At 47.4% G+C, this 133966-nt stretch overlaps 3 protein-coding genes, 12 non-coding genes and 2 pseudogenes across 15 annotated transcripts in view; 1 reads left to right on the forward strand and 16 right to left on the reverse strand.

The window, feature by feature from the left end:
* The window catches only part of LOC126548568 (uncharacterized), a 12714-nt gene extending 6683 nt beyond the window's left edge, over positions 1–6031 (forward strand). The window contains exons 2-3 of the mRNA XM_050196798.3: positions 1912–3402; positions 5010–6031. Coding sequence (XP_050052755.1) covers positions 1912–3402; positions 5010–5762 — 2244 coding nt within the window. The 3' untranslated portion in view covers positions 5763–6031. The remainder of the gene's footprint in view (positions 1–1911; positions 3403–5009) is intronic.
* Positions 6032–47399: 41368 nt separating this feature from the next.
* On the reverse strand, positions 47400–47471 carry TRNAP-AGG (transfer RNA proline (anticodon AGG)). The gene has a single exon. It is a non-coding gene; the product is annotated as a tRNA-Pro (tRNA).
* A 4853-nt stretch (positions 47472–52324) lies between these two features.
* Positions 52325–53511, reverse strand: LOC126548350 (uncharacterized; annotated as a pseudogene).
* A 5263-nt stretch (positions 53512–58774) lies between these two features.
* Positions 58775–58846, reverse strand: TRNAP-AGG (transfer RNA proline (anticodon AGG)). Its single transcript has one exon. It is a non-coding gene; the product is annotated as a tRNA-Pro (tRNA).
* A 3731-nt stretch (positions 58847–62577) lies between these two features.
* LOC126548351 (uncharacterized) lies at positions 62578–63762 on the reverse strand. The gene has a single exon (XM_050196492.2). The coding sequence runs from the start codon at positions 63760–63762 to the stop codon at positions 62578–62580; it is 1185 nt and encodes a 394-aa protein (XP_050052449.1).
* Positions 63763–64047: 285 nt separating this feature from the next.
* On the reverse strand, positions 64048–64119 carry TRNAP-AGG (transfer RNA proline (anticodon AGG)). The gene has a single exon. It is a non-coding gene; the product is annotated as a tRNA-Pro (tRNA).
* A 200-nt stretch (positions 64120–64319) lies between these two features.
* Positions 64320–64391, reverse strand: TRNAP-AGG (transfer RNA proline (anticodon AGG)). The gene has a single exon. It is a non-coding gene; the product is annotated as a tRNA-Pro (tRNA).
* Positions 64392–64591: 200 nt separating this feature from the next.
* Positions 64592–64663, reverse strand: TRNAP-AGG (transfer RNA proline (anticodon AGG)). Its single transcript has one exon. It is a non-coding gene; the product is annotated as a tRNA-Pro (tRNA).
* A 5079-nt stretch (positions 64664–69742) lies between these two features.
* Positions 69743–69814, reverse strand: TRNAP-AGG (transfer RNA proline (anticodon AGG)). Its single transcript has one exon. It is a non-coding gene; the product is annotated as a tRNA-Pro (tRNA).
* A 200-nt stretch (positions 69815–70014) lies between these two features.
* On the reverse strand, positions 70015–70086 carry TRNAP-AGG (transfer RNA proline (anticodon AGG)). Its single transcript has one exon. It is a non-coding gene; the product is annotated as a tRNA-Pro (tRNA).
* Positions 70087–73527: 3441 nt separating this feature from the next.
* On the reverse strand, positions 73528–74879 carry LOC126548352 (uncharacterized; annotated as a pseudogene).
* Positions 74880–75175: 296 nt separating this feature from the next.
* On the reverse strand, positions 75176–75247 carry TRNAP-AGG (transfer RNA proline (anticodon AGG)). The gene has a single exon. It is a non-coding gene; the product is annotated as a tRNA-Pro (tRNA).
* Positions 75248–75377: 130 nt separating this feature from the next.
* LOC126548592 (uncharacterized) lies at positions 75378–76682 on the reverse strand. Its single transcript, XM_050196849.3, has one exon. It carries the CDS (start codon positions 76578–76580, stop codon positions 75690–75692), a length of 891 nt encoding a protein of 296 aa, XP_050052806.3. The 5' UTR covers positions 76581–76682; the 3' UTR covers positions 75378–75689.
* Positions 75448–75519, reverse strand: TRNAP-AGG (transfer RNA proline (anticodon AGG)). The gene has a single exon. It is a non-coding gene; the product is annotated as a tRNA-Pro (tRNA).
* A 2833-nt stretch (positions 76683–79515) lies between the features above and the next one.
* Positions 79516–79587, reverse strand: TRNAP-AGG (transfer RNA proline (anticodon AGG)). Its single transcript has one exon. It is a non-coding gene; the product is annotated as a tRNA-Pro (tRNA).
* A 774-nt stretch (positions 79588–80361) lies between these two features.
* Positions 80362–80433, reverse strand: TRNAP-AGG (transfer RNA proline (anticodon AGG)). The gene has a single exon. It is a non-coding gene; the product is annotated as a tRNA-Pro (tRNA).
* Positions 80434–106684: 26251 nt separating this feature from the next.
* On the reverse strand, positions 106685–106756 carry TRNAP-UGG (transfer RNA proline (anticodon UGG)). The gene has a single exon. It is a non-coding gene; the product is annotated as a tRNA-Pro (tRNA).
* Positions 106757–133966: the final 27210 nt, after the last annotated feature.

Here is a 133966-nt window from a genome sequence, read left to right on the forward strand (position 1 = left end):
CTGGAACATTTATTTGCTGCTGCTCGTGCAGCAGAATATTGAGTGATGCTGAGGTGACGAAGCTATTGTTGATGCTCGTTTGCTTCTCGCTGCAGGATATAAGCGGTAAAATGCCTTGTGACTTTAGATCGTAATTACGTCGTCTGGCTGCGGCGTTGCCCTGCTAAGCTCGGAACCGCGGTTTCCTTGTCGGCCACGGTAACCGCATTCTGATGGCGGCATACTGCAAACAACGTTCGTGCATTGGGCGCACATTATAACACTCCAGGTCATCGGAATTATCCCAGAGCCCCCACTGCGGCGTGCTCCACAATCCAGTCGTGGTTATAGCACGTAATCGCCCCAATTTCACTTTCTTCATTTCTCTAAAAGTATTACAATACACTTAAAACATCCCTACACATATTTGTGCAATTGCTTGCGGTTCTGCATATCTCGTAAACAATTTTTCCTGCATGTCACGCCGAGGATTTCACCTTCTACAAGACTATACGCAGGATTCATGCGACCTTGAGCCGCTTCACGACACTGAATGACCATGCTTACCGATCGATCGTTTGAAATGCCCAGATTCTTCTGACTTTTTCACACTTTAAAGGCTATGGCAACATTCAATGCACACTTAAGGCGATCTTTAGAAGGGTGCTTCATCCGTTCGAGATTCATTTCTCAAATGTAATATTACTCTTACAATGGTTAACATGGCGATATATGCAACTCCGGTATGTCGATAATTGGTTCCGGCTGGTACTCGTTATCTATGGACTGCGCAATTGGGTCTGCATTCTTCATAGCCCAAATTTCGTACCACTGCTCTGTTCTGCACAATTTGTGAAATGTTACAAAATTCTTCAACGACGATTCGACAGAAATGGAGGTTACTGTTCTCCGTACATTCGGATGGTGTACGCCAGTTTGTAAATACCAATTCAAATGCCTTTCAAATACCAATTCATATATGTAACGTCATGTTTGGCTACGCCTAAACGTTTTCTTCATGGGACCACTGAATAGACAATTGCAGACTTTTCCTGTACGCGAAGGGCCCAAGCGTGAGAAACTGTACTGTAGGTTGGTGTCGTCACTATCGCCGTATTCTATAGAACTAATCTTCCATCAACACTCCATCTGGACTCAACAAAGCGAATGCGAGCACAGCCCCTCCAGATGTTTCTCCACTAGGTTTCATTCACTGTCCTCAGAAATTCTTGAGAAGCATAGCGTCTTCTCTCGAGGTGCGGCGCAGTGCTCAACTTCTTGCAGTGAAGGATGTTTCGAGTGCGGATTGAGTTGCTATTACGTAAGGGCACCGTGCTTGGCTCACTAAGTTCTAAGAGTCCGTGCAAAATTCCGGTGGCCATTAGCAAAGTGCAGCAACTTGTTCGTAATCTTCACATGTAGGCAGATCGTTTCTAGCGTGTTCTGAGGCCGTCGGCAATGTGACGGTGCGCAGGATACTTCACTAATGCGCAGTTATCTCTAAGCGGTCTCCAGGAAAGTTGGCCTGCACTGTATTTGGTCAATTTTTTTTTGTGAGTGCCTATAGATGGTTTATAGAACGGTGACGAAGTGAATGGATTCTTTTGCAAGTCTTCTTCGGGATGACTGGGGGTATACACTGAATTTACCCACATCTCCGCTGTCTTTACACGGTTCTTGCATTACCAGGTTCACCACTGGCCGTGTCGCTATTTCTTAGATTAGTCCTTGGGAGAGACCAACTGAAAAGTAATGCTGACTCCTATCGGGCCTCAACAATTTCGGTGCACTGCTTTAGTTACCATGCCTGTGGTGGCACACTTCCCTCTACCTTTAGCAGTTATAATTCTCCTTTTTTTTTTTACCTTGGCTGCTTTCGTATTACTTCCGCACGCCTAATGCTCCTTGCATGTTTCTCACTTACTTGAACAGAAGGACCAGGGCGCCACTCTTGCCGGATTCGCCAAAATCCTCGTTAAAGCCGATGCCCGTGTTTTCGCCAGCGCCGATGATGTCCTCGCCATCTTCGAAGCCGCCGATGAAGAGTTCTGCAACGACGGCACCACTTATCTCAGTGCCATTTGTACATTCAGCGAGAAGTCTCCGTGCTGGGCCGTTCAGCGTCAGCGAGAGTGGAATAAAATGTTCAACCACCGGGGCATCGAGGTGATCGAGCTGCAGAAGGGGACACTTCACTTTCGAACATTGGACGTCGACCCTGAAGACTTGCCGGTGAACACAGACGTCAAGTTTCTTTGCCTGTGTCTGTGGCTTCTGCGACAACACCGCTGCATCTCAGGAGTTGTCCTGTCTATCCCCGTCCTGGCACCGAGGCACGAGTCCCTGTTCCTCTCTCTCCTAAAACTTACGGAATTCTTGCAAAAATGCGAGATGCACGGCAATGATCCCTTCAAAAGACGTGCTCTCGCAAAGGCAGAGCCACGAGCGAACGCGCTAGACCACCTTTCTCGACTGAGAGAACTACGACTGGCTATGGTTCACCTGATTGACGATGACGTCGCTGTCCTAGCCCGTCTCGTGGAACGCAACGCGTTGCTCGTTGCTTTCGTCCTGATCGACGTAGAGATGAGCGCGCTCGCGTTCGATGAGCTCGTCGCCAGGGTGGTTGAGCACAAGAAATTGGAGGACTTCCGTGTGAAGATAAGCGCCAAGGAACCCGAGTGTATGTTCAACGATGCCCTGAGCAAAATCGGCAAGTCGAGTACTATCTCGAGGCTGTACGTCCACGTTGACCACGGCTTGTTAAGCTTGCTGCAGGGTCTCCTTGATAACTCTACGGTTAGAGAACTAACGCTGGAGCCGGCGATCAACGACGCGAAAGTAGTATGTGCGTTGGCCGACTTCTTGGAAAAACGGTCATCTTGCAGGCGCTTGAAGGCTAGCCTCAACGCCAACAAATTCTCGCACATTGCCGGCGCGCTCGACGACCTGCAACGAATCGTCGGCAACAGTTCGCTGCGCGTCCTGGTGCTTTCAGGGTCGGCGCTCGCGCCTCTTCCGGCGGGTCGCCTTGCGGACGGGCTCGCACTCAGCAGAACATTGAGGAAACTATATGTGGATGACTGCGGGCTCGGGTGCAAAGACGTTTTGCCCTTTGTGAGGGCCGTCAGAAGCTGCATGCAATACGATCAATTCGAAGAACTCGACGTGGGAGCTCCGATTGGCAAGCAGCCTGAGCAGTGGGAGATGTTCAGGACGATAGTGGAACTCGGAGTCTGCCACAAGATCACACTGGTCTACAACGACTGCCTCGTGGAGCCCTTACGGGAAGCCCTGCAAACGAACATAAAGTTTGTGAACGTTTCCCTCTCCTACGGCGAAGATACAGAGGCTGAGCCTGTTCTTCATGCTCTCAGGAGCACAGTCAAGACAATGGAGAAGCTCTGCATATCAACTCCTCGGGTAAGTTACTACGTTCCTTAATGTAATTCACGAGGGTAGATAAATGGGCTTCATGGTAAAGCACGCGGTGCTGAGACATGGACATGCGAAATTATTAAGCGCACAAAATTTGGGCGAACCGTTTACGTCCACTAGTTGCGTCTTTAGGCGCTACGCGCATCTCACTTTGTTGTGAAGTATCCGCAATGCCATTATATTATTCCTAGGCACTCGACCATATTGGCGTGCAATATTCAGTTCACGGTGGAAAGAACGGGCAGAGGGGCAAGCACACGGCGCTGCCTTTTCTTTTCGCCCCGCGTTAACTGTTTTACGGCTGCATTTAAGGATAATTCGGTGTTCAGCAAAACGAGCACTCGTCTATTCTACAAGGTATCCCAGCTAACTTTAGCCAGAGTGAAAAAGTATGCAAGTGCTACGTAGCTGGAGAGAAGAATCGTAATGTTTACCGTCGCTTGGAGCTATTCAGATTTTTCATTCCACCTAATCATAATATTCGCGAAGTTGAATAATTCAGAGTATCTAATTGCATGAAGTCTCAATGAGAATTGTGAAGCGACCTGGAAAACTCGGGCTAAAGTTGGCTGGGACATCTGTATATAGTATTGCCCAGTGTTGAATGCTAATCAGTTCTTATGCAGGGTAACTATTGTCTACGCTCACACACTGCTTTCATCCTAGCCGGAAAGCGCTTAAAACCTTTTCCCACTCGTATCGGGCATAGGCACATGGCAATCCTGTCTGCACTTAAACGTTGTCTGTATATCCGCCTGTTAACAGACCATCCTTTCCGATATGCAGTACACATGCGTGCAGCGCGATAACGTGAAATGCAGATGCATTCTGCCCTGCATTGGAGTGGGGCTTTTCACATGTGGTAGCTGCTTAAAATTCCCAACCGAATTAACCATCTGTTAACGTCCTTTCAATACGAATTTACCAAAATGAAGTGATCTCAAATCCTTAAGTCGCGCTCTCGTATCTTCTATGGCTTTATAGAAAATCTCTTCTTGCTCCAATTAAACGTGAGCTGGTGCAAAGCAACACGTATCGCACGCCTCAGATTTCTATATATACTAATAGCTGCTCGCATTTTCGCCAGCCAGCCGCCGCATCTACAGCGTCCATAAAACAGCTCCTTGGCATTAAGCTAGTAAGTTCGTATCTTTGGAGCATTTCGGAATTCAAATTAAACTGGTATTGCGCGTGATCCTGATACTGAAAGCTTCCGTATAATGCAATGGTAACCTTTATATTCTGCGGTCTTCGGTACGAATGACCTGTTCCACGAAGGGACAATGCCTCACCGGTGGCACTCCGCGCTACAAGCATCCTTCCGGCTTCTGCACGTTTTCCAGTGAGTTTTCCTTGCGCCTTCGCCACTTGTCTCGGCTATCCCTGGCTCGCACTACCTAGTGTATACTAACGAGGAAATGCGACACCTTGTCACCCTGCATCTGACAGACGTACGGGACTTGTTCACCACCGCTACACGGTGCTTAATTGGCGAGCCTCCCACAGTGAGGAGCCTCTTATATACTGAATTTGTCGCCGACTATAATCCCATTTTTGTTCGCACTTCATTCGTGCCTTGCCTACACATGCAGGTACTCAGCAGCCTGGGTGGTCAGTTTCTGGCGAACCTCATTCGCAAAGCTGAGTCCCTCAAGGTTCTCCGGCTGCGCTGCCGCACCAAGGCGAATGCGTCCGTCCAGATCGTCAAGGCTATAGCAGAGTCTAGGAGCGTGGTCCTCCTAAGCACCGAACACTGGGACTTAAGCGAACACGTCCAACGGGCCTTCGCCGACATGCTTCGCAGGAATCGCAGCCTGTACCGCCTCGAGTTCTACTGGGGCAACGTCGGTGATTACGAGCCTTTCAAGGAGCACCTGATCAAGGGTCTGGAGTTCAACCAGTCCGTGTCGGTTGTGAAGATGTACCATGGCCAGGAACGCGATGAGTTGGCCGTATGCGATTTCGAGCTCTTGCAGTGCGTACGCAAAAACGCGATGTTACTCGCCTGGGTCACGGACGTCATCCTGAGGGACGGAATGTGTCCCGAGGGCGCCGCTGTTCTCGACTTGCTCAATACTTGCGAGGCGCCTCTAGACCTGTTTCAGCGGACCGGGGATTTCTCGCCGCGTACGGCCAACAATCGCATCCGCTTAGCTCGCATGGAGACGAGGACGCACTTCTACGCCCTCATTTCTCAATTCCGCGGGCGGCCCGACTTTAAATTGACGGCTAGTGGACGAGTGCTCTTTCAGAACCTCCTTTACTCCATGCGGGACGACGTGCTAAGCGCCATGGGACTCGAACCGTCCACTGCTGCAAGTGCCAGCGGCAGTAGCGTGGAGTGAGGTGGTTCCTGCGACTTAACCTGCAGCAGACGCTGAGCTCTAGTGGACTGATCGTTCACGTACGTTTCCGGGCAGTTATGTTTGCCGGTTCCACTTCGATACCTTTTTATACTGTACTCTATCACCTGCACTTTTTGCTGTACAGCCGACGTATTTTCGGCCGAAAAGTGGCTACGAAAGACATTGTGGAGGCTGCTTTTTCGCCTTCACAGTGATGTACTTGCAGCTGACCTGATTGTTTTCATTGAATAAACTTTTTGTACACCTTGTGAGGCATTATTACTCTATCGATACATACTTGATCTTTAACGCTCAGTAGTCGTACGTAAGCCTACTCTTGTTGCCTCTGCTCTCTCATCCTTATACGTATTGGTCTAGTGACTGCCTTCCTGTTGCCGAAGCCTGCCAGCTCCTGTGTCGGGAAAGCGTCGCCACCGACGTATCTGCAGTAACCTAGTTTTTTGACATCAGCCTCGTTACGCCCACTGAAGGGCAAAGGCCTCTCCCATACTTCAACTACCGCGGTCATGTACCAATTCTGGCGATGTTGTCCCAGCAAACTTAATCTCATCCTCCCACCTAACTTTCTGCCGCCCCCCTGCTACGCTTCCCTTCCCTTGGAGTCCAGTCCGTAATCCTTAATGGCCATCGGTTATCTTCCATCCTCATTACTGAATTGATTACATTGCTGCTGTTCATAGTCTCAGAATGTCTGCCAAACGTATACCTGCTCAATTCTTATTCTTCTGATTATTCCATTCTCCTAATCCGCGGTCACCTGCGCTAAGTAGGTGTATTCCCTTACTACTTCCAGTGCCTCGCTACCTATCGCAGACTGCTGTGCTCTTCCAAGACTATTGAACATTAGTTTTCTGCAGATGGATTTTTCGACCCACCCTTCTGCTTTGTCTCTTCAGGTCAGTGAGCATATATTGCAATTAGTCCCCTGAGTGAATAAGCAAGGCAATATGATCAGCGAGTCGCAAGTTACTAAGGTATTTTCCATTAACTCTTACCCTAATTCTTCCCAATACAGGTCTATGATTACCTCCTGTAAACACGCCGTGAATAGCATTGGAGAGATAGTGTCTCCCTGCCTGACACCTTTATTGGGATTTTTTCCTTTATGGAGGACTACGGTGGTTGTAGAGCTGCTATAGATATCTTTCAGTATTTTTACATACGGCTCGTCTACACCCCGATTCTGTAATGCCTGCATGACTGCTGAGGTTTTGACTGAATCAAATGCTTTCTCGTAATCAATGAAAGCTATATATAAGGGTTGGTTATATTCCGCACATTTCTCTATCACCTCATTGATAGTATGCATATGCTCTATTGTTAAGTAGCCTTTACGGAATCCTGCCTGGTCCTTTGGTTGACGGAAGTCTAAGGCGTTCCTGATTCTATTTGCGATTACCTTAGTAAATACTTTGTTGGCAACGGACAGTAAGCTGATCGGTCTATAATTTTTCAAGTCTTTGGCATACCCTTTCTTATGGATTAGGATTATGATGACGTTCTTCGAAGATTCTGCTACGCTCGAGGTCATGAGGCATTGCGTATACAGGGTGGCCAGTTTTTCTGGAACAATCTGCCCACCATCCTTCAACATATCTGCTGTTACCTGACCCTCCCCAGCTGCCTTCCCCTTTGCATAGCTCCCAAGGCTCTTCTTCCGGCGTTACTTGTGGGATTTCGAATTCCTCTAGACTATTCTCTCTTCAATTATCGTCGTGGGTAGCACTGGTACTGTACAAGCATCTATAGAACTCCTCAGCCACTTGAACTGTCTAATCCATATTAGTAATGATATTGCCGGCTTACTCTTTCAACGCATACGTCTGATTCTTTCCTATTCCTAGTTTCTTCTTCACTGCTCTTAGGCTTCCTCCGTTCCTGAGAGCATGTTCAATTCTATCCATATTATGCTTCCTTATGTCGGCTGTCTTGCGTTTGTTGATTAACTTAGCAAGTTCTGCCAGTTCTGTTCTAGCTGTATGGTTAGAGGCTTTCATACATTGTCGTATCTTGATCAGATCTTTCGTCTCCTGCGATAGCTTACTGGTGTACCACCTTCTATTGCACACCCCTTAGTGATGCCCATAAGATTGTCTTTCATTGCTTCAACACTAAGGTCCTCTTCCTGAGTTAAGGCCGAATACCTGTTCTGTAGCTTGATCCGGAATTACTCTATTTGCCCTCTTAGCGCTAACTCATTGATCGGCTTCTTATGTACCAGTTTCTTCCGTTCCCTCCAAGTCTAGGGTAATTCGAGTTACCATCCTATGGTCACTGCAGTGCACCTTGCCGAGCACGTCCACATCCTGTATGATGCCAGGGTTAGAGCAGAGTATGAAGTCTATTTCACTTCTAGTCTCGCCTTTCGGGCTCCTCCACGTCCACTTTCGTTTATCCCGCTTGCGGAAGGTACTCGAATTAAGTACTGCAGATTAAAAGATTAGAAGGTACTGCAGGTTAGGGTGTTAAGTTCAACATTTCTCTTCATTTTCGACCGACAGCTGTGAAACCACTTGAACACAAGAAATCGCCAATGCGAAAATGCTTGACCTCTCGCTTTCTCAGAGCTTATGGCATGAGTATGCGTTCGAAAATCGGCGTTAATTCGACACGGAAATTTAAACCCAAGTACGAGAAATAACATGCAACTTATTTCCTGCGGAAATATTGTTTGGCGATTTGACGTCACGGAGAAACCAGGTGCCTCCCTATATTACGAAGGCCACCAAATATATAGTTCAGGCATCAAGAGAAACAAGGCAAACTCTGCAAACGAGTGCACAAAGCAACGACATAGCGTGAAGATATGAATTGCGCGTCAGATCGAACAGGCTGAGCTGTCAAAACTCGTCGGAAGGAATATTGGCACGTGGTGGTGCACGTGTCAATATGTCGGCACCGAATTATGACATTCAAGGATTACAGACGCGGTAAACATTGTAGTTAGCATGGAATCCACTCAGGCGGTGGTTGCGTATGGCGCGGCTGCGCGGGCCCTATCTAGAAGGCGATCTGCGAAGAGTACAGTCCAGGCGCACCGACGGCTGATAGCTTCGACTTCATGCTGTGCTGTCGCCGCATAGTTCGCGTTGAAGCGAGAGGCAGCACGGATGCCAAGTCACTCGTTGCCGCTCTTCCTCATGCCAGTGTTCTTACAGCGAATGTCCGCTGTCATCGAGTGAAATGTGCACGCGCGACAACATGCTTAATTTCATAGGTATATGTTTAAGACTTTAAACAGTCAATGAAACTGCCCTTTCTTCGTATGGCTGTCTAATAATTCACTATCGCAATCGAGGCTTTGACTATTCGGTGAAATTGCGAGTTTTTGTTACAGCTGTGTTTGACAGCGGAAACGTGTAAATATTAACCAACTCGCCCAATAAGGCACATCACTCAGATACAAGGTTTATCATCGCGCTTCAGCTCCTCAGACGGTGTTCTAAGTATGCGTCGGCGCAACATGATGGCGCGACGCCGCGCGTAAGGAAACTCCTACGGGGCAGAGAGGGAATAATGAAGGCAGATATTTTAAGCAGACAAGCGTCCGGTTGGCTACCGTACGCTGGGGGAAGAGACAAGGGAGAGGTTATAGACGTGCACGGACAGTACTTGAGCCAAAGCCTCTCGTAGAAACCAGACGTTCTCAAAAGTACCAGCTTGCCTTCGCGGCTACCAGACATCTGGCAACGCTGGCATGATGAGCGCTGCCAGGGGCGTTCCGGACGTGTTACCGACCGCGCGCGAGGGGTTCATGCGTTGCCAGCGGGACAGCACATTGGCAAGGTAAATATGCCTCGTGGCGAAGCTTCCATAGAAACCCATACGTTGAAACATGGTGGTTCTCCGGCGGTTGATGAGGCTTAGCGCCATCTGCATGAGGGAACACTTCCAGCGGTAAACAAAAATGCGACTCAATATCCGTTAAAAACAAAAGTGATGCTATTTTGTTCTCAAAGGCTGGAAATTTGTATATGCCATTACAGCTGTATATTCAAATACCCCGCCATTCGACTTGATGGGTGTTTCGAGCTTTCAGTGCGGAAAGCGATACAAGAAAAGGTCAGCCGTACGGATGTCGAAATGGCAACCCTGAACAGAACATACTTTCTTTGGAGACCGACGAAAGCTTTAGGTGTATGGAGTGCTGGTTCTATCGTCGGACATCAAGCTCGTTGGCCTGAGCAGTCGCACGAAAACAACTAAAGTAAGCAAATTATCTGGCGGTCGTAACTCACTACTTTTGACTGAACAGGTTGAGAAACGATGACGTCACCCGCGCCACCAAATTCAGACAAACGTCGACAAACAAAACAGCACAACGTGAGAGGGGGGCGTATTCTAACAAGTGAACTTTACGAGCGCGCCTTCCTGGCACACCAATAGCTGCATTGCTTTGCAAGCGATAGCGGCCTCAACGCCCCCCCCCCCCCCCCCCCCCTTAGCGATAGGCGTTGAAAGAAAGGTAGTTATTGATAATGATAAAATAGAGTTGACTTTTCTTTACTCGTCACGCATATATAAAATTGATTAGAAATTTTTTTTAGTTGAATGAATGTGTCTCGCTTTAATTAAAAATCGCTTTTTTCTTTCCCAATGTTTTTTCCTTCCATAGTCGCACTTCAATCGCTGCTCCCATAACCACCCTTGATGATGTCGGTGGCAATTTGTTCTGAAGCGCCTTTCGGCCGATGCTTCAAGACCTATTTGGATCGACCTTGACATTGGCACCGACGTCATTACACTCTTTAAGAAAAGTTTACACCCTTTGGAGTGCCCCTTCTGCCACACAACAATAATCGTCATCTGTCTTGATGCGTTTCCTATCTTTAACGCTGCGAGCCCGGTACTTTCCAGAAACGAACGGCATACGCGTTATCAGCATGATAGCATTCCCGACAGGAAAGTAGCGGGCGCGGCGTTTTCAAGAAAGGAAACGCATCAAGGCAGATGACGATTATCGTTGTGTGGCAGAAGGGGCACTCCAAAGGGTGTAAACTTTTCTTAGAGTGTAATGGGCCTAGGTTGGTTGCTTGAACCAGTTGGTAATTCATGATCAAAAATAACGTATAGCTCGAAAGAAAAGGACTGCGAAGACTACATACACAGCGCTGACTTCCAACAACATTTAATTGCGTTGCCACATCGTGTGTATATATACAAGAAAGGGCATGCGCAGAAAATGAAAGGCAGCCACATGGGGTGTTCTAACAGCAAGTCACTGAACTAAGAGCATGGTCACCAGAAAAATAAAAAAATAAAAAACATTACGATTTCTATCTGTTTAGATACGCGACTTCACTAGGGGTCAGCGCGATAGAGGGGGCACTAACGCAAATACTACCAAGTTTTCTGATGAAATCAGCTTCCGCAATTTCCTGAGTGAGCTGTGAGCTGTGTCTCGCTAAAACTTCAGTATCTTTGAAGAGGGGCACGCAGCCGCAGTCCCGGCAATGGATGCCCCAGTGGCCTTGTACAGTGCTGCGGACGTTGTTACAATGCTCTTAGTCGATCGTTTAAGCACCTGCCTGTCTGTCCAACATATTTACTGCCGCAAGACAGGGGAATTCGGTAGACTACATTTGTTGCGCACGTCACAAAACGTTTTCTGTGCCCGACAGAGCAACCACTCTGATGCGATTTAGGCGCGTTTACACGCTTCAGAGCCTTGCCAATTTTTCCGGGGCTGAGAAAACGACTGATTCCTGCACGCTGACCAATTTTCTTTAGCCTATGGGAGACATCATGCACATATGGTAGCACTGCAAACCTGCGTCTTTCAGCCAGCTGGTTCCCTGATTGAGCGGGCTCATCACGCTTTGTGCGCCTCAGAAGCTGTTCCGCTATGGCTGAAATTAAGGCCAAAGGGTAACCAGCCCAAGAAAGGCGATCAACCTGAGCAGCAAGACTATGTTACATCTGGTGTGGGCACGATTTATTGAGGCTGTTAACGAGACATAACTTTATAATACCTCGTTTAACGAGCTTTGAGTGTGCGGAGTTAAAGGGCAAGAGTGGCTTCTTACTTCTCGGTTCGAAGCACCAGCACACATGTTTGTTAGCAAGGCTCAGCCTGAGATCTAGAAAGCGCAAGGAATCATCAGTGGGGACCTCATGCGTAAGTTCTAGAGGCTCCAGCTCTTTCTTAAAGATCTCCAAGACTTCAGACACAGCAGGCTCAAAAGCGGGATTATGCAATCAATAAATATCAGGTAGTCGTCCACAAACCTGCACACTTTGACAAAAGGGGACGCGGCTAGGTGACCATGAATATTGCGATCATGATGAGCTAGATAAATGTGACTTAGTACGGGCGCCAGACATACATACAAAGGAATGGTGTTTGTATAGGATTTCCTCAGCCCCGGAAAAATTGGCAAGGCTCTGTAAGCGTGTAAACGCGCCTAAATCGCATCAGAGTTGTTGCTCTGTCGGGTACAGAAAACGTTTTGTGACGTGCGCAACAAATGTAGTCTACCGAATTCCCCAGTCTTGCCGCAGTAAATATGTTGGACAGACAGGCAGGTGCTTAAACGATCGACTAAGAGAGCACTGTAACAACGTCCATGGCACTGTACAGGGCCACTTGGGCATCCATTGCCGGGACTGCCGCTGCGTGCCCCTCTTCGATGATACTGAAGTTTTAGCGAGACACAGCTGACAGCTCGCTCGGGAAATTGTGGAAGCTGATTTCATCAGAAAACTTGGTAGTATTTGCGTTAGTGCCCCCACTATCGCGCTGACCCCTGGTGAAGTCAGGTATCTAAACAGATAGAAATCTTAATGTTTTTTTTAATTTTTTTATTTTTCTGGTGACCATGCTCTTAGTTCAGTGACTTGCTGTTAGAACACCCCATGTGACTGCCTTTCATTTTCTGCGCATGCCCTTTCTTGTATATATACACACGATGTGGCAACGCAATTAAATGTTGTTGGAAGTCAGCGCTGTGTATGTCGTCTTCGCAGTCCTTGTCTTTCGCGCTGTACGTTATTAATGGGCCTAGATCGTCCGTAAAATGCAATTGCTAAATAAATATTTTCTGTCTTATGTAAACCACTACAAATGTGTGTTTTTTTTTTGGTACTGCAATTACAAAATATTACAGTCCGTTCCGTGTCTGCATTCTACCAGCTGCTACGAAGAAAACATTGGTGAATGGGGGGATCGTGAAGGTGGCGCAGTCTACGAGGGAAATGCGAGAAACTGCCACGTGACGCACGTGCCAAACGCCTTAATGAGCTAGCCGGCTTTGGCCCGAGAGAAGTATGCGTGTTATCGCTGAGAATGGGTACATGGAGCGACACAACTAAAATAAAAAACAAAAAGTCGTGGGGTTTCACGTACGAAAACCACGATGTGATTATGAGGCACGCAGTTGTGGGGGGACTTCGGATAAATTGTTACCACCAGGGTTTTTTTTAACGTTCACCTAAATCCATCGTAAGTATACGGGTGACTTCGCCCCCGTGTAAATGCGGCTGCCAAGCCTGGGATTCGATCCCGCGCACGCGTGCTCAGCAGCCCAACGCCATAGCCACTTAGCAACCACGGCGGGTGATAACCAAAATGCGACAAAAAAAAATCCTTGAGAAACATGGCCCTTGTAAAGCAGGAAACGCAGCTGCAATGGGCTGCAGCATGCAGCTGGGCGAACGAATGCCGCAGTGAGCAGCTGCAGTTTACGCGAACGCCGAGAGACAATGCAAGGCCTTTTGCAGACTCGGCGCCTCTTTCAGGTTTCGTTGTAAATTCGCGGCTACACCTGTATTGGATTTGAGCCCTATGTTGCATGCGACATGACCCCAATGAAGTCGCGGCCGACCGGCTTCTCCTGAGCACTCTGACCTTTTCGCACATGATATAAGGTCCACTTACATGACTCGAATTTTCGCGAATCGTGTCGCGTATGTCGGGAGTCTCCAAAATTTTCGGTCCGAAGGCAACACTCCAGATGTGTGAAAGCTTCCAAGGCCACCGGATCATTTTTTGCACACGCCGTCGATATTAAAGGCTGAAGGAAGTAAAATATGATTTTTTTATTTGGCCGTTTCTGCTGGGGCAGGGATGGCAATATGGAGTTACAGTCGTAGAAAGCAGTGTCAAGAAACATGCATGTATATGCACAGGAATACAGATAAAAAAATAGAGTGCAACGCCACAAACGCAAGCAACTCAAATGCGCATTTAGGAAACGGCGTACCCAACCACTGGAGGACAAGAAGAGGACTAGTGAGAATGGTAAAGTTGGTATTTCGATTTTACTATTTGGTTGTACTCTGGTTTAAGGCTTGAAGAGCCGCAGGTTATGGGGAAGTTCAAATGTTTGTCAGGCAAGCTAGCCCAGCATTTGGATTTTATACACCTCATTCTTCAAAAAGGATGTTCGCCAAAGTATGTTATACGGAAAACACAAACTTAACTTAGAGGAAGTTCTTTAAGGTTTGCGAACTGCTCAAACTTCAAACCTTTTCAGATCTCTTCAGAACAGTGTAAAAATGCGGGCGATTTCCATGGCTATGTGCGGTCTAACGATGTGGGCCGATCCCGAAGATGGTGCAGCGAAAAATTTGAGCAGTCCGTCGTTCCTTCTCCCCCCCCCCCCCCCCCACGCTAGGGGTTATGCAATGGAGTGCCATGCGCAGTGGACTCCACGTGCTTGCCATGCTACTCCTACTCACTCACTCAGGAAGACGTTCTCTTTGATCAACTTCAACTCGAGGTTGAATGACCTTCCAGCTTTTCGAGCTATTTTTGTCTCAAAGTATGTATGGGCCGGCAGCTGTTCACACAATGCCCCAAAATTCGTAAACCAGCAGGTTATTTTTACATTTATTATACTCCGGCAAGTCCGTGAAGTACCTTAATAATACTAATCGCATTAAAAATTATCCATGTAGACTTTTTCATGCGCTTAGCTTTAGTAGGGTATTCACCCACTTTCCGGGGTCCGTCCGTCCGTCCGTCCGTCCGTTCGTCGGTCGGTCGGTCGGTCGGTCGGTCGGTCGGTCACCGTCTTCCCTCTTAATTCGGTCACTGGGTAGTCCACAGTCTAGTTGTTGTAGGGCTACACTGTGGCCCAGCGAGCAAGTTTCTCGCCGTTCCGATCGTCCCGGTGTTCCTTTCTTTCTCTTCTTTTTTACAGCGAAGCTGTCAGGGGCTACTTTCCCCACTATCGTGTCCGCGCGTAGTGAAAAATCCCGAAGATAGTGGGCCGACCTACGGCGGAGGTGCAGTTCGCCATTATGGCGCCCTCATACAAAGCTGCGTTGGTGATCCTTCACGGAGTGGAAGGACACTGAGTTTTTTTTTTTCGCCGCTGACGGCAGCACAAAGATCGCCTAAAATTTGTATCTCACATGAAATAACGCAGAGTAAAGTGACCTCGAAAGTGTAGATGTTACAAAACGATGCGCCACATAGCAAATCGTTGGCGTGATTTTCAACTCGCAAGCGGTCAGCGCAGCCGCCGCAGCAATCGTCTCTGCGAAGCGGCTCGCCTGGCTAACGTGTTTTCTCGTCGCTACCAACGGCGTCGGGAAAACTAATTCTATTGTCACGTATGAGCGACATAAATGTGCAGACGTTGCTTGTGTTGATGAACATCGGTGCTTTATTACGAGCTGCGGACGGATCGCAAGGGCCGTCGGCCTCGGATCCGAGGGCGAGCGAGCGCAGCGATCGCCAGTTCGCCTGGCTTGTTCGTTCGGTATACCGTCGGCGTCGATAACGGCAGGAGTGGTCTGAGTTCGTGCGCGATACTGGCCGCTTAGAATGGACCCCGTCGAAGAGCAGCCAGATTTGCTCGTTTCATTTCGAGCGTGCCTGGTATAAATAAAACCCGCCGAGCTTAGAGCAGTCCGTTGATCTTCCGCCGAGACTACGTACCCCCAAGCCTGATGCCGTGCCGAATATTAACCGGCATTGTGCCCTGCTCCGGAATATGCTTCATTCTCAAAGCGCCCTCAACGAATGGTTCGTACTACTTGTAGCGGTGCGTACGCATATTTTGTTTCTGACCACACTTTCCTTGTCGCTCGCTGCTTTGTAGTGGATCAAATCAAAAGTGGTTGGCCACGTCTAATACGGCGGCGACTCCCGCCTGCAGGAAATATTCGCCGCTGGACGACGAAAGCGAGGAAACCGATGATGGCGAGGACATCCCAAAGCACGTGCTGGCCTAGAAGACGAACTGACACCACGAAGATCGCACGTCGGCGAGCGCGCTGGCGTCGCACGTCAGTTTTGTGCGATCTCGTGTCCAGCGGTGTTTACAATCCTTTCCTCCTCTCGTTGCTCTGTGAACCGAGACTTGGGCTGGTCGCTACAAACAAGACTCCAAATAATTACCTGTCGTGATCCGAAGCAAATGATGTTTCGTGACGTGATTACTGGGTCGTAAGCTACTTTTTGCAGCAGAAAAAACAAGATCGAAAATTTCTGTGTCGGTGCTCCTTTAAAGCATCGTGCTGCTGTAATGAGAGAAGCGCGTTCGAAACCAATCGTCGGACTAACTTGGGTCACGGCCACGTGACATTGCATATGTGCCGTTCGTTAGTTTACCCGTTTCACGGCGACTTCTGGTACTAGGTACGCGCCACTACTTATGTGCCGCTCCTCAATGACAAAAAATCATTTGAATCCATCCGGTGGTGCTGATGTGAAACTAGGTATGTGCCACATTTCAATTAACCCCTTTGGCGTAAATTTGGGCCGATGGGCATGTGCCGCTCTTCTATCCACCGGCAAGGTAATTTAACGACCTCGTTATGCCGTAAATAACGTTTTTTTTTCTCTCTCTCTATAAACACTTTCACCGCAAACTTGGGCATGTGCCACTGCGTATGTGCCGCTCTTCAACGACAAAAAAAAAAATGATTTAAATGTCTGCTGTGATGGGTGGAGTCGAACCCGCGTCATAAGTATTCCGGCAATTTGGTCTGAATGCACATGCATATATTCACACGCGCCACGCGGGGACGCCACGCCGGAGATGGCGCAGTGTGGTCAGAAGGAAGCGCGAGAGAACATACAGTTTGCATACATCCCTTATTCATGGAGCGTTTCGGTGGTTGCAATACGTTGTGTCGATACATTGAATCAATGTTAATTGCAGTGACATCTACATTTATTGTGAGATATTTCATGAGCGATGCTTTTCATAAGCGAGTTCTAAGCTTATTGATCGCCTTTCGTAATTTCTTATAAATGATCCTTAAGTTCTCGATTGCCGAGACTAGCGACGTGCATAACTTTTAACCACAGACAACAAGCGAAAAGTTATGTACCAAAGCCAGACATAAAGAAAATAAAGAGAGTAGGGACGGGCAAAGCTTGTATTGCTTCAGTCTTCTTTTGTATTGCGATAGTAACTGTATGGATACTCCACGTGCATTTCCACCGTTGTCGTCGGTGCCGTCGCCATCGCCGCGATGTTCAAGATAAAGTTCAAGTGCGATACCATCGTGGCCACGCCCTGTATGATGTGGATGCGAGTGAAAGCGTGCGAGGATGAATCGAGGACGATGACTCGATCTTGCGCGCGCAAGGGGGGAAGGCGCAGAGAAAGCGGCGCGTTTTCCATCGCGTGCGTTTTACATCGGGGGGAAGGAGTGGGGAAGGGGGGGCGTTCTACGCCGGCTGTGGCTGCTTATGGTGCGGCTGAGCGCGGCTGTGCGGGTCCTATCTTTAAAGCGACCTGCGATGGGTAGAGTCTAGGCGTGCCGACAACACAGCGCCGTGTGCGCTGTGTTGAAGCGAAAGGCAGCACGAAGGTCAATTCGCTCGCTGCAGCTGCCACTTTTCCTCGCGCCAGCGTTTTGACAGCGAGTGTCCGCGGTCATCGAGTGAGATGTGTTAGTGTTTCTCTGAGCGCGCGTGACGCTATGCTTGTTAATTTAGTTAGTAAGCGAATGTTTACAAGTTTACAAGGCCTATAAAACTATCCTTATTTTGTATAGCTGTCCAATAATTTGCTATCGCAATCGATTCTTCACCTTTTGGGCGAAAATGCGACTTTTTATGACGGTCGGTCCCAGAAAGTGCCGTTTAATAATTGCTATTTATTATTTTTGAATAAAGCAACATAAAGCAGATGTTCCGTGGGCTCGACAGGTGAATATTTGCGTAACGTGGTGGTCACGTTGCCGTAAGCGTGTGTTAAGGTGTTAAAGCAGTGGAGTGAGTGTCGCTCGTTGTGCATGGGGATGCCTCAAGTCCCCACGACGCGAAGCACGTCGTCAGCTTTATCCATGCCTGCCATTCAGCAGATGGTGAAACATTTGCTTCGCCTGAGGTATTTATAACAGTAGGGAAAAGTGGAAGGCGAGTGTGAAATTGTAACGTTGCAGCGCGTAGCTCTTCACTGCGCTCGCATTTTACCTTGGAACAGACGCGCGGATATACTAAAAAAACTTCGTCGCAAGAGAAAAGAGTTTTGACAGATTTACTTCGCGCATTCTGCTAGAAAGTGACAAGCGGTACTTTTAAGTAGCGATGGCTTCAAACGTATTCGATAGCGGTACACGGGGCACGTACGTTTTCGCTCAGTTGACAGCGAATTCCGAGCGCCTAGCCTCGGCGCCACAATTACTGCATTATATACTCTTCCAGCAATCTCGATTAGGTTGTGTCTGCCGCGGGTTTTGCGTCTCTTGTCAACGCTGTGATCGAACGTCGTGGCGAAGAAGTGCGGGAACGGAGTTGTTTCCTGTGCGTCAACGCAGAGTTGGCTTTGTCTGAAGTCAATGCTCACGACAAGTTCTGCGCTTTTGTGAAAAGCTACGTCTTTCAAGTGTACAGAAGACAGTTATTGTAGACAGCGTTAAGGACTGAATTTGATGCTCCTGGACGAACCGATGGTACGCATGCGATCGACAAATGCTTTCTGCTTTTTGTGCTGTTCATTTATGGGGTTGTTTTTGTCTGGAAAACGCAAGGGGAAATGTAGAGCTAGATAACATGACAAGGGCCTATGCTTTTGCCATGGAAAAAAGCTTGCTGTAGTTATGGTATGCATAACAAATATGCCGATATGAGGGCATCTTCTATCAAGCTAGTCTAGCCTACTGTACAGGGCGAGAACTTACACATTTTAACTCACCAAAATAACAACCTTGGTCGGATTGTACATATACCACAGGAACAAAGAGCACTTGGGCTTTAATACGTGCATTATATCCGTTTGGGCACTGAATATCTAAATTTTGTCATGGAAAATAAGATGCTGCTGCCAATATAAAGACCATGACCTTTACTGGTGAGAGATTGTACTTATATTGTCACGTTGTCATGACGGTGATGAATAAGGCATGGCCAAAGGCTTGAGATAAAAAGTTAACTTTTTATTGGGCGAACTTGTGCTCGGAAAAACAAGTAATGCATCAAAACGGCAAGTTGGGCCAGTTGGTTGGGATTCATAGCAAGGTTTGTTACAGCGCAACAGAAGACAAGGACAAAAGAATGTATAGCACGACGACACGGCGTTGTGTGGTTTTTTTATACCTTCTTTTGTCCTTGTGTTGCGCTGTAACAAACCTTACTATAAAAACAAGTAATGCTCAAAGCACAGCGATAGCGGCAAGCCCGATCGTCAGTCGTCGAAATCTGATACACGGATTAAGCACGTCGCCTATTTATACATGACTCATCGTACATTCCCGCCTAATCGCTGGTGCTCGCTTACGTTATAAAATATGCAACACTGTTCGCGTCACGTAAACAATCTGGTTAGCCTTTTGCAATAACCATGATTGCAATAGGATTGGCGACAACATTCGGGAAAGTTCCGATACAAACAGGCGCGTCTTGCGCCGAGCGACAACCTTAACAGACTTTTCGCAGGTGAGCAACGGGTACTGGAGAAAGGATAAGCAGTGCACGAGTGTCAATGCAACTCTCTTAAAAACATCTTCTCGATGCGGCAAACGGAACATGAAAATGAATAAAAACATGCACGCGTACGACCTCATAGCCCTGTGCGCCAAGACGTCGGACTGAAGGACTTATGCGAAATAGTATTCGCAGAAGTTTTTCACCGAGTCCACCTTGACGTATTGGTGTCCAAACCAAAACGCGGTCGCCAGACTGGTATTCCACATATAGCGTCCTCGAAGGTTGTAATGCCAGCTGCCGATTCTTTGCTAGTTCTTGTTGCCAAAGTGGGCGAGCTGGATATAGGCGTAGACGGCAAGGTTGTCTTCGTCGTTGATATTCGGCCAGTACTACTTCTGCTCAGTCTTTGCGAGCATACGAGAGAACCCGAAGTGTTGGTCATCATGAATGGCGTGGAGAACCTGTGGTTGCAGTGCTGACGACATAACGAGAACGTAGTTGGCAAGATCTGGCGAGAAGTTTTCATTTATGAGGGAGTCGTTTTTCAGCAAAAACGACGACAATACATGCTTAAATACCCTAGGGATGAAATCTGACTTGCCTTCCACGTACTCGACAAGAGTTGTTAGCTCCGAGTCGGCTTGCTGCTGTTCGGCAAAGTCTGTGCTTATTGTTCCTAGGAAGGCGTCATCGGTCTGTTCGTCTGGTGTCCGCGGGTCTATAGGAGCGCGGCGTAGACAGTCGGCATGAGTGTTTCCGTTCAAATTTGAAGATCACAGTGATGTCGAACTCTTGATGTCTGAGGCTCTACCGTGCGAGTGACCTGAAGGATTCTTTAAGTTTGCAAGCCTAAATGGCGTGGCGGTCGTTTACGACATTGGAGAGCCATCCGTATAGAAAAGACCTAAAGTTTGCATTAGCCTAAATAATTCAAGGCCCTGTTTTACCACCGTAGAATAATTGGCTCTGCTTTCGACAGCTACCGGCTAGGGTAAGCGATGTCCTTTTCAAGCCCGTCTTTCCTTTGGACTAGCACGGCGCCGAGGCCCTACATGCCTGGGTGGGGATTTCGGGAATCAGTGTTTTCGTCGAAATGTGCAAATACTGGTTGTAACTTTAGGAGTCATTTCAGTTCTTGAAATTCTTTAACCTGCAGCGTTTACCACCCAATATCGACGGCTAATTTTGTTAGATGCGTTAGAGGCACGGCGATGCGTGAACAGTCATTGACAAAGCACCTGTTGTAGGCACACAGGCAAGGAGTATACGTACAGCTTTCTTGTAGATGAGCCGCGGGAACTTTTTTATGCTGGCTATCGTCATCTACTTTCTATGTTGGCTATCATATTTGCTCATGAAGTGGCCCAGGAATAGGAGTTCGAACTCGAAGCGGCACTTTCCCGGCTTCCGGGTAAGTCTGGCTGATTCGATGGCCCCTAGTATTGCACCAAGCCGCTTAATGTGATCGTCGAAGTTTGAGGCAAGCACAACAACGTCATCCAGGTAGGCTGAAGACGTGTAACATTTCAAGCCAGCCAATACCTGGTACATTACACGCTGGAAAATTGCGAAGGTCAGGCAAAGACCGAATGGCATGACCTTGAACTCAGAGGCCGTCCGTAGTGATGAAGGCTGTCTTCTCTCGATCGACTTCCCTTTGCCAGTAACCAGTCCTGAGATCCATCGAAGAAAAATAGTTTGCATTGTAGAGCTGGTCCAATGCGTTGTCTATCCGGGGGAGGGGATATACCTCCTTCTTCGTGATTTTCATAGAGCGTCGTTAATCGACGCAATAACGCCGAGTTCCATTCTTCTTCACTAAGACTACAGGAGATGCCCATGGGTTCTTCGAGAGCTGGATAATTTCATCTGGAAGCATTTCAACTACTTGTGCTTTAGGGCCTCTCGTTAATGTGTCCACATTCGGTACGGGCTTTAATGGAGTGTTCAAACACATTCATCGATGGTTATCCGATGCTTAACCGCTGGTGTTTGTCGGATCTTTGATAACGACGAAAAGCAGTCCTTGTATCGTTGGATGAAGCTTTTCAGCTATGCCTGTTTGTCTCGAAAGGCTCGGATTAATATAAAAAGCTGGTTCGGGAACTTGGACCCTGAAGGTAAGTAAGGCGGAATTCGGGATGACCAACGCATTGCTGACCGCCGTAACTTCTTCCATGTATTCGATCTTCATGCCCGTGCTGAGGTGTTTATATTCCTGGCTGACGTTTATTACCATTACTTACGCCTTCCCTCCAAGCAATCAAGCGAACCCACTTGTGACTTACATTTCGCGGTCGAGCAGCAGGTGTAGGGCGCCCTCGATGAAGGCTTCTGTGTTTGCGGGTGTTTGGGTGCCGAGGGAAATGACGCTCGAGCGAGGCGGAAGGCTGACTAGATCTTCAAGTAATTTCAAGGCATGGTAACTAAGAGTCATATCCATTAGTATCGCTTGGTCCGTGGACGGCGTTATTGACTTGGATCTTAAGTCGATGATTGCGCCGTGCTGGCTCTGGCAGTCAATGCCGAAAATTACGTCCTGCATGCAATGATGCTGGATTACGAGGCTCGAGGGGGCAAGTCTGGTTATCAGCCGTGACTTGATGTGCAGATTCTAGCGGATATTATTAGGTGGCCTCCAGCTGTCCGAATTTCCGGCCCTTTCCACAGCTTGGCAGCGAAGGGTCCACTTACGACGAAGTAGTCTGCTCCTGTGTCAAGTAAGGCGGTGATGTCGTGGCCATCGATAAGCACGTCGAGGTCTGGTTCTTCGTTTTGCACGGCTGTTACGTCGCGTCGTCAGGTCTTCCTTAGGAGACGTGTTCTTTCCTTCGAGGCTTCGTCGGGATGGTGGCGCGCCATCGATACGTCGTCGAGATGGATCTTGCAGCGTCGTTGTCGGCGGAGGAGGATTTTTGGAATTTCGACGAAGAGTAACCGCACCTCTTTCAGTTGCTGCTTTCAGTTTTATGGATAAGGGCTAGCGTACCGGCCACCGGTAGCTCTAGTGTACAGTCGGCGCTGAGGCGAGATCCAGCAGTCAAGTGTTGGCGAACGAGAGGTCGTCGATGACTCCACTGAGTTGCTGCGACGTAGTCGGGGATGTCACGTGGTCGTTAGCTCGGCAATGGGCGGCCAGTTGACGGTGAGCCCTCGTAGTCAAATCTCGCGGCATGGGCATCGGCAGTGGTTGTCGCCGGCTTCTCAGCAGTAATGACACAGCGGGCAGCGGTAGGAGGCGCGCCAAACATGTATTTTTTGGAGCGTTGTGTGGGCCAACAGGTGGGCAGGCTGGTTGCCGCAGGTGCTGGCGAGTGGATTGGACCTGGCGCGGCGGAGGAACCTGATTGTGATCAACGGCTGCGCGGGTCGTCGCTTCTGGCTGGGGCTGCAGGCATTCGGGCTGAACATCGAGTACTCCCAGTGACCGCTGAAGTTGGTTGACGATGTCAGCGATCGAGGTGACCTAAGCATGCCACCTTGGAAACAGCCCCTGCACCTGCTTGCGGACGGTTTTAATGAAAGGTTTATCCACATGTCTATTGACTTCGAAAATATAATTATAGGCTCGTTCGGGATTCGAACCCGAGTCCTCTCGCTCTCGACAACATGAATCGTCCCTAGACCAACAAGCCGAGGTCACTTGACAATTTGACACACGTTTACGGTACTGTAACATCTTGGCTGACTGCAGAAACAAAGACATAAGTGGGCATCTTTGATCGCGTGCGTGCTGAGAAGATAAAAGGAACATAATAATAAAAAAGAAAAACAATTGTTTTATTTATTCGCATGCTGACTGACAGCAAAGAAAGTAATAACGGGCTCGCGCGGGATTTGAACCCAGGACCTCTCGCACCCAAAGTGATAACCATACCCCTAGACTAACGAGCTTTCTTTATTTTCTTTGCCGGAGCTTTGAGGTATCAAACACAAGCAACATCAATTTATTTTCATGAGAAAACACTACATAAATATATACATATATGCACACGTTCAAGCTTGCATGCATAAATATTGTGTGGTCAGCCACAGTGTGGCTGGCCATTTCTTGTTTAGATTTCTTTTAATGTTGCGAGGTGTTCAATCCTCGAGTGCAGATTTTTTGGATCGTTCGTTCGTTGCAGTAATTGAGTTCATAGTACTGTATCACACAAACAAGAAAGACGTCAGGACGTGCTATGGACACGTCCTGTTGTCTTTCTTGTTTGTGAGTCCAGCGCTATGACTTCAATTAGTTCAGCCATCGTCAGCCGATCCGGAGGGCATTCTTGATCTTTAGGCACTTCGATGAACTTGACAAACACCGCCTCGGAAAGTATGCGTGCAGGTCGTCTCTCAGGCTCACAGAAAACCAGGCCATTCGAGCCCAACATAAACAATGAAGGCTCGTTAGCATCATTAGGTCCAAAGGAAGTCCGTCCCCATTTTCTAGATTTAAACATCTAATACCTAATTGAGTTAGGGCAATTATTTCTGTATTTATGTATTTCCTTGAAGAACGTCCCAAAAGTAAACCCCTTTCCAGAAATGCAAAAATATGTGCTCGATTTTTTCAGTTGCTTACATATAACGCAGTTTGCACCCCACGGTAAATAAAAATCCCTTTGCTGTAAAAACATCCGTACCGGGAAAGTTCAAGTAGCTAAACTAAAGAAAAAAATCATGAGCCATTCCACTCTGTGAAGAGGGGTGACTAGCGAAGCTGTTTAGCACACCACATAGAGGTGACACAGAAATTTCGACAAAGGTACGAACATATTTATTGTCCTGATCGGTAGTCATTGTGACGATAGGTATGCCCACATTCTCGTATCACCTCTGTTATGAAATGCGTCCGTGACGTAAGACAATGAATGGCTCATACCCCATTAAGCAATGGTTTATAGCACCCTAAATAAAAAAAAATTAACACGGCATCCCCATTACCACAACAGAAGAAAAATTAAGTGGCATGGCGGGAGAGGCTGCTATCGTCCTAGCCATCGTACACGTTTCAACCATACCGGCACAGTATGGGCCCATCACAGTGGTCCCTGATTCACAGACCGCCTGCAGGACTTTGGCACAAGGGAAGGTGACACCCAACACACACCGCATCCTTACATGATTACACCGCACAGCGTTACACAGGGCGCGTATCGTCTGGACACCTGGACATAGCTCCCTCCATGGTAATGAACGCGCTAATGCGGTAGCCCGAGAGCTCGCTAACCGGGCGCCATTTGAAGAGCTGTCCAACCCAGACGACGCACGGACAGGACCACTGAACTACACTGAAACTCTACATCAGAGAGATAGCAGGAGACACTTCCCCGCACCACATAATTCCCTTAACCGAGAAGACGCCGTCGCGTGGCGACAGCTTCAAACTCATTCATTTCCCTGTCTATTTTATATTCACCTCTTCCACCCCACACAATATTCCTCGTACTGTCCCTACTGTGGAGCAAAGCCCACAGTATATCATTGCACCTGGAAGTGCGCAGATCCTCCGGGTTACTCTCTAGTCCTTCACCTTCCCCCTGAGAGGCTGCGCTGACCAGCTCAGACACGCAAGAGCTGCGACGGCTGATCCGGTGGGCACGCGGAGTGGCGCGAGCCAATGGTGCCCTGAACTAAGTGCTGCACCCTACGAGGAAGTTTCCCCTTCTCATACGAAATAAATGTTTTCTCTCTCTCTCTACGCTGGAATGATGAGCGGCAACGGAGTCAGCTGTGGAAGAAGACGGCGACGACGACCGCGCGAGCAGTGTGCCGACCGCGTTCGCGCGTTTGCACCGAGAGGCGCAAACAAGCTAGTTCGCGGGTTGTTCGTGGCTGATAGAAATTGCTTGGCCATATACACCTTCGCCGTAAAAAAAAAAAGATTTAGTACGTGGTTGCACCTGCATTTTTAACAGGCTTTAATATGCCCTGTCCCCCACTGTTTATGGCTCTGTATTAGGACTTGTTCAAATCGTGTATTCCTGTACAATTTCTTCCATGACACCGAAAAAACGTAATCGTTAAGAAAGCATGCGGACACAAATCGGACATTGTCAACTACTTCCCTCAGGTACCATCTGAGAGCACCACGCATGCTTAAATTGTCCTAGACCAACGAGCCGACGTCACTTCACAACTGCACCAGGTTTACAGTATATAGTAACACCTTGGCTCGCTTCAAAAACGAGCACGAGTTGACCATTTTTGGTCACATCTCTGCTGTGATGAGAAAAGGAGCATAATAGAAAAAGAATAATGATCGGCGGTTTTATTTCAACATTTATTCACATGCCGACTTACAGTAAAGAGAAAAACAACAATGGGCTAGTCCGGGATTTGAACCCGGGACCTCTTACACCCAAAACCGGAATCACACCTTTTTACCAACGAGCCGAGATCCCTTCACATCCGCGGCACGTTCACAATATCGTAACATCTTGGCTCCCTGCAATAACAAAGTGGGCAGCTTTGGTCATGTTTGTGCTGAGAAGAGCAAAGGAACATAATGGAAACAAAAATATTGACCTTCGGTTTTATTTAAACATTTCTTTACATGCCGACTGAAGTTAAAAGAAAAATAATAACAGGCTCGTCCGGGAATTGAACCCGGGGCCTCTCACACTTACAGAGAGATTCGTACCCCCAGACCATCGAGAAGGATTTTTTCTTTATTGCCTGTTTCTTTTTACAGGGCCTGGGGACACAGAAACATGAACGATAAAAAGAAACACTTGGGCCAAGTCTTGATCCGGTGTGTTTAGATTACAATTTTCTCAAGTTACAGAATTCGTGCAAAAGAGGTAGCCAGTCAGGAGGCTCCGGTTGTGCTTTATACAGTTCCATGTTTGCAATAAAATTTTCCCTGAGAGGACGTGTGTGAAGGTCGCCCTTACGGACCGCCATCTTAGTCTGCCAGATGCTGTGAAGTCCTATCAGCACGAACATGTCGTATGGGACGCCGTATTCATTGTCCACGCTCATAAAAAGGAATGCCATAACTCGTGATGGCTACGTCCTTTTTCAATGTGCGCTGTAGAATGTCCCAATGGAAAATGGCGTCCCAGGACTAAATAAACACGTGTTCTACGGTTTCGGGCGTCTTACAAAGTAGACAGTTTGTCGTCCATGGAACGTAGAGACTCTTATCCGCTAACCATTACTTTACGGGGAGCGTCCCAGAGTGAAGCTTAAAGAAGAAAGTTCTTGCTCCCGGTTTTACGTTCGTCTTTTTAACCCTTCTTAACACGTCCTGTTCGGGTTCAACATTGAAAAAAAGCTCTGTACCGTGGTGTTGGTAACAAACAGTCGAGATATTTGTAAAGTGTTTTTCGTTTTACATAGGACAAGTACTCTAGTGAAAATTTCACTTTTAGAAATTGAAAAGACTATACAACTTCACGCAAGAATCCAGTCACATAATCGTACATATTGTTATTCAACGATACAACGAATTCTGGAACATGCGTGCACCGTCCTAATTTTATTACAGCTTGCAAAAAGACATTTCTTTGGTCGCGGAGAACAATAAAACGGGATACTATTTGCCTAATTAATGAGTGACACAAACCCAATCCATTGTTTCGGTCCGGTAAGAATAAATTTGAGCGACTTGGTCGTTCCCTGGTTGAATTCCACACAAACACGGCAAAGATCCTGTGAAATTTCTGTATTCACAAGCTGCACACAAAGGACTTGGAACATGCACATACCATATTTTGGCTATCAAAAACGGGTTTTATACAGACGCCCGTCCAATAATAGAGAGCTTCCGCCCACCCCAGGCGTTTGTTTCTTTGCCTGATTGTTTCTGCTTCGTCCTTCCAGTACTCGTTCTCACAATAAACCTCGAGTGGTACCCCAAGACGGGTTTCCCATCTTACGTTTACGTATACATCAGGCTTCATATCCCAATTACCATACTAAAACGCAGTTATTTTTTCCCAATTAATCATGCTACCTGTCATGGAACAAAATTGTTTGGCCTTGGGAACAACTTCACATATGCTCTGCATATCTTGACACAGTACCGCTACATCGTCAGCGTATGCAAGAATCTTTTCTTCAGCACTCTGTAATATAAATCCGTGCACATTTGAATTCTGGGTAGCTGATAAACAAAAAGGTTCTAGCGATACGGCAAAAAGTAAGGCTGAGGCCAGGCATCCTTGTCTGATAGAAATAAGTATATCAATTTCTTCACTGAGCGTCGTGTTAAGAACTAACCCGCCGTGGTTGCTCAGTGGCTATGGTGTTGCGCTGCTGAGCACGAGATCGCGGGATCGAATCCCGGCCATGGCGGCCGCATTTGGATGGAAGCGAAATGCGAAAACAGCCGTGTACTTAAATTTAGGTGCACGTCAACGAACTGCTGGTGGTCCAAATTTTCGTAGTCCTCCACTATGGCGTGCCTCACAATCAGAAAGTGGTTTTGGCATGTAAAACCCCATAATTTTAATTTTTTTAAACTACTAGGCGTATTACACACTGCGTGTGCGGCATCTTTAATCCATCGAGGAACACAGTTCCAGTTTACACATGTTCCGACACATTGAACAACACTTCATGGGAGACACGGTCAAAAGCTTTTTGTAGGTCTAATTGCATCATTGCTATTTGATCTCAAAAGCCATCGCAAATCTCTAAGACCCTTCTTATTACATGTATATTTGGCGTAATGCTACGGCCTCTTGTGCCACATGTTTGGTGTGGTACAACAATGTTTTGAATCACATTCTGCATTCTTGTACTTTTCTCTATCTAGAAGTTCCAGTTTGTTTTCGGTATTTTTGATTTCTTGAGTGAAAGAGCCCGGTTTCGCACTGTCTTCCTTTAATAGTGCTTGCAGCTGCGACTGCAATTTCTTCTCATCTTGTTTCTTCTTAAAATTAAGGTTAGTCGTTCGTTCTATAGCACTCAACTTAACATCTTGCTTGAACGTTTCCCACCAAGCTTCCTAGTCGTATTTTCCACTTTCATAAATCATCGTTAACGTTTCACTTACTTTTCTAGAAAAAGTTTCATCTTTCATGATGCTATTATTTAATTTACAGAGGTGCCAGTTGAAATTTGCCGTCTTTTTCCTTTGTCCCAAGTGTGAATCTTACCAAACAGTGGCCGCTAAAAGACACTTGTATAACCACGTATTCGTCACAGAACATCACAAGGTCAAGTGGGATGTAGGCTCTATCCAAATGCGCGTGACTTTGACCCTGAAAATGCGTGAACTCAACCTTGCCATTAGACATGCATAGGCCCACATTTATAGTCAATTCTCTGCAATCAATTACCTCAAAAACAGTGCGCTTTGATTGCAGAAATTTACATGCTTGGTGTGGTCCTGAATGGCGCACACACAGTCACCAATCAATATCACATATCTACTACAATCAAGAAAAACACTAATTTCTTCAAAGAAAGCTTTTCTTTCATTCTCGCGATTTGGAGCATACAAGCAAATGAGGCGCCATTAAAAATTCGGTAATGAAAAATCACACACTACGAAACGTCCGCTATCACTGTTTTTTATGCTTGTCTCAACAGCGCCCATCGATTTTTTTATAAATATTGCATGCCCTCTCGATAAGCCCTTGGAATATGACACACAAACGTTATACGTTGTGCGGAAAGGCATAAACATTCTATCAGTTTCGTCCTCGCTCTGTACTTTTGTTTCTTGTACGGCAATCACGTCTAAATCGTGTTCCGCAAACAGCCTACTTAATTGGTACTGACGTCTTCTGGACGCTAACCCGCGCACATTTACAGTGGCGAAACGAACTGCTCTCTCAAGTTAAACAGCCATTTTTATCTTTAAAGAAGTATGCGCTCACTGGACAGTCTGTGCCCCGATTTTCGGGTGCACCCTCAGTGCGTTAGCCGTGTTGTCAAGTGGGCGGCGTAGCCGCCCTCTTCTCTCCCCCCCCCCCCCCCCCTTCCCCCTGAACGTTTGGCTTTGCGGTGGGCCGCAGCCGGCGACTGGTTGACGCTTTCGTCGGCGGTTCACTGCGACTAGCTTCCTTTGTCTCTGCACCGGCGTCGTCTCGTGGTCTCTTTCCTAGCGCACTGCTTTCTTCTGCTTCATGGCAATTCATGAAGTCCTCTTCGGCACTCTCATGGTGAACTTCCGCAATCTTTTTGTTTCCACTTGCTTTGTTGTAACCATCCTCGATGAATTTGGAGCCCTTTATCTTGGTCTTTGCGTATACTGCAATTTCTGCCTGTGGAGTGGTTTTTGAATTTACCGCGGTAGTATTTTCTGGCTGCTTATTTCCTTTGGTGCTTGTCCCTTGTTACCATGACGTTGCTGTAGCATTCACACATTCTTCTGCTTTCGCTTCGTCCATGGTGAGCTGGGATTTCTCTTTGCTCACTGTGATCATGGCAGCTGCCACATACGTCCTCGAGCAGTTTTCTACGGCATGGCCAAAGCGTTTGCAGACATTGCACCGCGGCACGCGGCAGTCCTTTCTGATGTGACCAATCTGTTGGCAGCGCAAGCACCTTGGTGCTCTTCCGGTCGCTACGACAAGAGCGAGCTCACCTCCGACACGCAGCTGATGTGGAATATCGTCCAACGTAACGTCAGCCTTCAGCCGCACCCCAACTGTGCCTGTCGTGGTGTTCTGTTGGCTGTAGCCGTCAACGCGCCATTTATCCAGTCCTATTTCCAAGACGGTTCCTTAGGGGTTCAGGGCGTTTCGCAAGTCTTCTTCGCGTATATGCTTCGCATACAGCAGCCAATGAAGCTTCAGACGGACGTCGCGGTGGCTTGGATCAATTACAATAGATCTCCGACCCTTGACCATCTATTCCGGTTCGCCCAAAAGCTTCTTCGTACCTTCAGTGGTCTTGCAGGTAACCGCCCACACATGGTTCATTTGATAGGCGCCGAGCACAAGAACCTCGGTGGGAGGAACACGTTGAAACAGTGGCTCACAAAAATTTGCGCGATACGGTCTACCTTTCACATCTGCATGTAAAAAAAACGGCATTTTAAACAACGTATGCAGTTGGCAGAGGGAGCTGCAAAATGATTCTATAATCCGGCTACACTTCATTCCTGGAACCGCGGCTAAGGTGGGCCGCTTCATCCGCTCCAACGGAGTTCATGATAGAGACGTCCGAAAGCTCTCGCTGCCGGAAATGAAATCCGAGACCAACGAGCCGAGTTTTTAAAAAACATTTATTCGGAAAAAGGCATGTACATACGTAAAACCTACCTTGGTTTGTTTGACCAGTGTGGTAGATTAAAAATTCTTCATTTTCACCAACTCATCAAGTACCGAAAGCCAATCTGGTGGCTCGGTAAAAGTGTGATAAACCTCGCGCATGTAGGTGATGCTCTCTATAAAGCTTTCTCTGGCTGTCTTTGCATTGGGGTCTGTGCGCCTGACTGGCATTCTTGTGATCCAAAAGCTATGTAGCCACAGTGTCACGATCATGTCATAGGAAAAGCTATTTTCATTCTGTACTGAGAGATATCGAATTCCATGGGGGGTTATCGGTAGCTCTTTCTTCAGGGTTCGTTGCGAGACATCCCAACAAAAGACTGTATCCAAACAATGAATAAAAGTCTATTCGATTGTTTCTCGTTTCTTGCACAAGCGGCCTTTTGTCGTCCAAGGTACAAATATTTCTTTTTCATCGAGCCATGTTTCTACGGAGAGTGTGTTTGCGTGTAAATTGAAAAAGAACGCCTTAACAGCTCCTCTAACAGTCATTCTTCTCTCTTTAAAACATCTTGCCCTTTGCCTCCATGGTTTAACAATCTGTATAATGAGACTGGCATCATTACATCGATTAAATCTTTATGCAGTTTCTTTCTCGGTACGAGGCATGGTACTCGAATGAGAAGCGTGTTTTAAGTATCCTAAATGACGTCACTAATTCTCTGAAGCAACCTTTTACGTTACAATCGATTGTAGTCGCACTAGACACAACAAATTCAGGCACTACATTCTTAAAGCACATTTCCATCATTGCTCTCAAAAACGGGTCTCTCTGGTCCCGCATTAACATAAAACGCGACACAATTTGCCGGATGAACAGATGAGAAAGGCCCAGGTCTCCGTCTTTCACTGGGCGAAACAGATTAATGCGGCTGATTCTCTCCCAATTGGAGCCCCAAATAAAAACCGCAAATATTCGGTGCAGTTTCTGCACGTGGACGCGTGACATTGACAAAAACTGCAGCACATACCACACTTTGGTAATCAAAAAATCATTGCACGCACTGGCCCTAGCAAACATCGATGATTCGCGGCCTTGCCACCCTCCAACTTTTTCCTTCACCCTTGGCGTCAGGTCATCCCAGTAATCTGCAGTTTGTTTATATTGCTCGAGAGGCACGCTTAAATACGTAGGACTTCTTGCCCACGTGATGATCGCAAATCATTCTGGTTTAAAGTCCCATATTCCGTGCCAGAAACCGACACTTTTTTTCCCAGTTTATCGGGCAGTCTGTCTGTTTTCAAACATCTTTGGTGACGTTTATGGCTTCTTCTACGCTTTTGAGGTCAGTGCAAAAGACACCTACGTCATCAGCGTAGGCAAGGATTTTCACGTGATGCGACTTAAGCATGAAACCACGTAATTTTTCATTATTAATAAGACTGAGGCAGAGGGGTTCAAGATGAAGAGCGAGAAGCAGCGATGAGAGCGCACATCCTTTGTTTATTGATGACTGGACGTCAATACTCTGGGAGAGGTTCCTGTTAGCTATTCTGCGTACAGTACAATCATTATAAGCCATGCCTGTGTTAGGCTGCTAAGCACGAGGTCGCGGGATTGAATCCTGGCCACGGCGGCCGCATTTCGATGGGATCAAAATGCAAAAACCCGTGTACTTAGATTTAGGTGCACGTTAAAGAACCCCAGGTGGTCAAAATTTACGGAGTACTCCACTACGACGCGCCTCATAATCATATCGTGGTTTTGGGACGCAAAATCCCATAATTTAGTTTTTTAAGCCATGCCTAAGCCTTCTAATAAAACATTGGCAACATTGACATGCTTAAGCACAGAAAAAGGAACATCGTGTGCGACACGGCATTCGACACGACATAGCAACTCATCCCGAGATGACATCACAGCATTCTAGAACACTGCGGGCTACATGCACATTTGTACATATCGAACGCCCTTTTATTCCAGACGTTTGGTGCGATCCAACAAAAAGCATAATAGCGCTTTGCAAACGTTTAGCTAAAATTTTTGTATAGATCATAAAGTCCACATTTGTAAGAGTTATTGGGCGAAAGGCCCCTACTGATAGAAGTTTAGCAGGATTATCTTCCTTAGGTTTTAAAACAATATGAGCAGTGCGAAATAAAGGCGGTTACCGTTTTTCCTCATAGGCCTTGCTGGTAACCTTATGCAAAATTTGGCTGATTTTCTCGATGAACATTTTGTAGAAGGCTGCTCCTATTCCGCCGAGCGCAGGTGTTTTTCCTGGAGCCAGTTCTTTAATAGCACTTCTCACTTCCTCTATAATGATTGGCTCTGTTACGTTTCGCCTACAACGCGCGGTAATGCCGGCGCGGATGCAACGGACGCCGGGGCTTTGTTCAAAGCGGCGGACATTTTGGCCTGTTCGACGCCGCCGCAACGCCTACCCGCCAAGCGTGTCCAGGCGTGTTTCAGTGCCACGTGTCTTCGTGTGTGCGTGTGTGTGTGCCCTCGCTTGTCAAAGCGCGGCAGCCGGGGAGCGGAGTTCCCCGAATGAGGAGCCTGGACGTCTCTCGGCTCAACTGTTCGCGCCGTCGTGTGGGTGAGGGTTGGCGATGCGTCACTACACTCGGTTCAGCAGGTCTCTCGGCCCGACAGTTCGCGCCGTCGTGGGCTCCTGCTGCGCCGTCCCGTGACCTTCATCCCGTGACCTTCCCTCCTTCCCTTTTGGACCGCGACGCCGGGAGTATAAGAGCAGCTGCCCCCGGACGCCAAGAGAGAGGCTCCGATTTGTACTGTTGAGTTACGTGCTCTCTCGTCTCTCCACTTCGGTCGAACTGACCGGCCGCTCTTTTGCTATGTTAGAATAAACAAGTTGTTCTGTTACCAGTCTTCTCATGCTTTGCCGGGACCTTCGGATGCTTCCAGTGCCCCAGGCCGCCAGGCCAACGCTACCCTTGGGGCTTGCGACCCATTGGCAATAACGGGCGTCAGCACCGAGACCCCAACAACTCGTGCCAGCGGTGCGATTCTAACATCTGGTTGCCAGCGGTGAGATCGCGACAACGGAGGCCAGCAGCGAAGAGATGCGGTTGACTGTATGCTGAGCAGCACAACGACCATCCGGGAGCAGCGCAACGAGCCCTGTGTGACGACTGGTTGCCTGCAGCGGAACGACTGCGCTGAAGTCTTGGCTGCGAGGTTTGGTGAGTGCGGGACTTTCTTCTTCTGAGTTTTGCCAGGCTTTTGTTAGTGTTAGAAACAGAGCTGGTAATTGTGGTTGTCGTTGCTACCGGGTTAGTTTGCGGCAAGACAATAGTAGGCAGTAGAGAAAGCAGCATTCAGAGCAGCCATGGATTTGAAGTCGTTGCGCAAACCGAAATTGCTGGAGCTTGCAAGAGAGTTGGGTCTGGATGTCTCAGACAAACTCAGAAAACCAGAACTGCTAAGGGCTATTCTTGAGTTAGAAGCTGAGGATGACGAGCTGTCGGAATGCCTTGAGACCATTGAGGAGAGGGAGACGGCAAAAAGACAGGAGCGCGAACTTAAAGAGCAAAAAGAGAAACAGGAGCGCGAACTTAAAGAACAGAAAGAGAAAGATGAGCGCGAACGTAAAGAACAGATAGAACGAGAGCAACAAGAGAAAGAAAGAGAGCGCGACCGTCAACACGCTTTGGAAATGAAGCGTCTCGAGTTAGAGATGGAACGCGCTCGTAATGGAAGTCAGGCACACGGTGCAGGAGAACGAGTATTGTTCAAAATGACTGACCTGATGCGGCCGTTTAAGCTTGGAGAGGACATTGGTTTGTTCCTGGTTAACTTTGAGCGAACGTGCGAGAAGCAGGGGTTCTCTCGGGAAACGTGGCCACAGCGCTTGCTCACTTTGCTACCCGGCGAGGCGGCCGACGTAGTCGCTCGCTTGGAGAGAGAGGAGGCAGAGGATTTCGACAAAGTGAAATCGAGTCTGCTAAAAAAGTACCGGCTGTCAGCGGAGGCGTTCCGTCGGAAGTTTCGGGAAAATGAGAAAGGCAGAAGTGAGTCATATACAGAGTTTGCGTACAGGCTTATGTCAAACATGCAGGAGTGGCTCAAAGAAGAGAAAGCGTTTGGTGACCATGATAAAGTTCTGCAGTGTTTCGGGCTAGAACAGTTTTATAGTCGGTTACCTGAGAACGTGCGGTACTGGGTCTTGGATAGGCCAGACGTTAGTACGGTGGCTAGAGCCGCTGAGTTAGCCGAGGAGTTTGTGACGCGTCGGGCTCGTGGAGCTAAGGACGGTCAAAAGGGTGAATTTGGCTCCAAGTTGGAGAGGCCGAAGTTCACACCCATGAGAGCAAAGGGGGATACACGTAGTGCGGATGCGAGTGAAAGCAGTCCGACCGAACGTAAGGAGACGGCGGCAACCGAAGCCGAACGCAGAAAGCGGTTCGAGACGAGGCAAGCGCGCGTTTGTTATACGTGCCAGAAGCCGGGTCACTTTTCGGCGCAGTGTCCAGAAACAAAAACACAAGTCGTGTTTTTGTCTATATGCAGCACTGACGAGAACATGAAGCTTCTCGAGCCTTACATGCGAGACCTCCTCGTGAACGGGAAAGAGTGCCGAGTGCTTCGCGATTCCGCAGCTACAATGGATGTAGTTCACCCCTCTTACGTAGAACCCGAAATGTTCACGGGCGAGTGCGCATGGATCAAGCAAGCAGTGGAAGCTCATAGCGTGTGTCTGCCGGTAGCAAAAGTGCTTATTGAAGGACCTTTCGGAGCACTTGAGACGGAGGCCGCAGTGTCATCTATGCTGCCCCCCCAGTACCCGTACCTATTTTCGAACAGGTCCGATCACCTCCTGCGCGAGAAGGGGCTTTTGTTTGGTGAGGCTAGCGTTCAGGCCTTAACCAGATCGAAGGTTCGGGAGCTCGCTGCAAAGGCGGTAGTTGCGGGGCCGACGTTGTTGAACGATGAAAAAGGGTCAGAGGCGCAGCAAGCTGGTATTCAGAGCACGCCCGAACGGGATAAAATTGAGCCTGTAGCGTTAAAGGCACCAGATACTGGAGAGGAAATTCCCGATGCGGGAAAGTTAGAAGAGCTTCAGGTCGAGCTTCCGGGACTAGGCTCAGTGACGAACAGGAAAGACACCGATCAAGTCATTAGTGACTTAATAAGGAAAGCATCGCTGTCGCCTGAGCAGAAAACAGAACTACACCAGCTCTTACAAGAGTTTCAAGGTCTGTTCTCTGAGAGGCCTGGTAGGACTTCTGTCCTTACTCATGACATAGAACTTACCTCCCCAGAGCCAGTACGATCCAAGGCGTACCGGGTGTCACCCCGCCAGAACGATATTATGGAGGCTGAGGTAAAGAAAATGCTACAGCTCGGTGTTATTGAAGCGGGTGAGAGTGATTATACCTCCCCTTTGATTTTAGTTGAGGTACCGGGCAAGGAACCTCGTCCTTGCGTCGACTACCGCAGGCTTAATTCCATCACTAAGGATCAAATTTATCCGATCCCTAACATCGAGGAGCGCCTTGAGAGAGTGAGTAGCGCTCAGTTTATTTCCACCCTAGATCTTGTCAGGGGTTATTGGCAGGTTCCACTTACAGAAGAGGCTAGTAGGTATGCGGCGTTCATTTCACCAATGGGGACATTCCGTCCTAAAGTTTTGAGTTTTGGTTTGAAGAACGCGCCATACTGCTTTTCAAGCCTCATGGATAAAGTGTTGCGGGGACAGCAAGAATTCGCTTTACCGTATCTAGACGACGTAGCGATATTCTCCGCATCCTGGCCTGAACATATGGCGCACTTGCGGGCAGTGCTAACCCGCCTGCGTGATGCGGGCTTGACAGTCAAGGCTCCCAAGTGCCAGTTAGCACAGGCCGAGGTTGTCTACCTCGGACACGTGATTGGTCGGGGTCGTCGCCGCCCCTCTGAAATAAAGGTGGCCGCTGTGCGAGACTTCCCGCAACCGCGCACGAAGACCGATATTTGGTCGTTCTTAGGTGTCGCCGGCTACTATCAGAGGTACATCCCCAGGTACTCTGATATCGCGGCTCCCTTGACGGATGCTCTAAGAAAGACAGAGCCGCAAACAGTCGTCTGGGATGAGACGAAGGAAAGAGCTTTTAGCGCCCTAAAGAGCGCCCTAACAAGCCAGCCTGTGCTACGATCGCCCGACTACACAAAAGGGTTCGTTGTTCAGTGTGATGCTAGTGAGCGAGGCATGGGCGTTGTACTGTGCCAACGGGAAAATGGAGAAGTAGAACACCCCGTCCTGTATGCTAGTCGTAAGCTGACCAGTCGTGAGCAGGCGTATAGCGCCACCGAGAAAGAGTGTGCGTGTATCGTGTGGGCCGTTCAGAAATTGTCATGTTACCTAGCCGGCTCGAGGTTTATCATTGAAACGGATCACTGCCCTCTCCAATGGCTGCAGACCATCTCTCCCAAAAATGGCCGCCTCCTGCGCTGGAGCCTCGCTTTGCAACAATATTCCTTTGAGGTGCGTTACAAAAAGGGGAGTCTCAACGGTAACGCCGATGGCTTAAGTCGAAGCCCCTAACGTGGGAATCAGCCTCAAAATTGCTTGTTACTGATGTTTTTCTTCCTGAGGCAGGATTTTTAACCTATTGCTTTTGTGTAGTGTTTCAAAGTGATGATGTGCTTTCTAGTGCAATTTTCCGATTTGTGGACGCGTTCTGAGTGCTGCTAAACTACTGTAAGGAACTAGGCAGCAGTATAAAAGGGGAAAGAGCCTGGCAGGGCTTAGTGAGGGTTGTGCCGTGCTTGCTGACTGAGCGGTTGACTTTTGGCGTGGTTCTAACGCTTGCCGGAAACGAGAACAAAAATGTCAACTCTCCCGAAGTCACTTTGCAGTGTCCTGTGTGCACCTGAACGTGAGAACGAGGCCTTCTCTGTGCGCTGCGCTCAAGAAACGCCCAAGGACGCCCAACTTCGGTTATGAACATCATCGAGCGACATCCCTCCGGACAGCGGATGCAGTCCCCTGACCTTCGGGATCTCCTTCCCCCGGCGGGGCGGTCTGTTACGTTTCGCCTACAACGCGCGGTAATGCCGGCGCGGATGCAACGGACGCCGGGGCTTTGTTCAAAGCGGCGGACATTTTGGCCTGTTCGACGCCGCCGCAACGCCTACCCGCCAAGCGTGTCCAGGCGTGTTTCAGTGCCACGTGTCTTCGTGTGTGCGTGTGTGTGTGCCCTCGCTTGTCAAAGCGCGGCAGCCGGGGAGCGGAGTTCCCCGAATGAGGAGCCTGGACGTCTCTCGGCTCAACTGTTCGCGCCGTCGTGTGGGTGAGGGTTGGCGATGCGTCACTACACTCGGTTCAGCAGGTCTCTCGGCCCGACAGTTCGCGCCGTCGTGGGCTCCTGCTGCGCCGTCCCGTGACCTTCATCCCGTGACCTTCCCTCCTTCCCTTTTGGACCGCGACGCCGGGAGTATAAGAGCAGCTGCCCCCGGACGCCAAGAGAGAGGCTCCGATTTGTACTGTTGAGTTACGTGCTCTCTCGTCTCTCCACTTCGGTCGAACTGACCGGCCGCTCTTTTGCTATGTTAGAATAAACAAGTTGTTCTGTTACCAGTCTTCTCATGCTTTGCCGGGACCTTCGGATGCTTCCAGTGCCCCAGGCCGCCAGGCCAACGCTACCCTTGGGGCTTGCGACCCATTGGCAATAACGGGCGTCAGCACCGAGACCCCAACAACTCGTGCCAGCGGTGCGATTCCAACAGCTCATATAATCGCATCTTACCTTCATTATCGAGCGTAGGCATCAGATTAGAAACCGCGGTTCTCAGCCCAGTTTTCTCGCCTCGTTTATTCGCTAATAATTCGCTGCAACAGTCCACAAATGCCTGCTTAATTTTACTTCTGCTGATGTCATTTTGTTTTCTTTCTTCACACGTCGCTTGCTTGTTGGGCGTTTCACCCAGCCATATCTTCTCAGCTCGCGCCCTTATCACTGCTGCTCTGTACTTTTCCGTTGCAATTGCTTTTAGTTTGGTTTATTGCGATAGCAATTACATGGACACTCCAGCCGCATTTCTGCCGTTGCCGTGAGGCTCTGTATGAGTGAAAGAATGTAAGGGTGAGCCAGCGAACGCGGCTCAATCTCGCGTGCGCGAGCGACCTACCAACGCCCTCTGAACTTATGGCCTTCAAGCTGTACACTCTCCCCTTGAGCTACGTCGCGCAAAAGAGGCCCACATGGAAGTTCCGTGCAGCATGCTATGAAACTACGAGCGGCGCACCTGTGTTGAAAATGAGACGCGGAAGATCGAGTGGGCGATGACGGCGATAACAATTCGATTAGTTGCGGGAACCCTGCCGCTCCTTGGATAGCTTCGGGGTTGAAAAGTCCTGGCATGCTGCAACATGCTTCCAAGCGCACTTTCTTTCTGGACGTGAACCGTGCATGTAGTTAAATTAAATTATGGGGTTTTACGTGCCAAAACCACTTTCTCATTATGAGGCACGCCGTAGTGGAGGACTCCAGAAATTTTGACCACCTGGGGTTCTTTAACGTGCACCTAAATCTAAGTACACGGGTGTTTTCGCATTTCGCCCCCATCGAAATGCGGCCGCCGTGGCCGGGATTTGATCCCGCGACCTCGTGCTCAGCAGCCTAACACCATAGCCACTGAGCAACCACGGCGGGTTCTATTATTGTTAATTTAATAATTAAGCGAATGTTAAAAGTTTATGCGGCCGATAAGAATACTATCCTTACTTCATACAGCTATCTACTAATTTGCTATCGCAATCGGTGCTTTGCCTTTCGGGCGGAACTGCGAATTTTTCACTTAGCGAATTGCTTTTATGTACGTACATGCCGGGATTGCTGGTTTCCACGCATATAAAAAAATCGAGTTGGCACTGGAGTTATTTTTCATTACACTTTTGCTTTTGACTAATAATGATTTCCCTTTCTATCGCAGTCATCTTGACGTTGTTCTTAACGTTTTCCACTCAGCTGCCCACCCATGTGGTTTTTTGGATGTCATTCGTTCATCTTTTTGTTACACACTCTATAAATTTCTCACCGTGTAAAAGTTCCTCATTGAATTTCCTCAAAGCTCAGTTAAAACGGCTTTTTCTCAAGTTGTTTCCTAGTGTAGCCATTACAAGACTATTGTCGCTAAATGACACATGTTTCACTTCATAGTGGCCATAGTCTCTTGCAAGGTCAACTGTAAAACAGATCCTACCAGCCTAGCACAGCTTCCGCCTTGGTAATGGGGATAGGTACGGCTGCTTCCTCTTAACAATAAATAACCAAGGTCTTCTAAATAATATTCCTGAAGCAATGAAACCAGCACTCGTGAACTTTTATCTGACACAGGGGTGCTCTCGGCTCGGTCTTCTGCCAAAGACAAGCAATTAAAATAACGACGCACAATTAAGTATTTCTTACTCTTTAACAATTCTTCTATGTCTTCAAACAACACAGCACACTCATAATCGATGTTAGGTGCATATATAGAGATAGCACGCCATTCCCTTTCGCATTACGAAAAGTCAAGAACAAGCAACCATGCCGCATCTGACGCAACGACATTTTCACCTTCGATGCCTACGTTATTCCTTATACAAGGTGTTCCAGCTAACTTTAGCCAGAGTTTAAAAATATGCCGATGCACTCTAAGACGACGCGACCATATGCATGTTGCTCACTTTTGTATGTAGTGTGTCACGCAATTTTTTGTATTTTGCTTAATTAGATAATTAGTAAAGATAAATTAACCAACTTCTGAAGCAAGAAATAGAGAGAGAGAAAGCATTTATTTGTATTGAGATGGGGTGACTTCCTCGCAGGGTGGAGCCCTTAGTTCAGGGCCGCATTGGCTGGCGCCACTCCGCGTGCCCGCCGGATCAGCCGTCGCTGCTCTTGCGGGCCTAAGCTGGTCAGCGCAGTCTCCCAGGAAGTAGGTGAAGGTGAAGGAATAGGGGAGTAACCTGGAGGGTGTGGGCACTCCCAGGCGCAATGATATACTGTGGGCTTTGCTCTACAGCAGGGACAGTATGAGGGATATTGTGTGGGGTAGAAGAGGTGAAGATAATAGAGGCAGAGAAATGAATTAGTTTGAAACTGTCGCCACGTGACGGCATCTTCTCGGTTAAGGGAATTATGTGGTGGGGGGAAGTGCCTCCTGCTATCTCTGTAATGATGTAATCAGTAATGTTGCATCTCTGTAATGTTACACTGTACGGCCTTGCTCGTAGGTCACCGTGCAAAAAAAGAAAAAACTTTTCAAAACAATCCGACATTTTGGCAAATGAGGCAACATCATTTGGTAGTCCTGCCAGTCTTCCATGTCGTCCCTGTTTCCGCGGCTAAACTGAGCCGCTATCACCGCCCCATTGGAGCACTTGAAAAAAACGTCCATACGCTTTCGCGCACGGAAGTGGAATCCACCAATGAGCCGAGATCTCTAGCCATTTGTGGAACATTTACAGAATACACAATCGTGACGTCTTGGCTCGCTGCAAAAACGAAGAGAAAGAAGTGGGCGCCTTTGGTCATGTTTGTGCTCAGAAGAGAATGGGAACATACTGAAAGAAGAAATGGATGATGTTCTTCGGTTTTATTTAAAGATGTATTTATATGCTGACTTACAGTTACAAGTGAAATAATAACGGCCTCGTTCGGGATTTGAACCCGGGACCACTCGCACCCAAAGCGAGAATTATACCCCTAGACCAACGAGCCGACGTTGCTTCCCATTTGTGGCACGTTTACAGTATCGTAACATCTTGGCTCACTGCAAAAACGAAGACAAAGAATTGAGCATCGTTGACCACGTTTGCGGTGAGAAGAGAATAGGAACCTACTGAAGAAGAGAATCGATAATGTTTTCCGGTTTTAAGTAAGCACTTCTTCATATACCGACTGACAGTAAAAGGAGAAATAATAACGGGCTCGTCCGGGATTTGAATACGGGACCTCTCGCACCCAAGGCGATATTCATACCCCTAGACCAACGAGTTTTTCCTCTTTATTGCCGGAACTTTCACGTAGCAAACACAAAGGGTATAATTTTTTTTTAAGTAAGCGATACGTAAATATACACAGACACACTTTCAAGTTTGTGCCCTCTCTTGCAGAAAGGCCCGTACCAGCAAAGTTCCGGTATGTAACTTAAAGAAAAAGGATTTAGCGCTTGGCTGCACCTGCATTTTCTTAACACGCTTTAACACATTGTTTCCCTGTCCTCCACTGTTTATGGCTCTGTACATCGGAACCGGCATAATCATGTCAACTATATCCCGGTACAATTTCTTCCGCGACACCTAAAAAAGATAATAATCAGGAAAGCGTACAGACAGAAAACAGACACTGTCAACGACGTCCCTTAGGTACCCTCGAAGAGCACCAGGCATACTTAAATTCCACACCACGTACATCGGCAGATGCTTGCTCAGTCGTAACTGGCACATTGTGCGCAGAAAGGGGTCATGCACGTCTCGAAAGAAAGTAAACCGGTTGGCTAGCTATTTCACAAAAAGATGTGAGAGGCCTAGGCCCCCGTCCTTGACTCTCGTACGGCTGCACCTCTCCCATTCTGATGCCCAAATGAACACACCAAAAACTCTGTTGATCCTTTGCATATTTAAACGAGAGCAACAGAAAACTTGCATAACGTACCATATTTTGCTTATTAAAAACAGGTTATATACAGTAGCTCTCGCAAACATCGAGAGATGAGCACCGTTCCAATTTGTTGTTTTTGTTATCACTTTACCTCCCCCTCCTCTCTTTCCCCAGCGTAGGGTAGCGAACCGGATCTTCCCCTCTGGTTAACCTCCCTGCCTTTCCCCTTTCCTCTGTCTCTCTCTTTCATTGAGTCGTTTGGCCTCTTCGAGCCAGTAGTCCTCATTCCGCCGGTAATGTTCGAGCGGAACGCCAAAGTATTTAGCAGGCGATTTAATCCATCTAATGTTCGCGAACGTTTCCGGTGTTGACTGCCATTCACCATGCCAAAAACCGAGACACTTACTCTAATTTGCAACGCTCCCCGTTGTGTTTCCAAAATGTTTAACAATGGTTGTTACTTCTGTAATGCTTTCTTTAGTTGTACAGCACACCGCTACATCGTCTGCATATGCCAGGAGTTTCACTTCGGCTTCCATGAGTTTAAAGCCCTTTATGCTACTGTTTTGAATGACTGCCAAACAATAGCTTTCGAGATAGATGGCAAACAAAAGCGGGCTGAGAGGACACCCCTGGCGCACGGAACGTTCTATTTTAATGGGGTCTCCCAGTGTCTTATTAATAATCAGCCGTGTTGAGCAGTTCCGGTACGCCAGAACTACACCATGAGCGATGATTGATCTTACATTCACGTGCTCAAGAACTAATAACAAAACTTCATGCGGGACAAAAGCAAAGGCTTTTTCTAAATCTATCTGCAGAATGGCAGCAACATATGGATTCCATTTGTCGCGACAGTGCGTCCCTTTATACCACAAGTCTGGTGTGGTCCTACAAGATCCTTAATGATTGACTGTAATCGGCTTGCAAGAACTTTCATTAAAACTTTGTAATCCGTGTTGGTCAATGAAATGGGTCTGTACGACGTGACTAGTCTCAACATTGCTTTTTGGTTCGTCTTAGGAATAAGGACAGTATGGGCTTCAGAAAATGACGGTGGTAATGTGTTGGTAGCAAAAACTCCGTCAAACAGCGCTTTCAACAAAGGCACCAACTCGTTCTTGAACGCTTTATAAAAGGCCGCGCCAATACCATCCGGACCTGGCGACTTATCAGGGCTCAGGTTATCTATAGCACTTTCTATTTCAGCATGCGTAATGGGTGCTCCTAGAAGTGACTTCGTTTCGGCTGATAGTTGCGGTGTACGAGAAAGATAGTTTTCTCTGTACGCTTCGATATCGACCGGCTGGTATGCAAAGAGCCGCTCGTAATACGGGTCAAAAGCACGTGCGATGCTCTCCCGGTCATTCAGTTCTTGGCCATTCTCTTCAATCACTTCTATTTCATTTCGCCGTGCATGCGCCTTCTCGATACCTAGCGCCCGTTTCGTGGACGTTTCCCCCACGGCCCATGCTTCTGCTCTGGCTCGAACGAGCGTCCCGCGATTAGTAAACCGGGTTTTGTTCTTTAGGGACGCAACCAACCCTTTCTTACGCACGGTATGCCAAATGAGGCTGAGTAGACGGCTGCCAGAGTATGTGTTTTCAACCGAAGAGTTTTCGGGAGGGATTTGAGGTTTTTACAAAGAAGTTGTATCGAGTGTCCGATTTCTTTAAGTACGCTTCTCGAACGATTACCTGTCTGGTGTGAAGAAAAAGAAACTGTATTGTGCTTTGTGTGACGCTCTTTTCCCAGTGCCATTGTACAGGTCTTTGTGCGGTGGAGGCCCAAGCAGCGATGTTTTAAAGAGAGTAATGAAAATGCAGGTTCAGCCAGCAACAAAAACCTTCTTTCTTAAATTACACACGGGAACATTACCAGTTAAGAAGTTTTTGGAGGAAAAGGGGGTATATTTACCGTGGGGAACGCACTGTTTAATTTGCAAGCAGCCAGAGACAATAAATCATGTTTTTTTAAACTGTTGGGAAGGCGTGTTCTTCTGACATGTATTGCAGAGGACAATAAAGAAAGAATTTCCACTAGACCCGTATGGAATTCGTTACTTAAGCATAGATGATGAGGATGGCGTGCTTTTTGATCTAATTATACTCTTGGGCCTCCACTGTATTTGGCGCGCGAGAATGGCAGGATACCATGTTGATAAAGATGCGCGGCCTGCACGGATGTATTTCAGGGAACAGATGCACTGGTTGGTCGCTCTCCATAAAGCGACAGAGGCACCACCCGAGTGGCTCCCAAGAGTAGAGCCGTTCGTGGATTTGCGAGAATTTCGATTACACTAGGCCAGTACGATACTGGTTGAATACGAGCGCACACAGAAAATGTATATTGTACTTTGGTTTTCGTTACGGTGATTGTTGTCTTTTGTGAAAAGTTATGTACCAAAAATCAGGCAATAAAGAAAAAAAAATAGCGGTTCTCCTCGAATTGCTCCAGCTGTCGTTCTATCCTTATTAGGTCTTCTTTAAAAAGACCTGGCGCTTTGCTTTCCATCGCAGTTACTTTCCGCAATGTTCTTTTCAGCCCGTTCTCTCTCATCTTTTCTCGGTATTTTAAGACACTGCTTCTTTCGATTGCCTTTATTTTAAAGCTTTGTTTTAGTAATTCCCAATCTACGCCTATCTGCTTATTACCGTCCAATTTAACATCGTTTATTGCTCGTGACACAAAACGGATAAAGTGCTCGTCATGTAATAGCGTTGCGTTAAGTTTCCACAGATGCCATTTAAAACTATTACATCTTTTTTTTTCATCCACATTGCATTTCACTAAGCAATGGTCCGAGAAAGAAACGGGCAATACAGTGTAAATGTTACATGCAGGTATGATATGAAGGGACACGTAAATCCTGTCTAGCCGAGCATGGTTAGAGCTCTGAAAATGCGTGTACTGCACCTCGCGTTCCCCTTCTAGACATTCGGCCACGTCGGCAATATCATGCTCGTCTATCAGTTCTTCCAACAATACGGTGTTCTTGTCGTTCGGTCTCTGTTTCGTCACTCTATCCCTCCCACTCAGTACGCAATTGAAATCCCCTAGTACAACCAGTTGTTTCGTGACATTTAGATGCTTCCTAATCTCCGAAAAGAAACTGGCTCGGTCTTTATCCGCGTTTGGTGCATAAATACAAATGACCCGCCAGTCACGCTCGCCCAACGATAAATCGCACCACACAATCCTACCCGACACACATGAAAAACAATTTTGTATCACAAGGCCTTGCAACTCTTTAACAAAAACGATGAAGCCAGCGGATGTTCCAACGTCATGGCAAACAACCACAAAATACTTTGACGTGAAACGAAGCACCATGCTTCCGGTTTCCTCTACCCCTTCCACTTTTGTTTCTTGTACTGCCAACACGTCAAGCCCCTTGTCCACCTAGAGTCGATAGGCCTGACTCTGCTTTTTCTTGGCACCCAGTCCTCGCACATCAAGTGTGGCGAAACTCAAAGGCTGTTGGAAGCCATCATTAACCAATAGGTGTTAGAGGAAAACCCGAAGCATGGTGCTTACCTTTAACGTCTAGCACACCACTAGACGTCACCGTGCTTGTCCGGTTGCCCGGTGTCGTTTTGTTGCGGCGCCGGTTTGTCCCCGACCTGCCTCCATGCCCCGACGTTGGGCATTGGCTTGTAGCCGGAACGTCTCCACAGAGGCGCCTTTGCACGCAGTCTCTCCGTCTTGTTTGCCTCATGGCTGCCTTTGAGGTCTTCTTCTTTTTCCAGTGGTCGCTTGACGGCCGCGCCAGCAACCTATGTATTGGTGGCCCCGTCAGCTGTCTGGTCTTTGCAGTCGGTCAGTGCGCCGACCACAGCAACTTGAGGAACATACTCCCCTTTCTCAACGTCTTTCTCTGCCGTTGGCGGTGTTCTAGAATATTTATTCGCGGGTGTAGGGGGCCCGTGTGTCTTCTCCGCAGCTGGTGCCACTGTAGTGGTCGTCTCCTGCAGATTGGCCACGTCTCCTATACCTCTGGCAGCGTCCTCAGCTTCAGCCACGTCCATGGCTTCCTCTGCTGTCTTGTTGCCCTCAGGCTGACCTATCGCTGCGGCGTAAGAGCGCTCACGCTTGGCGTCAACATGCCCGAAACGTCGGCACAGAGAACATCATGGCACTTTAGAGTCGCGTCGTACGTGACCGTTTCCTTTGCAGCGCAAACACTGCATCGGCCGGCCAGGGCCAACGACCAAGGCCAGCTCACCGGTGACCCGGATCTGATGGGGCAGGTCATCCACGGTGACACCGCTCTTGAAGTTCAACAGCACGGTCCTCGTCGTGAAGCCTTTGTCACTGACGCCTTCGACGCGCCAGCGCATCCCGGCTGACCTCCAGCACCTTGCCGAATGCCGCAAATGCCGTCTTCACATCCTCGTCGTCAACGCCGTGAAGTAGCCAGTGAAGCCGCAACTTCACTGTCCGGTCCTGCGGGTCGATGATGAGGAAACGCCGCCCCTTCACCTGAAGCTCCTTGAAGACCTGCAGCCTCTTTTTTGCATCAGCGCCACACATGGTGACCGGCCAGACATGGTTTATCTGGTACGCCCCCAGCACAACGACTTCGGGCAGCAGTCCGCTAGGGCGCAGGGCGTCACGAAAATCTTCAACCTTAAAGGGCCTCGCTCGGATGTCGCCGTGTAAAACACGGTGTTCAACGCGACACGACCCGTAGGCAGCTGCGGGAAAACAATCTGCTAGTCGCTATCGTCGTTTTCGTTGAGCCTGTTACCGCGGGCAACGCCCGCCTGAGTCGCTCCATAGGAGCACATGATTGCACGTCCGTTCGCCGTGGTGGCCGGAAGTGGAATACTAGACCAACGAGCCGACGTTGCTTCTCATTTGCGGTACGTTTACAGCATCATAACAGCTTGGCTGTCTGCAAAAACGAAGACAAAGAAGTGGGCATCTGTGATCACGTTTGTGCTGAGAATAGGAACGTACTGAAAAAAAGAATGGATAATGTTCTTCGGTTTTATTTAAACATTTCTTTATATGCCGACTGACAGTAAAGATAATAACGGGCTCGTCCGGGAACTGAACCCGGGACCTCTCGCACCCTAAGCGAGAATCATACCCCTAGACCAACGAGCCTTTTTTTTATTTCTTTATTGCCTTTTCGCAAACGCAAACAAAAAGATCAAATACACGACATGCAAATATTCTAAAAACACCAGCCACAGCTCGGCCAGTGTAAGGTGTTTAAAAGGGCTTCACAGAAGCCAATTGGTCTAGTACAGGAAGCCATTCCGGGGGTTCACATAGTGCTCTGAACAAGTCGCGTGTGTATCTAATGCTCTCAACAAAATAGTGTCTTGCTGAGTGAGCCTGTATATGACCATGCCTGATGTCCATTCTCGTCTTCCATACGCTATGCATGCAAAGCAGCATTAGCATATCACTCGGTACTTCCCCTGTTTCTGCACGTGGAAGAAACCGGATTCCAAAAGGGCTTATCGGCAATTCTTTTTTAAGTGTTCTTTGTAGGACGTCCCACAGAAATACGGCGTCATGGCAGTCAATAAAAATATGCTCAATTGTTTCCGGCTTATTACAGATTAAGCAGTTTACCGACCAAGGTACAAAAAGACCTTTTCTTTGTAACCATGGCTTTACAGGGAGAGTGTCGGTATGTATTTGAAAAAAGAACGTTTTAGCAGAGGGTCTCACTGGCATTTTTTTTAACGCGCTTTAGCACATCGTGCTCAGGACCTAGCCTGTAGGCAGCTCGGTAAACCGGTAATGGTAAAAATACATCGAGAATATCAGAATACAAACGCTTTTTCGTGACATCACACAAGTATTCATATGAAAATCTTGCCTTGAGCAGGCGTACAGAAGTAACCACTTCACGCAAATAAGGACTGAGCGGTCCAGCTCCGAAAGAAACAGATGACACGACAAAGTCAGATAGATAATCCTGCAATCGTGCTTGGATCACAGTTCTCAAAAACACATCAGTTTGGTCCCGCACAAAGAAGAATCTGCTCACCAGCTGCTTGAAAAACAGGTGTGAGAGCCCTAGCCCACCATTTTTCACCTTGTGAAACAAATTGCACCGGCTTGTGCGCTCTCATTGCGATCCCCAAATAAAGGTCGCAAACACTCGGTGGATTTTTTGAACCGAAGTTCTTGCCATGGCCATCACTTGCAACACGTAAAACACTTTTGCAATTAAAAACATATTACAAACGGAAGCTCTTGCGAACATTGAAAAGTTATGGCCACCCCATTTATCGGTAGCATTTTTGACGCGTTTATTTTCCTCAGACCAATATTCATCAGCAATGCGGTAGGTAATTAGCGGGGCACCGAGGTACTTTCCGGGGGAGACGGTCCAATTCATATTACAGTACACCTCGGGTGTGCTCTGCCAGTTGCCATGCCAAAATCCAAGGAATTTCGGCCAACTGATCGCGCTACCAGTTGCTGTGCAGAACGCCTTAGCTACACTGACAACTTCCTGCACGCTTCTAGCATCAGTGCAAAACACGGCTATGTCGTCCGCGTACGCTAAGACCTTAACTTCACTGCTGAAAAATGTGTAGCCTCGAATACATGGTGTTGCAAACAAACGTAAACAAAACGGCTCCAAGTATATCGCAAAAAGTAGAGGTGACAACGCACATCCTTGTTTCACACTCGACCGCACAGGAATTGACATACTTAATTCTTTGTTGATCACTAATTTGGCTGTGCAATCATGATACACCATTTTAACACCTTCAGTAATTACAGATCCAACATTTACGTGCTCCAGCAATAAAAACAGAACTTCATGTACAACTTTGTCGAACGCTTTATGTAAATCTAGCTGAATCATAGCTACGCGGTCATGCATTGCGTCACAACATTCCAGAATACTTCTTGCTATGTGTACTGTAAGGTCGCTCTGATTGTTCGTGTTCTTAAGTGTCACGAATCGGCCACGTGCTGTGTGTATAGAGAGGGGTGCACTTCCCCCCCCCCCCCCCATGTCAGCGGGGCAACCGTTTCTGTGTTATGTGGGGTCACGGACCGCGCGGTGTTGGGTGACGCGTCGCGGCAGGCGCCAGGAGGGCGAGTGCCGATTCCGGGAAGTCGGTATTGTGCGCAGGGTGTTGGCAGTCCGCCGACGGTCACACAAGTCCACACAGACCAGCCTTGAAAGGGACCGCTGTATACGGTATTGTGGCTCTGGCGCCCGAGTACCTGACTAGTTGGAGGTGCCGCCGAGGTTAAGAAGGGCTTAGCAACCTTGACCCCGTGCCGCGCGTCCGGAACGCAATCGCCAGCCTTGTAGTTGGGTGCGACTGCCTGTGTGGTGTCGAAGGCCAGCTTACAGTGCACGCTGTAGGGATGTGGTGCACACGTGAAGAGTGCATTCGGACGGCGGCGTCTTGTAAACGCGCACTTGGAGAACTTTGTCTTGTAGACAATAAGTTTGAAGGACAAGGAGGGCCATCCGTCTCCCACACGGCCAAACTTTGAGTACAGCGGCACTACGTGGTGTCGATGCCCCTGCTTCCGAGACATTTGCGGCCTAGATGCCGTTGGGATTTGAGGCGGTCTAGCGATAACTTGTTCGGGCCTGGCGTGTTTTGCTGAGCCCGTCACTAACTACGTAGAAACGAGAGGGCAACGGAGTTTTGGGGAAGAAGGAAAAGAGCTTTGTTTTTCAATATGTTTATTTTTAAGAGTAAGCCCATCCCTGTGGGTTATGGCTTAACAAACGGTTGACTCTGATTGGCAACTGAACCTGTGGGACGGGCCAACGGCCCTACCGCCTTTTTTTTCTTTGCACATTTGGGCTATAAAAATCGGGACGACATGCTGTCCCTCAGACTTGGCTGAAATCAGGATTGCTGATAGATCAGTGAGCCTCCGTACTATGTACGTTAAAACGAGTCTGGGCTCTAACAGTCATTGAGACAGTCGAAGAGTGAGACTTTGTTTCTCAATTGTTCAAGTTTGTAATGTATTTGTTTTACCTGCTATGTATATAGAAAAGTTTACCTATAAATATTTCTTGTACATCTGATCTCATCGCTTCCTGCCTGCGTTTGATCAACAACTACCGATCATCGTCCGAGAAGCTTCAAGTTCCAACGGTGAAGCGAGGACAGAGAACGAACGAAACCTTACTTGTATGTTTGTAAAAATTGTTCTACCTTTAATGCCACAGGTTTGATGCGGGCCAACGAGGGACTTAATAACGTTTAGGAGCCTTCTAGCTAACACTTTCATGTATATTTTATAATCTGTATTGGTCAAACTAATGGGACGGTAGGACTCAACTGAAAGTAATTTTGCAGGATCGTCAGTTTTAGGGATCATTACTACGTGCGCTGTCCTGAACGAGAGAGGCGCTTGCTTTTTTTCATAGCATTCAGAGATCACTCGGTGTAAAGCCACTGCCATTTCTGCCTTAAAAAATTTGTATACGGCTGCACCCAGTCCATCTGGCCCAGGTGACTTGCCATTACCCAAGTCATCGATTGCCGCTTCAATTTCGGCCACGGTAATTTCAGATTCCATTGATTCTCTAACCGTGTCCTCTAATCTTGGCATAAGAGTTAGAAAGTGGGCTTTGAAGTACTCGGGGTCATAAATTCTTCCTCCAAGAAGTTCGGTATAAAATTCAACAAATGCACGTTTTATCTCTTCACTTTCTCGTGTAATCTTGTTGTGATATCGAATTTCATTTATCTCCTTATTTGCAGCATGCTTCTTTTCTTCACTTAGCACACGCTTAGTGGGCGTTTCGCCCAGCCACAACTTTTCAGTGCGCGTCCTTATCATTGCGCCGCGGTACATATCTTCGTCGATCAACTCGAGTTTCGCTTTCACCTCTCGTATTTCTTTTTTAAACGCTCCAGGCACTTCATGTTCTACCCCTAATATGTACACCAGCTCACTGTGTAACTGGTTCTCTTGTTGCCTTTCCTTGTGACGCAATACACATGCTCTATCGATGGCAGCAATTTTAATGTCGCATTTAAACTGCTCCCACACTGATATGAAACAGTTGGTTTCCGTATGCAGGGCATTTGAAAGATACTCCTTGGCTCTCGTGACAAACAATTCATCTTGCAGCAGTTTTTCATTGAACTTCCACAGGAACCAATTAAACTTGACACTCTTTCGTTTTTCGCCAATCGTAATCGAGACCAAACTATGATCGCTAAAACTGAGATATTGTGTTTCATAAGAGGAACACAGTGGTACAAACTTCGCCGGTACGTATATTCTATCAAGCCTCGCATGGGAATCACCTTGAAAGTGCGTATACCGTGCTTGGCCATCTCGCGTCATTGCATAACCAATGTCCTCAAGCTCTCTCTCAATTACTATCGCGTTCAACAGCTCAGCACTTCTATCGCGTACTTTGAGGCTCGTAGTTTTATCTTCAGCTGTACAGACGCAGTTGAAATCCCCAAGAAACACAACGTGTCGTTCTGTTTTCAAAAACCCTTCAGCATACTTAAAAAAAAATTTCGCGTTCATGAATTTTGTTCGGTGCGTAGATGCACACAGCGCGCCACAGTTGTCCAGCAAAAATAAAATCACATGCGACAAGTCTCCCACTTTCGCAGGTGGACACTTTTTCTACAACCGATATGCTATTGCGAATAAAAATGACACAGCCTCCTGACCGTCCAACAGCATGGCACACACATACACTGTATCTAGGTCGAAAAACTTGAACCATTTGTTCTGTTTGCTCCTCACTCTCAATTTTTGTTTCTTGTAGAGCCAGAAGGTCAACGTCATTCTCTAAAAGCATGCGACTAATCTGGCACTGCCGCCTGCGCGAACACATTCCTCGCACATTCAATGTCGCAACGCGTAGGCTAGATTTAAAGTTAGACGCCATCTCATGGGGTTGCTTGGCCAAGCGTCCTACTCACATCGAAACTGTGGGGTTCTTGTGGTCATCGTTGAAGGCCACTGGAACGGGTCCTCCGCTAGGGCGGAGGCGTTTTAGCCCTACTGCCAGGCGGCACGTTCGGCTTCGGTTTAAACAAAGACCGCCGCGTAGTCGATGCCTTCGTTGGAGGTTCGCCGGTGCCTGACGCAGTAGTTATTCCTGTATTGCCAGTGTCTTCGTGAGCACGCTTTGCAGCGATGCTTCCGGTCATAAGCATCTCGACGTCCGTTGCTTCCTGGCCGACTTCTTGCGGCAGTGACGATGACGCGCTTGCTGCCTTCACGCCTGCGTCGCATGTTGCAGTCTCTGGCTTCGTTTCCGGGGCTGCAGCCAAGGGCTCACCCCCCAGGTTCGCTTCCTGGACAGCTCCTGGGGAGGGCTCAAGGGGCTTCGCAGGAGTCTTCGCCACGTCGTTGTCCTCCTTGTTAGCTTCTTCGGCATCTGCGGCGTCCATCAGGTGTTCGGATACTACGTCCCTTTGGAGTGGGCCTGTAACGCTGGCATAAGAGCGCACACATTGGAAATCATCGTGGCCGAAGCGACGACAGACCCCACATCGTGGAACGCGGCACTCTCGCCGGATGTGTCCGATGCCACGGCATCGGAGGCAGAGCGGCGCTCTGCCAGGAACGAAGACGAGCGCCACATCCTCAGCAACACGCTGTTGGTGTGGTAGGTCGTCCACAGTGAGGCCCACGTTTAATTTCAGCGTCACCGAGCGGGTGGTTGATCCTTTGTCGATGCAGCCCTTGACCTTCCACTTGTCTCTGCTGATTTCGGTCACTTTTCCAAACGGCGCCAAAGCCACTCGCACGTCTTCGTCCGGTACGCCATGAAGCAGCCAGTATAGCTTCAGTCGGACACCTCGGTCGCGCGGGTCGATGACCATGCAGCGGTGGTCTTTAACGTTGAACGCTTCAGCCCCTAATATCTTCCTCTTGCCTTCCTCGTCCTTAAACGTCAGTGCCCACAGGTGATTCATTTGGTATGCCTCGAGGGCAACCACTTCCGGCAGCAACGAAAGACGTGCAAGGCTATCTCGGACATGCTCCACTCGATATGGCCTGGCTTTCACATCGGCATGCAAAAAAAAACGGTGTTTAAAACAGAAGCACCTGTGGGCAGATGAGGCAGAACAACCTGGTAGTCTTCAGCCGGCTTTTCAGCACACCTGATACCACGGCCCACACGGGCCGCTGAAACCACCCCTACAAGGGAGCACATGATAGTACGTCCGTATGCTGTGAAGGTCGGAAGTGAAATTTGAACTCGGGACCTCTCGCACCCTAAGCGAGAATCATACCCCTAGACCAACGAGCCGACGTCGCTTTTTTTCTTCTTTATTGCCGGATAATCAAAGATACAGTACATTCACCATACTAAGGTAAGAACAAAACAAAGTGTTACATAGTCATTACATATACTTCTCGAAATGCACATGTTAAAAACGCTTTATGGTCACCAGTGTATCCAGTACAGGTAACCATTCTGGTGGTTCAGCCTGAGATTTATACACGTCTCTTATTTGAGAAACACTTTCAATAAAATATTGTCTGGCTGGTTTGGCGTCCACATCAGCATTTCATACGGCCATTCGTGTTTTCCATATGCTGTGTAGGCTCAGCGTCATGATCATGTCATAGGGCACGTCGTTTTCTTTTTCAACTGGGAGAAAGCGGATACCGTAGGGTGATATAGGGAGCTCTTTTTTCAGCGTTCTTTGCAAGACATCCCAGTGGAATATTGCATCCCTGCAGTCTAAGAAAATGTGTTCTATTGTCTCAGGCTTTGAACAAATGAGACAATTAACTGACCACGGTACGAACAGTCCTCTCTCTTGCAACCATGGTTTAACTGGCAAGGTATTGGTATGGAGCTGAAAGAAGAACGTCTTAACTGAGGAGCGGACTGTCATTCTTTTAACACGTTTCAACACGTCACCTTCCGAACCTACACAGTACATGGCACGATATATGGGCACTGGCAACATAATATCAATCAGATCCTTGTATAAACGCTTTTTAGGTACATTACTTAGGTACTCCATTGAGAATCTCACCTTTAGCATTCGAAAAGACATAACGACCTCACGAAGAACGCCGCGAACACTCCCTTTTTTTGTGACATTTAATACAATATATTTAGGAATTACATCACTCATTCGTAATTGTAAAATTGTTCGCAGAAATCCGTTATTTTGGTCGCGCAAAAAAATAAATCTTGAAACAACTTGTTTGAGAAATAAATGACATAAACTTAGTCCGCCGCTACGGACTGATCGAAATAAATTAGTTCTGCTGCATCTTTCCCATGTTGAACGCTACACGAACACTGCTAAGACTCTGTGCAACTTCTGCACGTTGGTACGAGACATACAAAGCACTTGAAGAACATACCACACTTTCGCGACTAAAAACACGTTGCAAACTGTAGCACGCGCGAAAACGGAGAAGTCCCGCCCACCCCATTTACCTGTTTGTTCCCTAACACGTTTGGTTTCCTCGTTCCAGTATTGTGTGGTATCGCGATAATGTTTTAAGGGCACTCCGAGATATTTGACAGGTGTCACAGTCCATTTCACGTTAGCAAAAAAATCTGAGATGTTTTTCCACGGCCCATGCGCGAAGCCTAAACATTTGTTCCAATTTATCCTACTGCCCGTCATCAAGCAAAAAAGTTCCGCTTCTTTAACCGTCTCCTTAACGCTTTCCTTATCGCCACAGAAGACTGCTATGTCGTCAGCATAACACAGTATTTTAACTTTGCTTGCGAGCAATTTGAAACCATGTATTGTGCCATTACTATGAATATTCAAGCAGAAAGGTTCGAGAAAAATTGCAAACAATAATGATGATAACGGACGCCCTTGCCTAATACTACATTGAACTTTGAAACTTTCGCTGACACTTTTGTTTACAATTATGCTTGCTGAACTGTGAGTGTAACACATTTTCACACCAGTCGCAATCACAAACCCAACATTAATATACTCCAAAAGACTAAAAAGAATTAGATGTGATACACGATCGAAAGCTTTTTCTAGATCAAGCTGTAGCATTGCTACCCGTTCTCAAAAGTCATCGTAGTATTCAAGTACACTTCTGGTAACATGAATGTTAGTAAATATCGAGCGTCCCCTGATCCCACATGTCTGGTGGGGTCCTACCAAAACTGTGATCACGGTTTGTAATCTTCTGGCCAGTACTTTCATATATATTTTGTAATCTACATTGCTTAAGCTTATCGGTCGGTAGGACGAAACCGATAGTAGTTTAACTGGGTCATCTGTCTTGGGTATTAATACAACGTGAGAACAGTTGAAAGATAGGGGCACTGCATTTTCATTATATGCTTCGGTTATTACATGATGCAGGGCTTTTGCCAGATCCACTTTAAAAGCTTTGTAAAAACAACTGCTTAAGCCATCCGGGCCTGGAGATTTGCCTACGGATAACTCATCAATTGCGTCTTCAATTTCGCGTACGGTAATGTCTGCTTCAAGGCGGGTCTTCACGTCATCGTCTAACCTTGGCATTAAGTGAAGGTAATCATTTTCAAAGCCGGTTTCAATATCAATTTTATGACCTAACAGATTTTTAAAGTACTCTACAAAAGCAAGTTCAATTATCCGTTTGTCTTTTGTTATAACGCCCTCGTACTGTATTTCTTTTATTTCATTTTTGACAGCATAACTTTTCTCATCCGCTAGTGAGCGCTTAGTAGGCGTTTCTCCCAACCACAGTCTTTCGCCACGAGCGCGAACAATGGCTCCTTTATATCTTTCGACATCTATTGCTTCCAGTTTGTTTTTGACATCCTTAATTATGTTATTTAATGCCCCTGGTTGTGTGCTTTCTGCGTTCAGCAAATAGTCTAACTGACTACGGAGCACATTTTCTTCGTTTCTTTCACTGCGGCGTAGTGCGCATGCCCTCTCGATTGCAATGATCTTAATCTCTTGTTTGAACAGCTCCCATTCAGCGATGAAACTATCCGTTTTAGACAGTAGTCTTTCTATGCATTCTTTTGCTTTGCTCACAAAGTTATCATTGTCCATAAGCTTATCATTAAACTTCCAAAGTGTCCAACTGAATGATGACCCTTTGTGCTTTGCTCCTAAGGAAAACATAACCAAACCGTGATCACTGAACGAAACATGTTTTACGTTGTAATCTTGGCACAGCGGCACTATATTTGCAGATACGTATAACCTGTCCAAGCGTGCATGGCTTGCGCGTTGGAAGTAAGTGAAATGTGGCCGTTTTCCGCCAGCTGCAATATGACCAATGTCTTCTAGGCAGCGATCCTGAACTATCGCGCTTAATTTCATGGCACTATTATCGCGTACCGGTTCATTCTTTATTCTATCGGCAGAAAAACACACAGTTAAAATCGCCAAGCATTAGAATCATTCTTTCAGAATTTAAATAGGATTCAAGACTTTCAAAAAAAGCTGAGCGATTGGTTTCTCTGTTAGGCGCGTACAAACATATTGCCCGCCACTTCAAAGCAGAGAAAATAAAATCACACACAACTAACCGCCCAGTTTTACACACAGTCACGGTCTCTACTACGATTCCCAGGGAGCTGCGTAGTAACAAGGCACACCCACCGGACGAGCCTACTGCGTGACACACACATACATAGTACCGTCGAGTAAAAGGTTCTACCATGCGATCTGTTTGATCTTGGCTTTCGACTTTGGTTTCTTGAATTGCTACGATATCAAGGTCATTTTCCATTAAAAGACGGCTTACTTGGTACTGTCGACGCCTTGTAGAAAGGCCCCGCACGTTTAACGTGCCTATGCTAAGTGGCGCGTCAAGTTTTACCGCCATTTATGAGAATGATCAAACAGGTCGCATGGTACTCACCTTGTTCTGTGGGAGGCTGAAAATTTTGACTGGAAGCTTTTCTATCTTCAGTTGCCATGGGCAAACACACCATGAGTGTCTCAGAAAGAAGGAACTGGGGTTCCAGCCCCTTAGCTTGTCCTCGCCCACCTTTAGCGTGTGTAGCACCTGAACCAGGAGGCTGACCCGGGCTTCACTGAACCAGGGGGCTACGAGCCCCCCAGAATATGACGGTCCAATGATATGTTCGGCTTTGGCTTGAAGCTCGTGCGGCACCCTTGGGCCGCTTTAGGGGGTGGCTCGCCGGCAGTGGGCTCGTTTGAGGCCGCGTTCGCTGCTGGTGTTTCCTCGCGTGTTCTCTTCCCTGCACCGGTCTTCAAATCCTTCATGTCGACATCTTCGGATTTCTCCAAAGGCGTTGACTGGCTCTTGATGGTTTTTTTTCCTGAACTGTTGGTCGCACTGGTTTTCGTCGCAGGAGGCAGCAAAGGTTGTACAACTTGCTCACCGTTATCCTCTTTCTCTTTGTTTACGTTGGGCGAATGCGACGAAGGGGCGTTTCCTCTTGTTCGGGTTCTCTGGTCTTGCTGGTGGAAACATCCTCAGCTTCCGATTCATCCATTTGTAGCTCTGCGTTGTCGTCCCACGCAGATCGGCCTGTAACCTTCGCATAAGTCTTCACGCACTCTTCCTCAGCGTGGCCAAAACGTCTGCACAGCGCGCACAGAGGAACACGACATTCGCGTCGTATGTGGCCACCCCTTTATACCGTAGGCAGAGTGGAGCTCTTCCAGCCACTACGACTAGCGTGAGATCACCTGCTACTCGTAGTTGATGTGGGATGTCTTCCTTCGTGTAGCCTGCCTTGAGCTGAAGACTGATAATACGCGTTGTAGAGCCTTTGTCCGATAACCCTTCCGTTCGCCATCGCTCTCTTGCGACTTCGGTGACTTTTCCGTAGGGTGCAAAAGCGGTCCGTATGTCTTCGTCGTCCATATAATGCAGGACCCAATGCAGCTTTAGTCGAACATCTTGCTTGTTTGGATCTACTATGAGACAACGGCGCTCCTTCACGGTCACTTCAGTTGCAGAAAGCAACCTATTCTTAGCCTCCGTAGACTTCAGCGTCACCGCCCACACGTGGTTCATTTGGTATGCCCTTAACGCTTCAACGTCAGGGAGCATTGCCAAAGCACCAAGTGCATCACGAATATCTTCTACCCGGTAGGGTCTTCCACGAACATCCGCATGAAAAAATACAGTGTTTAAAGCAATACGACCGGTTGGTAGAGTAGGTAAAATAATTTCATAATCCTGGTTGGCACTGGCTGCATTCCGGTTTCCACGGCTAGACATAGCCGCTGACACCGCCCCAGAGGAGCGAAACATTCCTCGACCGTTCACGGCGGTGGCCGGAAGTGGAATCAACGAGCCGACGTCGCTTCTCATTTGCGGCACGTTTACAGTATCGTAACAGCTTGGCTGTCTGCAAAACCGAAGACAAAGAAGTGGGCATCTTTGATCACGTTTGTGCTGAGAAGAGAATAGGAACGTACTGAAAAAAGGAATGGATAATGTTCTTCGGTTTTATTTAAACATTTCTTTATATGCCGACTGACAGTAAAAATAATAACGGGCTCGTCCGGGATTTAAACCTGGGACCTCTCGCACCCTAAGCGAGAATCATACCCCTAGACCAACGAGCCGACGTTTTTTTTTTTCTATATTGCAGACTTCGACGTGCTCAATCAAGGTTTACAAAGATAAAACGTGTGGACCACACTTTGGCCAAAACGGTACTAAAATCTTTTTAACAAAGCTAATTCATCAAATAAGGAGATCCATTGTGGTGGATCAGGCAGCGCTTTGAAAGCATCTCTTACCACACAACACTCTCAGTGAAGTTTTCTCGAGCCGGTCGAACAACAATGTCACCGTTTTGAAATTGCGATCTAGTTTTCCACATAGCGTGGAGGCTCAGGATCATAATAAGGTCATACGGGACATCCTCGGCGTTATCAATCGGTAAGAAGCGTATTCCATATGGGTCCAGGGGTAACTGTTTTTTCAATGTTCTCTGCAGAACATCCCAGTGAAAGATGGCGTCCCAGCAATCTAAGAATGCATGTTCTATTGTTTCCGGTTTTTTACATAATAAGCAGTCGGTGCTCCAGGGGATGAAAATACCCTTCTCATGAAGCCAGGTCTTAACGGTAAGTGTGTTTGTGTGCAATTTGAAGAAAAAAGATTTAGCTGACGGCCGTATTGGCATTTTTTTCACTCTCTTTAGAACGTCTTCTCCTGGGCCTCCACGTTGCGGAAAACGGTACAAAGGTGGAGGGAACATCGTGTCCACGAGATCTCTGTATAGTTTTTTCTTGGTAACGGTGGACAGGTATTGCTGTGAAAAACGTACGTTCAACATCTTATATGAACATACCACTTCACGTAGGTAACCAGTCACTGCTCCTGGCATATTCTGAACAGTCGAAACAATGAATCCTGGAAGTTGTCTACACAGCCGTACCTGTATCACTGTCCGGAGAAAAGGATCGTTTTGATCCCGTAAAAACACAAAGCGTGAGACGACTTGTCGCAGAAACAAATGAGCTAAACCAAGCCCACCTTTCTTGACCGGGAGGAACAAGTTCGTTCAATTCATCCTCTCCCAGGTGGAGGCCCAAATGAATATAGCGAAAACACGGTGAACTTTTTGTACGCTTACCCTCGCAGCACACAACACATTCATAACGTACCATATCTTAGAAACTAAAAAAAGGTTGCAAACAGTGGCTCTAGAAAACATTGACAATTGTTTTCCTCTCCACCCGTCAGCCTTTTCCTTTGCTTTCGACACTTGATCTAGCCAGTACGATTCAGGTTCACGGTAATTTTCGAGAGGCACACCCAAGTATTGCGTTGGTAACGTCGACCACTTCAGTCGGTAAAAGATCTCCGGCGTGTCTTTCCAACTACCATGCCAGAAGCCGTAACTCTTATCCCAATTTATCTTGGCTGCAGGTGAATCACAAAATTTTTCAACGACAGTCGTTGTCTCCTTAATGCTCGCTTTGGTTGTGCAGAAAATCGCGATATCGTCGGCATATGCAAAAATTTTAACGTGCGCTGCCTGAAGCCGATAGCCTGCTATGCGCTGGTCATTTTTAATCGGCAAACAGAATGGTTCGAGATAAGCAGAAAATAGAAGGGGCGACCGCGGGCATCCTTGCCGCACCGACGAGAGCACGGGAAAGCTATCGGTGAGCTCGCCATTAACAATGATGCGCGTTAAGCATTCTCTGTACGCCATCATGACGCCTTCCGTTATGACTTTGCCAACGTTCGCATGTTCCAGTATGGAGAACAAAGCCTTGTGCGAGACGAGGTCGAAAGCCTTTGCCAAATCGATCTGCATCATCGCCACGTGATCGCCAATCACATCGCAGCACTCAAGCACACTTCGAGCCGTGTGTACATTCGTTGCAATGCTGCGGCCTTTAATGCCACAAGTCTGGTGCGGCCCTACCAACGTTTCAATTACACTTTGCAGTCGTTTGGCCAAAGCTTTCGTGAATATTTTATAGTCGACATTGGCTAGAGTTATCGGACGATATGACCCTGGCAACAAAAGTTTTTCCTCGTCATCAGTCTTCGGAATTAGCACGATATGCGAGGTTGTGAATGACAAGGGCAATCTTTTTTCGCTCATACGCTTCGCTGATAACTTCGTGAAGGACACGCGCCAATGCAGACTTGAAGGTTTTATAGAAAGTGACCCCCAAGCCATCTGGCCCAGGTGCTTTACCGATGGATAACTCGTCTATTGTGCACTCTATCTCACTCAGGCTAATTGGCAGTCCCAGCCGTGTCCTGACTTCTTCATCGAGCTTTGGCATCAGCGAGAGAAATTCATTCTGGTAATTACGTTTAGGATTCCGCGAATGAGCTAAAATTGCTTTAAAGTGATCGGCGATCCCTTGCTTGATGTCATTTTTGTCGGATGTAATGTGATTGCCTTTAGCTAGCTGGCGGATTTCTTTCCGACAAGCGTACTTTTTCTCGTCTGATAAAGCTCGTTTCGTTGGAGTTTCTCCCGCCCACAACTTCTCAGACCTTGATCTCACAAGTGCTGCTTTGTATTTTTCTATATCTATCCTTTCTAGTTCAGTCCTCACTTCCTTTAATTCGTTAACATACACACCAGGCTCGACACTTTCCATGCTAATAAAAAATTGCAGTTGCTGGCGAAGCTTTGTTTCTGCTTGTTTCAGGTTGTGTCGAATGACACTGCTTCTTTCAATGGCCATTGTTTTTACTTTCTGTTTAAATTCTTCCCATTGAATGGCAAAGCTTAATGGCTTGGTTGAAGTCAGGTTTTCTAGTTCCTTCGCTACAGCATCGACAAAAGGATCGTCATTCAACAACTGTGCATTCATTTTCCTGAGATCCCAGTTAAAGGGCCGTTTGCTCTGTCTTTTCCCGAACGTGGCAGTTACCAAGCAGTGATCACTGCATGCTACAGCTTGCACATCATATTCGCAACATAAGGGCACTAGCTCGGCTGACACGTATAATCTATCTAATCGAGCGTGGCTGTCACGTTGGAAGTGGGTAAATCGCGGGCGAGTACCGCTGGCAAAAACGCTACCCACATCTTCCAGGTCATAATCATGCGCCACTGCGTTAAGAAATTCGGCACTCTTATCACGAACGCGTGAACATTTTGCTCGGTCTTCAGCATAGCAAACACAGTTAAAATCACCCAGCAGTATTACGACCTTGGAACAGTTTACGTACGCTTCAAGACGCTCAAAGAAAGATCGACGGTCCGTTTCAATATTCGGCGCATAGATACAAATAGCACGGTAATCCACATCCTCAAAACAGAAACCAGCCACTAAGAGGCGCCCAGTTTCACACGAAAACACTGACTGCACACAAATGCCAAAATTATTTCTTAGGAATATAGCGCAGCCGCCTGATCCACCAACCGCATGACAAACGCACACGTCAAAGTGCGCTCTAAAATTGGACACCATTCTGTCGGTTAGCTCTTGGCTCTCAATTTTCGTTTCTTGGATTCCTACTACATGTAAGTCATTATCCAAGAGGAGACGACTTAGCTGACATTGCCGTCTTCTTGCACTGAGCCCTCGTACATTTAACGTAGCTACACGTAGCGTTCCTTCGAAATTAACCGCCATGACTACACGGTAGAATGGTGCCCATCACAGTTACACAAGTATGAGCGCTCATGAAGGTGCGCCGGTAACCACGTCGAATGCCTATAAAGGAGACATAGCTCGACCTTCCGGAAAGGGCACTGAAGTGCAACTTGGGCCCCCTTTCCTGGCAAGGTTCTAAAGAACTAGTGCTCAGGATCACGGCCATTGCACTCACCGACCCCCCAACCCCACTAGAACTAGACAGCACGGAATTACGGAGGCGGTTTACCCGCCTGCCGTGGATCGACCGTAATGTTCGGCCGCAGCTTCAAGGTCGACCTCCTTATACCTGGCGCTTTGGGCGGTGGCTCGTCTCCGCCGCTGCCGTCCTGTTTCGCCGTCCGGCTAACGGTCTGGTTGTGGGGTCGTTTCCCCGTCGTTTGGCTAGTTGGAGTGGTAAGGGTGTCCATGCCTTCAGGTTCAACGAGGCAGGAGGTCGCCTCCGTCTCAGGTGGGGTTTTCTCTTCAGCGTTCGGCATGGCCGCAATGCCTTCTGTAGTCGCTTGTTGGTGTCCTGTGGCTACAGCTTGAGCGACTTGTTTCTCCTCCGGTTCAAGCCATACTACCGACTTTGCCACGACGTCAGCTGCTGCACCCACCGCGGACGACGTGTCTTCCATGTCTGCCTCGTCCATGAGTAGGGCAGAGCTGTCCTCGTTGCCCACGGGTCCGGTCACGCTAGCGTACGTGCGCTCGCACTGACTGTCCTCATGACCGAAGCGTCGGCAGGCACCACACCTTGGAATACGGCACTCGCGACGAATGTGGCCCGTGCCGCGGCAGCGTAAGCAGAGAGGAGCCCTGCCCGGCACAACCACGAGAGCCAGTTCGCCGGCGACGCTCACCTGATGCGGAAGGTCGTCGAGCTTTACGCCCGGCTTCAACTTCAGCGTAACCAGCCTTGTTGTTGAGTTCTTATCGGCCACGCTGTGAACCCGCCAGCGTTCGCGGACGGTGTCCGTGACCTTTCCAAACGGCGTGAATGCAAGGCTTACGTCCTCGTCAGGAATGCTGGGCAGCAGCCAATGCACTTTCAGACGTACGTCCTGGTTGGCGGGGTCAATGACGAGACACCGGCCCTTTTTGACCTGCAGCTCTCCAACGCTGACGATCTTTTTCACCGCGTCGCTTTCCTTGAAGGTCACGGCCCACACATGGCTCATACGGTAGGCCCCGAGAGCAGCCACTTCCGGCAGGAGCGATAACTGGGCGAGCGCGTCGCGAAAATCTTCCACCCGGTATGGGCGGGCCCTGATATCACAGTGTAGGAAAACCGTATTCAAAACAAAACGCCCTGTAGGCAGACTAGGCAAAACAACTTGGTACTCGTTGTCCGAGGCAGAAATCCTGTTACCGCGGCCCGTCTGGGCCGCTGAAGCCGCGCCTACGGAGCCCATGATATACACGTCCGTCACGCTCGGTGGCCGGAAGTGGAAGCCAGCTATAGCGGCCGATGATGGCGTTGAGGAGCCCCAACAAGCCGACGTCGCTTCTCATTTGCGGCACATTTACAGTATCGCAACAGCTTGGCTGTCTGCAAAACCGAAGACAAAGAAGAGGGCATCTTTGATCACGTTTGTGCTGAGAAGAGAATAGGAACGTACTGAAAAAAAGAATGGATAATGTTCTTCGGTTTTATTTAAACATTTCTTTATATGCCGACTGACAGTAAAAATAATAACGGGCTCGTCCGGGATTTGAACCCGGGACCTCTCGCACCCTAAGCGAGAATCATACCCCTAGACCAACGAGCCGACGTCTCTTCTCATTTGCGGCACGTTTACAGTATCGTAACAGCTTGGCTGTCTGCAAAACCAAAGACAAAGAAGAGGGCATCTTTGATCACGTTTGTGCTGAGAAGAGAATAGGAACGTACTGAAAAAAAGAATGGATAATGTTCTTCGGTTTTATTTAAACATTTCTTTATATGCCGACTGACAGTAAAAATAATAACGGGCTCGTCCGGGATTTGAACCCGGGACCTCTCGCACCCTAAGCGAGAATCATACCCCTAGACCAACGAGCCGACGTCGCTTCTCATTTGCGGCACGTTTACAGTATCGTAACAGCTTGGCTGTCTGCAAAACCGAAGACAAAGAAGAGGGCATCTTTGATCACGTTTGTGCTGAGAACAGAATAGGAACGTACTGAAAAAAAGAATGGATAATGTTCTTCGCTTTTATTTAAACATTTCTTTATATGCCGACTGACAGTAAAAATAATAACGGGCTCGTCCGGGATTTGAACCCGGGACCTCTCGCACCCTAAGCGAGAATCATACCCCTAGACCAACGAGCCTTTTTTTTTTTTTCTTTATTGCCGGTAATCAGCAGTACATCGGAAGGACAACATAAGGAACATATATACACAGACAGATGAACTTCTCATCCGTTAACAAAAATTAATAAGTAAAAGCCGCCTGTTATATGTGAGCTGGCGTTGTTTAAAATTCTTTAAGATTAGCCAGGGGTTCTATCCTGGCCATCCAAGGCGGTGCGCACTCATGTGTAGCAAGCACATCAAGAAAACGTGTTATTTGTTCTCGAAAGAAAACACGGGCTGGTCTCGCATCGGGATCGCAATAGAAGCCAGCCATGCGGGCTCGCCATATACAGTAGAGGCCAGTTAACATTATCTGATCGAAAGGTGTTCCGTCCTCGTCATCTATCGGTAGATACCTTATGCCATGTGGATCAAGAGGAAATTCTTTCTATATTGTTCGCTGTAGAACATCCCAAAAGAAAACCCCCGCCCAACAGTGTAAAAAAACATGGTCTATTGTTTCTGGTTGTTTGCATATGAAGCAATCTGAGCCCCATGGCATGTAAAAGCCCCTTTCTTCTAAAAACGTTGCAACTGATAGTGTTCCTGTGTGTAGCTTGAAAAAGAAAGTTTCATACCAGGCGGTACCTGCATTTTTTTAACACGTTTGAAAACATTCTGGCCTGGGCCTCGACTGTACATAGTTCGGTACCGAGGTGGGGGAAAAAGGCTGTCTAATAGATCATTGCGCAGCCTTTTTCTTGTGACCGTAAACAAATATTCTTTGGAAAACCGTACAGCAAGGAAACGAACACTCAGCACAATTTCCTTATAGAATCCGAACACTGCCACCGGTACACTTTCAGAGCTTATAATAAACTCGGGTAACAAATGCGCAAGTCTAACTTTGCAAACCGATTGAAGAAATGAATTATCATTGTTCCTGAAGAAAAAGAACCGTCCGACTAATTGCCTCACAAACAGGTGGGCCAGCCCTAGCCCTCCATCTTTCACCCGTCTGAAAAGATTGTTGCGGCTGCATCTCTCCCATCCAGAACCCCACACAAACACGGCAAAAACTCTGTGCAATTTCTGTACATTGGCTCTGTTACAAGAAATGAATTGCATAACGTACCATAGCTTAGCTACGAAAAACAAGTTGCACACTGTAGCCCTGGCAAATACTGAAAGGTGTTTGGCTCTCCACGCCTCAGCCTTCTCTTTAACCCTTTTAAGCTCGCACTGCCAGTATTCGTCGCTCTGTTTATAAGCTTCAAGTGGTACACCCAGGTATTTTACTGGCGTTGTCGACCACGTGACATTCGCAAAGATAGCGGGGGTCTTAGGCCACTCCCCATGCCAAATACCGTGGCACTTGCTCCAGTTTACTCTACTTCCAGTGATTTCGCCAAATTTTTTAACAACATTTATCGTTTGCAAAACGCTCTCCTTGTCATTGCAACACACGGCTACGTCATCAGCATAGGCCAGAAGTTTAACTTCTGATGCTTGCATTGTAAACCCATGAATACATTTGTTCTCAATCACTGCCAAACACAGAGTCTCTAGATAAATACAAAACAGGAGTGGGCTGGCTGGGCAGCCCTGACGCACGGAACGTTGAATGCTGATGGGGGCCCCCAGTGACTTGTTAATTATAAGCTTAGTACTTCCGTTCCGGTACGCCATGGCCACCCCGTCAGTAATTATGGACCCGACATTTATATGTTTTAGAATGGCAATTAAAATAACATGAGCAACACAGTCAAAAGCTTTCTCCAAATCAAGTTGGAGAATAGCAACTCGCGACCTTAAGGCGTCACAACATTCCAGAATTGATCTCATTATCTGTATGTTTGTGCTAATAGTACGTCCCTTGATGCCGCATGTTTGGTGACTACCTACTATGGTTTCCATTACTGATTGTAACCTGCAAGCGATGATCTTCATGAATACTTTGTAATCATTGTTGGTAAGTGATATTGGTCTGTACGACGTTACATATTTTAGTTTCGTAGGCTCGTCGGTCTTAGGGATGAGCACGGTGTGAGCTTCCCCGAAAGAATATGGCAATGCGTTTACTTCATACGCTTCGTTAAAGACGTCAGCGAGAAGAGGCGACAAGTCTGATTTAAACTGTTTATAAAAAGCGGCGCAAAGGCCATCCGGACCCGGCGATTTTCCAGTTTTTAAATCATCAATTGCCTTTTCCACTTCACGTGCTGATATCGGTGCCTCTAGTCTGTTCTTCGTGTCGTCGTTGAGTTGCGGCATGCGTCCCAAAAACGTGGCTCTAAAGGCATCTACGTCAACAGGACTCGATGCAAAAAGCTGTTGAAAGTGCTGGAAAAACACTTGCGCTATGTCCTCACAGTCGGTTATTTCGTGATCATCTACTTCAAGTACATCTACGTGGTTACGCCGTGCGTGCCTCTTTTCAAGACCGAGCGCACGTTTAGTTGGAGCCTCATCTGCTGTCAAAGCCTCTGCCCTTGCGCGTATAATCGCTCCCCGATATCGCTCTTCATCGCATATCTCCAATTTCGATTTGATGCTACGCAAATCGTCTTTGTATGCGCCCGGTTGGCTGCACTCTAAGGCCGTTAACTTTTCCAACACTACCCTTAGTTCTTTCTCTTTAACTCTTTCTTCGTACTTTATTTTGCAGGAGCGATCGATGGCGGCTAGTTTAATTCGTTGTTTAAAATTTTCCCACTTTTCGGTGACTCGCAACACGTTATTTCCCACTTCTTTCAAATATTCCTGTACTTTGCTTAGAAAAAGCTCGTCAGTTAACAATTTGGAATTCATTTTCCACAACTCCCACGTGAAAGTGTGGTGTTTTGCTTTGCGTCCAACATACATCTTGACCAAACAGTGATCAGTGAATGAAAGAGGCGTGACACCGTAGCTGTTACACAGGGGTATTACGTCTAGTGACACGTACATTCTGTCTAGACGCGCGTGACTATTGCCCTGGAAGTGTGTGTAATGAACCTCGCGTGTTCCAACCAGACAGTCAGCCACGTCGTCTAGGTCGAAATCGGTTAATAATTCAGCGAGGACATGGCAGCTTTTGTCATTTGTTCTTCGGCCTGTTCTGTCCCGATCTCGGAGTACACAATTAAAATCTCCCAGAATTATCACTTTTTTGTTCATGCAAATGTGCGTCCTTAAGGATGAAAAAAACAGAGTGCGCTCTTCACAAACATTAGGTGCATAAACACACACAACACGCCACGAATCATTACCAACATTAAAGTCAACGTACACTAACCTGCCTGAAGGGCATGAAAAATAATTTTCGATAGATAAGCCGGGAAGTTTCCTAATAAATAAAATAACACCCGCCGACGCACCTTTAGCATGGCTCACTACCGCGTAGTATAAAGACGTAAACCTTAGCACCATGCCCCGGGTCTCCTCCTCCCCCTTAACCTTTGTCTCTTGCACGGCCAGAACGTCGAGGTCTTGGTCCACCATCATCCGGTACACTTGGCTTTGTTTACGCTTGGCGGCCAGACCTCTTACGTTTAGCGTGCCTAAGCTAAGCGTTGGGTTGGTTGCCATTGCTAATACGAGAAAGTTAGAGAGGCCCGGAGCACTGTGCTCACCACAACGTCTAGCCAGCGGCTAAACGCCTCCGGGACCGTCCGGTGGTCTGGTGTGGTCCGCGGACGGCTGTGGCTTGTCGCCGGCTTTCCTATCCCGATGAATGTTTGGAGAGGGCTTGAAGCTGCTCCTTCTCGTCAAAGTTGTCTTTGCAGGTGGCCCGTCGGCATGGTTCTTTGCAGCTGTTTTCCCATCGGTAGCATCTAGCGGCCTCTTAAAGGTAGCGTTGCCGCTCGTATCCATAGGGTCGCTGGTTGGGGGCGGATCCCCACCTTCTGTCTCGCATGCGGCTTCATCAACTACAAGGCAGTTTTCCTTGCTTTTCGCCCGCTCTTCTGCAGGACCCGTTGTCGTCCCATCTTTCTTTTCGAGGGTAACAAATACATCTGTATCTTTCGCTGCCTTCGATGTCGCCTCTGCATTGCTGGCGCTCTCCTTGTCACCAGCCCCCTTGGCAGCGTCCTCGGCTTCAGCAGCATCCATCCTCATCTGCGCGACGACCTCGTTCGCTGGTGGCCCCACAGCTGCAGCGTACGTGCGCACACACTGATCTTCAGAGTGTCCAAAGCTGCGACACCGAGCGCAACGCGGTACCTTGCACTCGCGACGGACGTGTCCGACACCCTTGCATCGTAGGCACTGCATCGGCCGTCCAGGCGCTACGACAAGGGCCAGTTCACCGGCAACTCGGATTTGGTGCGGGAGGTCATCGACTTTCATCCGGCTCTTCAACTTCAACAGAACGGTCCGCGACGTTGAGTCCTTGTCGCCTACGCCTCTGACACGCCATCGTTCTCTCGTCACTTCCACGACCTTGCCAAAGGCCGCTAGCGCTGCCTTTATATCTTCGTCCGCCACCCAATAAAGCAGCCAATGAAGGCGGAGGCGTACCTGTTGGTATTGAGGGTCGACGATAACGCAACGACGCCCCTTCACGTTGAGCTCTTTCAACGCCAGCATCCTTTTCGTTGCCTCGTCACTCGAGAAGGTGACTGCCCATACGTGATTTATCTGGTAGGCTCCAAGGGCCATGACCTCCTGCAGCAGTCCAGTCGGGATGAGTACATCTCGGAAGTCTTCGACCCTATAGGGCCTCGCTCGGACGTCGCCATGCAAAAACACGGTGTTTTTCACGACAGGTCCCTTGGGCAGTGGTGGCAAAATAAACTGGTAGCTCGCTTCCTCGTCATCGTCCATAAGCCTGTTACCACGGCCGGTGGCCGCAAAAGCCGCTCCTTCGGAGCCCATGAACCACACGTCCGTACAGCTCGGCTGCCGGAAGTAGAATGTAGACCAACGAGCCGACGTCGCTTCTCATTTGCGACACGTTTACAGTATCGTAACAGCTTGGCTGTCTGCAGAACCGAAGACAAAGAAGAGGGCATCTTTGATCACGTTTGTGCTGAGAAGAGAATAGGAACGTACTGAAAAACAGAATGGATAATGTTCTTTGGTTTTATTTAAACATTTCTTTATATGCCGACAGACAGTAAAAATAATAACGGGCTCGTCCGGGATTTGAACCCGGGACCTCTCGCACCCTAAGCGAGAATCATACCCCTAGACCAACGAGCCGACGTCGCTTCTCATTTGCGGCACGTTTACAGTATCGTAACAGCTTGGCTGTCTGCAAAACCAAAGACAAAGAAGAGGGCATCTTTGATCACGTTTGTGCTGAGAAGAGAATAGGAACGTACTGAAAAACAGAATGGATAATGTTCTTCGCTTTTATTTAAACATTTCTTTATATGCCGACTGACAGTAAAAATAATAACGGGCTCGTCCGGGATTTGAACCCGGGACCTCTCGCACCCTAAGCGAGAATCATACCCCTAGACCAACGAGCCTTTTTTTTTTTTTCTTTATTGCCTTTTCACAAACGCAAACAAGAAGATCAAATACACGACATGTACATATTCTAAAAACACCAGCCACAGCTTGGCCAGTGTAAGGTGTTCAAAAGGGCTTCACAGAAGCCAATTGGTCTAGTACAGGAAGACATTCCGGGGGTTCACATAGTTCTCTGAACAAGTCGCGTGTGTATATAATGCTCTGAACAAAATAGTGTCTTGCTGAGTGAGCCTGTATATGACAATGCCTGATGTCCATTCTCGTCTTCCACACGCTGTGCATGCAAAGCAGCATTAGCATATCACTCGGCGCTTCCCCTGTTTCAGCACGTGGAAGAAACCGGATTCCAAAAGGGCTTATCGGCAGTTCTTTTTTAAGTGTTCTTTGTAGGACGTCCCACAGAAAAACGGCGTCATGGCAGTCAATAAAAATATGCTCGATTGATTCTGGCTTATTACAGATTAAGCAGTTTACCGACCAAGGTACAAAAAGACCTTTGCTTTGTAACCATGGCTTTACAGGGAGAGTGTCGGTATGTAATTGAAAAAAGAACGTTTTAGCAGAGGGTCTCACTGGCATTTTTTTAACGCGCTTTAGCACATCGCGCTCAGGACCTAGCCTGTAGGCAGCTCGGTAAACCGGTAATGGTAAAAATACATCGAGAATATCAGAATACAAACGCTTTTTCGTGACATCACACAAGTATTCATATGAGAACCTTGCCTTGAGCAGGCGTACAGAAGTAACCACTTCACGCAAATAAGGACTGAGCGGTCCAGCTCCGAAAGAAACAGATGACACGACAAAGTCAGATAGATAATCATGCAATCGTGCTTGGATCACAGTTCTCAAAAACACATCAGTTTGGTCCCGCACAAAGAAGAATCTGCTTACCAGCTGCTTGAAAAACAGGTGTGAGAGCCCTAGCCCACCATTTTTCACCTTGTGAAACAAATTGCACCGGCTTGTGCGCTCTCATTGCGATCCCCAAATAAAGGTCGCAAACACTCGGTGGATTTTTTGAACCGAAGTTCTTGCCATGGCCATCACTTGCAACACGTAGAACACTTTTCAATTAAGAACATATTACAAACGGAAGCTCTTGCGAACATTGAAAAGTTATGGCCTCCCCATTTATCGGTAGCATTTTTGACGCGTTTATTTTCCTCAGACCAATATTCATCAGCATTGAGGTAGTTATTTAGCGGGACACCGAGGTACTTTCCGGGGGAGACAGTCCAATTCATATTACAGTACACCTCGGGTGTGCTCTGCCAGTTGCCATGCCAAAATCCAAGGCATTTGGGCCAACTAATCACGCTACCAGTTGCTGTGCAGAACACCTTAGCAACACTGACAACTTCCTGCACGCTTCTAGCATCGGTGCAAAACACGGCTATGTCGTCCGCGTACGCTAAGACCTTAACTTCACTGCTGAAAAAAGTGAAGCCTCGAATACATGGTGTTGCAAACAAACGTAAACAAAACGGCTCCAAGTATATCGCAAAAAGTAGAGGGGACAGCGCACATCCTTGTTTCACACTCGACCGAGCAGGAATTGACATACTTAATTCTTTGTTGATCACTAATTTGGCTGTGCAATCATGATACACCATTTTAACACCTTCAGTAATTACAGATCCAACATTTACGTGCTCCAGCAATAAAAACAGAACTTCATGTACAACTTTGTCGAACGCTTTATGTAAATCTAGCTGAATCATAGCTACGCGGTCATGCATTGCGTCACAACATTCCAGAATACTTCTTGCTATGTGTATGTTTGTAAAAATTGTTCTACCTTTAATGCCACAGGTTTGATGCGGGCCAACGAGGGACTTAATAACGTTTTGGAGCCTTCTAGCTAACACTTTCATGTATATTTTATAATCTGTATTGGTCAAACTAATGGGACGGTAGGACTCAACTGAAAGTAATTTTGCAGGATCGTCAGTTTTGGGGATCATTACTACGTGCGCTGTCCTGAACGAGAGAGGCGCTTGTTTTTTTTCATAGCATTCAGCGATCACTCGGTGTAAAGCCACTGCCATTTCTGCCTTAAAAAATTTGTATATGGCTGCACCCAGTCCATCTGGCCCAGGTGACTTGCCATTACCCAAGTCATCGATTGCCGCTTCAATTTCGGCCACGGTAATTTCAGATTCCAGTGATTCTCTAACCGTGTCCTCTAATCTTGGCATAAGAGTTAGAAAGTGGGCTTTGAAGTACTCGGGGTCATAAATTCTTCCTCCAAGAAGTTCGGTATAAAATTCAACAAATGCATGTTTTATCTCTTCGCTTTCTCGTGTAATTTTGTTGTGATATCGAATTTCATTTATCTCCTTATTTGCAGCATGCTTCTTTTCTTCACTTAGCACACGCTTAGTGGGCGTTTCGCCCAGCCATAACTTTTCAGTGCGCGCCCTTATCATTGCGCCGCGGTACTTATCTTCGTCGATCAACTCGAGTTTCGTTTTCACCTCTCGTATTTCTTTTTTAAACGCTCCAGGCACTTCATGTTCTACCCCTAACATGTACACCAGTTCGCTGTGTAACTGTTTCTCTTGTTGCCTTTCCTTGTGACGCAATACGCATGCTCTATCGATGGCAGCAATTTTAATGTCGCATTTAAACTGCTCCCACACTGATATGAAACAGTTGGTTTCCGTATGCAGGGCATTTGAAAGATACTCCTTGGCTCTCGTGACAAACAATTCATCTTGCAGCAGTTTTTCATTGAACTTCCACAGGAACCAATTAAACTTGACGCTCTTTCGTTTTTCGCCAATCGTAATCGAGACCAAACTATGATCGCTAAAACTGAGATATTGTGTTTCATAAGAGGAACACAGTGGTACAAACTTCGCCGGTACGTATATTCTATCAAGCCTCGCATGGGAATCACCTTGAAAGTGCGTATACCGTACTTGGCCATCTCGCGTCATTGCATAACCAATGTCCTCAAGGTCTCTCTCAATTACTATCGCGTTCAATAGTTCAGCGCTTCTATCGCGTACTTTGAGGCTCGTCGTTTTATCTTCAGCTGTACAGACGCAGTTGAAATCCCCAAGAAACACAACATGTCGTTCTGTTTTCAAAAATCCTTCAGCATACTTAAAAAAAATTTCGCGTTCATGAATTTTGTTCGGTGCATAGATGCACACAGCGCGCCACAGTAGACCAGCAAAAATAAAATCACATGCGACAAGTCTCCCACTTTCGCAGGTGGACACTTTTTCTACAACCGATATGCTATTGCGAATAAAAATGACGCAGCCTCCTGACCGTCCAACAGCATGGCACACACATACACTGTATCTAGATCGAAAAATTTGAACCATCTGTTCTGTTTGCTCCTCACTCTCAATTTTTGTTTCTTGTACAGCCAGAAGGTCAACGTCATTCTCTAAAAGCATGCGACTAATCTGGCACTGCCGCCTGCGTGAACACATTCCTCGCACATTCAATGTCGCAACGCGTAGGCTAGATTTAAAGTTAGACGCCATCTCATGGGGTTGCTTGGCCAAGCGTCCTACTCACATCGAAGCTGTGGGGTTCTTGTGGTCATCGTTGAAGGCTACTGGAACGGGTCCTCCGCTAGGGCGGAGGCGTTTTAGGGGCCACCCTACTGCCAGGCGGCACGTTCGACTTCGGTTTAATCTTAGACCGCCGCGTAGTCGATGCCTTCGTTGGAGGTTCGCCGGTGCCTGACGCAGTAGTTATTCCTGTATTGCCAGTGTCTTCGTGAGCACGCTTTGCAGCGATGCTTCCGGTCATAAGCATCTCGACGTCCGTTGCTTCCTGGCCGACTTCTTGCGGCAGTGACGATGACGCGCTTGCTGCCTTCACGCCTGCGTCGCATGTTGTAGTCTCTGGCTTCGTTTCCGGGGCTGCAGCCAAGGGCTCACCCCCCAGGTTCGCTTCCTGGACAGCTCCTGGGGAGGGTTCAAGGGGCTTTGCAGGAGTCTTCGCCACGTCGTTGTCCTCCCTGCTAGCTTCTTCGGCATCTGCGGCGTCCATCATGTGTTCGGATACTACGTCCCTTTGGAGTGGGCCTGTAACGCTGGCATAAGAGCGCACACATTGGGAATCATCGTGGCCGAAGCGACGACAGACCCCACATCGTGGAACGCGGCACTCTCGCCGGATGTGTCCGATGCCACGGCATCGGAGGCAGAGCGGCGCTCTGCCAGGAACGAAGATGAGCGCCATATCCTCAGCAACACGCAGTTGGTGTGGTAGGTCGTCCACAGTGAGGCCCACATTTAATTTCAGCGTCACCGAGCGGGTGGTTGATCCTTTGTCAATGCAGCCCTTGACCTTCCACTTGTCTCTGCTAATTTCCGTCACTTTTCCAAACGGCGCCAAAGCCACTCGCACGTCTTCGTCCGGTACGCCATGAAGCAGCCAGTATAGCTTCAGTCGGACACCTCGGTCGCGCGGGTCGATGACCATGCAGCGGTGGTCTTTAACGTTGAACGCTTCAGCTTCTAATATCTTCCTCTTGCCTTCCTCATCCTTAAACGTCACTGCCCACAGGTGATTCATTTGGTATGCCCCGAGGGCAACCACTTCCGGCAGCAACGAAAGACGTGCAAGGCTATCTCGGACATGCTCCACTCGATATGGCCTGGCTTTCACATCGGCATGCAAAAAAAACGGTGTTTAAAACAGAAGCACCTGTGGGCAGATGAGGCAGAACAACCTGGTAGTCTTCAGCCGGCTTTTCAGCACACCTGATACCACGGCCCACACGGGCCGCTGAAACCACCCCTACAAGGGAGCACATGATAGTACGTCCGTATGCTGTGAAGGTCGGAAGTGAAATTTGAACTCGGGACCTCTCGCACCCTAAGCGAGAATCATACCCCTAGACCAACGAGCCGACGTCGCTTCTCATTTGCGGCACGTTTACAGTATCGTAACAGCTTGGCTGTCTGCAAAACCGAAGACAAATAAGAGGGCATTTTTGATCACGTTTGTGCTGAGAAGAGAATAGGAACGTACTGAAAAACAGAATGGATAATGTTCTTTGGTTTTATTTAAACATTTCTTTATATGCCGACAGACAGTAAAAATAATAACGGGCTCGTCCGGGATTTGAACCCGGGACCTCTCGCACCCTAAGCGAGAATCATACCCCTAGACCAACGAGCCGACGTCGCTTCTCATTTGCGGCACGTTTACAGTATCGTAACAGCTTGGCTGTCTGCAAAACCGAAGACAAAGAAGAGGGCATCTTTGATCACGTTTGTGCTGAGAAGAGAATAGGAACGTACTGAAAAACAGAATGGATAATGTTCTTTGGTTTTATTTAAAGATTTCTTTATATGCCGACAGACAGTAAAAATAATAACGGGCTCGTCCGGGATTTGAACCCGGGACCTCTCGCACCCTAAGCGAGAATCATACCCCTAGACCAACGAGCCGACGTTTTTTTTTTTTTTATTATTCGCTGATTGGTACAGCACGTGCAAAGAACAACGGAACAAAACGCATTTACAGAAAAAATGACACTGAAAAATGTTTAAAAACGTCAAACACGCTTTGTTTGACGTGGGGATGATAATAATGACATGAGGTCATTCAGAACGGGTAGTCATTCCGGCTGCAGTTCTTCGCCTGCGCAATATACATCCCTGGTGTGAGCTATACTTTCTATAAAGTATTCTCTGGCTGGGCGTGCGTTTACATCCGCATGCCTCACCGCCATACGCGTCTTCCAAATTGCGTGCATACTCAACAACATAAACATATCATACGGCATGCCACTTTCACACTGAACCGGCAGAAAACGAATACCGTATGGTGTTATAGGGAGGTCTTTCTTTAAAGTTCGCTGAAGGATGTCCCAATGAAATACGGCATCCCAACACTCCAAAAAGATGTGATCAATACTTTCCGGCTTACGGCACAAGAGGCAATTAGTACTCCACGGAACAAATAGGCCCTTTTCCTCTAGCCATGGTTTCACGGGCAACGTACCAGTATGTAGCTGAAAAAAAAATGTCTTGGCTGATGGCCGTACTACCATTCTTTTGATTCTTTTAAAGACATCTTTTCCGGGCCCGATTGCATACATGGTGCGATACAAGGGTTCTGGCATCATTACGTCGATAAGATACAGCCGTTTTTTCTTAACTTCGCACAAGTACTGCAGAGAAAAACGAACCTTTAATATACTGAACGCCGATACTACTTCGCGCAGATAACCACGTATACCCCTTCGCCCTGCACAAGAAGTCGATACAATGAATTCAGGTAAATAACAGCATAGTCTAATTTGTAACATGGTGCGCAGGAATGGATGACTCTGATCTCGTAGAAATGTAAATCTCGACACAATCTGTCTTAAAAACAAATGGGCCAATCCCAGCCCACCAGCTCTCACTGATCGAAAAAGATTTGTACGACTCGTGCGTTCCCATTGGGATCCCCAAACAAAAGTGGCAAAGATTCTGTGTATCTTCTGAATGTTTAGCCTATTCATGCACAGCACCTGAAGCACGTACCAAACTTTCGCTGCTAAAAAGATATTGCAGACTGTTGACCGGGCGAATATCGAGAAGTGTTTCCCTCCCCACTTATTTACTTTCTCTCTCAGCATTTCTGTTTCGTCCTTCCAATATTCATCTGGATCTTTATATCCCTCTAGTGGCACCCCGAGATACTTTGTGGGTACGTCCCTCCATTTCACATTTTCGAAAAAATCTGGCATTGCCTCCCAGGTGCCATGCCACAGACCTACACATTTATCCCAGTTTATTGCACTACCGGACCACTTGCAGTACTTGTCGACTACTCTCACAGCGTCGCTAATACTTTCTGTGTTTTCACAGAAAACAGCAATGTCATCAGCATAAGACAATAATTTGACCTCCGCCATCATAAGCTTAAAACCATGTACTTTGTTATTGTGAATTATGCTCAAACAAAAGGGCTCTAAGTAAATAGCAAACAATAAAGGAGAAATTGGACACCCCTGGCGAACGCTCCTGGCAATATGAATATTTTCAGTGACTTCTTTGTTAATGACAATATTAGCCTCACAATTTTTGTATGACATTTTCACACCTTCTAAGATAACATTCCCGACATTTACATGTTCCAATACTGTAAAAAGTACGTCATGCACTACACGATCGAAAGCCTTTTCTAGGTCTAATTGTAACATCGCGATTTTCCTGTCCCATGCATCACAGCATTCTAGGATGCTCCTCGCTGTGTAAATGTTCGTTCCTATTGTTCTGCCCTTTATGCCGCACGTTTGGTGAGGTCCTACGATTAGTTGTATTACAGTCTGCAGTCTTTTGGCTAGCACCTTCATGAAGACCTTATAATCTACATTGGTGAGGCTTATAGGACGATAAGCACTCACCGATAAAACCTTCACTGGATCATCACTTTTGGGTATCAGTACAATATGCGACCTTCTAAAGGATGGTGGTGCATCTTTTATTTCGTACGCCTCAGCGAAGAGCCGCAAAAGAGCCTTCGAGAGGTCATGCTTAAACGCCTTATAAAAAGCAGCACCAAGTCCGTCTGGACCCGGCGTTTTCCCTTCACTTAGATCGTCTATTGCTCTTTCTATTTCGGTTAAGCCAATTGGCATTTCAAGGCGTACTTTGGTTTCGTTATCTAATGTAGGCATTGGTGTCAAAAATTCACCGTGTAAAGAGGCCTCACTTTTACCGCTGCATCCCAGCAATCCTTTGTAATATTCGACAAACGCTTGTTGGATCATCAATTTGTCCCTTGTAATCTCTTCACCGTACGTTATCTGCGTTATTTCCTTACGTGAAGCGTACCGCTTCTCCTCGCTCAAGGATCGTTTCGTCGGTGTTTCGCCGAGCCAGAGGTGTTCTGCGCGTGCGCGTATAAGTGCGCCTCTGTATTTTTCTATATCCATTATTTCACGCTGATTCCTTATTTTTCTTATTTCTTCATTGAAAGTGCCTGGCTGCGCGCTCTCGACTGTCAACAAGAATTCCAGCTGACACTGTAGTTCCCTTTCTTTTCTTTTTTCATTCTGGTGTAAAATGGAAGATCTCTCGATAGCGCTAATTTTTACTTCTTCCTTAAACCGCTCCCATGCGTCAACAAATCTCCCCGACTCAAACAAGTGCAATTTTTCTATAAGTACTTTCACATTGTCTACAAAGACTTTATCGTTAAGTAATTTGTCATTGAGTTTCCACAACTTCCACGAAAAACTTGACCTACTTTTTTTTACGCCTATTGAAAACATCACGACACTGTGGTCAGTAAACGCTACCGGCTTAACCTCATAACTGTTGCAAAGTGGTACAAGCACGTCTGCCACGTACGCTCTGTCTAAACGGGAGTGGCAATCACGTTGGAAATGTGTATAGACAGTGCCACTTCCTTTTTGCAGTACATTTCCAACATCACCTAGTCCACACTCCTGCATAATCGTAGATAAAACAAAACACTTTGATCCCGAACTGGCAATCCCTTGCTCCTATCTTCCTTCAGGCATACACAGTTAAAATCACCGAGAAGAATCACTTTTCTTTCACATTTTAAATATGGTTCAACAGTTGCAAAAAACCTGAGACGATCTTTAACGCTATTTGGGGCATATACGCAAATGACGCGCCATTTCTGAAACAAGAACAGAAAATCACAAAATACAATTCGGCCGTCTTCACTAGAATAAACATTTTCTTCCACAAGACCTAAGGAACTACGCAAAAAAATGGCACAGCCTCCAGAAGTGCCAAGGGAGTGACATACGCAAACGTTATACAAATACCTAAAAGGTTCGACCATGCGATCCGTTTGCTCCTGACTTTCAACCTTGGTCTCCTGAACAGCTATCAAGTCAAGGTCATACTCGCGGAAGAGACGACTGACCTGATATTGCCTTCGTCTAGACCGTAGTCCACGAACGTTTAATGTGGCAACCCGTAACGCGGTTCTAGATTGCGAAGTCCGCGTGCCAGTAGGAACGGATCGCATGGTTCCTACCTCACACATAGGCCTGGCGTCGCCGGTGCAAAACCTTGAAGGACTGGCGGGTATACACGCACACGGCGTGCACCCGCCACACACGTCACATGATGCTGAAGCCATTCTAGCCGTTTCCTTTTCCGTCTATGGTTTTAAGGCCCTTGGTTGAAGCACAACCCTCGTTGCTACGAGGGTGGCTTCCGCGGCGGTCGGGTGCCCGCTCCGATGTTCGGTGTGGGCTTCCAACGAGCCGACGTCGCTTCTCATTTGCTGCACGTTTACAGTATCGTAAGAGCTTGGCTGTCTGCAAAACCGAAGACAAAGAAGAGGGCATCTTTGATCACGTTTGTGCTGAGAAGAGAATAGGACCGTACTGAAAAAAAGAATGGATAATGTTCTTCGGTTTTATTTAAACATTTCTTTATATGCCGACTGACAGTAAAAATAATAACGGGCTCGTCCGGGATTTGAACCCGGGACCTCTCGCACCCTAAACGAGAATCATACGCCTAGACCAACGAGCCTTTTTTTTTTTTTTTATTGCCGGTAATCAGCAGTACATCGGAAGGACAACATAAGGAACATATATACACAGACAGATGAACTTCTCATCCGTTAACAAAAATTAATAAGTAAAAGCCGCCTGTTATATGTGAGCTGGCGTTGTTTAAAATTCTTTAAGATTAGCCAGGGGTTCTATCCTGGCCATCCAAGGCGGTGGGCACTCATGTGTAGCAAGCACATCAAGAAAACGCGTTATTTGTTCTCGAAAGAAAACACGGGCTGGTCTTGCATTGGGATCGCAATAGAAGCCAGCCATGCGGGCTCGCCATATACAGTAGAGGCCAGTTAACATTATCTGATCGAAAGGTGTTCCGTCCTCGTCATCTATCGGTAGATACCCTATGCCATGTGGATCAAGAGGAAATTCTTTCTTTATTGTTCGCTGTAGAACATCCCAAAAGAAAACCCCCGCCCAACAGTGTAAAAAAAACATGGTCTATTGTTTCTGGTTGTTTGCATATGAAGCAATCTGAGCCCCATGGCATGTAAAAGCCCCTTTCTTCTAAAAACGTTGCAAGCCTAGACCAACGAGCCGACGTCGCTTCTCATTTGCGGCACGTTTACAGTATCGTAACAGCTTGGCTGTCTGCAAAACCGAAGACAAAGAAGAGGGCATCTTTGATCACGTTTGTGCTGAGAAGAGAATAGGAACGTACTGAAAAAAAGAATGGATAATGTTCTTCGCTTTTATTTAAACATTTCTTTATATGCCGACTGACAGTAAAAATAATAACGGGCTCGTCCGGGATTTGAACCCGGGACCTCTCGCACCCTAAGCGAGAATCATACCCCTAGACCAACGAGCCGACGTCGCTTCTCATTTGCGGCACGTTTACAGTATCGTAACAGCTTGGCTGTCTGCAAAACCGAAGACAAAGAAGAGGGCATCTTTGATCACGCTTGTATTGAGAAGAGAATAGGAACGTACTGAAAAACAGAATGTATAATGTTCTTTGGTTTGTTCTTTGACGACATTGGAAGTAAGAGAAATTGGTCGTATGTTGTCTAAGTCAAGTCCAGCTGATTTTTTCATTAATAGTGGAATAGTTTTAGCTACTCTCCACTCTCTTGGAACCCATGCATTCTTGAGAGAGAAATTTATTATGTTTAGGAGGTCCTGAGGTGCATTATCAAATAAGACTTTTAGCATTCCTGTTGTAATTCCATCTGGACCGGGGGATGACGCTGGCAGCGAACTAATAATGCGTTCAATCTCTGTCGCTGTTATTATCTCAAAGTCGTCTGCCAAGGGAGGTTTCTTTAGGTTTAAGGGCAATTTATGTTTGAAACGTTGCGCAAGTCCTTGAGCAATTTTTTCAAGTGATTCCGATACTTCTTTTGTAGTTAAAACGACAGAATCGACATTCACGGGCGCCGGTATAACTTTACGAGATCTAAGAAATTTAAACAGGGCCTTTTTATTGCAAGACTTTGAAAGGTATGTGCAGTGCTTGGAATCATAATCCTCCTTAGCTTTTGAGACTGTTCGTTTAAATGTAGTAGCTATATATGTATAATCAGCCCAATTAACAGGACTTTGGTTGAATAAAAGTTTCTTCCACGCTGCTTTTCTACGTCTAAAATCTCGTTCGCAGTCAGAATTCCACCAGGGACAATGTGATCCACCCTTAGTGGATTGCACAACAAACTGAGCTTTTTTTGATGACTGTTTTAGAATGGAACATAGGCTCATTGCTTTAATATCCCTCTCCATGCCCTCCTGAGCGTGTAAAGCTGATTTTAATGCATTTTTAAATTTTTCGTAATTAACAAAAGTGCGCACATTACTATCTAAACTAGTTAACGGGGTAAGCAGTTCAAAAATTATAGGGAGGTGATCACTGTTAGTTCCGGAGTCTACAGTCTTCCAGGAGGTGACAGACATGCTCGAGGTAGCAAACGTAAGATCTAGGGCAGATCGCGACTGACCCCGTACGAAAGTATGTGCTCTCGAATTTAAACAAGAGAATTGATTCGTTAAGACCCAATCCCACAAGCGTTTGCCACAAGTGTCCGTTCGGAAACCCCACGATACATGATGAGAATTGAAATCTCCCACCAGTAGGATGTTTTTCTGGCTACGTGCAATACAGGTATCCAGATAGCGGGTACCTTGCACTCCAGCGGGGAAGTACGTGTTAATTATAGAAAAAGGTGTGCAACCAGGGAGTATTATATCCAGTGCTAAGATTTCACAGTCTGGGGACATTATCTGGTATGTTATAGTAGCTCTATGACAGATTTTTGATGAGATAAACAAAACTAAACCACCGCCTCGGGATAGGCGATCCAATCGAAAACATCGGAAATTTTTTAGATGAAAAGCCTGACCTGCAACAAGCCAAGTTTCCTGTAAAATAATAATATCTGGAGAATATTTAGAAATAAGATATAACAAATCTGTTGCAGCGGAAAGTATGGAACGACAGTTCCACTGAATTACTGTTAAAGTTCCTATGGTGAATAAATCCGAGCAGTAGAAACTGCTTGGTCTAAGACGCTCTCTTTTAAAAAGTCCTTCTTAGTAGGAATCTCTCTATCGTACTTCTTTGCCTTGGACTTGGTGGGAGAGCTAGGTTTTTTCTCTGTCGGTGACCTTGTTCGTTTAAGAGATCGGGGGTCCATATCTACATCTTGATTTTCCATCCCGTCTGTGTCAGAAAGACAGATCTGATCGATTTTATTAGAAGTTGATGGCTTAGATGGCTCGTTTATTGTGGATGTCTGCGCGGTCGATATTCCAATTGGTGGACTCCGCGGTAGATCTGACACCGGATCCTCACTATTGGCTTTATTAGTTAGTTGAAGGCACTGAGTTAGTTGGGAGGGCAGCACCTGAACAAGGGAGTCGGTGAGATTTGTCATGATACGCTCCATTGCTTTCTCCAATGCCTTTTCTACGGAAGCTGCCACAGCCTCAGAGATCGAGTTTTCCATAGACAATGTTTGGCGGGCCGTTATACCAGCATACCCTTGAGATCTGCTCTGAATTTCTCCAATGACCTCACGACGAGAGCATCGACGTCTGTCAATTATTTCGAGGATTTGCCTTTCTTTTGCCCTTGCAGGGCAATTAGGTTCATTTGCGGGGTGGGGACCACTGCAAAGGCAGCAGGACGCATTTCGGGAAGAACAATCATTTGAGTGATGGCCTTCTCCACAAATTCGGCATCGTGTGTTGGATCTGCAGCCTTTTATCGAGTGCCCGAACCGCCAGCACTTTAGACACTGAAGGACGCGAGGTGATAGAGGCTCAACTCGGTATATCAGTGGCCATGCCTTGATTTCCGATGGGCGGTTCATTCCAGCGAAAGTAGCAATGACTGTTTCAGTGGGCATGCGCTTATTGTCAACGACACGGCTGCAACGATACACAGAAATCACGCCTGCTGCTGAAAACATTTCCAAAATTTCTGCCGGACATAGACTTATGTCGACACCGCGGACTAGGCCTTTGGTACATGCAAGGTGATGAGGAATGAAACTGCTCACCGGATGTGTCGCGAAAACATCGCACTTCAGTAAATCTTGAACACAAGCCTGGTCTGACGAGCAGCAAAGAATCCCCCCTCGGCCGAACTGTCGAACCTCGGTGATTTGTTGAAAATTGGCCGAGGCCATCCGGAGTTCGCTTTGAGTTGCTTTGGGATTCTTCATGCGAATCGCACCGCCATCACTCGGAACCAAAGCCACAGGTACGCTGCTCGTCCCACTGCGTAAGAAAAGCTCCACCGGCAAATCAGAGTTAGGAACAGAAGCCGACCAGGAGGAAGTCTCCTGGCCTGGCGATGAGAGTGACATTGCAAAAAAAAAAAAACAGGAAATTACTCTGTAAGGTTAGCAGATATTGAAAGAAAAGGTAAAAATAAATACGTAAAATACACAGATTAAAAGAAAACCGCCAGCTACTTGACCAGAACCAGTGTTCGGGAGCTCAGGAACCAGGCCACGTCAGCGCGTCAGGAACTGCTGCAGCGTCCTCGCAATCGCGGAACCCGGTCCTGCAAGGATTGCTGGCGACTCCACGAGCTTTCTTCCGGGACCTCTCGCACCCTAAGCGAGAATCATACCCCTAGATTTTTTTTTTCTTTATTGCCGTCTTGGACGTGTAATACAAAGTAACATATGGTAAAACACTTCAGCCACACTTGGACTGAGGCGAGTGGTGCTAAAATCTTTTCATTTGTGCTAAATCATCAACCTGTGATATCCACTCTGGTGGATCAGTCTGAGCCCTGAAACATTCGCGAAGATAAACAACACTTTCGATGAAGTTTTCACGTGTGGAACCTGTATTTATGTCTGCATGTCGCACCTGCATACGCGTTTTCCACAACCTGTGGAGGCCAAGAAGCATAATTAAATCGTAGGGTACTTCACTTTCAACTGGTAAGTACCGGATGCTGTAAGGATTTAAAGGGAGTTCCTTTTTAATCGTCCTCTGAAGGACATCCCAATAAAAATTGGATCCCAGCATTTTAGGAAAACATGTTTCACTGTCTCGGGCTTCCTGCATAACAAGCAGTTTGTTGTCCATGGCACGAATAGTCCTTTATCATGCAGCCAGGTTTTAACAGGCAGCGTACCGGAATGCAGTTTAAAAAAAAAAGGTTTTAACCCCAGGTCTAACGGGCATATTCTTAACTCTTTTAAAAATATCTTGCCCTGGGCCTCCAAAGTGTGGTGTCCGATAAATGGGTACCGGCAACATCCCGTCAACCAGCGCTTTGTACAGTTTTTTGTTATTAACATAACATAGGTATTCAGGGCTGAAACGTACTTCCAACATCTTGCACGAAAGAACAACCTCGCGCAAGTATCCTGTCACAGCACCACACATGTTATCACAGGAGACTACCCTTCCAGGGAGCAGTCTCTGTTGGCGCACTTGCAGAACAGTTCTTAGAAAGGGATCACTTTGATCACGCAAAAACATAAATCGCGAGACCACTTGACGCAAAAAAAGATGCGCCAGGCCAAGGCCTCCGCCTTTAACGGAAACAAACAGGTTAGTTCGGCTGGTTCTTTCCCAGGTGGACGCCCAAATAAAAATAGCAAAAACACGATGCATTTTTTGAATAGATGTTCGTGTCGCACACAGCACATTCATTACATACCAGAGCTTCGAAATCAAAAACACATTACAGATAGAGGCACGGGAAAACACTGATAGCTGTCTTCCTTGCCACGCGACCGCTTTCTCTTTCATTCTCGAAGTTTCTTCTTTCCAGTACGAGCTGGAATCCCGATAACCATCCAGGGGCACTCCCAGATACCGCGTTGGCAAGGTGGACCATCGAAGCCGAGGAAAACAACCCGGTGGTACGTCCCATTCGCCATGCCAAAAGCCGGAACCTTTTCCCCAATTGATCTGACTTCCAGTCTGAGCGCAGAACTTTTCGACCACACTCGTGACTTCAAAGATGCTCTGTCTATCAGCGCAAAACACCGCTATATCGTCAGCATACGCGAGTACTTTCACGTGTGATGACTGCAGTCTGTAACCTGAAATTCGGTCAGAGTTGATAATTGCCAGGCATAGCGGCTCTAAATACACTGCAAAAAGCAAGGGGGAAAGCGGGCATCCCTGTCTTACTGAAGAGCGTACAGCAAGTTTGTTAGTGAGATCGCCATTAACTATAATGCGGGTTGTACAGTTCTTGTATGCCATTTTAACGCCCTCTACTATAACGTCGCGTAGTTTGGAATGTTCCAGGATGGAAAAAAGAATTTCGTGGGAGACGCGGTCAAACGCTTTCGCCAAGTCGAGCTACATCATTGCTATCTGACCGCCAACTGCATCAACACACTCTAATACGCTGCGTGCGACATGTATATTTGTGGCGATGCTACGGCCTTTAATTCCACACGTCTGGTGAGACCCTACCAATTTCGTCATCACAGACTGCAGTCTTTTTGCTAGAACCTTCATAAATACTTTGTAGTCGACGTTGGTGAGACTAATCGGTCGATATGACCCCACCAACAGTCGTTCTTCCGGATCATCAGTCTTGGGAATGAGAACGATATGGGACGTGTTGAAAGACAATGGAACCTGTTTGCGTTCATAAGCCTCAGTTATCACATGGAGCATGCACTGTGCAACAGGAAGCTTAAAGGTTTTATAAAAGGCCGCACTTAGCCCATCTGGCCCAGGAGCTTTCCCAGATGGTAGGTCGTCTATTGCCTTTTCTATCTCCTGTAAAGTTATAGGCAGTTCAAGGCGTTCCTAAATTTCGTCATCTAGTGTTGGCACCAGTCTTAAAAAGTCTACATGGAAGCCTTCTATGGTGTCGAGCTTATTGCTAAGAAGTTCTGTGAAGTGTTTGGCTATAGCGCTCTGAATGTCTCTCGCATCTTCCGAAGTCCGGCTGTCATATCGGATGCTCCTAATTTCTTTCTGGCTAGCGTATCTTTTCTCGTCTGATAGCGCTCGTTTTGTCGGCGTTTCGCCAGCCCACAATTTTTCAGACCTTGCGCGTATGACGGCGGCCCTATACCTGTCAGCGTCAATTCTTTCGAGCTGGCATTTCACTTCCCGTATTTCTTTCGTGAAAGTTCCCGGCGCGCTACTTTCCATGCTCAGCATCCATTCAAGTTGCCCGTTCATTTCTTTTTCTTTTTCTTTCTCTTTATAACGAGCCACGCTGCTCTTTTCTATTGCTTTCATTTTTACCCACTCTTTGAACTCCTCCCATTCAGTTGCAAAACTAGCTGGCTGCGCGTCTAGCAGTTTGTCTAGCTTGGTCTTTACTTGCATAATGAACCCTTCATCCTCCAAAAGCTTTGTGTTCAGTTTCCATAAGTGCCAGTTAAAGCGCGATTTCCTGCCCTTCATTCCTAAAGTCATGCTCACGAGGCAATGATCACTGAAAGACACAGGTTTAACGTCATAACTTGAGCATAGCGGCATAAGTTCGACCGATACATACATCCTGTCTAGTCTCGCATGGCTCTCCCGCTGAAAATGCGTGTATTCAGGGTGGGTCCCATTGGAAAACACATTGCCAACATCCTCGAGACCATACTCATGCACAAAAGTATTCAAAACTTCAGAGCTCTTGTCTCTCAGTGGCCTACACTTCACTCTGTCAACTGCGGCACACACACAGTTGAAGTCTCCCAGTACAAGCAAAAACTTGTCGCCTTTGAACCATAGCTCAAGGGATTCAAAAAAAATTTTGCGCTCGCTTTCTACATTAGGAGCATATACACAAACAATTCGCCACCATAAATTCGAAAAAGTGAAATCAGCAATCAAAAGGCGACCACTTGGGCATGCAAATACAGACTCTACGTTCACTCTTAACGTCTTACGGATGAATACAAGGCACCCACCCGACGTCCCAACAGGATGACAAACGCACACATGAAAGTTTGCTTGAAAGGAAGACACCATGCGGTCAGTGTGCTCTTGGCTCTCTATTTTCGACTCTTGTATAGCAATTATATCAATATCGTTATCCAGAAGAAGGCGATTAAGCTGGTATTGTCGCCTTCTTGCTCCCAGCCCTCTGACATTCAAGGTCGCAACTCGAAGGGGAGTAATAAGATTAAAAGCCATGTCTTGGAAGAAGAAACGCCTCTATCCGCATGGTACCTACCTTCATGGGTGACGTAGCCTTCCTCACGACTGCCAGAACCTCTTGACACCGGTCGACCAACACAACCGGCGCTGACACGGACCAGGACCTTGTGCTACTACGGAGGCAGTTTCCCCGCCTTCCGCGTGTCGGCCGGAAGGTTCGTCCGCGGTTTTAAAGACGAGCGTCTCACTCCCCCTGCCTTCGGCGGAGGCTCCTCGCCGCCACCGCCAGGCTGCAGCTTCACGTCGACGCTTTCTTCATGCGGACGTTTCCCAGCCATGGTGCTCGCCGCTTCCAGGTTCGTCTCCATCGTATCACAGCCGGGGGTCTCCACGTTGCTTTCTTCGGCGACCGCGGCTTTCGCCGCCTCATTCACCTTGTCAACGTCGTCCTGTTCAGGCTTATGCTGCGCCTGTACACTACCATCTGTTGCGCGGGAGGGCCCCGCCTTCTGCTTCACCAGAGTCGTGAACGATGGCTGAGTATCGCGCTGTGGTTCTCCTCCTGCACGGGCTGCTTCCTCCGCATCCGTCTCGTCCATCAGCATCTCGGCAGAGTCCTCGCTGGTTCCCGGGCCTGCAATGCTCGCGTAAGTGCGAGTACACTGGTCTTCTTCGTGCCCGTAGCGTCGGCAGATTCCACAACGCGGGACTCGACATTCCTTGCGGATGTGACCCGTACCACGACACCGAAGGCACAGCGGGGGTCGACCTGGTACCACAACAAGCGCCAACTCACCGCCAACGCTCAGCTGGTGCGGCAAGTCATCCAACTTCACGCCCGCTTTCAACTTGAGGGTGACGAGCCGGGTAGTTGAGCCCTTCTCTGTCATACCTTGCACACGCCAGCGCTCCCGGCCTACTTCGGTAACTTTTCCATAGGGCGCAAAGGCGACACGCACGTCCTCATCAGGCACATTGTGTAGAAGCCAGTGGAGCTTCAGTCGAACGTCCTGGTTCGCCAGGTCAATCACCAGGCAGCGCCGGTTTTTTACACGCAGCTCCCCGATGCTCGAGATCTTCTTCACCGCGTCCGCGTCCTTGAAAGTGATAGCCCAGACATGGCTCATGCGATACGCCCCCAGGGCGATAACATCCGGAAGAAGCGAATGCGGTGCCAATGCGTCACGGAAATCTTCAATCCGGTACGGTCGCGCCGTAATATCAGCGTGCAAAAAAACTGTATTTAAAACATAACGACCTGTTGGCAGACCTGGCAGAACAACTTCGTAGGTGCCCTCCTGTTCCATTGTCCTGTTTCCGCGGCCAGAAAAGGCCGCTGAAGCCGCTCCAACGGAGCCCGGCATCATGCGTCCGTCACGCTCGGTGGCCGGAAGCAGAATCAAGAATCATACTCCTAGACCAACAAGCTTTTTTTTTCTTTATTGCCGGTTTGCAATACATACAAATATGAACAAAACACTGCAAGAAAAAATTTTAAAAGCGCCTGCCACTCTGAGGCTGACGCGAGGTATTTAAAAGCATTTCATAGATGCCAGCTCATCTAATACTGAAATCCACTCATTGCCCTCGTTTCTTGCCTTGTACACTTCCCGCATGATGACCATGCTCTCAATAAAGTTGTCTCTTGAAGACTCAATCTTAATATGCTCATGACGCATCGCCATTCGTGTTTTCCATAGACTGTGTAGACACAATAACATGAACATATCATGAGGGACTCCATCGTCATTTGATGTAGGGAGAAAGCGGATTCCGTACGGCGTCACCGGTAGCTCCTTTTTTAAAGTTCGTTGCAAAATGTCCCACAAGAATACTGCATCTGGGCAGTACAAGCCTTTTTGCTCGAGCCATGGCTTAACCGGTAGCGTTTCGCTGTGAAGTTGAAAGAAAAAGGACTTGGCTGACGAGCGCACCGGCATTCGCTTTACCCTTTTTAACACATTTCCTCCATATTCTATACAAAACTTGGTCCTATATATAGGAGTAGGCAGCAATGTGTCGAAAACATCTTTGTAGAGTTTCTTTCGCTTAACACTGCTTAAATACTCTAAAGAAAAACGCGTGCACAAGAATTGGTACGCCCATACAACTTCACGCAGAAAGCCCTTGATATTTGTTCTCGCTAGTCGTGTTGACACAATATAATTTGGTAAAGCGTCACTCAGACGTTCCTGAAACACAGTTAATAAGAATTCATTTTGTTGATCGCGCAAGAACATAAAACGTGAAACCACTTGCTTCAAGAACAAGTGAGCTAGGCCCAGGCCGCCTCGTTTAACCGATGTGAACAAATTGGTGCGGCTGGTACGTTCCCACACAGATACCCAGATAAATACGGCAAATTCCCGGTGCAGTTTTTGTATGCTCGTTCTTGATGCGCATATGGCCTGTAGCACGAACCAAATCTTGGCGACGAGAAAGAGGTTGCATACGGTTGCTCTCGCGAACATGGAAAGGTCCCTCCCACCAAATTGTTTTGTTTTTTCCTTCACTTCAGTGCATTGCTCTTTCCAGTAATCTTTCGTGTCCCGAAAATGCTGTAGCGGTACACCGAGGTACCTCATAGGGGTAGTCGTCCACTGTACACTTTCCATTTCAGTGGGAAATTGTTCCCAAGCGCCATGCAATATGCCTACCGATTTTCCCCAATTAATGACACTTCCTGACATTTTACAAAAACTTTTTGCCACATAAACCGCTTTATTACCGCTTTCTTTATCCCGGCATAACACTGCTATGTCATCTGCGTATGCTAGTATCTTTATTTCACTCGTGCCTACCCGATAACCTTCGATTTCACTACACAAAAGTACCTTTAAACAAAATGGCTCTAAATATAATGCAAAAAGCAAAGGTGACAAAGAGCAACCTTGTCTCAAAGATTGGAGTTGTATATTTTCTGATAATGTATTATTAATTATAATCTTAGAAACTATTTGATCATAACACATTTTAACACCTTATAGTAACATACATCCAACGTTCACATGTTCAAGTATAAGAAAAAGGATTTTATGCGCCACCCTATCGAATGCCTTTTCAAGGTCCAACTGTAATATTGCCACCTTCTCTGAAAAGGCATCGCAACACTCAAGGACCGTCCGTACCACATGAATGTTTGTCATAATGGACCGTCCTTTTATTCCACACGTTTGGTGTGGTCCAACTAACTTCTGTATGACCGACTGTAGTCGCCTCCCGAGAACTTTCGTGTATATATTGTAGTCTGTATTTGTAAGGCTAATGGGACGATATGCCCGCACCGAGAGTAGAGTTTGAGGGTCTTGACTCTTTGGTATTAATACCACATGGCTCTCACGAAACGAAGGTGGTAGAACTTGTTTCTCATATGCCTCATTAATTAATTGATGCAAAATAATTGCCATTTCCTTTTTAAAAGCCTTATAAAAAGCGGCGCCTAATCCGTCTGGCCCTGGCGATTTACCAACAGCTAACTCATTTATTGCTTGTTCTATTTCTGCGATAGTAATTGGCTGCTCAAGGTTCCCCCTTGCGTCCTCATCCAACCTTGGAAGAAGCCTTAAAAATTCACTGTCGAAACCTTCAGAGTGCTCGCGTTTACTGCCTAACAACTCGCTGTAATATTCATAAAAAGCCCGCTGAATGTGTTGGTTTTCATACACAATTGCGTTTCCATATGTGATGTCCCTTATCTCCTTTCGTGCAGCGTAGCCCTTTTCGTCCGACAGAGCTCTTTTGGTCGGTAATTCACCGCACCATAATCTTTCTGCGCGCGCACGTATAACCGCACCTCGATATTTCTCTTGATCGCCGCTTTCTAACTGAGCTTTTACTGCTTTTATTCCCTTCGCAAACCTACCTGGGCAAGCACCTTCCATTGCTAAGTAGAAGTTAAGTTGACACTGCAACTCTTTTTCTTTTCTTTGTTCCTCCCGTCGTAAAGTGCATGATCTTTCCACTGCCATTAACTTCGTTTCTTGCTTGAAACATTCCCATGCTTCTGCAATACTTTGATGGTCCTTTTCTAATAGGTTCTGAATATGATCTTTAAGTTTCTGAACAAAAACCTCATCATCTAGCAGTTTAGAGTTTTATTTCCACAACGCCCAATTAAATTTTGGTTTTCTAGGGCCCAACGCAAACATAACTAAACAGTGGTCACTATATGACACAGATTTTACCTCATAGTTGCTACACATTGGAATCAAATCAGCAGACATATACACTCGGTCTAATCGTGCGTGGCTGACTCCTTGAAAATGCGTGAACCTTGTATTCGTACCATTTCCCATGACATGGCCCACATCTACCAGATTCACTTCGCCAACAATTTCGGCTAGAAATTGCGCACTTGCGTCGCGAACCGGCGGGCTTAGCACTCTGTCCTCAGCGTAACACACACAGTTGAAATCCCCCATCAATAAAATATTGGTTTGACAATTCAATTGGCTTTTAAGGCATTGAAAGAAAACCTTGCGTTCACATTCCTTGTTAGGTGCGTATACACATATCGCTCGCCACTTCACTGCTCCAATAACAAAGTCGCACTCTATTTGTCGTCCATTAACATCACAAACCATGCTTTCAATAACTACATCCAGAGAACAGCGAACAAAAAGGGCGCGCCCGCCAGACCTCCCTACACAATGTGACACACACACATAATACCGTGGCCTAAAAGCCGCTACCATACGTTCCGTTCCTTCTTCACTTTCTATTTTAGTTTCTTGCACTGCGATAATGTCAAGATCGGTTTCCATGAACAGCCTGCTTAGCTGGTACTGTTTACGTTTAGAACCAAGGCCTCTTACATTTATCCTTCCAACACGTAACGCGACATTGGTGGAATTCATTATGTTATGAAGAAGGAAAAAGACCGGTCATGGCCCAACATTCACTGCCCATAACTCGCTGCACACTCACGTTTACCGGCATAGCGCAGCGAAAACCATCCTCTGGACTGTCGTTGTTGGATGCCACATCTATGAATTTCCATCGCGAAACTTGCGTCTTGTTGCAGTCACCCGCTACCCCACCGTTCCCCCGCAAGCCCCCCCCCCCCCACCCCACAAAAAAAAATAAAAGGAAAAACGGAAAGCGTCTGTAGGCACATTCTCATGCTATGTCAGCGTTGACGCCGACGGTTTCCTATCGGGCGGCACATTCGGCGTCGGCTTCAAAGTCGGTCGCCGGACGTTGGTTGTCTTCAAGGGCGGCTCGCTTTGAACCGCTTTGATTTTCCCTGGTTCGCCGTCATTGCTCTCCTCAAGGGACCTCTTCGGCGCCGTACCGCTTGGGCCACTGGTGTCCATAGGGGTTGCCTTCTCCGCTTCTGTCTTCTTTTTGTCTTTGCTGCTGTCCTTTGTGGCCACCTTAGTCACTGCGTCCTTGGCAGACTTTTCCACGTCCGCTTCTGTTCTTTGCACTTTATCGTCCTTTCCATGCTTGACAGTGCTGCTGGCCCCGTCAGGCGTAGCGAGGACTTTTGCCTTTGAGCCTTGCGTAACGTCGGACCCACCAGCCGCTTCCTCGGCATCAGCGGCATCCATGACGTGCTCTTGTACTACCTCGTCAGACTTTGCGGGGCCTGCGATGTTCGCATACGTCCGCACACAGTGGCTCTCGTCGTGGCCAAAGCGCCGGCAAATAGAGCAGCGCGGTACGCGACAATCCCTCCTGATGTGTCCCGTGCGGTTGCACCTCAAGCATAAGGGAGCGCTTCCAGGAGCTACGAGAAGTGCCATCATACCGGCTACTCGAAACTGATGTGGCAGATCCTCAATGGTCACGCCCGCCTTCAGCTTCAAGGTTACGGTACGCGTTGTCGAACCTTTGTCCGTGATGCCTTGCACACGCCAGCGTTGTCTGGTCACGTCACCGGCTTTTCCATATGCTGCGAGTGCCGCGCGGACGTCTTCGTCTGGGACATGGTGAAGGAGCCAGAAAACCTTCACGCGTATCTCCTGGTTAGCCGGGTCCAACACTAGGCACCTTCTTTCTTTTACCTCAACTTCGCCGCACGCCAACATTTTTATGCGAAGCGTATTACTAGAGCTCAACCCAGCTCCTCAGGCGCGGCGGTGTCGCCTTCAATTCCACGTGACACCGTGACGTCACGACAGAGGAGAAACGGGGCTCCAACTCGCGCCGTCGCCCGCGGCGTCGCCTTCAAGGCTGACCACGTGACACCGTGACGTCACGACAGAGGAGAAACGGGGCTCCAACTCGCGCCGTCACTCGCGGCGTCGCGGCGGTATATAAGCAGCTGCGCTTGTTTCTAGGTGGCTTTGGCTCAACTCTTGCAAGATGGGCTGGGTGGGAATCGAACCACGGTCTCCGGAGTGTGAGACGGAGACGCTACCACTGAGCCACGAGTACGATGCTTCAACGCGGTACAAAAGCGCCTCTAGTGAATGCGGTGTTGCCTTAGAAACGAGCTGTTTCTAAGGCTCAGGCGTGCGTCGCTTGCTCAGGCGCACATTTCGTTGCCGCGCCGAACGCTGCGTTGCTCGATGCTCACCGCGTCCAATGCGGGGCGCGGAGTCGCTGCGCCGTAGCCCATTGTCTTACACCCCTTGGCGCGTCGACGGGAACGCTGTCGCGTTCCACTCTTGAAGGCGAAGTTGTTGAGTTGAGTTGTTTCTTCGTCTAGCCGAACCAAATATAGTCAAGCAACAGCAGTTCACCAGGCTAAACAGTGGTTCAACAACTAAAATAAAGGCTAGTATGCTTCGCATCCTGGGCTTAACCTTAGCTAAGCCACAGCCATTTTTTTTCGTAGACTCCGAGTTCCTGAACGTAACCGCCCAAACGTGGTTCATCTGGAACGCCCCCAAGGTGACAACCTCGGGCAGTAGTCCCAGACGAGCCAGCATGTCCCGGAAGTCTTCGGCGCGAAATGGCCTTGCCGTCACGTCCCCGTGAAGGAACACAGTATTCAAAACGCAGGGTCCTGTAGGCAATTGCGGCAAAACAACTTGGTATTCTTTGTCTTCATCGCCAATAAACCTGTTTCCGCGGCTCGGCTGAGCCGCAAACACCTCCCCACCGGAGCAAGTCATTCTGCGTCCGCACCGAACGGTAGCCGGAAGTAGAATGCCTAGACCAACGAGCCGACGTCTTTTCCCATTTGCGGCACGTGTAGAGTATAGTAACATCTTGGCTCTCTGCAATAACGAAGACGTGGGCATCTTCAATCACCTTCGTGCGGAGAAGAGAATAGGAACGTACAGAAAACAAAGAATGGACAATGTTCTTTGGTTTTATTTAAACATTTCTTTATATGCCGACTGACAGTACAAATAATAACGGGCTCCTCCGGGATTTGAACTCGGTGCCTCTCGCCCCAAAAGCGAGAATCATACCCCTAGATCAACGAGCCTTTTTCTTCGTTATTGCCAGTTCTGGACATTTTCACATACTCCATCTTATGAGCAACACAAACAAAAACAAACGAAACAAATAAACTATTCCACGCATCATGTAGAAAAAGAAACATGCTGTAACACAGCGGCCAGCACGACTTGGCTGACTTTCTCTATTAAAATTCTTTGAGTAATGCCAATGCTTCTATCTTCGGTAGCCACTCAGGTACAACAACTTGTCTTTTTTGTACTTCAATAAAGCGGGACATGTGTTCACGCAAATCAAGGCGCGCAGGCCGCCCGTCTGGGTCACAATAGAAGCCTTCCATTCGGCCTCGCCATAGACAGTAGAGGCCTGTCAACATGATGAGGTCAAATGGGACCCCATCCTAATTATCTAACGCCATAAATCTGATGCCGTGCGGATCTAACGGGAAATCCTTCTTTATGGTTCTTTGCAGGACATCCCAAAAGAACACCCCCTCCCAACAATGTAGCAAAACATGGTCAACTGTTTCTGGTTTTTTGCAAATCAGACAGTTGGCACCCCACGGCATGTAATACCCGCGTTCTCCCAAAAACGTTCTCACTGTCAGTGTGCTAGTGTGAAGCTTGAAAAAAAAAAGATTTCACTCCTGGCTGCACGTGCATTCTTTTTACGCGTTTTAAAACGTTATTACCTTGACCACTACTATATATGGTTCTGTACATCGCCGCTGGAAAAATAACTGCCCACAGGTCACTGTACAATTTTTTTCTTTTTACACTGAACAGATAATCATTCGAAAACCGTACTGACAAAAAACGGACACTCACTACTATCTCTTTAAAAAACCCGAATACAGTACCAGGCATTATGTCACTGCTGATAACAAACTCTGGTAACGCATAACAAAGTCTCACTTGACCCACCGTTCTTAATAACGGGTCGTTGACGTCACGAAAGAAAAAAAATCTATTTACAAGCTGTCGCACGAAAAGGTGTGCCAGACCCAGGCCTCCATATTTCACTCGCCGAAAAAGATTCGTGCGGCTGCAGCGTTCCCAGCTGGACGCCCAAATAAAGACAGCAAAAACTCGATGCAACTTCTGCACAAACACTCGCGAACAATAGAACACTTGCATAATATAACATAATTTACTAACAAAAAATAAATTGCACACTGTTGCTCTGGCGAAAGTTGAGAGATGGGCACCTTTTCATCTCTTCGCCTTTTCTCGTGTTTCTTTCACGTTTTCTAGCCATAAATCATCAGTTTTCTTATAATTTTCAAGGGGAACGCCAAGGTACTTTACTGGTGTTTCAACCCATTTTACGTTATCAAATATGTTGGGGGCTGACGGCCACTCGCCATGCCAGAACCCCGGGCTCTTTGCCCAATTCACAAAGCTCCCTGTCACTTCCCCAAACCTTCTTACTACCGCAGCGGTCTCCAGGAGACTCTCTATTTCCGTACAGCACACAGCTATATCATCAGTGTACGCCAAGAGCTTTACCTCCGACGCCTTTAATCGGAAGCCATGAACCCGGTCATTTTCAATAGTTGCTAGACATAACGTTTCAATATAAATACAAAATAAGAGCGTACTCGCTGGGCACCCTTTACGCACACTCCCCTGGATCTCAACGGCGCCCCGCAATCTGTTGTTGACTATGTGGCGCGTTGTGCAGTTTCGATACGCTATGGATATACCGTCCGTGATGACTGAGCCTAAATTAACATGTTCAAGTACGGCAAACAAAATGGCATGAGGTACACAATCGAATTCCTTTTCTAGGTCAAGTTGAAGGATTGTGACAGCCGACCGATAGGCATTACAACACTCAAGCACACACCTTATAGAATGAATATTAGTAAAAATAAAGCGACTCTTAATACCACAGGTTTGATGGGATCCTACAATCTGCGTTATAACTGTCTGAAGTCTACCAGCCAATATTTTCACGTTTTATAATCACAGTTAGTTAATGAAATTGGTCTGTATGCGGTCACAAGTCTTAGCTTATCCTTTTATTCTGTTTTTGTAATTAGCACAGTGTCTGCTTGGGAGAATGACAGGGGCAACGTTCCCAACTCAAATGCTTCATCAAAGACATATTTCAACTCAGAGGAAAGGTCATGATTGAATGCTTTGTAAAATGCTGCGCTCAGACCATCCGGCCCGGGTGACTTGCCAGGGTTAAGATCATGTATCGCCTTTTATATTCCTGCTATTGATATCGGTGCTTCGAGAGCTGCTTTTCTTTCTTGCGACAGCCGCGGCATGCGTTCCAAGAATGTTGTTTTAAAACCTTCCACATCTACTGATTTATGAATGAGGTTTTATTATTAATAGACAAGATATAGTACAAGGCAGTAATATATGGAGGAGGTCCCGAGGTCAAGGACTGTAATGGAACCGCCTGTACAGCGTATAAGTAAAAATATAAACAACAACAGTTGCAACAAATTGTGTAAAATATTCAAAAGATAACAAACTTAGTATTGTTTTAGGTTTGGCAGTACTAAAGAAATCAGCTGCAGACATGCTAGTAAAAAAGTATAATAATTATTATTACATTCGACCAATTACCATATCACCTCTTTCAGTTATGGGCAAACAGCCTTTCATAGAATCGAAAAAACGCTTGGCCTATGCCCTCTGTATCGATTATCTCAACACCATTTTCTTCTATCATATCGATGTGCTTGCGGCGAGCATGGGCCTTTTCGATTCCCAGCGCTCGCTTTGTGGGCGTCTCCCCGGCAGCCCAAGCCTCGGCTCTGGCCCGCACGAGCGCTCCCCGATAGCGTTCTTCGTCCATTACTTCGAGTTTCTGTTTTATGCTACTGATGTCGTCTTTAAACTTGCCCGGCTCTCGACACTCAAGCTTAACGAGCCTTTCGAGCATCGTTCTTAAATTTCTTTCTTGGAGTTTTTCCTCATACTTAAGGCAGCTAGATCGCTCTATGGCTTTCATTTTGACATGGTGCTTTAATAAGTCCCATTGTGCGCCAACAGTGGGTATCCGTTCTGCTTTCATTTCGTTTATCGCCTCTTTCACTGCTTGAATAAAGCATTAGTCGCTCAGAAGCTTTACGTTTATTTTCCACAAATCCTTTGAAAATGTGTTTTGTTTTCCCTTGCTTCCCATCAGACATTTAACTAGACAGTGGTTCGAGAACGACAGGGGTTCTACATGATACTGGGTGCACAAGGGTAATATCTCTACAGACGCATAAATACGGTCAAGGCGAGCGTGACTCAGTCCTTGAAAATGCGTAAACTGCACTTCTCTCGCTCCTTCAAGGCATTCTGCTACATCATCTACATCATGTTCTGCAATTAACCGTGACAATAGCTGGCTACTTCTATCTTTATACCCGTGCACGTAGCTTCGGTCCAGTGTTCAAAACGCAATTCAAACCTAACATAAGAACATGTTTGTCTTTACTCAGATACTGCTCAGTGCTAAGAAAAAATCTGTGCCTCTCATCTGTACAGTTCGGTGCGTAAACACATATTACTCTCCAGTTAACCTCACTATAATAAAAATCAACAACGATCAATCTGCCACTTTGGCATGAATGAACATTCTCTACAACAAGGCCCGTTAACTTTTATCAACAATAGTAGCCATCCCGCTGACTTGCCCACCGCGTGACTCACTGGCACGTAATAACGAGACGTGAAGCGAAGCATCATGCTTCGGGGATTCTACTCCCGGCTACCGTACGGTGCGAACGCAGAATGTCTTGCTCCTCAGGGGCGGTTTCAGTGGCCCAGCTGGGTCGCGGCATCAGGTTGAACGATACGAAATCGCAGGAATACCAGATCATTTTACCGCAGCTGCCTTCAGGTACGACCGTTACGACTACTGTATTTTTGCGCACTGATGTAAAGACAAGGCCATACCGTGTCGAACATTTCCGAGATGCTTCAGACCGTCTGCAGCTCATGCCGGAAGTTGTGGCCCTAGGGGCGTATCAAATGAATCACGTCTGGGCGATAACATTCAAAGACAGAAAAGCCAAGCCGAAGATTTTGACAGCCCCAGCCTTCAGTGTTAAGGAGCAGTGGTGTGTTGTCATAGACCCCTGCAACCAAGACATCAGGATGAAGCTGTATTGGCTTCTGCACACCACACCGGACGAAGACGTGAGAACTGCCCTGGCGCCTTACGGCACTATTAGCGATATATCGAGGGAGAGGTGGCGTGTCGCAGGCTGTAATGACAAGGGTTCCCACATGCGTCTAGTGTCTCTGCGCCTGAAGGCTGGCTACACTGTGGAAGATCTGCCACACCAGCTCCGCGTCGGCGAAGACCATGCACTAGCGCATGTACCAGGGAGACCGCCGCTCTGCCTCCGGTGCCACGGCACGGGTCACATACGGCGCGAGTGCCGAGTTCCCCGCTGTGGGCTCTGCCGTCACTAAGGCCACGACGATACCCAGTGTGTGCGTAGCTACGCAAACGTAACAGGGTCCGGTAGAAATGACACTGTGAACGAACACCTCATGGACCAGGTCGATGCGGAGGAAATAACCAGCGGAGGTGGGGTTGCATCAAGCTCTGGCGGCAAGCCATTAACGCAACCCTCCTTTGAAAACGCTGAAGGAAAGGACGACAGCCAGGACAGCAAAGCCAACGAGCGACAAGAAACAGCAGTAGATGATAAAGTCTCGGACAACACAAGCGTTCCTGCGACCGTCATGAAAACCCATGAGTTCGAACTTAACAAGGAAGACGCCGACAAAGACGGAGGCAAAAGCGGCACTTCAGCTGTCTCAAAGAGGCCGCGTGAACGGAATGAAGACGTCGACAAGCGAGGCGAAGACTGCACTGGTGAGCCACTCCTGAAGACACCAGTCATCAGAAGAAGTTCGCTTAAAGTAAAACCCAACGTGCCGCCAGACAAAAGGACCACACCGACAGTGACCCCGCGTGAGCGGGGTTGCTGACCGGAATAGCACTTGACGGTTGAACTGGGTCGGACGAGCAACGCTGTGTGTCGGCAATGTGTGCCGCCAAGGAACACGCTTCGGCCTCGTTTCACACAGCGAGGCCACTTCTTACAGAGCGGCGTGAGACTGTGAGTCTGAGTCCCAGAATCATGAATCTATCGCACTGCGGTCGGCTTGACCCCTCACATTCAATGTCTTTTAAATTACCGTCAGCGCTTCGGATAGGTACTCTGAATGTAAGAGGGTTAACGGCAAGAAAGCGACAAGTACAGTTAAAGCGTCTGTTAATTGGAAATGATATCGACATCTTAGCGTTACAAGAATCAAAAATTGAGTGCGAGGAGCAGGCTGACCGCATGGTTGATAATTATAAAGCAAATTTTAATGTCTGCGTATGCCATGCCATTGGAAAGTCGGGAGGATGTGTCATCTTTTTAAAACGGTCTATTGGTATTATTGAAGAAAGTGTCACAACTTCTCAAGATGGCAGATTAGCACATTGTGATTTTTCTTTTCATGAAAAAAAAAATGGCGAATTATTTGTGTATACGCACCTAATACATGTTCTGACAGAAAATATTTTTTTTTATTACGTAACTAATTTTTTAAAGTGTGACAGAATTGTCGCGTTACTTGGTGACTTCAATTGCGTTTGCATGCCTGAAGACACGGTTAGTAATAATCCAGTTCGTGACAAAAGTGCGCTACAGCTTCGAGCTTTAACTGAGGACTGTGACCTTGTGGACGTTGGTGATGTTCTTCGCGGAAATCATGCGCAGTTCACACACTTTCAGCTTCAAAGCCACGCAAGGTTAGATCGCGTGTACATTTCGCAAAGTACCTTGGCTTTTTGTAGCAACTACATAGTGAAACACGTTAGCTTTAGTGACCATAGTCTTGTAATGTTCCAAGTAGGTAATAAAAGAAAAACAAGTGCGTTTAATTGGGACCTTTGGAAGTTAAATGAAAACCTTTTGAAAGACGAAGCGTTTGTTAAACTGGTGAGCCAAAAGTGCAAAGAAGCTCTGATTAATGATACCACAAGCTTTACCGCGGTTTGGGAGAATTTTAAAACCGAAGTAAAAATGTGCGCAATTGAGAGGTCAAGCATCCTACGATATAAAGAAAAACAAAAAGAAAACGAGCTACAAGCCACACTGGACTATCTTTTAAATGCCGATAGCACGATACCCGGATTGTTCAGAAAAGAAATTAAAGAAGTGAAAAAACAGAGGGAATCCATTGCGGAGGAAAGATATAAAGGCGCCGTGGTAAGGGCACGTGCGGAATGGTTTTTGGTGGGAGAAACGCCCACCAAACGCGCGCTAGCTGAAGAAAAGAGGTATGCTACCAAAAAGGAGATAAAAGAAATACGCTATCGTGGCACGGTTTCGTCAGACCAGAAGATTATCGAACTGGCTTTCCTTGAACGGTATCGGAGCTTGTTGGGCAGCGAAGCAGAAGTGCAAGATCTTTTTGTAAAAGATTTTCTGTCACTTATGCCCAAACTGGATGAGGACGTTAAAATTGGTCTTGAAAGGCCAATAGCAATAGAAGTTCAGAAAGCGATTGATGACCTCAGTAACGGCAAGACACCTGGACCAGATGGCCTCGGGACTGCCTTTTATCAGTTTTTCAAAACAGAAATTTCAGAAATGCTTCACCGTACCATAACGGAGGCATATGACGTCAAACAAATGCCCATGTCTTTTAGGAAAAGCCATATTACAATTATACCGAAAACTGAAGACGGTGAAAGATTGCAGTCGGTAGAAAATTATAGGCCAATAAGTCTAACAAATGTTGATTACAAAGTGTATATGAAGGTTATTGCAAGAAGACTACAAACGGTAATTACCGATATTGTTGGTACACACCAAACGTGTGGAATAAGAGGAAGAAGTATCTTTAGCAATATTCATACGGAAAGAACAATTTTAGAGTGCTGTGATGCGTCATGTGGCCGTATAGCCATGATTCAGTTAGATTTGGAAAAAGCATTTGACAGGGTGTGTCATAACATACTTTTTGCATTGCTGGATTACGTAAATGTAGGAGCGGTAATAAGAGATGGTGTGAAAATGGCATACAATCATTGCAAGGCTAAAATCGTAATTAACAGGAAACTCAGCGAAGATATAGCCGTGCGTTCTAGTGTCCGTCAAGGATGTCCCGCATCAGCCTTGTTCTTTGCTATTTACTTAGAGCCCTTTTGTTTAAGAGTGTTCAGCAATGAAAAAATAACGGGTTATCAGTTTTTATCGCATGAAATAAAAGTTTTGGCCTATGCAGACGACATCGTGATTTTTTGTGGAAATAAAGAGAGCATACAAGAGGCGGTCAGTGACGCAAGAGCTTTCTGTAGACTCACTGGAAGTGCCATTAGTTGGAAAAAGTGTCTAGGGTTTTGGCATGGGGAGTGGGATTCTAGGCCAGAACAGCTTGAGGGGATCAACTTTACCACTTCTCCGTCCAGGTATCTTGGCGTACCTTTAGGATGTTATCAGGAAAATACCGAACAGTGGACTGATCAAGTGGAACACGTTAGGACACAGACAACAAAGTAGGGCGGATGCGACCTGTCGATATTTGCGCGCGCAACAGTTTACAATGTGTTTCTCGTGGCGAAAATTTATTATATGCTACAGGTGCTATGCATGTCGCGAACGTGTGTGCAAAAGATCCATATAATTTTAGCTATCTTTCTCTGGAGATCGACTTGAGAGAGGACCGGCAGAATAAATCTTTCATTCTGTCAAGAAAGGCGGGCTTGGCCTTTCGCACTTGTTCCTTAAGCAACTTGTTTCGCGATATTTTTTCTTGCGTGATCAAAGTGATGGCTTTCTACGTACGGTCATGCAAGTGCGCCTGCGTGATGCACTACCACAGTACATTGTATCCTCTTTTTGTGCACCGCATGTAGCGGCAAAAGGATTTTTGAAAGAAGTTGTTTATGCTGCTCGTTTCCTTGAAGTGCATTTTTCTAGGGATTATTTGTCATCAGTAAGCAAAAAACAATTGTATAAGAATTTAGTTGATGTGCTATGCCCTGTACCTTTATATCGTGCAAAGTATGGATTAGGACCCGAACGGGATGTACTGAAACATGTTAAAAAATGCCTATTAGAGCGTCAACTAAAACATTTTTCTTCTTACTGCACAGTGGCACGCTCCCTGTTAAACCATGGTTAAAAGAAAAAGGTATCTATCTGCCTTGGGGTGTAAATTGTATGATATGCATAGAGTTTCATATTAGTATACCTAGAGGCAAATCTGGCGCTGCGATCGTTCAACCATCATGGGAATGATGGGAAGTACAGGCTTCGGATTGGCATTCTATTGACTGGCGAACTAGTGTACAAGTATTTTTTTGGCAGTTTTGGTTTCGCTCCAAGCGCAATTGCTATAACCTGCAGTTGGACAGTGCAACGCAAAGCTTTTTGCCTTTGTTATGTTGCTCGGAGTGGCGATAGCGCGCTGGGCCAGCGACTGGGACGATGCTTGTGTCGCGGTGTGGCGTCGAAGCCGTGACGAGAAAGCGGCGGCATCGTAAACGTTGAAAGAACATGTTTTGAGCGTTTGGACCTTTGTTTGTTAAGTGTGTTAGGTTGGCACTGTAGCGTTACGTGCTTTATGAAACTTCAGAATAGGACAAAGAAGGAACTACTGATACAAGACATATACAGTTGTACTTCTAGTGGCTTGACAATCAAATTTTATTGAGGGCTTCATTATGTGCTCATTGAAATGCGTGTTTTAGGACTTTGAGAACACAAACTTACTTGTGGTAGGAAAGATAGCTGCTTCCTAGCTGTAGTCTAGTGTCGCACAATGGGTACCCGCAAAGCCACGCTGTAACGCTTCGGAAGCGGTACGCCAATATAAAATATGATGCAGCATACTCGTAGGAGGCCACTAGCGTCCTAGCTAGCACTGCAGCAGATGTGCTTAAAAGTACTTGAAGACGTTCAGCAATCGTGACAGCCGACGCAACCTTTCGAAAGAGCGAGAGAGTTCGCAAGTGCCTGTCGTCTGCGAGAAAAGTCTCGCGTTTGCAGCGAGCAGGCGTCGTAGCAGACGACACTTGTAGCATTCCTCTCAAGGGCGCAACGCTTTGTCACAATACAACATTTTTAATTCCAGAAATACATGATGAGTATTTTTATATAAGTACTTGCACGGTTGTTTTGCTGTTGAAAAAATGAATAAATAATTATTCTTTGGCGTTAAATTGGGAACAGAATCGCACAAGTATGCATACCCTGGTGTGTCCTGGTGACAAACCATAGTAAACCATGCTTCCATCTCAAAGTCATACAAAGTTTATGCAGCGTGTTGTACATTATATAACATACTGCAGAAATAGAATTAGATTTTACGCGATAGTATTTGAGTATAGCCTTGTTTACTGCGCCAGAAACAAACGCCACTAGTCTAAAGACCGAAGTCAATCCGAAGCCTGTACTTCCCATCATTCCCATGTAGGTTGAGGCAACGCGCATGAGAACCCCCGTAGACACTAGCGCCACATTTCCCTCTAGGGTATCTTTAGAAACTCTATGATGATATGTAACAAGCCAGAAACAATTGAACATATTTTCTTAGATTGCTGTGATTCAATTTTCTTGTGGTACGTCCTACAGAGGACGCTTAAAAAGGATTTTCCGCTAACGCCATTCGGAATTCGGTTCTTGCCATTTGCGCAAACAGGGGACGTGCCATATGATGTTATGATGTTGGTTACAATGCACAGTGTCTTGAAAACAAGAATGGATTTCAGACACGAGCATGTGGATCCCAAGCCAGCCAAGATATATTTTGCTGAAAATATTTCATATGTTAGAGATGTGTTAAAGGCTCTTAACGAGCCACCTGAATGGTTGCCCATAATCGAAAAGTTATTGGAGCTTAAACCTTACTAACCAAGCTACACGGTACGAGCTGAAAGTCCCGTTTTTAGTATGTATCGACATGTGTCCAGTTATGTTCAATGCAGAGTTTCGAATTCTTTTGTGACGTATAATTGACGTAATCCGGAAATAAAGAAAAAAGAAGCATCATGCTTCGGGTCTGATCCTCCCCTTCAACTTTTTTTTCTTGCACTGCCAACATGTCGAGGTCGTGATCCGCCAACAATCTGTACACTTGGTTCTGCTTTTTCTTTGCGGCCAGGCCTCGAACATTTAAAGTGGCCGAACTAAACGACAGATTGTGTGCCATGTTTTTTTATATATATATCATGGGGTTTTACGTGCCAAAACCACTTTCTGATTATGAGGCACGCCGTAGTGGAGGACTCCGGAAATTTCGACCACCTGGGGTTCTTTAACGTGCACCTAAATCTAAGCACACGGGTGTTTTCGCATTTCGCCCCCATCGAAATGCGGCCGCCGTGGCCGGGATTCGATCCCGCGACCTCGTGTTAAATCGAGGTGATAGGACCCGAAGCATGACGCTTACCTCGCGCGTCTTGCGTACCGCTGGCTATGGTGTTGGGCTGCTGAGCACGAGGTCGCGGGATTGAATCCCGGCCACGGCGGCCGCATTTCGATGGGGGCGAAATGCGAAAACACCCGTGTGCTTAGCTTTAGGTGCACGTTAAAGAACCCCAGGTGGTCGAAATTTCCGGAGTCCTCCACTACGGCGTGCCTCATAATCAGAAAGTGGTTTTGGCACGTAAAACCCGATAATTAAATTTTTTTTAGCGTACCGCTAGACGCCTTCGGATCCGCCCGGTTGCCCAGGGTCTTCGTGCTGCCTCAGCAGCTCGGCAGTGGCCTTCGTCTCCGTTTTGACATTTGGCCGTGGTTTAAGGCTGGGGCGTCTCCCCGCGGGCGCCTGCTGGTCGGCAGTTCCTTCCAGTGGCCGTTTGACAGCCGGGATAATTCTGCTGTTGGAGGCATGGCTGTTTGGCATACCCGTCTTGGTTGACTCAGCGTCGAAGCCTTCTGTTTGACTGCTTTCGATTGTGTCGTCGTCCGCGGGCGCAGGTGTTGCTGCGAGATGGGTCTCTGCTGCTGGCGGTTTGCTCCGTTGCCAGCCTCCGTTGTCGACTGGCTTTGCTTGACTTCCGGTGTCTTTTCGCTGGTCTGCTCCTTATGGGCTTCCAGGTCTCCGCTTCCTTTCGCTGCCTCCTCGGCTTCGGTCACATCCATTAAATGCTTCTCGGTGTACTCGTTCACACCTCACCCGGTAGCTGTGGCGTAGGACCACGTGCACTGAGCGTCTTCGGGTCCATATCGCCGACATATCGTGCACCGGGGCACTTTGCAGTCTCGCCGAGCATGTCCAGAGCCCTGACAGCGAAGGCACTGCATTGGTCGACCCGGAGCGACCACTAGTGCAAGTTCTCCAGCGACCCGTACCTGGTGGGGTAGGTCCTCCAACTTCAACCCAGTTTTCAACTTCAACAGCACCGTCCGGATGGTCGAGTTCTTGTCGTGGACTCCCGGAACGCGCCAATGCTCACGCTGCACGTCTACCACCTTTCCAAAAGCAGCAAGCGCTGTACGCACGTCATCGTCAGCTACACCATGAATAAGCCAATGAAGGCGTAACTTCACTTGCCGATCCTGTGGTTCCACTATGACGTAGCGACGCCCCATAACTGTCATTTCCTTCAAAGCTAGTAGCTTCTTGGTAGCGTCTCTGTTGAACATGGTAACCGCCCAGACATGGTTAATCTGATAGGCACCTAGTGCAACAACTTCCGACAGCGTCCCCGCAAGAACCATAGCGTCCCTGAAATCTTCGACACTGTAAGGCGGTGCTCGCACGTCGCCTTGCAGAAATACCGTATTGGTGACGATGCGTCTTGTTGGCAGTTGTGGCAAAACAAAAGGGTAATCTTCTCCTTCTTGGTTCCTGTTACCGCGGCTAGCAAGGGCCGCAATCACCACTCCAACGGAGCTCATGATTCCACGATCCGCACAGCACGGCTGCCGGAAGCAGAATCTCTGCACTACAAGGACCACACGTACGCTGACATGCGGGCGACTGTCCCCTAGACCAACGAGCCGGCGTCTTTTCCCATTTGCAGCACGTTTACAGTACCGTAACACCTTGGCTGTCTGCGAAGACAAAGTGGGCATCTTTGATCATGTTTGTTCTGAGAAGCGAATAGCAACGTACTGAAAAAAGAATGGATAATGTTTTTCGGTTTTATTTAAACATTTCTTTATATGCCGACCGACAGTAAAAAGAAAAAAATATAACGGGCTCGTCCGGGATTTGAACCCGGGACCTCTCGCACCCAAAGCGAGAATCATACCCCTAGACCAACGAGCCAACGTCTTTCGCCGTATGCGGCACGTTTACAGTATCGTAACATCTTGGCTCTCTGCAAAAACGAAGACAAAGTGGGCATCTTTGATCACGTTTGGGCTGAGAAGAGAATGGGAACGTAATGAAAAGAAGAATGGATAATGTTGTTCGGTTTTATTTAAACATTTCTTTATATGCCGACTGACAGTAAAAAGAAAAAAATAATAACGGGCTCGTCCGGGATTTGAACCCGGGACCTCTCGCACCCAAAGCGAGAATCATACCCCTACATACGCGCTTTTCATTGAATTACCTTGCACCTGTTAAACGGAAAAGACTCTACAAAGATTTACTTGATGTATCATTGCCTGTGCCTGTCTATCGTTCTATGTACCGCGTTGAATCCAGAGGAAGAAACGTGCTCAAGCGAGTGAAGCGGATGCCGATACGGTCATCCGCAAGAACCTTTTTCTTCCATTTACACAGTGGAACGCTCCCAGTGAAGCCATGGCTAAGAGAAAGGGGAATCTTTGTGCCGTGGTCTGTAAGCTGCTCAAGATGCAGGCAACCAGAGACGATTGAGCATATCTTTCTTGATTGTTCAGATGCAATGTTCTTGTGGGACATCCTACAAAGAACGTTGAAAAAGGAATTACCGATAACACCGTACGGCATCCGCTTCTTGCCAACTGAGAACGCAGATATGCCATGTGACATGTTTATGGCAATATGTTTACATAGCCTGTGGAAAACAAGAATGGATGAGCGTCATGAGAGGCTTGTTATTCATCCTGCGAGAGAGCATTTCATTGAAAGCATGCTATATCTGCATGAAGCTTATAAAACGAGAACAGAACCACCCGAATGGATGTATATATTGGATGAACTAGCGGTAATCAAGTGTTTTTAACTATTCGCAAGGGCCCAAGACGGTCATTGCTTTTACCATTATGAAGTGTATCTGTTTATGCCGTATGTGTACGTCGAAGACCGGCAATAAAGAAAAAAAAACCTAGACCAACGATCCGATGTCTTTCCCCGTTTGCGGCACGTTTACAGTATCGTAACATCTTGGCTCTCTGCAAAAACGAAGAAAAAGTGGACATCTTTGATCACGTTTCGCTGAGAAGAGAATAGGAACGTACTGAAGAAAAGAATGGATAATGTTGTTCGGTTTTATTTAAACATTTCTTTATGTGCCGACTGACAGTAAAAAGAAAAAATAATAACGGGCTCGTCCGGGATTTGAACCCGGTACCTCTCGCACCCAAAGCGAGAATCATACCCCTAGACAAACGAGTTTTTTTATTTCTTTAACTTTTATTCAGAGAAGGCATGTACATACATAAAACCCACCTTGGTCTGCTTGACCAGTGTGGTTAATTAAAAATTTTTCATTCGTACCAACTCATCAACTACCAAAATCCAATCTGGTCGCTCGGTTAAAGTACGATATGCCTCTCGCATGTAGGTTGTGCTCTCGATAAAGTTTTGTCTGGCTGACTTTGCTTTGGGGTCTGCGTGCCTGACTCCCATTCTTGTGATCCAAAGGCTATGTAGCCCCAGTATCATGATCATGTCATAGGGGAAGCTGTTTTCATTCTGTAGTGAGAGATATCGAATTCCGTGTGGTGTTATCGGTAACTCTTTCTTCAGGGTTCGTTGCAAAACATCCCAAAAAAAGACTGGATTCAGACAATCAATGAACGTGTGTTCGATTGTTTCTGATTTCTTGCACAAGAGGCAGTTTGTTGTCCACGGTACAAATATTCCCCTTTTCATCAAGCCATGTTTTTACAGGGAGTGTGTTTGTGTGTAATTTGAAAAAGAATGTTTTAACAGCTCCTCTAACAGTCATTTTTCTAACTCTTTTTAAAACATCTTGCCCTGGGCCTGCAATGTTTGGCGATCTGTATAATGGTACTGGCATCATTACATCGATTAAACCTTTACATAGTTTCTTTCTCGGTACAAGGCTCAGGTACTCGAATGAGAAGCGTGTTTTAAGTATCCTAAATGACGTGACTAATTCCCTGAAGTAACCTTTTACGCCACAGTCCATTGCAGCCGCACTAGACACAACAAATTCGGGCAATACATTCTTAAAGCGCATTTGCATCATCGCTCTCAAAAACGGGTCTCTGGTCCCGCAGGAACATAAAACGCGACACAATTAGTCGGATGAACAGATGAGAAAGGCCCAGGTCTCCGTCTTTCACTGGGCGAAACAGATTAATGCGGCTGATTCTCTCCCAATTGGAGCCCCAAATAAAAACCGCAAATATTCGGTGCAGTTTCTGCACGTGGACGCGTGACATTGACAAAAACTGCAACACATACCACACTTTGGTAATAAAAAAATCATTGCACGCACTGGCCCTAGCAAACATCGACAATTCGCGGCCTTGCCACCCTCCAACTTTTTCCTTCACCCTTGGCGTCAGGTCATCCCAGTAATCTGCAGTTTGTTTATATTGCTCGAGAGGCACGCATAAATACGTAGAAGGACTTCTTGCCCACGTGATGATCGCAAATCTTTCTGGTTTAAAGTCCCTTATTCCGTGCCAGAAACCGACACTTTCTTCCCAGTTTATCGCGAAACCTGTCCGTTTGCAAAAATCTTTGGTGACGCTTATGGCTTCTTCTATGCTATTGCGGTCAGTGCAAAATATTCCTACATCATCAGCGTAGGCAAGGATTTTCACGTGATGCGTCTGAAGCCTGAAACCATGTACTTTTTCATTAATGATAAGACTGAGGCAGAAGGGTTCAAGATAAAGAGCGAAAAGCAGCGATGACAATACACATCCTTGTTCTATAGATGACCGGAGGTCAATACTCTTGGTGAGGTTCTTGTTAACTATGATGCGTACAGTACAATCATTTTAAGCCATGTTTAAACCTTCTAATATCACTTTGCCAATATTGACATGTTCAGGCACAGAGAAAAGAACATCGTGTGCGACACGGTCGAAAGCCTTGGTGAGATCGAGTTGCAACATAGCAACTCGTCCCGGGATGGCATCACAACATTCTAGAACGCTGCGGGCTAGATGCACATTTGTACATATCGAACGTCCTTTTATTCCACATGTCTGGTGCGGTCCAACGAGAAGCATAATAATGCTTTGCAAACGTTCAGCTAAAATTTTGGTATAGATCTTATAGTCCACATTTGTAAGAGATATTGGGCGATAGGCCCCTACTGATAACAGTCTAGTTGGATCATCTGTCTTCGGTATCAAAACAATATGGGCAGCGCGGAAGGAAGGCGGTAACCGTTTTTCCTCATAGGCTTTCCTAATAACCTTATGCAAAATTGGGCTGATTTCCTCGATGAATATTTTGTAAAAGGCTGCTCCTATTCCGTCCGGCCCAGGTGTTTTTCCTGGAGTTAATTCTTTTATCGAACTTTTCACTTCCTCTATACTTATTCGCTGTTCTAATCGCGTCTTACATTCTTCATCACGCTTAGGCATTAGTTTAATACCGTCGGTTCTCAGCCCAGTTTTATCGCCTCTTTTATTCGCAAATAATTCGCTGTAATGTTCGACAAATGCCTGCTCAATTTTCGTCCTGTCTGATGTCTCTTCGTTACGGTAGCTGATCTGTCGTATTTCGTTTTAAGCCGCGTATTTTCTTTCGTCACACATCGCTCGCTTGTTGGGCGTTTCACCCAACCATATCTTTTCGGCTCGCGCCCTTATCACTGCTGCTCTGTAGTTTTCGGTTGCAATTACTTCTAGTTTGCGTTTCACTTCGCGAATTGCTTTTATATACATGCCGGGATTGCCGCTTTCCATACATATAAGAAAATCGAGTTGGCACTGCAGTTCTTTTTCATTACACTTTTGCTTTTGACTAATAATGGCTCCCCTTTCAATCGCAATAATCTTGACGTCATTCTTAAAGTTTTCCCACTCAGCTGCCCATCCATGTGGCTCTTTGGACGTCATTTGTTTAATTCTTTTTGTTACACACTCCATAAATTTTTCATCTTGTAAAAGTTTCACGGTGAACTTCCACAAATCCCAATTAAAACGGCTTTTTCTGAGGTTGCTTCCTAGTGTAGTCATGACAAGGCTATGGTCGCTGAAAGACACATGTTTCACTTCATAGTGGCCACAATCTCTTGCAAGGTCAACTGTGACATAGATTCTATCCAGCCTAGCACAGCTTCCGCGCTGGTTGCACGGCTACTATGTATAAGTTATTTTCCAGAAAAAGTCGGTTAAGTTGATTTTGCCGTTTCTTAGTCGCCAATCCCCGTACATTCAAAGTGGCAACACGTAAGGGAAGAGCAAGTTTTTCGCCCTGGATTTGTAAAGAGCACTTGGATCGCGCAGTGTTTACTCCAGAAGGCAAGGGTGCAGTGTGGTATTCACTCAGTTGAGGCAGTAGTGGGTCAGGATGAAGTCGCTGCCCGTCGCCTGCTTCCTCAACCGAAGTTTGGTAGCTGGACGGGACAGCATCGTCTAGGCGGCGTGGCTTATTCGGTCCCATCTTGCTCAATCACCAAGGGGAAGCGAGTCCCCGCCTTTATTCCTGCGGTTTATTCACCGGGCGTCTATCAGGAGGAATGTTCGGTTTCGGCTTTAACGACGTTCGTCTCGTGAACGCAGTTTTCACAGGTGGCCCCCCGCCACCTGCACCACCCAGATGGTACGGTTCGCCGACACTGTCGCTGTGCATGCGCTTTGTCGACGCCTCTACAACGCCTTCCATTGTTTGACGCTGCACTGTCGGTGTTTCATTTGGCGACGTCACCATAGCTTCACTAGAAGATTTCCCTTGATGGCATTTTCCATTCATATTGTTGTGCACGTCGTCACTATTTGCACCGGCCGGATTTTTTACACACGTTTTTGTTTCACTAGCTGGCTCACGCTGTTGTACCACTGCCGGAGGCGTTTCCACAGGTTTTTGCTCCTTCGTCACCGTGGCAGCTGCTTCTTCAGCTTCAGCCTCGTCCATGATATTATCCATTATGTCAGCGTCTTTTCTGTGGCCCGTTATATTTGCGTACGTGGGCACGCACTCGCTTTCGCCATGGCCGAAGCGTCGGCACCGTGAGCATCGCGGAATCCAGCAGTCGTGGCGGATATGCCCTTTACCCTGGCAGCGCAAGCAAAGTGGCGCCTTGCCTGGAATAGCTACGAGAGCAGGCTCACCAGCGATACGTACTTGATATTGAATATCTTCAGTCGTGACCCCGGCCTTCAGCTTGAGGTTCAGCACGCGCGTTGTAGTACCTTTTTCAGAAATGCCAAGGACACGCCAGCACTCATTTGTCGTTTCCATAACCTCGCCGTATGGCTCAAAGGCCACACGTATGTCGTCGTTCGTCACGTTAGGGAGGACCCAGTGGATTTTCACTTGGACATCTTGGTTGTTCTGGTCTACTACCAGACATTTTCTGCCTTTCACAGTAATATTCCCCGCAGTCAACAACTTCTTCATGCTTTCATGGCTCTTGAACGCAACAGCCCACACATGATTCATCTGAAATGCTCCTAAGGCGTCAACCTCAGGCAGCAGTTCCAAACGTCCAAGGGCATCCCGGTAGTCTTCAACTCTGTACGGCCTTTCTCGTAGGTCACCGTGCAAAAAAAGGTGTTTTCAAAACAATACGACCTTTTGGAAAATGAGGCAGGAGCACTTGGTAGTCCTGGCTGTCTTCCATGTCGTCCCTGTTTCCGCGGCTAAACTGGGCCGCTAACACCGCCCCGTTGGAGCACATGAAAAACACGTCCGTAGGCTTTCGCGGCCGGAAGTGTAAATGCCTAGACCAACGAGCCGAAGTCTTTCCCCATTTGCGACACGTTTACAGTATCGTAACACCTTGGCTCTCTGCGAAAACGAAGACAAAGTGGGCATCTTTGATCACGTTTGGGCTGAGAAGAGAATAGAAACAGACTGAAAAAGAGAATAGATAATTTTCTTCGGCTTTAAGTAAACACTTCTTCGTATACCGACTGGCAATAAAAGAGAAATAATAACAGGCTCGTCCGGGATTTGAGCCCGGGACCTCTCGTACCCAAAGCGAGAATCATACCCCTAGACCAACGAGCTTTTTTTTTTCTTTATTACACTTTATTACCGACATGGCAACATACAAAACAAGACATTTTAACAATACACAGCAGTCACAACAAAAATCTCTGCCATTGGTTGGCGGTCACAGGGCTAAAAACGCTTGAAATTCGCAAGATCAGTCATCACACTGAGCCATGTTGGTTTTCCTTTTTGCAGATTATACATTTCCTTAATATAACAAATGCTTTCAATGAAGTACTCTCTAACAGGCCGGGCGTTTGTTACGGCAGGTCTCACGGCCATTCTAGTTTCCCATAAACTATGTAAGGACACCAGCATGAACATGTTATACGGTACTTTGTCTTCATTTAGAGTAGACAAGAAACGAATCCCATATGGTGTAATCAGCAAGTCCTTCTTTAGCGTTCTCTGTAAAATGTCCCAATGGAACACAGCATCCCAGCAGTCAAGAAAAATGTGTTCAACTGTTTCGGGTTTCCGGCATAGTAAACAGTTTACGCTCCAAAGCACGGAAAGACCCTTTTCCTCTAGCCACGGTTTCACAGGTAAAGTATTGGTGTGGAGCTGGAAAAAGAATGACTTTACCGACGGGCGTACTGCAACGAGCCGACGTCGCTTCCCATATGCGGCACGTTTACAGTATTGTAACAACTTAGCTCTCTGCAAAAACGAAGACAAAGAAGTGGGCATCTTTGATCACGTTTGGGCTGAGAAGAGAATAGGAGCATACTGAAAAAGAGAATAGATAATTTTCTTCGGTTTTATTTAAAACATTTCTTTATATGCCGACTGACAGTAAAAAGAAAAAGCAATAACGGGCTCGTCCGGCACTTGAACCCGGGACCTCTCGCACCCAAAGTGAGAATCATACCCCTAGACTAACGAGCCGTTTTATTTATTTATTTTTTATTTATTGCCTGTTAGTGATACAATACGAAAAACACGGAATGGCTCAATTCACGATGTTGAATCAAAGGAGAACCACATTCACAATGAAGTAAGGCGATAAAAACACCGGCTGTATTACACAATATACAGCTTGGTTAAAGGTATTTTGTTGTTGTGAGGTGGTCAAGGATCCATACCCACTCTGGGGGCTCGCATAAAGACCTATATGCGTCACGTACATATACAATATTTTCAACAAAATACTCTTTTGCTGGTCGTGCAACTTGGTCTGCATTTCTGACCACCATTCGCGTCCTCCAGAGACTGTGCATGCACAACAACATTATTAGGTTATACGGCACCATCTCTGTTTGCTCAAATGGCAGAAAACTTATCCCGAAAGGCGTTAATGGGAAATCTTTTTTGAGAGTTCTCTGTAGGATGTCCCCTAAGAATATGGAATCCCAGCAATTCAAGAAAATGTGCTCTGTTGTCTCTGGCTTTTTACAAATGATGCAGTTGATGCTCCCAGGCACAAAGATACCTTTTTCCTGGAGCCAAGGTTTGACAGGGAGTGTGCCGCAATGTAACATAAAGAAGAAAGTTTTGGTAGAAAGAAGCCTTCACAGGGAAACCTTTTACGCGTTTCAGCGCATTCCGCTCTTGTCCTAAATGATATGCTAAACGATAAATTGGCCTAGGACACATGACATAAATAAGGTCCTTGTAAAGCTTCTTTGTGGAAACATCTGAAAGTTAATCTACTGAAAAATGCGCTATGAGAAAACGGACACTATCCACAACATTACGCATAAATACTTTCACAGCTACATTATGAAGCGTGTGTGACGTAACAATTAAATCAGGCAATGTATCACACAATCGCATTTGAATAACAGTGCGCAAAAACGCGTCACTTTGGTCGCGGAAGAACACAAATCTCGACCCGACCTGTTTCAAGAACAAATGAGATAAACCTACACCTTCATTCCCCACCGCATGAAACAAGCTTACACGACTCATCCTTTCCCAACCAGATGCCCCCCCCCCCCCCAAAAAAAAAAACAGCAAATATTCTGTGCAGTTTCTGCACACAAATCCATGACATACACAACACTTGTAACATATAAAACACTTTCGCCACCAAAAACAAGTTACACACCGTCGCACGGGTGAATATAAACATGCTTCGTCCCCCCCACTTTGATGTCTGGGCTTTCATTTTTCCAGTTGGCGCTGCCCACAGGCTCGTTGCATCTGTATAATATTGAACGGGACACCAAGGTAACTGGATGGCACAGTTGTGAACTTTATGCTTTCATAGTGTTCTGGCCTATCTTCCCATTCTCCGTGCCAGAAACCTAGATACTTCTGCCAGTTTATGGCACTGCCAGTAAAACTACAAAATTCTTTCGCATCTTTTACGCCTTCTTTAATGCTTCTTTTGTCTCCACAAAAAATTGTAATGTCATCTGCGTAAGACAAGATTTTAATTTCATGTGTAAAGAACCGGAAACCTTGTATATTCTGGTTGTTTTGCACTGTAGGACAAAAAGGTTCTAAGAACATTGCAAATAATAATACTGAAATCGGATCTCCCTGCTTCACACCAGCTACGACTGATATTCGATGACTTAAAGCTTTATTAATTATTAGATTGGTAGTACAATCAGTGTAAGCCATTTTTACCCCCTCTAGGACCACCTTGCCAACGTCAGTATATTCCAGCAATCTAAAGATCGCCTCGTGTGCTACCCTATTAAAGGCTTTCTCAAGGTCCAGCTGTACCATCGCGACTTGCCCGCATACCATATCACAGCACTCCAGTACACTTCGAGCTGTATGAACATTCGTAAAAATTGTCCTCCCCTTTATGCCACATGTTTGGTGTTTACCAACTACCAAGGTTATTACACTTTGCAGTCTTTTAGCTAACACTTTCATGAATATCCTGTAATCAACATTTGCGAGACTTATCGATCGATATGCTTCCACTGAAAGTAATTTCGAGGGGTCATCTGTTTTAGGTATTAGTACAATATGGCTTGTTTTAAAAGATGGAGGCATTCCATTGCTGCCATACGCTTCATTAATAACATGGTAGAGCATTTCAGCCAATTCCTATTTAAAAGCTTTGTAGAATGACGCGCCACGGCCATCAGGCCCAGGCGACTTTCCAATACTTAACTCCTTTATTGCTGTTTCGATTTCATTAGCAGTAATGGGAGCTTCCAGTGTCTTTTTCGCATCGTCGTCCAACCTCGGCATTAGTGGCATAAATTCTGTAAAGAAGCCTTCGTGTACAGGTGTCTTACACCCCAGAAAACCCATGTATCTTTCAAAAAATGCTTTCTGGATCACATTTTGATCAGTAGTGACTTCATCACGATAGCAAATTCTTTTGATTTCGTTCTTTGCGCCGTAGCATCTTTCATCTCCCAGTGCACGCTTGGTTGAGGTTTCCCCCAGCCACAGCCGTTCAGCCCGCGCTCTCATCACGGCCCCTCTATATTTTTTCAGCTTCCATGGCTTCCATCTTTCTTTTAACTTCCCCGCAGGGGCGTCTGCTTCAGCAGGCGTTTGGTGTGTTGCGACACCACGGACCCGAGCACACGAGGGTTGGACCCTCCCGCGTGTAGCCGTGCGCGGCTTAGCCGTGTCTGGGGAAAAGGGGATTCTGGGGGTTGAGCCGATGCCGGGTGTTTGGACGTTTAAGGCCCCCCGGCGGAGGCAACACACCTCTTTGGCCTCTGCTTCACATAGACGGCACCCCCGGACTGACCCACCCGGGGGAAATCGGTAGTTGCCTTTTCCTTTCTCTCTCTCCCTACAACCTTCGTCTTTTCCTTAATTTCCGCCTTTCCTGTCTTCTTCTGGCTTCTTTTTATTCCAATTTTTTCAGGCAGCAAGGGTTAACCTTGTGTGAATAGCCAACCTAGGTTATTTCATATTTGGTTATAGTGATGACGTACAGCTGGCGTTTACAGGACTTGTACATACAGTCCCTGTAGCGTCCCCTTGTAGGGCTCCATGGTGGGTGGCTGGCGTTATTGCCGAAAATTCAATTCCTTTATGGCTAGCTCCTTCCCTCCGCTTCCTGATCACCCTCACAAAAGAGGGCGCACCGATGAAGTTTTCCAGTTCCTTGGACGTCAAAGACCAAACTTCCCACGTTACCATGTGATCCACTCAGAAAAATCCGATAAACAAGTACGAAACATTTCCCCTTTTCTAGTTTCCATGTCCTTAACTGATGTCCTTGGTCCAGGCTACAAGGTATCAAGGCTGGCAAGTGGTGATCTGCTGTTAGAGCTCCATGATCAGAAACAGTACGAAAAGTTGCCCAGTCTAGTATCATTTGGAGATGTTCCATTGACAGTAATTCCACACCGCACTCTCAACACCACCCGCGGCGTTGTATCGGATGACGATTTGCTCCAGCTGACAGAGGCTGAGCTCCTGGAGGGCTTCAGTGATCAGAATGTTGTCAATGTGAGAAGAATTAAGATGAGAAGGGATGGAAAAGAAATTCAAACGAAGCACCTAATACTCACATTTGCTTCAAGTATTCTGCCCGAGTCTGTAGAGGCCGGTTACATCAAGCTCCGTGTCAGACCACATGTTCCGAATCCCCTAAGATGTTTCAAATGCCAGCGTTTCGGCCACAGCTCGCAGAGCTGCCGACGCCGCCCAACATGTGCAAAATGCAGTGCCCATGAACATACGTCTGAAGCTTGCGCGAACTCTTTGCATTGTGTAAACTGTGATGGAGAGCACGCCGCGTACTCGCGGTCGTGCCCATCTTGGAAAAAAGAAAAAGAAATTGTCACGATCAAAGTGAAAGAAGGTATATCATTCAAGGAGGCACGTAGGCGGGTGGCATACCTGCCTAAGAACACATTTGCCGAAGTGGCGCGTCAGGGGGCAGCGCCACAACGGCCTCCGGCGGCTGTCCGACCCACACCCATTGAGGCAGCAGTGACGCCATCCGCCCCCTCGGCGGCTGCAGCTAACGCTGCTACGCCAACACAGCAGACGGGGCCATCGACTCCGAAGGTGGGCGCAGCCGAGGCTACCCCAACCTCCCCGGCCCCATCCAGCGCTGGCAACAACCGGCGCAGCCAGATCCCTCAGGGAGCCCCATCGACCTCCGGGCTGGTGAGCGCAGGGATCTTGCCTTCCGAGGCAGGACCCTCACAGAAATCTTCTCGCTCGCAAGAGCATGTGTCCGGTGCCTCACAAGAGGCAATGGACACTGCACCTGTCCTCACGGCGCGCCAAGCGCCTAAGGAGCGGCGAGGCTCCCTCGAACGCTCCAGAAAGGGCAAGACCCCGATTACAGGGCCTCGAAAGAGCTCTGTAACATGAGGCATCACTTCCTTTTCTGTAGGCACAGCACCAATTTTCTTTAAAAATGGATACACAAATAATTCAGTGGAACGTCGGAGGTCTTCTTAGAAACCTTGATGATTGTTGTGTCGGCAGCGGCAGGCAAGCGGGGGGCCCCGACGGGCGAACGCGCGGCTAACGCCGGCGCAGCGAAGGAGACACGGAGCTAACTGCTCCCGATGAAAACCGGAACGAAGACTCAGCCGACCCGCGACCGTTTATTATTAAAAAAGGCTTCGCATGCCAGATGACACCTCCCGATTGGTCCAAGCTCGTCACATGACAGAAGGGGGGTGCGCCATCTAGCTAAACAACTACAAAACATACATGTACGATGACACAGAGATCTGACAGAGGGCGACACTATACTACATCATCCCCCCCTGGAAACAAAGCAAGCATACAGTGAAACGCGCACACAAGGCGCGCACTTAAGTCCAAAGGCGATTTCAGTTCGTTCCCCCCCACGTTCACACACGCGCACCAGTTGCACACAAAGAACGCACTTAAGTCCACAACAAATTCAATCCGTCCCTGCCCAAGTTCACATATACGTGCACCAGTCTTGGGCGCCAACACACAGGCAGTCACTCAAACAAAGTCTGACAAGGAACACGGCACAAAACTCACTGCACCGCAACAAGGAGCACATTTTATGCCTGTGTTAATGAAACATGTGGACTGTCTCCCAAATGTCAGAACGAGGCCCCTAGCCGTGGCATTTCGAAGACTGAAATACGCTAAGGACGATGTCACGCCAGACGAGTCATCGGAATGACTATCCAGGTTTGAATACGAGTACAAAAAATCTTTATCAGTTGTGGACAATGTACTATGTTTTGAATTATCTACTATTGTGGTTAACTTAGACGCATTCCACGTCTTCCCATCACTGAGTACAAAAGAGGTTGGTCCTACCTGGGCCTTAACTGTACGAGGTTTACTGTACTGTCCACTGTTGTTTGTGACAGTCTGTGCTGTCGACGAAAGTGCTTTCCAAAATCTTCGACCGTCATCATTGACACAGACGCTCCCGTATCCACCGGCAGTCGCATGGAGACGCCGTTCACTACGACCGGAACTTCCAAATCTTTTTTAGTTTCGAAAGCGCTTACCGTCAAGACAGACGCGGACGGCTGCCCTGCGGAAGTTGAAGACAGCGTCTCTGCGGAAGAGACGTGTTGAACAGTACGGGTTTTTCGGCATACTGATGCAAAATGGCCCAACGTGTGGCAGGCGTTGCACCACCGGTTCCTTGCGGGGCAATTCCTGTACGTTGCAATATGCTTCGTGCTGCCACACCGGTCGCATGAACTACGCTCGAAATTAGGGTCCTTCGCATCCTGTGCTTCATTGCGGGTCCCGGAGGAGCCTCGCGGAAAATGTCGGTCGTCTCGGCGGCTTCTCGGAAGAAGTCGGCCCTCTCGGCGGCTTCTCGGAAGAAGTCGGCCATCTTGGCGGCTCCCCGGAAGAAGTCGGCCATCTTGGCCCGTCGACGGAAGGCCAAGTTGAGATGCCTCAATTCTTCGAACATTTTCGGAGCCGAACGCGCGGTTCGCTCGATGCAAGGCTTCTAACGAGCGTCCAATTTCTTCTGCCTTGTCCAGGGACAGGGTTTCGCCATGAGCCAGCAACTTTTCGCGAACGCTGACGTTCGCTACCCCATGTATAATTTGGTGTCGGACGCGCTCGTTGTAGGCTGTGCCGAAGTTGCACTGTACCGCCTTCTCCTTCAATGCGGTCACGAATTCCAGGAATCCTTCTCCCTCGAACTGCCTTCGACTGGTGAATTCGTGCCTCTCCGCCAGAACATTTGTTGACGCGGCGAACAGCCGGTCAAGCCGCTGCAAGAGTTTCTGGAACTCTGACGCTGGCGGGACCGCATCACTTGACGATGACGCTGCGCCGGTCGACTGCCTTGGTGCCTCGCTTGACGCTGTGCCGGTTAACTGCCTTGCTGCTTCCTGCTCCTCGTCTGCAAAGTACTTCCGTTGTCCCTCACGCCCGAGAGCGCTGACGAGCGCGGACGCTCGTCGCGCGTCCGTCCAGTCGCCACCGCCGGCCGCTTCGAGGTGGGCCTGAAAAATTTTTTTCCATCGATGCCATGGAATTAACGGTGGGCCGGGCACTTCAAGAAAAACGGGAAGGTTCGCCGTAAAAGCCATGCCCGGTAGCGTGCAGGAGACAGTGCAGGAGGCAAGCCGGAGCTCGCAGCAGGAATGGGCAAGGAAGAACAAAGGGGCGAGAAGGCCTAAGCTCGGAAGCGTCGCGACGCCAAGTGCGTCGGCGGCGTTTGCCTGCCGTGCAGACACAGGAAGGGACGCTTCACTTACGAAGCTCGTTGGTCTCCCGGGGCTTCGGTCGGAACCGCAGCGGAAATCCCATCCTCGTCGCCAAAAGATGTTGTGTCGGCAGCGGCAGGCAAGCGGGGGGCCCCGACGGGCGAACGCGCGGCTAGCGCCGGCGCAGTGAAGGAGACACGGAGCTAACTGCTCCCGATGAAAACCGGAACGAAGACTCAGCCGACCCGCGGCCGTTTATTATTAAAAAAGGCTTTACATGCGAGATGACACCTCCCGATTGGTCCAAGCTCGTCACATGACAGAAGGGGGGTGCGCCATCTAGCTAAACAACTACAAAACATACATGTACGATGACACAGAGATCTGACAGGGGGCGACACTATACTACAATGATGTACAAGAACTCATCCACAAACATAATCCAAAAGTGCTGTGTTTACAGGAAACACACTTAAAATCCAAACACACAAACTTTCTCCGAACGTATGTTACGTTTCGCAAAGATCGCGATGATGCCGTCGCATCATCGGGTGGTGTTGCGATTGTCACTCATAAAAGTATAGCCTGTCAACCTTCACAGCTACAAACGCCCCTTGAAGCAGTGGCGGTTCGAGCTGTTCTCCTAAACAAACTCATCACTATTAGCTCTCTTTACGTACCCCCACATTACAAATTAACGAAACATGAATTCCAATCCTTTATAGATCAATTGCCAGAACCTTATGTTGTTCTTGGCGATTTCAATGCGCGCAGCTCCCTGTGGGGCGACTCTCGTATAGATGCGCGAGGTCGTCTTGTTGAACAGCTCCTTTTTTCCTCTGGTGCGTGCCTTCTGAATAAGGAGAAACCCACATATTACTGTCTTGCGAACAACACCTTTTCTTCAATTGATCTGAGCATAGTTTCCCCGTCCATACTGCCTGAACTCGAATGGGAAGTTACCAACAATCCTTACGGAAGCGACCACTTCCCCATACTATTAAGAACACTTAAACAAAACGAATATCCACCACAGGCTCCTAGGTGGAAGATTGACACAGCAGACTGGGAGAAATTCCGAACCTTAACTAGCATAACATGCGATGACATGTCCTCGTTAGAAATTGATGCTGCTGTGGATTACTTTACAGCCTTCATTATAGATGCCACATCTAAATGCATACGTGAAGTAAGTGGCTCGGCATGCAAACGGCATGTCCCGTGGTGGAACGATGAATGTAGAATCGCACGTAGGAATCAAAACAAAGCGTGGGGGTCGCTACGCGCTTCACCCACTGCAGAGAATCTTCTTAACTTTAAGAAAGTTAAGTCTCAAGGCAGGAGAACCCGCCGGCAGGCCAGAAGAGAGAGTTGGCAAAAGTTTTTATCGAACATCAACTCGTTTACAGATGAGGCGAAAGTCTAGAACCGCGTAAATAGAATTAGAGGGCGACAAACATATTCACTCCCTCTGGTAAACACACAGGGTGATACGCTGCAACATCAGACTCACTTGGGGAGCACTTTGAGAGTGTGTCAAGTTCAAAACATTATTCTATATCCTTTCTGAAATATAAACAAATAGAAGAATGTAAGCCACTCAAAAGAAAATGTCTACAGAATGAATCGTACAACTGCCCTTTCAGTATTGCGGAGTTGAAAGCTGCCTTGAGCTCATGCAAGAGCTCTGCACCCGGATCTGACAGAATCATGTATGAAATGATCAAAAACCTACACAATGACACCCAAGTCACACTACTCACAATTTTTAACACCATTTGGGCTGCAGGATACCTCCCAACTGCATGGAAAGAAGCCATTGTGGTTCCTGTTTTGAAACAAGGCAAAGATCCTTCCTCAGTGGCAAGTTACCGCCCGATTGCCCTCACAAGTTGCCTTTGTAAGGTATTTAAAAATGATTAATCGGCGACTCATCCATTTTCTTGAAATGAGCTAAATGCTTGATCCGTATCAGTGCGGCTTCCGAGAAGGGCGGTCTACAACCGATCATCTCGTACGTGTTGAAGGAAATACCCGGGACGCATTTATACATAAACAGTTCTTCCTATCGATATTTCTCGATATGGAAAAGGCGTATGATACAACGTGGCGTTTGTGGTAGATATGGGGGTTCTCCTCCGTACTCTTGGGGCAAAGGAACGACAACACAGTAGTGCGAACAATCACAAGGGCATTTATTGCACCTTTCATAGATCAATGCCTGCTAGCCGAGTTGCTATCCGCAAAACATGCCGATAGGCGCGCGACAAATCTAGAAGTCCGACTCACCGAGCGACCGGATAGCGAGCGAATATGTTCGCCCCATGCTGGATCCCAACGCCTGGTCGTTCGCGTGTTCGGTCACGCCAACGGTCGTGCGTTCGAAGGCGGCCACGCGAGGCGGTCTCGCAGAAGCATGGTCGCAGCGCGCGCGGAATGTCCATGCTGTTCGCCGACCCGCCGGGAAAGAGGCAGCGCCTTGTCTGCCGGCGCCCAAGTAACCTCGCCGCAGCGCAACACTAGCGCCATCTCTCGCACTGCGCTTCAACCACTCCTACCGCCGCGGGCGCCAGGCCACGCGACGGGCGAAGCCGCCCTGCAGGAGACGAGCTATGCGGGAAAACTAGATCTCAGGGGAGGCGTGAGAGTCACGCATCCCCACACGTTACGGAATCCTAAGAGACTTGTTAGAAATGGGCATCCATGGTAATATGCTAAACCTGATAGAAAGCTATCTGTCCAGTCGTACCTTCCGCGTAACAGTCGGTAATGTACTTTCGCGTCCTTTTACGCAAGAAACGGGTGTACCCCAAGGAGGCGTGCTCAGCTGCACACTCTTCATCGTGAAGATGAACACACTTCGCGCTTCATTACCACCGGCAATCTTTTATTCTGTCTACGTGGACGACATACAAATAGCTTTCAAATCCTGTAACCTCGCAGTGTGCGAGAGACAGGTACAGCATGGCCTGAACAAAGTGTCGATGTGGGCAGACAAGAATGGATTTAAGATCAATCCTAACAAAAGCTCTTGCGTTCTTTTTACAAGAAAGAGAGGAATGATCCCAGATCCTTGCTTAGAACTGGGTGGACAACAAATACCTGTAAACAAAGAGCACAAATTTCTAGGTGTTATACTAGACTACAGACTCACTTTCGTCCCCCACATTAAACATCTTAAAGAAAAATGTCTAAAAACAATGAACATAATGAAACTTCTATACCAGACTACGTGGGGTAGTGACAGGAAGTGTTTATTGAAACTCTATAAAAGCCTCATTCAATCACGATTAGACTATGGTGCCGTGACTTATCACTCTGCCGCCCCGAGTGCACTAAAGATGCTAGACCCAGTCCACCATCTAGGAATCCGGCTGGCCACTGACTCTTTCAGAACAAGTCCCATACAAAGTTTATATGCAGAATCAAATGAGTGGTCACTTCATCTGCAGAGAACATACATCAGCCAAACATATTTTCTGAAAGTCCACTCTAATCCTGAACATCCCTGTTTTAACACCGTTAACGATATGACATATGCTACACTGTTTCGTAATCGTCCCTCCGTAAGTCAGCCTCTTTCGCTGCGTGTGAGGGAGCTTAGTCATGAAATGCATGTCCCACTCCTCGAGCTTCACCTAATGCATCCAGCCAAGCTGCTACCTCTTTGGGAGTGGCAGCTGATACAATCCGATATATCTTTCGTGCAAGTCACAAAGCATGCTCCAGAGTTTGAAATCCAAATGCATTTCCGGGAACTCCAATACAAATACTCCTGCACGGAGTTCCACACAGATGCGTCGAAGTCACGCGACGGGGTGTCCTATGCAGCCGTCGGTCCATCCTTCTCGGAATCCGACGTACTGCATCCGGAAACTAGTACCTTTACGGCTGAGGCCTACGCACTGTTGTCAGCTGTGAAGCATATCAGGAAATCAAAACTCCAGAAATCAGTCATATAACGGACTCCCTTAGTGTTATTAAGGCCTTGACGTCATTCTCTAACCACAAAAATCCGGTAATTAATGAACTCTATTCCGTTCTGTGTAAAGCATATATAGGTAACCAGCATGTCATCATATGCTGGGTGCCAGGTCATAGGGGCATCGAAGGTAATGTTCTGGCGGACCAGATGGCCACGTCAATTGCATCGCATTCTGCTAATCCCACCGCTGCAGTTCCTGTCACAGATCTGAAGCCCTTCTTACGGAGAAAACTACGGAACCACTGGCAACGCCTATGGGACGCGGAAACAAATAATAAGCTCCACGTTATAAAGCCACAGTTAGGATTCTGGCCTTCCGTAACAAAATCACGCCGGACAGATGTCCTATTCTGTCGTCTAAGAATAGGACACACATTTTGCACACATAGCTTTTTACTCACCCGAAACGAGCCTCCAACCTGTGGTAGATGCGGGGAGAGGCTGACCGTCCTCCACGTCCTTCTGGAGTGTCGGAAAGCCGAATCTGAAAGAAAAAAACATTTTCCCTTAGCATACCGCCAGTACATCCCCCTTCATCCAGTAATGTTACTCGGCCCAGAACCGCTGTTTGACACCAGCGCAGTCCTGGGCTTCCTGAAAGATGTTGTATTACGTGTTATTAGCCCCACACACTCGTAGCGTCTCCTCTCTTTAGAGGATGCCGCTGTGATAGCTGTTTCATATAGCACATGTCTCTAGGCCCTTGTGTTTCGAGGGCTCTGGCGAGGCAGCGGTGCTCCAGGTAATTTCACCATCTAATATATTTTCTGTATTGCATCACTCTTTCACGATGGATTTTATTACACATAGAACACGTCATTTGTCATCGACATAATCTTATTACAGATAGATTTTACGCACTCTAGAGCGACTATATTTAAGGCCCCTATACAGCCACATTACATTAACCCCATAGAACTCATAACTACATGGCGAACTCATCAACACTGCCTTGGCGCTCTTTGGCCACACTTGGCCCTTGCGCCAATAAACACTGCATATCATCATCATCATTTCTTTTAACTTCTTTAATCGCTTTTGAGAACAGTCCAGGTATTGTGGTTTCAGCATTTAGAAGATAGTCCAGAGTATTTCGCAGTGTTTTTTCTTCTTGTTTAGATTTGTGCCGCAGCGCGCATGGTCTGTCGATTGCGGTAATTTTAGCATCAATTTTAAATTGCTCCTACAACGCACGAAAACTGCCAGACTTATCAGAGTTAACAGCTTCAATTTTTTCTGTCACTGCCCTCATAAAAGTTTCATCATGTAGCAACTTTTCATTAAGCTTCCAAAGATTCCAATTAAACTGTGAAATTTTTCGTTTTGTGCCTATTTCAAACATGACCAGGCTATGGTCACTGAAGCTTACATGCTTCACAATGTATTTGAAGCATAATGGCATAAGGCTTGCTGAAATGTATGCGGGATCTAACCTGGCATGACTCGCACGTTGGAAATGCTTATACTGCACACAATTACCACGGAGTACATCCCCCACTTAGCGATATGTCCGAAGCGCTGACACTTAAAACAGCGTGGTGGTGCCTCCACGTAGTCGACAAGCTCGTGTCTGGTGAAAGCAAGGTTGATCTTCTCCGGGCGTTCAGAATTTGGAGCAAATGTGAGAACCACCAAGTTAGTGCGCCTTGACTCTCATTCAGATGACGAGGTTTGAACCCGACGGATGATTCTTCTTGCATGGAATACTCCCTGAGGTCTGAGGTAGGTGAGCAACTCTTCATCCGAGTACCATTTAGGGACTCCTCTAACAATGCACGTGTTTTTCATATAACTGTGTGGGACACGGGCAGATATGACTATGCCGCCGATATTCTTGGTCTCTAGAAGGATGTTGGCTTGTACTTCTGTCTCTACATCTAAGAGCAATGCTCCCTGTGCTGTGAAGTGGCTCTTCACTGGTGCTCCACCGAGAATCGTTTCAAGCTCAGAATACAGGACAATAGGGTTTACTTGCCTTAAATCATCTCTTTCGGATGCTGCAGTGATTAACACTGGAATGCCCTCCGCCCTGTCTTTGCGATGGCGCACAATTCAGAAACCACCCTCGTCCATGTATAGGTCTGAAGGGTTCGCCACGTTGTCGTCCTCGATGATAGTTGACTCGTTTTCAGATTCACCTGTGCCTTGTCGCTTGCAGTCAGGCTGGCTTGTACAAACCAATCTGTCGTGGGGAACAGAGGTGCAAGCGTTGTGGGGGACCTCATGACTTTAAGACGTGTGCAAGTAAAGACAACCTTGTGTGTGCAAATTGCGGCGGTGACCATCCTGCTAGCTACGGTCGATGTCCTGCGCGGACAGCTGCTCAGCGAAGAAATAAGTTGTTTGTTCTGGGTCCAAAGAGTGCAAGCGCACCATCGAACACGAAGAAGACGTCCAGAGCGCCACAACTAACTGGTTTGGAAACAGAGTACGTATCTCATTTCCCGCGTCTCACACCGATAAACGAAGTTATTGAGCCAACGCAAACGGTCACAGCCGCTGAGAAACCTGTTCGAAAAGAGTCCGAAAAACGCACCTATGCGGCCGCAGTAAACTGACCTCAAGTACCACTTGGAAACAGTCAGCAGGAAAACTGCCAGCATGTGATACGCGCTTTGTTCACGACACTACGTTCCCACGTCGCGAAGATGCCTGCTAGTCCAACGAAGGATATGCTGGAAGCAGTGCTGGCTCTTGAGTCAGTAATACTCTGCTCTACTTCCACATACCCTCAGTAGCATAATGGCAATTTCTCGCCCACTTGGTCCATTCCGTCGTCCAAAAGTGCCCTTAATAATGCAATGGAACTGCGCCGGTATTCTAGGGCGTCTTTCTAAACTCAGCCTTTTCCTTCGAGACATACCTATACCAATTCTAGCCCTCTCGGAGGCCGGTCTGCCAAATGGAAGGACGATCCCAGGGTACATCAGACATGGAAATCCGAGTATACCGTCATTTGCAAATGGAAGTGCGATGATATACATCAAGCGAGAAATACCTCACGTCACCTTACCAGTGCAAGACCTTTTTTCTACCTTCTTGGAAGTCGCCGCTGTGCAAGTGTGCCTAGGAAAACGAAAACTCAGAGTGGCGTTGGTGTATATAAGTCCACGCAGGAAGGTCTCAATGGAGGCGTTTATAAAGGACCTTTGCATTCGTTGCCCCTCTCCTAGAGTAATCTGTGGCGACTTTAACCCACATCATTCGCTTTGGGGAGATAAGAATGCAGATTCCCGAGGCAAGGAACTTGTCGCAGCCGCGGATGCTGCTGACCTATGTATCGCGAACGATGGCAAACCGACTTTCTTCAGATCACCAGATTCATGGAGTGCCATAGACCTCGTGATCTATTCTACAGACATTGTCGTATCGTCAACAACGGCCCCAGACAGGATGGGCAGTGACCACTTTCCGATCTTCACCAACATCACCGGATTTGACACTGCTGGGCGACAATTCTGTGCTGTGACACGCTGGGACACATGCAGAGAAACGTTGGATGAATCTCCCTGGTGAGCTGTTCGCAGATATGCTGCGGAGCAAAAGAGTGGCTACCTCAATGTTGAAACTGCCGGATCATTTCCCTACTCCTGATTTGAAACTAAAGAACCTCTGCGCAGCGTGTAGGAGAGCGGAGCGAAAACTAATGAGAGAAACGGGAAATCCATCTGCGAAAACTGAATACAACAGGATAAACGCTGTCATCCGTCGTCACACAAAAAGGTTAAGACGAGTTCAATGGGCTGCTTTCTGTGAGAGTTTATCGGCGTTTACTCCCATGACAAGGATATGGGGAGTAATGAATAGCCTATCCGGAAAGATTCGCCTACACAGGCCATTCGAAGAACTTGCTTTAAAGCAAGGAAAAGACTTGCAAACCCTTGCAGAAGATTTTGCAGACGTATAGACATCTGGCAGATCAGCAGAAGTATCGAACCCTCTGTTGTCTGAAGCATTCCATACCATGGATACGCCGTTCACCTTTCGTGAGTTGGATTTGGCGCTTAGCAAATTAAGAAGACGCTGTGCTGTGGGTCCCGATTCGATCAGCAATCAGATGCTGACAAATCTGCCATATGAACGAAAACGAGCCCTTCTGGACATATTTAATCACGTCTGGAGCACAGGAGAGATCCCAGAAGCGTGGAAGACAGCATGGGTGGTGCCAGTGCTCAAGTCCGGAAAGGATCCTGCAAACCTGATGATCCTGAAACATGATGTTAGTATCGCTAACATCATGCGTATCAAAGTTGATGGAAAGACTAATATGTACGAGGTTAACATGGTATCTTGAGCAAGGAAATAGACTGCCATCATGTATGACCGGATTTCGTCCATGGTTGAGTGCCCAGGACAGTGTCTTGGATCTACTAAGCCATATCGAGCACCATCGCGTAGACGGTCTTTCCACACTCGCCATCTTTATGGACGTTGCCAAGGCATACGACTGTGTGCTTCATACAGGCATCATCAACGGACTCCGAGCCATGGGCGTCTCGGGAAATGCTCTTCGATTCGTCCATGAATTTCTCAGTGATCGATGTGTCCAAGTTAAGCTCGGAAGTATAATAAGTGACAAGCGACGAATTTCCCTCGGCGTCCCACAAGGAAGTGTCCTGTCTCCCTTGCTCTTTAACGTTGCCATGGCCAGCCTTCCAGATGCCCTGAAAGTAGGTCGGACGGCAGTTAAAATGTCCATCTGCATTTGGATCTCGGGGTACCAACACAAACGTTTGGCCCGGATAGCCCAGGCCGCAATCTGCACTATCGATGGCCACTTATCGACGCTTGGCCTATCTTTATCAGCAGAAAAATCTGCCTTCATGCTTTTCCCGGGAGTGAGACGCAAGTCAACACGTCTGACGCTGAATATCAGAGGGCACTCAATTCTTCGTGCAACTCACGTTCGCTTCCTGGGCGTCACCATCGACAACAATCTACTATGGCGTGGTGCGGTCGAAAGTGTTGTGGCTGCATCAGTGCAAAGAGTCAACGCACTCCGTCGATTGGCAGGTGTACGTTGGGGAAACAATCCTATATCCATGCTTAAACTGAACGCTGCACTGATAACAAGCCGCATTCTCTATCAGCTCCCTCTGATATCACTGTGATCGAGTCAATTCGAGCGCTTGGAGGCAGTGCACAGAAAGGGACTTCGCTTGGCGATGGGAGTTCCAACGGCGGCTTCAAAAAAGAAAGTCACTATTGAAGCAGGATCTTCCACTCTGCCTCTTGGCATCTCAGGCCTTGCTGACGCAGCTAATAAGGCTGGGCGAGTCACGCGCAGGCACGGCGCTTCTCCGGCGGCTAAGAGCAAGAACTCGCTCACATTTTCATGCCGCGCTGAACACCTTCCGATTTTTAGGATTGGAATGGCCTAAACGAAGTCGCCTTGACCCGCCATGGTCTTTTTCGGACGTTACCTGCAGCCTCAATGTACCCCACCTACCGACGAAACGCACTATTTCAACTGCCGAAGCAATGTTTATTGTGCTGGACCACTTAAGCACTGTGCTTCAAAGCAATCTACAAGTGTACACAGACGGTTCGGTGTGCGCACAAACAGATAGCTGTGCAGCGGCATTCTGCATACATCCCTTGATGTGTCATGGTCTGGCCGACTGGATCGCGTAGTTTCCTCTACAACAGTAGAAAGCGCCGAAATCACCGCGGCTTTGCGGAAACTACGGGCCTTTTCTGCACGAGATGTCGTGGTGCTGACGGATTCCAAGTCAGCATTACAGAGATTACATCGGGGCCTACCTCTAGAGAAATTTACAAGGCAGTCTCTGGCACTGATTGACGACCTAACGAGTAAAGGATTTAACATAAGGTTTCAGTGGATTGCATCACACGTAGGACTCGATGGAAACGAGGAAGCTGACGCCCTTGCACGCCTAGCGCTGACATGTGTCCCAAAAGTGAAAGCTCCAAAAGCTTTTCAATACCCTAAGGGTGCAATCCGCCTTCACTTTAGAGAGATGCACACGAATCCACACGAATCCTGTGTAACTCATGGATTTACACGTGAACAAGCGACGCTTTTATACCGAATCAGGACCGACTCCGCGTACACCCCAGCTTTGTTATTCAAGACTGGGCTTCGCGCTTCCCCACTCTGTGTTCTCTGTGGTGACATTGGCGACATCGAACATTTCATTTGGCTATGCCCGCAGTTTGACAAAGAAAGAAAAGCGATGGTAGACAACCTACAAAAGAGCGGTCTCACGCACAGGACCTTTGGAGACGTTGTTTTCCCCGGAGGACCCGCGGCATTCAGGAAGAGAGCGCAACGACTGCTGATAGCCTTCCTGCGAGACACGGGGCTCATCAACACCTGGTGACACACCCCTGATCTCAACTCGAAGGAGGATCAGGCGGAACAATTGCCGCCTAGGTATGCCAGGCTAACCCGCCTGCTTCAACACCACCACCACCTACATCCCCCACATCAAACATATATTTTTCTTGTGTAATTGTGTTCAATAGATCAGCGCCCACATCTCGAATAGGTACATTTTTCACTGTGTCCTCAGGCAAGCATACACAATTAAAATCACCAAGAAGCACAACTTTCCTTTCACAAGACAAATACGGTTCAACATACTCAAAGAAACCCTTGCGCTCCCTCTCTCCATTCGGGGCGTAGATGCACAAAAGACGCCACTCAGCTTCATTAAAAGAAAAATCACACAGGACTAGCCGACCATTTTCACTGGTGAGGACTGCTTCCTCTAATATTCCGATACTATTGCGCAAAAAAGGGCACACCTCCGGACTTTCCAGCAGCATGACACATGCAAACGTTATATCTTGCTTTAAAGGTTTCGCCCATCCGGTCTGTTGCTTCCTGACTCTCGATTTTTGTCTCCTGAATAGCCAAAATATCTATGTCGTTTTCGAGCATTAAGCGACTAACTTGCACTTGCCGTCTTCTTGCTGTCAATCCCCGTGCATTCAACGTTGCAAACGAAGTGCAGAAAGATTTGGGTCCATTGTCTTGATTTTTTTTTCTTTTCACAATACCTAATACGCTACGCAATGACAGAAGAGGGAGACTTACATCACTGGTCAGTGTGTACAGCAGGCGGATTCGTCCACACTGGTAATTAGCCCGGCTTCTACCTTAAAGACAATAGACTCGACCAAAGTCTCTACATGATTGTCCCCGTACATACAGTTGAACAAGAAGACAAAAAATACCCCCGCTAGCGCGGAGGAAATCGCGGCCCTTGCAACCGGTCTGGTGGGACCGTCGGCTTGGGCTTGAAGCTGCTCCTACGAATGGCCGTTGACTTCAGCGGTGGCGGTCCCACAGCGCTCGTTGGGTCGGAGCAATCCTCGTCGCTAGCCACCTTCTCATGAGGTCTCTTGGTAACAGCTGTTGCAGGTTGACTTTCTTTATCACTTTTCCGGAGTGCCTCGTTCTCCAAGTCGTTCTGCGAAGTTAATGCGCCACCTCCAAGATTTGTTTCCATCTCGGAAGTGCTTTCGGGTGTGCTTGTGTGGGCCGATTGTTGTTTTTGGTCCTCCGTTCTTAATTCTTCGTCCTTTACAGAAGACGCAACAGGCGGGTTCTCTTGCCTGCTCGCCTGATGCTCACTTCCCACAGAAGCTTCTTCGGCGTCGGCCTGGTCCATAAGGTGGTCTTGCACAATGTCGCTTCCGCCTGTTCCGGTTACGTTGGCATAGCTGCGTACACACTGGCTCTCCTCGTGGCCATAGCGGCGGCAGGCACCGCAGCGCGGTACCCGGCACTCGCGCCGTATGTGACCGGTGCCATGGCACCGGAGGCAGAGCGGCTCTCTACCAGCTACGAACACAAGTGCGTTGTCTTCGCCTATGCGCAACTGGTGTGGCAGGTCTGCGACCGTCAAGCCGGACTTCAGGTGCAAGGACACCAAACGTGTGTGAGAGCCCTTCTCGTAACAGCCGGAGACACGCCACTTCTCTTTGGAAATTTCAATAACTTTGCCAAAAGGTGCCAAAGCTGTTCGAACTTCGTCGTCGGGCGTGGTGTGCAGGAGCCAGTGAAGCTTCATCCGCACATCCTGTTTGCACGGATCAATAACGACGCACCGGGGCTCCTTGACGCTGAACGCCTCGAGTGAAAGTATTTGTTTCTTTGCGTCTTCATCCTTGAAGGTTATCGCCCCCACATGATTCATTTGATAGGCCCCAAGGGCCAGCACTTCCGGCATAAGCTGTTATCGGGCAAGCGCATCGCGAAAATGTTCTACGCGATATGGCCTTGCTTTTAAGTCTCCGTGCAAAAACACTGTCTTAGAAACCGTCATACCTAATGGCAGATGAGGCAAAACAAGCTGATATTCCTGCGTAGTCGTATCCGTAAACCTGGGGCCATATAACGTAAAACTATTCCAATATGTTTTTATTCCAATCTCCTGACGTCAAATTTGCGTAACCGCCGACGCAAGCATCGGGCGGTAACCCGCAGCCTTGTCTGAACAAACCAATCAAATGCTCCCCTCGTTCATAGGAGGTCACTTTCGTTTGCTTGAAAAACGGATAACATTGCTGCACTGTGCGGCTTGTCTTAGCTAATTCGCTCACAAGAGCCGAGGAGCATGCTCAAGTGGAGAGGGATTCGATGGGACCGAGCCACTGCACGGAATATCGATAACCGGATGAAGCGGGTGGTGCCGGCGTCTGCGATTGGTCCGCTTTCTCTTAGCTTGCGGTGGCTCGTCGACAATCGCGGCGGCATGCAACGGAAGCTTAAGAATGACGCTAAAACGGATCCTCAGCAAAGAAGAGTTGGCAGAACGAGGTCGTAAACGTGCCGGAAAATCTCGAAAACGTTACAGGGCCACGCAAAAAGTTTCTTTACACGCAAATAAACCCGTGCTCTCAGGCAGGGGCGAGTAGCCAGTGCCAGAGCGATCGGCGGCAGCCATCTTTCATTCCTTTCGGAACGGGGCGGGCGGCGGCTATTCAGAAGAAAATTCAGTTTTCTTCGTCATATTAATGCATCTTTGACGCGGTAAGTTTTTGCGGTTTTGTGACTTCGCGTGAGAGGCAGGTGAAGTGCGTGCAGGCCGGAAACTTTTTACCAATAGCCGAAGGCTAATGACAAAAAGACGTCGAATCAGAAATAACTACTTTTGTTTTGTTCGGTCAAGCTATGCATAATCAGTGTGTACACGTCATATCAGATGGGGAGCTATCGCGGTTTTTGAGACGCCGTGTAAGAGACTGTGAAGTGGGGGTGGTTCAAAAACGTTTTTGACCAATCGCGGTGGGCTGATTGCAGAATTGGAATAGAAAAGTTTGGAATAGTTTTACGTTATAGCGCCCCTGATTCCACGGCCTTGATGGGTTGCTTCAACCGCCCCAACGGAGCAAGACATTCTGCGACCGTACCGTACGGTAGCCGGAAGTAGAATCCTATACCAACAAGCCGTCGTCGCTTTCTAAAGAAAAATTATTGCCGGTCTTCGACATTGTACAGAGCACATAATACAGAACAAAATTACAATACACAATTAACATCTACAAAACATTTTGAAAGGACATACATGCCATCAGTCCTATAAGGACTGGCGTTGTCTAATTAAAATTTTTTCAATGCTGTCAGAGGTTCTCTCCTCGACAGCCATTCGGGTACCCATT

Source organism: Dermacentor andersoni, chromosome 1, assembly GCF_023375885.2.
Source record: "Dermacentor andersoni chromosome 1, qqDerAnde1_hic_scaffold, whole genome shotgun sequence".
In the NCBI taxonomy this organism is placed as follows: Eukaryota; Metazoa; Arthropoda; class Arachnida; order Ixodida; family Ixodidae; genus Dermacentor; species Dermacentor andersoni.

What these genes read in the sequence shown, in the direction of transcription:
- LOC126548351 (XM_050196492.2), bottom strand. Translation starts at nt 63,762, where the DNA reads ATGGGCTCCGTAGGCGCGGCTTCAGCGGCCCAGACGGGCCGCGGTAAC.
- LOC126548592 (XM_050196849.3), bottom strand. Translation starts at nt 76,580, where the DNA reads ATGAATAGGCTAAACATTCAGAAGATACACAGAATCTTTGCCACTTTT.